This window comes from Lygodium microphyllum, chromosome 2, assembly GCF_053477565.2.
Source record: "Lygodium microphyllum isolate KBCC chromosome 2, Lygodium_microphyllum_v1.1.10, whole genome shotgun sequence".
NCBI classification, from domain to species: Eukaryota; Viridiplantae; Streptophyta; class Polypodiopsida; order Schizaeales; family Lygodiaceae; genus Lygodium; species Lygodium microphyllum.
Window position 1 is genome coordinate 6,002,607 of NC_141136.1, and position 144,179 is coordinate 6,146,785.

The 144,179-nt window shown below is 42.0% G+C and overlaps 1 protein-coding gene across 1 annotated transcript; it reads right to left on the reverse strand.

Moving 5' to 3' along the window:
• Positions 1 to 16,071: 16,071 nt before the first annotated feature.
• Positions 16,072 to 85,480, reverse strand: LOC148039439 (protein CASP). The gene is made up of 19 exons (XM_087690660.1): positions 85,211 to 85,480; positions 41,305 to 41,415; positions 41,036 to 41,214; positions 39,919 to 40,068; positions 38,314 to 38,402; positions 38,119 to 38,228; positions 37,886 to 37,980; positions 37,745 to 37,803; positions 36,662 to 36,827; positions 28,748 to 28,840; positions 18,125 to 18,253; positions 17,906 to 18,025; positions 17,549 to 17,614; positions 17,340 to 17,447; positions 17,105 to 17,248; positions 16,907 to 17,008; positions 16,748 to 16,827; positions 16,468 to 16,560; positions 16,072 to 16,379 (listed from the first exon to the last, which is right to left on the reverse strand). Exons 1-19 carry the CDS (start codon positions 85,338 to 85,340, stop codon positions 16,292 to 16,294), a joined length of 2,112 nt encoding a protein of 703 aa, XP_087546786.1. The 5' UTR covers positions 85,341 to 85,480; the 3' UTR covers positions 16,072 to 16,291.
• Between the last annotated feature and the right edge of the window lie 58,699 nt (positions 85,481 to 144,179).

Sequence of the window (144,179 nt, forward strand, 5' to 3'; positions counted from 1 at the left end):
GAAACCAAATCCCAAGTATGATTCTTATACAATGAGTCAAGCTCTGACTGCATAGCCCTCTCCCAAGAGTGATAATCACCCCTGCGCATAGCCTCATCATAAGTGAGAGGCTCTCATGCATCTACAACCAGTACATAATCCATAGAGGACGCAAAACTATCACAAGGTCATCTATCTCTAGTAGCATGTCCAACATCTAGGCCATGAGCATCAAGTGATGCTACACGCTGTCTAGCTAGCCGTGGAGTGGATTGTACGGGAGCAAGTGGCTCCTCCTGAAAGATAACTCTACGTACCTCAACCAATTTCTCAGGTTGCATATGCATTTTGTCCTCATGAAAGATGACATCATGGTTGCGGATCACTTTTCACGCCTACGGATCCCATAGATGGTACCCATGTCTCTTGCATCTCCATAGCCAATGAAAATGCATTTGTTACTTTTAGGATCCAACTTATTGTGTTTATCCTTGGGCACATGGCATAATGCCTCACATCCAAAGACACACAAATGATCATAATAGGGGGGCTTGCCTGTCCATATCTCCTCTACAACTTGAAAGTCAATGCCACTACTAGGTGACCTGTTAATGAGATGCATTGTAGCAGTAACTGCCTTAGCCCAAAAATGGTGCGGTAAGCCAGCCTGGCTAAGCATGCTACAGACCCTTTCCTGAATGGTCCTATTCATGTGTTCAGCCATACCATTTTGGGGAGGGGTGTAAGGGGTGGTCAACTGATGCTTAATACCCCGCTCATCACAAAACTGCTCAAAAGCACATGATACATACTCACCCCCATTATCTGACATTAGGCATTTGAGCCTATTCCCAGACTAGTTCTCTACTAATGCAAGCCAATGTTGAAATGTGTCTAAGACATTTGATTTTCTCTTTATGGGATAAGCCCAAACCTTACATGAGTAATCATGTATGAAAGTAACAAAGTACTTTGCCCCACCTAGTGACTGATACGGCATGGGCCTACATATATCTGAGTGCATAAGAGCCAAGGGCTCACCCATGCGTTTCTTACCATGCTTTTTATGCGTGTTTCTAGTCTTCCTGCCAAATAAACAATGATCACAAGAATCAAAATGCGAAGAGTCAAAAGGCGGAAGATGCTGCAAAGCACAAAGTATTTTCATTCCTTTAAGGGACATATGCCCCAAACGAGGATGCCAAAGGGATACATGGGGGATAGAACCCATAGACAAAACATGATTCAAGGTAGTCCAGATACAACTAAGGGATAGAGGCTGCCAGACTTGGCACCTCTTCCAAGCACAAGCTTGCCACGAGTAATCTTCCATGCAGAGTCTCCAAAAGTCACAAAATACCCTGCATCATCAAGCTGTTTAACTGACATAAGATTGTGAGTCAACGCAGGTACATGGCGTACATCATGCAAAACAAAAGAACTGCTAGAAGGGAACTGCAACCTAACATCTCCAATGTCCATAATGTCAAGAGACCGGTCATCACCAAGATGCACAGAAGCGGAGATGGTGCGAGAGGTATGGAACCAACCTCTATAGGGTGTCACATGAAATGACACACCCGGATCCAAAAGCCAGCACTGCGCATACATAGAATGTGTCTCAGAAGCGTGTAAGGCATTGCATGAAGAAGCTGCAAGTATGTAATCCTCATCTGAATCAATGGCATGCATGACATTAACCTCTTCTATCTTCACACTAGACTTTACAGGTACAATACTGTGCTCAGAAGACTTTTCCTACACACTCTCTTTTTCCTTTTCCTTGCGCTTATCATCGCACATCTTATGGCACTGCGGCCTAATATGTCTTGCTTTCCCACAATAATGATAAGTGAGATTAGACTTCCGTCCACGGGACTTGCTGCGGCCACGTGACTTTGACCTGGACTTCTGAGAGTCCTTGCCCTTATGATCATTATCATGTCTACCATGTCTACCACCTCTAACAATCAATGCATGTGAAAAGCAGGAAGCATCATTGTTTCTCTTGTTGATTTCCTCAATCAATAAAACACTCTCAACATCTTTTATTTTCAGCCCATCAAGCTTGTTTGTGCATATGGCAGTATGGAAGACATCCCATGATTCAGGCAAGGTGCCAAGCAGAAACACCGGTGCAAGTTGTCTTTGAACTCAATACCCTGTGACAACAAATTCTTCATGATAGTATCAAACTGACTGAAATGAGATGATAGGGATGTCCCCTCCTTCATGCGAAGATCCATTAACTATTTCAGCCAATACATCTGTGATGACACAGGACTCTGATTCTCATCTTCAACAGGGTATTGAGTCCCATGCACTCTGATTCTTCTCCCATAAGTCCCATGCACTCTGATTCTCATCTTCAACAACATTATGATGGACCTCTTTTGAGGGTGACAAGATAATGGTAGACTTGCATAGCTCATCAACTTCCATCAAAACATCATCATCCATATCCTTGGGTTTAACACCCTTGAAACGCAAGGGTTTAATCTGCAACTTTTGCACCAAAACTTGCCATATCTGGGACTTCCAATACCCATAGTTGGTACCATCCAACTTGGCAATGTTAAAGAGAGCTGTGTCTTTTAGATGACCAGCCATATTGTCCCAAATCAAAGCAAAAATGCAAAATTGCATGTTGTTGTAATTAGCAAAAAATGCACTTAAACCACTGCTAAAAATAGCTGAAAGAGTGGATATCACAAAGAGAACCATCGATCCACCAAATATAACCAAGATAACATGAGACAGTAAGCATTATCTCATACAAGTGCTCGAAATCTGCAGATTTCAACTTTCCGAAATAAATTACAATAGTATGTAAAATTGTCCCAAAGTGAAGCAATCACTAATACATATGTTACTGCAACTGCCAAGTAGCAAGATACATTCAACAGTGAGTGCAAGGGGCAAGAAGGTACCAAGAAGTGTCAAACCAATAACCTGTCAGGCTAGATACATCGCATAGGTCTAGAAGTCATGCATGTAATGGGTCTCGGGGTAAGAGAAGAGACTAAGCACAAGCACAACTGATAGAGCAAGGAGTTCAATGCATAACCATCCAAGACTCATACAAAACTGACAAACTTGTGACAGAGATAGGTTCCTGCCCCAATAGGCATATCAAATCAGCCCACTACAGACTAACTACAAACATAAAGCTCTCAAGAGAGCAAATGCATGTAACTGTCCCACAAGCTCAAGCTCAAGTGTAAGTAAAACTCTGTGGATATCCGAATATGCCAAGAGGCTCCCACTGGAAGTAAAGTTAGATGCAAATAGAGCAAGCAACGCTCAAATACATCGAGTACATAGTATTAGACATTCCAAATTCGAGTAGGGTACATCCGGAGCATAAATCCCAAGCTATCTCAGATGTGTAAAGCACAAGCGTGAAAGCATTCAGAAAGCATGTAATTAACAACCAAATGTAATGCCCTATGGGTCCAAAATGCTCAAATACATCCAAAGTCCAAGCTCCAAGGGGCTATCATGCATGGGCAAACCAAGTGACATCCATATCTAACCAAAGCATAAATGCAAGAAGCCTAAATGTCAAGTAGTGACAATAGGCATAAACCGGTCCAAAATGCCAACTCAATCCCAATGCTAATGAATGATGACCAATATGGAGCCTAATCCAAGCTCAAAGGCATTTCGGAACCAAAAAGAAACATTTGACAATCTCCAAATATATTGGTATGATCATTCAAATCGCCAGTAAGCACCCTGTATCCAAGAACCAATGCATACACCAAGTTAATGAGCTTCAGCCCTCTATATTACAGTAGCATATTCACTGTCAAATGAAGCTCAATCAGTGCCCAAATCTACTCCAAATCAGTCCCAAAGCATAGACATAGCATCCCATAACATTTGGGCATCAATAGGCATCAAACGGGCAATGGCAAGAAGCATCAAACATTAAATGTCAAGTGCTGCCCTATTTTTGACAGTCTTGGGACTGTGTATATAGCAATGGTTGAAGGTGAAAGCACTTGTATCAATCATTGGGAGCCAAGAACCAATGCCAGGGAATCCGAAGATGATCGAGAAGGTTGCAAACAATGCTGGGAAGCCAAGGGAGGAGCTGGAAATGCCAGGAGTGGATCAACCCAGCCCCCTAAAAATGCACCGCATTTTGCACTGGCTTCTCCTAGGGGCTCAACAGTGCTACTAATCACTTGGAAATGATAAGGGGACTCCAATGTAGCCCTGCAAGGTGCCGAATGAAGGCCGAAAGATCAGGGAGGAGGCAAGAGATCAAAACATACCTGCAAATGAAGGTGCCATGGCTGCCATTGAAGCTTGAGTTGAAGCTCTTCAAATCTTAGCTGAAGATAATGCTGAGCAAGATCCAATGCCTTTGCTCTGATACCAATTGAAAGGGAAGTAGAGCCCAGGAGGAAGAAGCTTGGCAGTGAGAGCTATGGCGGATGGAGAGTAAAAGCAAGAGAGAGAGAGAGAGAGAGAGAGAGAGAGAGAGAGAGAGAGAGAGAGAGAGAGAGAGAGAGAGAGAGAGAGAGAGAGAGAGAGTCAAAAGTGGGAACTCCAACAACCACAATGTGTGGCCGGGCCTTCCTTTATTCAAACTATCACTAAAATAATAAACAATGACTATGACAAACACCCGCCACCTATAGTGTGCAGTGGCGGGTACTGTTAGTGTAGGAAAGTGTAGTAATACATGGGCGGCTAGGCAGAGGTGCCTTTACTCCCAACACTATTGACTTTTAGGATGTACTAAGCCTTGTAAATCTTCTCTATTAAATACACCTTGAATTATGCTTTCTCAAGCTTCTTCTTGTCCAAGTTGTGTACATGCATTTTTGTAACCCTAAATTCAACAATTGATATTAGAGCAGGCTTCAAAATCTTGGGTAGAGTCATCAACACCCTCTACTTGTTTTCTCAAATTAGGATGATATTATACTATAGGTGGTGACTAGGCATCATTCTCATCTTTATTTTTTATTCTTTACTATGACAATACAATAATAGGTAAGGCAAGTCACACATTGTGACTATTCAAATTTCCCACACATACATTAGTCTTGCTCTCCTTTATTCAAACCTCCATAACTCTTATTCTTGCTTCCACTTGTGTTCTGTCGGGATGGCAAGCTCAATACATGGGGACATTGATGATGGACCGCCTGGCTAGATGGGTCTGCGCATCTACACTTAGCAAGTCGGTGGTTATTATGATCCTCACATGGCCATTGACTTATCACTTATTCCTGCCTACAACTGGCATGGATAGAGTGCTAGTCGATTAGTATAGTCAGTTATGCACTGTTTGACTTAATAGGCTACTTTCCTTTATGTTGTATCTTATCTATACTTTGTGCATATTATATTGTGAGTGGAAGAAGAAAAAACCAGCAAGAAAATGTTTTGGCCTCCATCTCTCTTGTGTTCTTAAGTGAGCTTCCTCTTATGTGTACGGTGTGTATTTGGTGTAACAACTTAAGCAAGTCCCCCCACCACATGATTCTTGACATGATATCAAAGTGGTGCCACTGAAAGAAGCTGGTTTTGAAGGCTTTGAAGGAGAAGAAGTGAGGATTCGAGCAAGCAAGCAATCGGTAAGATCTCCCATTCTTCCACTCTTTCTCTTGGATATAAGGTGTAGTACTGAGAGAGAGAGAGAGAGAGAAAGAGAGAAAGAGAGAGATGTATTAACATCTTCAAAAGGCCAAATCGACCTATGAGACAAAAGCAGATGCATCTAAAGTTCAAGAAACTGTCATGTTTCCCAAGTAGAATAATGAAACCATCATTTGAAAACATCTAGCTAGAAAATAATAAATAAATAAAAATACTAAAAAGCATTAGGGATCGAATATAGTGTGGAAAATCAAGATAAGTATAATCTCAAAAAATCCCTCATGGTCCTATCCAAAATGGATATGTTGAACTGTGAGGGTAGAGTTGCTTAGTGATGTGCTAGTATCATTTGTACTCTCTAGTGGTGTCTCTAGTGAGGATATGGGTAGTCAAGTAGTGGGGCCATGATTTTCATCCCTTGATGGCCCTGTCTAAGGTGACTCCATGTGGTGGAACCTCCACTTGGTCTAGGGTACGCTCTAAGGTATCAAGTGTAGCTATAATTCTCAAAGGTTTGGTCAAGATGTGTTGATGTGGCCCCCCCAGAAAGCTCCCTCAGGACTATAAGCAGTGATCTCTATTCCAATGTAGCTCCAAAAGAAAGAGTCCAAGGCAATGATCTAGGATAGTGGTTTGAATTTGTCTCAAAACAAACATTGGAAGTGCCCTCTGATCTCATAGTACTTCTTTATCTCTAGCTCAAGCTAGCAAAGTTGGAATATCTAGTCCTTTGGGGGAAGGGAATCTACTCCATAGTAACCAATCTGTATCCATAATTGATGTGAGGATGTGCAAAGCTAATGAATGGTACACTTAACTTCATGGGATAGGATGTGCAAAGCTAACTAATATTGGGAAGGTTCCAACCATGTCTTGGTTGTATGTAGCTAAATAAAGTCCATTTGCATGATCTTGTCGAGCTCCTCTTTGTTGAGCTCTAAGAAGGGGCTGATCCATATGTAGCATGTGTAGCTACATCAATATGTTTGCTTAAGTATACCAGCACTCAATGTCACTCTATAGTGCTAGGTGCCTAGATGACTCTGGAGCAAGTCTAGAACATCTATGTTTCTTAAGAGGCTCCAAAGCCTATGCATAAAAATCGCCATTTGGAAAAGGGCCTCAGTCACAATAGGAGATGCTCCCATCTTTGCTCTAAAAATCTCATGTGGCATTGAGAGAGAGACAGATAGAGAGACAGAGAGAGAGATAGAGAGAGAGAGGGAGAGAGAGATGAAATGAAATGAAATATTGACATTTGCAAGGCCAAAATGACCTATGACACCATAACTTGCAACCATCTATATCATGATACAAGTGTTTGGGAAACAAACATTACAACTATAAAGATATCTAGACCTAAATGCCAATAACAAAACAAAACTAGGTAACAAAGTGAGGGGGTACACATCATCTCAAGAAATCCCACATTGATCATCAGAGCATAGTCTCAATCTCCTCCCATGAAGAGAAGGCCTTGTTGCAAGGGAAGGGGGGGGGGGGGGGGGGGGGGGGGGGGGGGCGGACACACACACAGAGCATTAGATAATCAATTATTGTATTTCTCCATGCACAAATGTACAATATGTGCTCCTCATAGGTCCATGATATGTCTCCCACATTGTGTGTGTCAAGTATATTCTGTGAGGTTTTGGTGAAACTTGGCACATCTATGTCCATCCATGTCAAACAAAGGGGATTTTTGGCTAGTAGTGCAAGCATTGAACCGATTGGCAATTAGTATGTTTTATAAAGTGGAAGGTGTGGTGACTATCTCTTCTAATAGCATGTGTAGAGGTGATTGGAGCAAAGTAGCACACTACAATGAATGTCCCTAGGTGTTCAAGTCCTAACCATGATCCCATCTCATCTAAGAATCTATATCATCCCTTGCACCTCCTCCTTGTAATATAACTACTCTAGGCCACAACTCTCCTTGATTATTTCTGTACATGGTTGAGGGATCTAGATATAGTTGGAAGGTCATTCTCTTGGCTTTGATGGATCTTTGTGTATAACACATGATCACGATCAATGAATGTCTTTGTAAATAAATCTTCATACATACTAATAGAGCTTAAAATTTCAAATGTTGATCTGTAGAGTGGTCTCATAAGCTACTTACCCTACTTGAGGTGAGGTGGGGCGTCTCAATGAGGTGTACGACCTATCCTTGTATGTTTCCACTTTCCTATCACTTGATCCTATTGAATCTACTTAGTACATCACTTTTTGTGCCACAGTTATTGTCATGATAAGATTATCCCCAAGATATACTTTTTTAAACTTTTAAGTTCCTATATTACTTCAAAAAGCTTATTGACTACTTCAAGTAGAAAACTTTATAGTCAATTGTCTCCCTCTATTTTGAGCTTTACATGTGTGCCAATTGTCCATGAAGGATTTGTTCGTCGCTTCAAGCATGGATGACATGGATGTAATATCAAGAAGCAATTAATCTCCTCTAAACTTGTCACTCAAATGAGTGTAGTAGGCTAACTTTCCTCTTATCCATTACCTCACATACAATGTGCACTCTAGGTTCATGTGCATTGCCTTTCTTGCCTCTTGATCTTCATGATTTCTATTTCTTATACACTTTAGATTATTTTAATTGAACTCTTGTGTGGCCATGGTGAATCTTGCATTAGCATGCTTTTTTACTCTAACATTAGTATTTTCTTGCTCAACTCCATACATAGGGCATCTAGTAGTTCAACTATACTCTTATTTCTTAGCAATATTTTTTATCAATTTCTAATTTTATTGGTCTAAAGCTTCTAATTTCAAACAACTTGTTTCAAAAATTTTATTAGAAACTTTCAATGTCAATTTTAACTTTATGGCTTCAATCTAATGGATTGTATATTTAGCGAACTACAAAGTTTGAGACATTTCAAGGTTTTAATCAGTGCAAGTTGTTTAATGTAAGGTGGTAAGTAGTTGCATTGTCCAAAGTCATAGGACAAGCCACAAAAGATAAAAAGTGTTATGAGATGATGGGAAATATACCAACATTCGCTCTTGTAAAAGGTAGTTGTTAGGAGCATCAGAATTAGCTCTTGAAGTTTGTGGATACATGTGAATGCCAAAAGGAGAGCATTACCTACCATAATAATAACTACTAGCTCACACACACACACACACACTCTCTCTCTCTCTCTCTCTCTCTCTCTCTCTCTCTCTCTCTCTCTCTCTCTCAGCCATACATAGCCAACCCACTCTCACTAGTATTTAGATGGATTATTGCATGACTTCAAACTCGATCACACACTTCATTGATCGAGACAGGTGCATGGAGTGGACAGGCAAGAGAGACGAGGTTATGCAAGCTATGTGGACTACAGAGTGTAGAATCAGAGGAGCACATGATTATGACATGCCCAACATATGCACGCATACGGGCTAACTTTGATATCCCTTTACAGGGGCCACTTCACCCGTTGTTGACCACTACTCCTATATCGAAGTTAGGGGCTCTCATCACCTGCATGTTACACTTTTAAGAGAACCATGCTGCATAGATCGTTCTTTCACCGTAGCTATCCTTTCCTACCATGGCGAAGGAGAATCATTTTATATTTGGAAGGGTCCCATGGGTCATAATTTGGCCTTCCATGGACAATAATAAACTACTCTACTCTTCTCTCTCTCTCTCTCTCTCTCTCTCTCTCTCTCTCTCTCTCTCTCTCTCTCTCTCTCTCTCTCTCTCTCTCTCTCTCTCTCTCAAGCATGAATGCACATATATACATAGGATTGAATTTAAATGCCATGTAGATTACAATGTGTTTTACTATTAGTTTTGATTCTTACCAAAGACATGACTATCTACACATTGTACTAATCCTTGAGACATGGCAACCATTGCTTGTGCTAGGTTGGCTCACAAATACAGACCAACTCAAAAAAGCCATGATCATTCAAGACATGCCTAGTGTCCAAGATGGTCTTGTCAACCATAACACATCATCAATTAAAGCCTAGACCATGTACTTGGATTCATTCCTAGAGTCTTTTATGTGAGAACATGAGTGGATTGAATCTCAACTGCTATTGAGAGTGGAGTAGACCATGTGGAGTGTAGGCCCGACACCCAATGCAATAGAATTAAGTGTAAGATGAAAGTATAAAGTACAACCCTTAAACCTTAGGGTTGTAAGAGGGTGTTCACACAGGAAGTGTGTGAGACATGATAAGTGCTCGAAACTGTGTAACATAGGCACATAAATAAAGGGAATAAATATGGGGAAAAAAACCTCTCGTATGGAAATTAAACAGTGCCCCAGTGTCGTACTGAAGATCACCAATACTCCTTTGTGAGCATAGGCACGAGTGAAACCAACAAACCCCCTTGGAGTAAAGAGTGATCAAAATACAAGGGTCATTTGCTACCAAAGGAGATCAAATTTGAAGCATTGCAAAATGCTTCAAATTTGTCACGAGAAAGAGCTTTGGTGAAGATGTCTACCACATTACTGGTGGTAGGACAATAGACAAGGGTATTATCTCCAACATGTAGCCTCTCTCTGACAAAGTGATAATGTATCTCAATGTGTTTCATGCGTGCATGAAACACTAGGTTCCATGCCATTGCAATGGCGCTCTGATTGTCAGTGAATAAAGTAGGCTCCGTGATTATAGATATATCCAAATTAGCTAGCAAGCGTCTAAGCAGTACGCATTCAATTGTGGCAGTGAAAGTTGCCTTGTATTCAGCTTCACATGACGATGTGGCAACAATGGATTGTTTCTTGCTAAGCCAAGAAATACAAGATGAGCAAAGAAAGAAACAATTGTCACTAGTGGAGTGACAAGAATCATAATCAGTAGCCCAATCAAAATCACTGTAAGCATGTAAGTGCAGTGGTCCCCCCTTGGCATAAAGCAATCCAAGAGTCCTAATACCCTGCAAGTAACGAAAAACACGCTTGACACCTTGCCAATGTGACATGCGTGGATGATGCATATATCTGATCAAAGTTGAAATTGCAAACTGTATGTCCAGTGTAGTGTTGCATAGGTAGATAAGGCATCCAACTGCTAGAGCATATGTGTGTATATCAAACAAGTCACTGTCATCATACAATGAGAGCTTCAGTCCAAGTTTCCATTAGTGTATAGACTGGCTTGCAATCCTGTAAGCCAAACCTCTCAAGAAGTTTACCAATATATCTTGACTGTGATAAACCAATACCTTTAGCATCATGAATGAACTGAATGCCCAAGGAATGGTGCAAAGACCCCAAATCCGACATCTCAAAAGTTTGCTGCAAATTTTGTTTGAATGTTGAAATCTGATTAGCATGTGTCCCTGTAAGCAAAAGGTCATCAATATATAGACAAATGATCAACATGGATCCCCCTCTTTACATGCATAAAGAGTAGACATGGAACCCTTGGCTAAGTAAAAAAGCATCAATCTTTGCATACCAAGCTCGAGGATCCCTGGACTGCAAAACCAATGGGCTGGTGTACATATACATCTTCATGAAGTTCCCCATGTAAAAATGCAGTCTTTATATCTAGCTGATGCACAATCCATCCATAATGGGCAACCAAAGTGACCATAGACCTGATGGTAGTTATGCGGGAGCTAGGACCAAATATCTCCTCATAGTCAATGCCTTTCTTCTGTACATAGCCCTTGGCTACAAGTCCTGGCTTTATATTTGTCAATGGATCCATCTACATTCCTTTTCAGCTTGTGGATCCATTTTGTTCCAATGGCTTTCTTCCCAATCTGCAAAGGCACTAAATCCCATGTTTGATTCTTAACAATGGAATCAAACTTAGCTTGCATTGCTGCCATCCAATGCACACTGTTGTGCATCCTCAAAACATTTAGAGGCTCCTCGTCATCAATTGTATTTGCTACCATAACAAACTCCATGGTATGTGCATTATCATGCATACAAGCTTGCCTTCTATTACAACCAGCCATGGGAGCATCCAAATGATTATCTTTCATAGTTTGTAAATACCATCTAGGCATTTGTCTAACCTCCTAATTGTGCACAAGCTCTTGCTGAATTTCAGATTCAACACTTTCCTGAATATTCAGATCAGCCTTATCCAATGGAGCAACTCACTAAATATTAAGATCACTTGCTGAAACTCCAGCTGAATCACCAAATGAAATGGGCAGCAGCCCTTCAAATACATCATTGGCGGCCTCATATGTATCAAAACCAACAAATCTGATTTTTTATCGAAAACCACATCCCTACTGACAAATACATTTTTAGAGACAGTATCATATAATCTATATCATTTGCTCTCATTGTTGTACCCCACAAAAATGCATTTGACAACCTTGTTATCCAACTTTTTCTAAGTACCTTGGAAATGTGCACATATGCAAGACACCCAAAAGTATGAAAGTGCCCAACAAAAGGTTTCCAACTGTTCCAAGCCTCAAAAGGTGTGATATTCTTTAATGCTTTGGTGGGGCATCTATTCAAAACATGGCAAGCATACATAACTACTTCCATCCAAAAACTGTGTGGCAAGCTTTTTGCTTTCAGCATACATTTTTCCATCTCCATGAGTGACCGATTCTTCCTCTCTGCGACCCCATTTTGCTGCGGAGTATAAGCAATAGTGTACTGATGAACAATGCCCTTCAACTTAAAAAAAGAATTCAACATAGAGGATATGTATTCCCCCTCTCGATCCGAACCGAGTATCTTCACCATGTAGCCAGATTGGTTCTCAACAAGTGCTACAAAAGCCAAAAATGCATCATACGCTTCTGACCTTTTCACTAAAGAGTAGACCCAACAGAAGCGAGTAAATTCATCAATAAAACTCACAAAGTAGTAACAACCACCCAATGACTTTGTCTACATAGGGCTACATACATCTGAGTGCACTATATGTAACCTAGATATGGCTCTAAAAGCAATATTATAGGGAAGCAAAAACCGATGCATTTTTTCCAAAATGCAACCCTCGCATAAGTACTCAGGTCTCTCCAAGAGATGTAATCCATCAAGCATCTATGTACGCTATAAAAGCATCAAGCTACCATAGTTTACATGCCCCATGCAAGCATGCCACAACTTCGCCTGTGACATAGCAGGAGTAAGAGTGGACACTAAATAAGCCAATTGATGAACTGAGAGAGCATCCAACTCATATAACCCATGAAATAGAGTGCCAGTCAAAACCAAAGTCATGTGTTTCTTATCTCTAACCATGCATCTGTCATCATCAAAGGTGATCTGCGAACAACACCGTGCCAAAGAAGAAATAGATAACAAATTCTTCTTTATACCTAGTACAAACAAGGCCTCCTGTAGATGAAAAACAGAGCCATCAATGGCTGTGAGCACAATCTGCCCAATACCTCTAACAGGGTATGATGCATTGTTGGCACATTATACAGACTTACCAATTGGAGCTCCAACAACAAAAGCAAACAAATCTATATGAGATATGATGTGCTTAGAAGTACCACTATAAAAAAACCACATGCCTACATCCTCGGTAGAGCTAAATACTCTATCAACCCAAAAAGAGTCATAACTACATGTATAAAAACAAGTCCATGTTTGGAACAAAGGACACTGACTCAGTAGCAGTGGAAGGTGCATCAAAAACAAACATCCTTGACTCCTCCTTAGCTATGCGCTTTCTACACTCAATGATGTAGTGGCCACTTCTTACAATAATGGCATTTGCTCTTCTTGGCTTGCATGCCCCCTTGTTTCTTATTTCCCTGTGAAGTGCCTAAAGTCCTAGAGCTCTACGGAGCATTCTTTTCTTGGTTGCCCTTACCCTTCTGTCGTGCCATAAAAGCCTGCTCATAGGCTATAGCATCCACACCACTATTTCTTCTTGTCTGCTCCTCCTCTAAGAGCAAACTCACCAACTGAAGGAAAGTAAGTGGCTATGGAGCAATCCTCATGTTGAGATTTAAGGCTATATGAAAGGCCAAGTATGAGGGCAGCAATGAATTCAATGTAGTAGATATCATCCGTGCATCTAAGTAATACTCATCAACATTCATAAGCTGCTCATGCAAGTCCTGAATTTTATTTAGGTGATCTTGCATAGAATCACCCTCATCCATCTTCGTTGTCTCAAGCTATTTCTACAAGAAAGCTTTCTTCAAGAAAGAGACGTGGATCTCATTCTTACCAACAAACATCTACTCCAAGGTCAGCCAAGATACTTGTGAAAAAGCAATAGATTGAATGTGAGGGATGATAGACTATTGAACGACCAATGGAATTAGCGACAAGGCTTGTGCATCCCGTGTATTCCATGCCTTTTGTACTAATGATCTTTCAGGAAGTGACTGAGCTGGAGCAAGTTAAACCCGACTAAGTTACCCGTTGTCCACGTCCTCCTAGAGGAGTAGTAAGAGCCACAACTCCGAGCCTAACTTCTTCACTGTTGACATATTTCAAAGGTTCTTCCAATCAGCACATTCTTTATCATGGACCATAGTGAATAGTTATTATCATTCAATATGTCCTTAGATACATAGGTCCCTGATCTGCCATGATAAACAATGTTGATCGAAGAGCAAAAGAGCAATGTCCCAAGCTGGACCAACTTCGAAATCTCAAAATTTTCAAAAAATACGTGAAGTAATTTATTATAATAACGAATTGAAACACACTATCAAAACAATTTGAATTGCACATAATCCAAGGTGTAATAAATGCTCAGTAATACTATAAAAGCAAGTCCTCTAAAATTCTTAACAAATTTGCCAATAAATTTTATAATAATCGTATTCCAAAAACGTATTGAGACTAATTGTGCTTGTCCAAGCAAAAGCCCCTTCCCCAAAAATAAATCTGAAATAAAAAATAATTTAAAAATTGTTGTATATCAATTTCTCAGTAATTGTAAGTTAATGTGGAGGCCTAAGTTGAAGGCTCGTAGCACGTTGGAGGTCTACATAGACGATAGGCGCTGACAAGTAGATCACAACCATACCAGTTAAGGACAAACAGACGCAAGGGATGGCATCCAAGTCGCAATGAGAGCAGTCAAACACAAGAGTGTAGACAAGCGTAAGAAATTAGAATGTAGGGCAACGCAACTAGCAAAGTTGCATAAAGTACTGTTGGACGGCACACAACTGGTACCTGACGACGCAACACAAGGCACAAGGACAAGGCGACAATCAAGTGCAAGAACAATGGTGCAGCAGACGCAGTGCAACTTTGGTTCATACAGACACTGTGCAGCTCTGATGTAGGCGAGCGTTGGGCAACTAACAAGGATTGCTAGAGCAAGGCGTCTCCAACTGGAGTGACAACTTCTGATTCACTTGTCAATTAGTGTTGCTAACGAGCAGCTGACTAGGTTCAAGCCAAGCGAGAGTAGAGAGAAATCTGAGCTTAACACAACTTTGATACCAACTGTGAGACCAAGAGTGGATCGAAGCTCAGCTGAGAGTGGAGTAGACAGTGTAGAGTGTAAGCATGACACCCAATGCAGTAGACTTAAGTATAAGATAAAAATACAAAGCACAACCCTTGAACCTTAGGGTTGTAAAAGGATGTTCACCTGAAGTGTGTAAAACATGGTAAGTGTCCAAAACTATATAACATAAACACATAAAATAAAGGAAATAAATCTTTAAAAAAAACCTCTTGTATGCAGAGTAAAAAGTGTCCCAGTGTCCTACTGAAGATCATCGGCACTCCTCTGTGAGCGTAAGCGTGAGTGAAACCCAACATTTTGAAAGAGAGATGAGTTTAATTTTCTCTATAAGTTGCCAAAATTTGAGAATAGCCAACTTCTTTGGGTGCAACAAGACCATTTGAGAAAAACCTTTAATAATGATTTAGATGGTGAAGGAGACTAGACTAGCATGTCAAATTCTCCTTAGATGTTTAATGACGGTTGCTTACATGGTATTAACTCCATACACATAGCACATGATGGGATTCTTTTCCACAATGTGCCTATTGGTTTGCAACCCCTTCACTGTAACAACTATACCATCTCCCTATATTTTGTAGATTTCTAACTTTTCTTCATTCTCTTTTTTCCTAAGAAAGATGTTACCAAATGCCATCGTAATAGGACCCTCCTTTGTGACCCTATCAAGGAGCACCAACACTGTCAACCTATCTCTATTCCATTGCATGTGTTCTTAAACTTTCAACATAAGAGCCCCACAATTAGAAACCTCTTATGTAAATACCAATTAGACTTCACATTTCTGTGTTATGTAATATATGTGTGTGTGTGTGTGTGAGAGAGATGGAATTATTTGATCTTATGTAAAGCAAGTTTATGCACAATGGCCTAGAGACATCTTCCATCTTATAATCATGTAATCTTGTACTTTTTTCATAATGAATACAATTACCTATTACTGAAAAAAAAGGAGAGAGATGATTCTAGACACTATTAAATGATTGATGCTGGCAGCTCCATCTACATAGCACAATTAGGAACCTCTTGATGAATACCAATTAGAACTCATATTTTTGCATTGCATTATCCATGAGAGAGAGAGAGAGAGAGAGAGAGAGAGAGAGAGAGAGATTATTAAATGATTTAATGCTGGCACCTCCATCAACATACCACAATTTCAAATAGTGATGTACAATAAAAGGGTCCTTATTTGTAACACCAGACCAGACATTTGCCAAACAAGCACGAGGACCCTTGGTAGATCTACAAGCACGGGTGAGAGGTTTTACATCAACTGTGTTCCATATCACAAGGTACTTAACCCAGGTGGGGGAAGGGATGCAGTTGTGTTTGTTGCCCAAGCATTTTGTTGCATTGTTGAACCAGTGCTTGCCCTGTATATTTGAACACAGAAAAGGTTCAGCATCATGGCAGTTAAAGGAACTAATCCTCTATAATACTGATCAGCATACAACTACTTACACATGGAAGCTTAGTGCAGACATTCGATATAAGCTTGTGAAAACAAGGAGATGAAGGCCTATAGAGTAGAAAAAGATGAATGTGCGGGCATATCTGGAATGATAAATGATGCAACAAATTAGCAATTTAGATGGCATTACTTCCCATAAACCATGTCCACATAGAAAATATATAATAAGCCAAGTCCCATAGAAAATATACATCTGAAAGCTTTTGTTTCAAGCCAAGCTTCAATTATTTGTCATGTAGAAGTTTCAGAATAAGGTTGTGGAACACTTACTTATTTCCCAGAAGAAATCGACCACTGGTTAATGTGATCTTATCTCTCAGACCCAACTCCTTGTAGCGTCGCTCTTTTTCCTGCAAAAGTCGAGTACACATTCAGAGAGAAGAATTCAAAAGATTTGGTCAGTACATAATTGACAAACAAGAGGATAACCTTTTTGGAGAATGCTGTGAATGGATTTATATCCTCCTCGTACATTTTTCTATACTTGGTCTCCACATCTGAGCCAAACCCTGCCTCTAAATCATCTCCTCGCTGTTGAAGGATAACCACAGAATCAGCAATTAGATGGAGTTGGTTTATGGATATGTCTAGATGGTTGATCCTTGAATCATCAAAGAGATCAATTACCTTCTTGGAGCCCCTGGAGAAGGGGCGGTCCTGTGTATAATCTTGAATGTAGCGTATCTTCTCATACAGCTTTACATTATCTGTTTTACTTTTCTCTAACTCTGCTGCAAGCAACTTGTTTTTATCTTGTAGATGCCTCAATTCCTAAATATTGTAATAAAAACTCAGTTTTGAGCCTCTACACAACGAAGCTTCCCTGAATCCTTACTATAATTGAGCAAACAGATCAATTCACCTCTTCTGTTTCCCTTAATCGTTGCCGGAACCTGTCCCTTTGACTACAAATGACTTGTAGCATAGAGTTCTGCTCTTCATCATCTTTCCCTTGCTTCATTCCACCGTGCTGCGCAAAGACATGATTTAGCCTGAAACTAATCTGCACAATAAGATGACAAGAAGCAGCCTATTTCAACCTTTTGTTTATAAATAGGCAGATGACAAAACCTCAGCCAGCTCAGGTAGATCCCAATCATCCACCTTGCTTGCACGTTTCTCCAGGGAGTTATAACCCTAATCAAAGAACAGACAAAGTTTGAGGGCTCAAATCAAAATTTGACAATTTTTATTTTGTTGTAAGTAAAAACAATTCACTGAAAAGCTCATATGAGATCAATGTTTCTACCAATCAAGTTGGCACAGCAGTACACTGTGCATAGAATACCTTCAGAATTCACTGTGCATAAAATCAAAATTTGACAATTCTTATTTTGTAGTAAGTAGAAACAATTCACTGAAAAGCACATATGAGATCAATGTTTCTACCAATCAAGTTGGCACAGCAGTACACTGTGCATAGAATACCTTCAGAATATCCTCTTCGAGTTTTGTAATAAGCTTTTGCTGTTCCTCTGTTTTAGCTTCAAGTTCTTTAACTCTCTCTTTAGAGAAGTCGCCCTCTTTTATTTTTTCTGCTAATTGAACCTGATAAGTGTGCCCAGTACATCAGCAAAGCATCCATAAGCCAGAGATTGTCTTTGTCTTCTGGAAACTCTAAATCTTCCATGGTGCGTCTGAACATACCTTCAACTGTGTAAGCTCATGCTCCATTTTCCGATTTTTGTCAAGCAATAAGGCCTCAAGTTTACTAATGTCTTCTCCTGTTGTTGCTACCTCCCAGTCTTCAGCTTCAATAGAATTGTAGCCAACTGCCTATACAACTCAATAAGTTCTTATTCAATCAGAAAATGTCTCCTACAACACTTCTACCTCAAAGTATGCTGGTTACTAATAATTTTGTTAACAATGTTGCCAGTTACATTAAACAGAGATTGATACTCCAATGCAATTTAAGAGTAAGAGGACAATATATCAAGAACTCACATTACAGATTTATCCTGATAGCACTCAGTCAAGGTCATGGTAGTTGAACTCAAGAATGTACTAGGATATTGACTCAGACTTAGATCTCAAGTTTAAGGCTGTGTTCTAGTTCAATTTAAACATGAGAAGGTAATTGGTTTAAAATTTTTATTGGTAAACAAAATTGTGTTGATAAGAATTGAAATTTTGAGTTGCCATTTTAAAACAGTACCCCCTACAGCCCATGACAGGAATCTTGAGACTGATTGAAGTCATTCCCAGAACCATTTTGCTCATCACCATGTTTGCGGCAATTTCCATGCGAGAACACAAAATTTGAGGCACAAATGTGCTTGCGTTTAGCAGCAGCCAGCAGGTCATTCCCATCTGCTTTTTTCACATGGAAGAGCCTGTAAGTGTCCAACCTGTCTAGGTACACCAAAGCAGAAAGTGCACAAGTGGCCTATCTGTCCAGAATCTATGCATGCTCTATGCAGAAGATGCACTTGCAAGTAGCAAAATGCTGTAGGAAAAGTCCAGCAATAGTCCCAATAGCAAAAGGCAGGTCTCTCCGACTTGCAACATGAAATAGCAAGTGTGAGCAAAAATGCATGCCTATCTTACATGCCCCTTAGACCTCAAAAGGAGCTAGATGTTGCCTAGTAGCTCTATGAAGCTCACGAAGATAGGCTAGGGTTTGCATTGAGAAAACACGGAATGTATGAATACAACTAAAGCACAACTCAAACAATAACACAAAATGCAAATTGCAAAAACACAAACACAAACAGAGCAGAAAGAGATCTCTAAAGTGAATGAATCAATAATGTAAATGATGGAAAGAGTGTACAAGATGCTCAAAGGCAGAGCAATGGATGTAGTCATTGTCAGAGTGCAACGAATGCGAAAGTGTTAAGGACTAGTCTAAAAGACAATGAACATGAGACAAAGGGGGAGAGAAAATTTCAGAAATCTGCAGTCAACAAATGCTGAAATGAAGAGAGCAGATATACAAGGTTTGTCGATGTATCTCCTCGAGCCGCGAATCTCTCCCACCAACACCTAAAAAACAAGTGAAGAGGCCAAGCTTCCATTGGAGCCTAAATAGGAGGAAATAATGCCATAAAATAATGCAGGTGGCCAGCAAAACTGGCCGACCTGATCAAAAACCTGCCGATCGCTGCAGAAATGAATAAAATAATCAGCGATCTCTGTCCTCCAGCTGCCACATGGCATAATCGCTTGCTTGATAAAGTGCCCGTACACTGATTGCTGAAAATGCCCACTAGCTCACACGAATAATGAATTATGCCCTCCGAGAGTACCTCCAAGAGAATTGACTGCACCAATAGTAACCTGAGAAATGCTATTCCATGGGATGAATAATCTCTAACACCCCCCTCTTAGTGTCAAAGCGAAGCAATGCGGAAGTGAATGACCGAGACAAAGAGTGAATAGAGAGAGGAGAGAGAGAGAGAGAAAGAGACAGTGAAACGCAGAAAATTTGCAGTGAAGAATGCTGTATAAGGATGTAGAATTATACACGGGTGCAGAGAGAATATTTGCGTATGTCTCCACATCGAAGATCTCGGTCTCCATCAGCCCTAAGGGCAGTCTCCACGTACTACAGCCTAAAATCTGTGAGAGACAACTAACCAAGAATGCTAGAGACAAAGCCTATAAATAGGCTGAAAATAATGCCTAGAAAATACAGGTCAGCTGTAATTAATGCAGCCGACTGCTGCCACGTGGCAACTGGCCAACTGCCTGTCCAGGTGATGATGCTAACACTTACATCCTGCACGCGGCATAAAGCTCAAGGGTCTAGAGTGCTGTCAGAGAAGAAGTTGAGAAAGCACCATTGTAAAAAAAATCTACAAGATTATCCTCCGTCTAAAAGTAAACCACATCAATGGTCTCATCCAAGATCTTCTCTCGAATGCAATGATATTGAATCTCAATGTGCTTCGACCTAGCATGAAAGAGTGGGTTCTGTGCCAAAGCAATGCAACTCTCATTGTCACAATGAAGTGTTGTAGGACATGTAAGAGGACAGCCAAGCTCTCCTAGTAACCTCCAAAGCCATACTGTCTCACATGTGGTAGAAGACGCCGCTTGATAGTCTCTGCCTCTGTGGAAGAAAGGGCAATAGTGGGTGGCTTCTTGCTACTCCACAAGATAACAACTGCACCCAAAGTGAAGCAATATCTTGTTGTTGACCTCCGTTGGTCAACATCTCCGGCCCAATTTGAATCTATCCACCTTGTAAGAACCAAAGGTGAATCTCAACTACATGTTGGATAATGAATAACAAGATTAGAGGTCCCTCTTAAGAACCGCAAACTCCACATAGTAGCCTTCCAATGTACAATCTTGGGTTCACTCGTGAACTCCACCAACAAACCTATAGGAAATCACAAATCAACCTGGGTGTTCTCTCTGAAAATGATGCATCTGTTAGCCTGCCACTTTCAGTGTTGTCAATCTGTCATCTCCCGGTTGGGAGCTCCTATGAGAGTCTGATGGAGACACGGGAACTCTAGCATTTTAGTATGCATTTCTCTTGTTTTAAGCCCTTTTCCTATGTTTGTCAGTCAGTTTACACCTCCTGCCATTGCTTACCTACTTCCAAACTATCCAAGATGCCACCTCATTATTTGTCAGATTTTCCTATGCAATCGGACTGCATTTATTGCAGCCCCTAGGAAATTTGCAGCAGGTTGGCCAGATTTAGGGCCCTTCTTGCGGGTTGGCTAGATTTGGTGGAATTCAACTATTTATAGCTAGTCTCTCCTCACTTTGGCTATCATCTTTTGTAGGTCGCTCCTCCGACTTTGGGCATTCTTCTCCATCTCTGGTGCTGCTGCTGCCATCATCATTTCCAACCTGATCTGGTGCTCTTATTGACACCTCAAGCTGCATACTGGGACTAATCAATCCTTCCGTTTGTATTCATTGACACAATGAAGTGTCGTAGGACTTGTCTAAGGACAACCAAGCTCTCCTAGTAACCTCCGAAGCCATACCATCTCACATGTGGTAGAAGACGCCGCTCGATACTCCACCTTTGTGGAAGAAAGAGCAATAGTGGGGTACTTCTTGCTACTCCACGAGATAACACCTGCACCCAAAGTAAAACAATATCGTGTCCTTGACCTCCATTGGTCAACGTCACTGGCCCCCCAATCTGAATCTGTCCAACCTCTAAGAACCAAAGGGGAGTCTTAAGTACCTGCTAGATAATGAATACCAAGATCTGAGGTCTCCCTGAGGAAATGCAAAATCCTCATAGCAACCTACCAATGTATCATCTTGGGTTCACTCATAAACTTGGCCAACAGATCTACAAGAAAACGCAAATCAACCTAAGTGCTAAGAAGCCAAATCAAGGACCCAATCAACTGCCTGTAGTAGGTAGCATCCGCTGCCAGAGAATCTGCATGGGTCGTAGTCTTTTAGTTCGACTCCATAAGAATAGAAATGGGCTTGCACCCCTCCATCTCAAATGTGGGCAAAGCTCCTGCACATACCATTATTGGGAGATGAAAATCCCCCTCGGAGTCTAGTAAATCTCATGGCCTAAAAAGAAATGAAGAAGGGCCGGCCCATATTCGTCATCTCGAATACCTCGTGTAGTGCTGCCTTTGTCTCCTTGACCTTCCAGGCATGGTCACCTATCAAAATAAAATCATCCACATAAAGCATGAACATCATGTGCCCTTCGACTAAGGTGTGGACATATAACCAGGGATCAAAAGAGGAACGTCGATACCCCAAATTCCCTTGGAGAAACAAGTCTATCTTCTCATTCCAAGCACGTGGAGCTTGTTTGAAATTGTAAAGAGCCTTCTTCAATCTATACACGTCTATCTCATGAGGAAAAGCTAGGAGGCTGCTCAATATGGATCTCCTCCTTCAAATCACATTTAAGGAAGGCAAACTTCACATCAAGCTGATATGTAGGTGCAAAGGTGTCATGGAAATCCATCCTTGGCCGATGTGTTAAGCCCTTTGCAATGAGTTGCGCCTCGTGCTTATCTAGAGTACCGTCACTACAATATTTCGTCTTGAAGGCCCATTTGACACTAATCATGTTCCTATGATTGGGCCAAGGCATAAGATCCCAAGTGCCATTCCGCTCAATATCATCTAACTCTTGCTCCGTAGCCTTCTTCCAATGTTGTGACTGCAAAGCCTTCTTCATGGAGAGGGGTTCTCTATCCTATATGGCACCGGTCATCAAACAATAGTTAGTACAAACAAGTTCAGTAGCATGTGTCTGGTTCCTTTGAGACTACTACAACCCATCCTATGGCTGCCACTCCTCACGGACTCCCTCAATCCTTGAATCACAGAGTGTGTATCGAGCCCAACAAGGAGGAGGCTAGATCTCTTCTAGGCACGCACCATTTGCTAAAGTCTATGGAACATCCACTCATGGTGGCTTAATCGGGACAGCCGGTGGGAAAGCAATGTCCTCGTCCAAAGATGAGGCATCTCCATGAGACGTTGACTCCAAGGGTACAATCGTTGGCGCCAAACTATCTCCTGTATCTCCAAGCACGAGGTGCTCCTCACCCCCCTCTGAGGCTAGAACCTCAACTAATAAACATCTCGACTCATGTAGACATCTCACTTAACAGAAACGTACAAACAATAACCCTAGGACTGTGAGTTGCCCACAAACACCTGACTTCGGGAAGCTGCTTCAAATTTATCACATTGTGTCTTTGGATATGGACATAAGCATCACACCCAAAAACCCTAAAATAAGAAACATCTAGCTTAGACCCAAAATAAGCCTCATAGCGTGTCATACAAACAATGGCTAAAGTAGGGAATTGATTAAGCATGTGGATTGTAGTAGCCACACCTTGGCCCAAAGACACTAAGGTGTCTATCTATGCTCCACCATGGTACAAGCCATCTCAATCACACTTCAGTTCTTCTGCTCCAATATGCCATTTTCTTGAGGTGTGTTTGTATTTGCAAACTCCTGTGGATACCATAATCTGCACAAAACCTAGCAAGCTCATTAGAAACAAATTCTCCTCTCTTATCCTATCGTAACGTCTTCAGTTTCCAGCCTAATCGGTTCTCCTCAAAGAGTAACCAATCCTTGAAGTGGGAGAAAGCCTTTGACTTCATCTACAAAAAGTAAGCCCATGTCATCCTACTGAAATCGTCCACAATCAGCATGAAATACAAGCTCTCTTTAAGGGACTCCATCCTCAAAGGTCCACAAAGATCTGTAGAAACAAGCTCCAAGGGTGCTAAAGACCACCTCAAAGCTTTACTCAAAATGGCATCACATTGCTATTTTCCAAAAATGCAAGATACACACAGATACCATCTCACTACAATGTTCAACGAACAAGCTGTCCCTAGAAGCCTTCCAAAGGTAATCATAATTTAGGTGGCCAAACCGAGCATGCCAAAGCTCAGACTGTGATTGAGAGGTAAGAAGAAGAGAGGTCAAAGCAAAAGGAGACCTTAGCTTATAGATTCCATTCTCCTCATAACCGAAAGAAAGCACCTATCTCGATCCACGATCAAGAATCCGAAAAAAATCCTTGTCAAACTCAACCAAGAGGCTGAGGACACAAACCTTGTGTACCAAAAGCAAATGGTAATCCAAGCCTAGCATATAAAGCACCTTTGAGGTATGAACACCACCCTACCCATCTGGAAGAAGTTGTATATTACCCCTCCCTTGAATACGGACAGAAGAGCTATCACCAATGAGAATCTGTCTATGCGAAGGCCACAAATGTGCAACATCTACTGCAGAGTCATGTAGCAAGAGGCATCACTCTCAATAATCTAATCACGAGGATAAGGGGCGGTCAATGCAACATCACAAGCCCTAGGGGATCAATGCCTCAATCACCTCCGAGTGGAGGAAGGCAGCTGATGAGGGAGCAACCACCACTCTTGTCCTTCTTCTTTTAGTCCTTCCCCTTCTTCTGAGAGGATTGATCTATCAATGCCTCCGATTTTAAAGTATTATATCCTTTCAATTGCTTCTCCTAGTCCAAAACCATAGAAACCAACTCTTCCCAAGGAAGAATCTATGACCGCCCTGGAGCAATCAAGGCAAAGTAAAATGCACTAAATCGGAGAAATAACTGAGGAAAAAGAGTTATAGCCATGTCCTCTGAGGTAATCGCCTTCCTTGTGTTTTGGACCTACGTCTGCAATTGCTAAAGCTTATTCACATGTTTCCGCATAGAAGAAGAATTGTTGGGACTTGAAGTCCTCATCTCAACCTCCAAAGGCACCCATGTCATCACGCTCATCCAATTATACATCTAATCAAACTCTAGCCATGTATCCTGAGCCACGGTCAAGTACTAGATGTGAGCAATGACAGCTAAAGTGCACGAGAGAAAGAGGAAATAACGAATGTGGGCATTCAGTTTATCCCAATGCGCCTATATCTTCATCAACTCGGCTTTCTCATCTGAAGAAAGCCTAGAGACATCACGAACTGTAGGACGGTCTATAGCCTCAATCATGAGCTCCCCTCATAAGACTCCACAGTGGCAAGCATCATTACACGCCGTATGCAGCAATTCTCCCCCATCAAGCTTTCGATCTGAAGAAAGAGCCGTGACACAAGAACCTTATGGTCCATAATAGCCTGAAACTCCAAGCCAGTTTCTGTCGACATTGTAAATAGAATGACCTGCACAAAAACAAGGGCAGCCCCCTTTGACTCCTCGCACGATGCCGGTGCCAGCAAGGACTTCCTTCACTCATCCTCAAAGAGTTTCGCCCACCGGAGGTCATGAAAACTCAAAATCTGCAACAAAAGGCTGAAAACACAGCCTTTCCTCCATTGATAGCAAGGACCTGCAAAAAACAGCAACTTCACTCCTCCATGCACAACCTATTCACTGCAGCCTCCAAAGGCTGAAAACTCAAACTTTTGTCGCAAAGAATCCTCCCAATCAAATTTTCCCACAAAGAATCAGCCCACAAGTGAGTGGAGCAAACTAACAACTAGGCCTAAATAGAAGGAAATAAATACAATAAAATAATGCATGCAGCCAACAAAATTGGCCGACCTAATCAACAAATTGCCGACTACATCAATAATGAATAAAGTAAACAATGATTGATCCTTCAGCTACCACATGGCATCATCTCCTACTTGATGGAACTCCCCATAACTACGCTTGCTGAAAATGCCCATTGAATGACAGGAACCCTCTAATAGAACTGATTGCACCAATGGTAACTTGAGAAATGCCAGTCTAGGGGATGATTGATCTCTAACATGTATCAGTGGATTGATCAATTTTTCTTGGACAGTGGCTTCCATCGATCAAATCATGACCCCAACCTTTATTATGAGGCTACAGAGAACAAGTGTGTCATGGTCATCTTGTATGTTGATGACCTCATGAGTCATTATCACAGGGAGCGACACACAAGAAGTTGATCGGACATGAATGATATTGGACCAAGAGTTCGACATGACAAATGTTGGGATCCTATACTTCTTTCTCAGATTGGAAATCTATCACAACTACCACAATGCAATTTTATTTCCCAACACAAGTACATCTCTAGGCTTCTTTTGGAGTTTGGTATGGCCATATGTCGGCCTATTTCTTACCCCATGGACCCCGAGTCCAAGTTATTCGCAGCAAGCGATCCCCTTCCCAATGCTACCCGCTACAAGTGCCTTGTTGACTCTTTAACCTAGCTTATCCACACTTGGCCGGATATCTCTTTTGTGGTGGCTTTGTTGTTCTCTTTCATGAAGACTCTAACATAAGCTCATTGGAGAGCTGCCTTGCACGTGTTGCGCTACTTATAGGGGACACAATCCTATAGGATTATGTATGAGGAGGGGGCCACTCTTTCCGGATGGAGTGACTCTATTTGGGCAAGTGATGTGGATACGAGGCGATCTACTACAAGTAATGCCTTCTCCCTTGGATCGAGAGCTATCTCTTGGAGCACTAAGCAGCCTACTATGGGCCTTTCATCTAAAGAGGTCGAGTATTATGCAATCGAGTCATTTTGGCTCCGACTGAGATTAGCTTTCCATAGACAAGATCTACAGAGATGCACGTGGACAACCAAAGTACCCTCGCTCTGGTGAAGAAACTGGTGTTTCATGCTTGCACAAAGCACATCAAGATTTAGTACCACTATGTTCGAGAGCGGATCATGAATTCTGAGTTAGCGGTGGCCTACTGTCCTACTAAGGACAATGTAATGGATCTCTTCAAGAAGCCTTTGCCCAAGGCTTCTATGCTTCATCACATGAGATTGTCCCAAGATCTAGGAGGGGGTGTTACCCTGCCACTTTCAGTGTTGTTAGTCTGTCATCTTCTGGGTGTGAGCTCCTATCAAGGTCTAACAAAGACATGGAGCACTGGCATTTTAAAATGTATGTTTCCTATTTTAGGCCCTTTTCCTATGTTTGTCAATCGGTTTACACCTCCTGCTACTAGTGCCTACCTGCAGCTTCCAAACTGGCCAAGATGCCATCTCATTATTTGTTGGATTTCCCTATGCAGTCAGACTGCATGCACTGCAGCTCCTTGGTTATTTGCAGCAGGTTGGCCAGATTTAGGGCCCTTTTTGCAGGTCAGCCAGATTTGGTGGACTTCATCTATTTATAACTGGTCTCTCCTAGCCATCATCTTTTGCAGGTTGCTCCTCTGACTTTGGGCATTCTCCTCCGTCTCCGGTGCTGCTGCTGCTGCTGTCATCATTTCCAACCTGATCTGGTGCCCTCATTGACGCCTCAGGCTGCGTGCAGGGACTGATCAGTCCTTCCATTTGTATTCAGCATTTATTTCAGTCAGTGCAGATTTCTTTCTTCCTTCATCTTCCTGATGTCTCCTCTTTGTGTTCTTGTTTCTTCTTCCGTTGTGCACTCTCACAGCATCAGCACATCTTCTAGCAAATCATTTATTGAAATTATGCCTAATTTGCAGATGTCTAAGGTGTCATTTCAATTTTCATTGGCTCCTCTACCCTACCAATCACCAAATTCTCCATGTAAGGCCAATTTGAGCATGCATCATCTGTGAATTTTCCCCATTGCTAAGGTTCCCAAATCCATGGAAAGAGTGCCATTGCATCTTCACCATCAGGGGTCACACAATTCAATTCCAAACCCTTTGAATAACCCAAACATACAACAATTTGCAAATCCCCACTTCACAAACAGCAAAACAGCTCCCATCTATGCAGCAAATTCTGATCGCCTTAAATGCAGCATCAGAATAGACACCTCGTACTGACCATGAATAGTTAGGGTAACCAAAACACCACCTGCATCAGTGAAAAACAGTTACAAATCTGTTCATAAAGTTCTGGGAAAGTTGGGGAAATTTGTTTTTGGGATGGACTCTAAATTCCACACCTTTAATACTCTCTTAAAAGAGCAAAGAAACAGACAGGAGTGGAATGGCAAACATTAACAAAACAAGGTGAAATGACAATTGTGTGATGGACAAGGGCATCGCTCAAAGCAGCAGGGCATGAGGATAGTAATCAATCAAGACAATACAGCACCATTAATCTTGCCTGAGTCTGGGATTATGCTACAATAATCAACAGGCCACCAATCTTGGCTGAGGCTGGCCTGAAGCCTAGCCAACCAGCAAACTGGTTGACCAACCACCCAGCCTTCCTTCCTGTTGTCCACCAACTGCTGTATTTCCTGAAGTGCTGGCAGGGAGATTCTGTCTCTTTTGTTCTCACTGCTGCCTGAACTATTTTATTCCACAGGCTGCAGCCACTACCTGTGAGTGATCCCTCTAGCCCATTTGACGGGTTGGTAATAATATGGGTCTCTTCTCTCGAAAATCCAATCCTAAACACAATTTCTTGGAATTCACTTTTGTGCATTTTCACATTGATAAGAGCTCTAGACTTACTCTTGCAAATTATGCATTTTGATTTGATGATATAGAAGATGATTCATTAAACAATGTTGACAACAGTCTTAGATTATTCTACATGCATGTATGCACTGGTGTGTGTCAACAAGAAACATGGCAAAATGTTTGTACATACTTTATCTGTGCATGCATGCATGCATGTGTTGATGATATAGAAGATGATTTATCGAACAATGCTGACAATGCTTTTAGAAAACTTTACAAGCATGTATGCACAGGTGCATGTCAACAATAACCTTGTCAAATGAGCTTGTTTGTATCTATTTGTGATTACGTGCCTGCAGGCATGGTTATCTGTGGGTGGATACCTGTGCATTTGTGTGCTGTGCATTTGTGTGTGCATGTGGGACATCTGCACACATGCATCTGTATGCTCATATAAAGGCAAAGTCAAAACAGAATGCATGTGCACCTGCAATATTTTTATTTGTTTCCGAAGATCTTCAACTTGCTTAAAGGTTGGTCTTTGCTCCAGCTCCTTTTGCAACTCTTCAATAAGTGTGACCTAGAAACGATGAACCAAGTTTTTGTGGTTAGCACCGGAAGACTAGAAGTCATGACTAAACTCTCCAAACTAAAAAAAAGAATCAGAATCCAAGATGGCTGCATGCATAAAACCACACATAGTGGCAAACCATGACTACCTAACTGTAACACATTTTAACATTTTTTGCATTTGCTAATCTGATCTAAATGAATTTACTTCTCTATGCGACATGACACTTGAGTCTAGAAGTGATGACAGCTGGAAACTCGGGAAGGGGTGACAGCCGGGCGTGATCAGCAAATGCGACCTGCTAAACAGAGTGGACAGGTTGCTAGGCTGATGCAGGGCTGGAAAGCACACCACAAACTGAGATATCCACCAAATGGTGTATGGAAAATAGCAGAGATGTGGGCACCAGCTAGTGGACTGATACAGCCGGTATCTCAGTCCAAGCTATAGCTAACCACGGTCCACCCAACTGACAATGGTTATCCTCCAAGGTATGAGGAAACCTTGGGTACTCCCTAACCTTACTAATGCTCCTTTTGTGCTTCCCAATGGAGGGGAGGAAGTCAATAAAGAAGAGTAAATATTCTCAAGTACACTTCTAAGCAAAATACAAATAAGAAATTAACAATACACTTCTCTATTTTATGAAAACATCCTCTACCAAAACAATGTTCCACTTATTTTTATCCTACAATTTATAAGATAATGACCAATTCAAGCCTAGGCCTCAATAATTTGGTTATTTGGCACATTGATCATTCCATGCATGGGGGTGTGCGGGGCTAGCTGGCCCCCCATTGGTGTTTGTCATGTCTTCATTGATTTTGGCCCTCGCGGTAGCAATACTTGAGCAATGGCATGTAGCCATGTCACCACCTTTGCTGATGGTCCCAAACTTGCTTGGATCGATACGGCAACATAAGGCTTCAAGAAAGAGCTGGTTGAATTTTCGTAGAGCTTCTACAAAATAGCTTTAAAAAAGGAAGAAAACTTCAATTTCCTTTTTCTTGCCCTTCGATACCATTGCACATAAGCTCCTATCCCTCAAGCTCTTGAGGCTGGGCATCAACAACACCTACAAGATGCTTGGCTGGGGAAAGATTTATTACAACTAACCTCATCAGTATTGTTGCACTTAAGCTCCTATCCCTCAAGCTCTTGAGGCTGGGCATCAACAATACCTACAAGACGCTTGGCTGGGGAAAGATTTATTACAACTAACCTCACTGGTCCTTTTTAGAGTTTTTGACAGAAAGCCCTAAGGCTTACAAAAGCTTATGGATTTGTGTGAGAGAGTAAAAGTAAGGCATAGTCTTTCAAAAAGGCCTAAAAAGCAAAAAGAATATAGTCATCTGTGTTTGACTACATCTCGCGCATGAAAATTCCTGTACTTCAGACGTACTCAAAAATTCATGCACTTGGGATAAACCTTCGAATGGCCATAACTTTTGATCCAAAGATCAAAATTCAAAAAAGATCAAAGCATTGGAGTCTAGCAATGTGCTCTACAATCACATCACCTCATACCAAGTGCTTGAGTAATTTTGAAAAAGCCAAAATGAATCTCCATGTCCCTTCCCATCAAGAATTTCTACAAATATTATGACAAAATAAAAACAAGGTTTTCAAATATTCCTAAACATCATCACTCTAGAAACATGCTTGTGTGAGACAAAACTTGCAAGATTCTTGATAAAATTTATTAGGAGAAATGTCAAACATTACAAAAGTCCAAAGTAGAAAAGTGGATACATTACACTTGAGTACATGAAAAAACTTGTAAAAGGAAGCTATAGATATAGACCATCTTCTTCATTAGACGACCTGTTCCCATGCTGTTCAAGCCTACATTTTGCAGGTACAGCAGCCATCCAGCTTGTATTTAATCTTCCACTACTTCTGCCTACTATTCAGCATCCTGTGTTTGCTGATTGGAGGTTCTACCCGGCTGCTATTCTTTTGTTTTCTCCTCTACTTGGGTGCCCAGAAATCACCTGCATAGCAACCATCATCTTGGACAGATTTCGGTATCATCTTCTTCTCCAACACCTCCTGAGGACTGTATTTCACTCCCTCTACTACTATCCTTCATCTTCCAGTGCGTACTTTGACATTCCATTGCCGAAAGGACTACGTTTTGCTCCCTCCATAGACCAGCCCTTTCCCTTGTCATTGACACCTCTACCCAAAGGGCTGTGTTTGGCTCCCTTCACAATGAAAATCCCTTTCAATTGCCATTGTCTGATCATCCAAGACAATGCAGCACACTTTGACGTTCCACTGCCTAGAGGACTGTGTTTCACTTGGACCTGTTAGGTTTGTATAATTCTTTTGTGTTGCATGAATCAAAACCCTTGCCTGTTTCTTCTTTTGACGTATAGGATCCAGATGGCTTTGCATATGTGAACTTCAATAGAGGGGGCTCATGAAGCAGACGAAATTCAGGTACATCTACAACTTTTGTTTCATTTGAGCATATCACACACACTTCTCACTTCCCTCCCATCCCACCCTCTTCTATATCACACCTCTCATCATCTTTCCAAAACCTTGGATTACACTCTACATCTACATCACACACCCTAGGGGTTGGATCTTCCATCTCCGCTCCTAGCACCTTTTCCTTCTCCACCCCATTCTTTACCTCTTTGCACCATGGTACTTCGTTAGGGGGAATGCCACCCTTTAACACAGTGTCTCTCACTTTTCAGCACATGAGCACACCCATAACTCTTGGGACGACTGTGATGGGCATCCCCCTCACTATCCCTAGCTTCACATCTCCCATGACCACTCATACACAGGGGTTTCCATCCTCGGCCTATGGTGCAACTTCACACTCTCCTTGGGTTACACCTACGCAAGGATTCCCATCTTCTACTCACCGTGTTCCCGTCCCGCCTCCTTGGGTTCCTCATGTGAGTACCATGCCCATGCCTAATCAACCCATCCCTACCTATGGATCCACCTTGCACACTACATGCATGCCTAGTGGGCACTCTGGGGCCCATTCCCAAGTGTACTCCACTCCCCCATCCTACCCACACTACACTTTTTCACACTATTCATCTTCGAGCACTACCACTCCTGTAGCAATGACCAAGAATGCCTTCACGGATAAGACACATTTTAACGGGTCAAATTTCACCACTTGGTCTAATTTCATGCAACAAGTGCTTGAGTCTCAGGGTCTTTGGGACCTCGTCATCGGTCTAGAACCTATGCCGAACCCTCGACTAGCTCACCTTGATTACATCTGTCAATGGAGAGCCCGCAATGCCATAGCCAATGTTGAGCTGATGCAGGGATTTCTTCCTGAGTTTCACTCTCCGTTGCAGCACTTCCCGCTCGCATCAAAGCACTGGAGTCACCTTCTCGACCACTATGCGGCTCGTGATCGTACTCGGCGCATCAATCTCGACTTTGAGCTTCAAGAGTTCTCTATTAAGGAAGGGGATGATCTGAAAGTCAAGCTGGTTTAATATAGGCGGTTACTTGCAGAGTTTTCTACTACTGGCTCTCGAAAGTCAGATGACGATCAGGTTACATTCTTCTTGAATAAGTTACCCGACAAGTACTTTAATTTCATTTAACACGTCATCTCCCAACCTAGATTGCCAACCTTCTACGAGTTTGAGTGCCAGTTCTTGTGTTACACGAGGCTGTATGATCAAGTCCGCATAAAATCCTCATCACAGCCTTATTCAGAGCAGAGGAGGTTGGTTGCCTCTTCTTCGGGAGGGACAACCACTAGTGGCAAGAACTCGCTAGATGCAAAGGCAAGCCAATCAAAGAGTGACTCCTCTTCCTCAGATGGAACCAAAGAATCTAGACCTATCTGGCAGCAACTCCCTAAGAAAAACCATTTTTGCACACATTACCAGAGAGCGGGCCATATGGACGAGGAGTGTCGCTCCAAGGCCCAAGGTCTTCCACCTAAAAAGCCTCAGTAGACCGCTACAACTGCACAGTCCAGTGGGGCTACGCCCTCCGCTCCTGCTTCATCTGCTCCTTCAGCACCCGTTGTTGTTGTTGTTGGACATGTGGCTCGAGTACAACCTCAACAGCCCTTCTCTCTCACTACCCTTGAGGGATTGGCTGATTGGTCTGCAAGTTCCGATCCCGTTGCACGTCATGCATCTATCTCACCTTCCTCCCCACCTCGTCAGGGGTTCCCTTGGCAAAGCCCTGCTACTGGACATACGCAATGGTAGCCACCTTCTTTGACTCGCGTACCTCTAGGTCTTTTTGGATACCCTAGGTCAGTCTAGCATTCATTTTTCGCACTCTTAGAGTCAAGCCCATAGAATTCATTATCCTTAGTTTTTCCATTTTTTTGTCTTCCACTGCATTTACTCATACACATACACATTCATTCCATTTATTTTGAGTTAGATTTTCTTTCTGTTCTGTTTTGCTTTGGAGCATCTCACCACTAACCTCTATGTTTGCAGATTCTCATCTCTTTTGCATGGTTTTGTCTTTCAGTGTAGGGCTAACTTGCAGATTGCTTTGGTCCTCCCTGAGCTAGAGACATGGGAATGTGCACCGTTCCTTTCATGGTTTCATCATCCTAGGAGTGCTTGCTCTTCTTCCAACATGGCGGTTTTCCCTCCTAAGGCGGATCGTGAAGCATCTCTCTCGATGCTATCATGGCGGTGACTTCTACCTTGCTCTTCTAGCAAGGTGCTTCATGCACTTGGTCTCCTTTCATTTCTTATGGTTCTCGACACCATATGAAGACCGACATCAAGCTCCTCTTCCTTCTTTGGCATCTACATCCTGGTTGAGAGGGGGTTCCTACCCTTCTTGGTATTCTACAGGCTTCAGCACTTTGTCTTCGATATCGGCTTTTTCCCTATGTTGTACCTTTTCCCTTTGCATTGCATGATTACATCATCCTTGTACTAGGGCGCTTGTGCAAGTGAACAATTCCCCCACGAGGGACACTGTCCAAGTGGCACCTGCTGCATAAGCATTCTTCAGCATGTAGCATACTTTGCATCTCATTGTGCAGAGCACCACTTGCGCGGATCCTAAGTTGTTTTCACTGACGGCTGTTGTTACCACACCACCCTTCTTCATCACATGGATGCCTCATCACCTATTTTTCCTCGTCATCGACACCCTGAGTGGATGGGTTAGCTTGTATTGTTTTGTGATGTGTTGGGTGTACCCTCCTTACTCCAATCTTCTGGGTCACTTTTACTCAATCAGCCGCATTCCATCAAATTTACTTCACTTATTCAAAAAAAAAAACATTCCATGTAGTTCCATCTGCCTTTCTAGGGCTTGGTAGGCCACTGGGCAGACGACGTGCACCCTTTGTCCGATACCCTTTCCTCCCTGGGGTGATTACTTGGATTCCCTTGGTAAGATAGCCATCGCCTCTGTAGTCTTGGTAGGCCACTGAGTAGCCGACGTGCACCCTTTGTCCGATGCCTTGGCTACTTTGGGATGGGATGCCTTGGGGTACATAAACATCACAATGGCTGGCCTAACCTTTCAGCTCAGTTTTGGGCCTCAGAGGGGGTGTTGAGCTAAAATATGCATTACTTGCTGATTAGCTTTTTAAACAGCCCCAAAACACACTAAAAATGCTCTTTTGGAGTAAAGCCCTAAAACAGGGAGCGGTTCGAGAGAGTTCAGAGGAAACCCTAAAACGGGGAGTGGTTCGAGAGAGTTCAAAGGAAACCCTAAAACGGGGAGTGGTTCGAGAGAGTTTAGTGGAAACCCTAATTTTTGGGGCACCCTTCCACATCTATAAATAGACGGGCTACCCCCATTCAGTGATCATCCTTGTTTGCAGGTTACACCAGCCCGCAAACCCTCTGCTGCTGTTGCCGCCCAGTTTCCAACCTACAGCCCGCCTCCATCTGCTGTCCAGCCAACATCGACTACAGCCATGTTATCTTCAGCCTATCCTTTGCTGTAGGCAACAGCTCTCAGCTGTTGGCGACTGCTCCAGACTGTCTCGGACTGTTGTTCAGCCTGCTGTCCATCATCTCCAGGGTCAGACAGCTTGCATTTTCAGCATTGCAGGCCCTAACACTCTCAGGCACTATTTCAGCCTGCTTTTTACAGCAAACTGTGCATAGTTTCCAGCCTCCGATCAGTAGTACACTGCTACGTTTACCAATTTCCAACCTCCAAACTGCTGCGTTTTGGTGACCAGCCTGCTGCCATTCACTATTCAGCACTCCTACACTTCGACTGCTGGTCACAGACTTGGGATCCGTCTTCGATGGACGTCACACTCCGACATTGCTCTGCCCTTGAGCACACTGTACACTCTTACATTCATTTACAGCATTCATTCACTTCAAAGTTGTGTTCTCTCTACCTTCTTCTGTTTGTGTTTGAGTTTTGAGTTTTGCACTTGGGGTTTGAGTTTTACCCTCTGTGTTTGTGTCTGTCTCTTTGTGTTTCTGTCGTGGTCGTACACTCTATGTCCCCTCAGTGCAAACCCTAGCAGTTTCCTTCACATAGGCAACTGAGCACACTTTGTCTGATATCCTATCCTCTCTGGGGTGACTACTTGGACTCCCTCGGTAAGATAATCATCGCCTCTGTAATCTTGGTAGGCCACTGGGCAGCCACCATTCACCCCTTAGCTGCTTTGGGATGGGACAGCTTAGGCAAAATTGGGTTGGCCTTTCCTTTTAGCCTTATTTTGGGCTCCAGAGGGGGTATTGAGCTAAGAAATGCATTGCATGCTGATTATCTCTTAAACAATCCCAAAATATGCTTATTTAATGAAAAACACAAAAACAATGCATAGTTCAAGAGAGAGTCTATTTCGCAATGCTTTAAATTTGATCTCCTTTGGTGGATGATCCTTGTATGCTAATCACTTTTCACTCCAAGGGGCTTTGTTGGGTTTTACTCACACCTACACTCGCATAGGAGTTTCGGTGATCCGCAGTGGGACATTGGGACACTTTTTACTCTCCGTAAGAGAGGTTTTTCCGCCCAGTCATATTACTCCTTATTTGTGTATTTATGTTACACAGTTCGGTCCCTTATCACACATTACACGCTTTCATGTGTGAACGCACCTTAAGGCACTTACACAACCCTAAAGTCTAAGGGTTGCACTTTTGTACTTTGTCTTACACACTTTGAATCTAATCAAGTGTCGAGTTGTGTCTACACTCTCACTCTCTCTACTGTCTAGGCTCTATGTGCTGAGCTAATAGCTGCCATCTCTGATTTAACAAAATGAAGATTGCAAAGATGGCAAATAGTGATGAATGGCCTGGGCTATGAGCTCTAGGCATGCAAATACTGAATGATGTAATATACACATGCCGCCTATAAATAGGCATGAGGATGACTATACTCACAAGGATGTAATGAATTATGTCCACATGCTAACTATAAATAGTCATAAGGATAAAACGTGGCCAATTTCATCCAAAAGGCCTAAACGGACTGACAAATGCATGGCAAATGGTCCAAATCAAACCTAAAATGGCCGACTGATAAATGCATGGAAATGGTGAATGGTCCAACCTAAAATAATCATGGTGACACATTGCAAACGTGTGTGCCTAACTGAATACAAAGTGGAGCTGGACATTGGATCTCAACAAGTTATGTGGATGACTTGATAGTTCATGATTAGTAAGAGAAAGAGTCAGAACTATGGTTGTTGTGAATTGTCTGAGAAGATGTGGGTAGAAAACATGCAGGACGTCAAGTGATGTTGCAAATGTCAATATTATGCATGAAGATTTACAAAACAGTTAGGACTATTGTCCCCATCTGCATCTAGATATCCTCCCTAACAAAGCCATAAAATATCTGAAGCCTAGAGAAGGAGTTTACCTTCTCATGCACCAACATATTCAGCCTTTTCAACTCAATGAGGTGTTGCTCCCGTTCCTCTGACAACAGCCTTTCAAGGTTGTGAAGTTCAATATGCAATTCCGAAATCACTTTTTCCTTGTTTGACAAAGATGCTTCTAAATTGCTGTTTCCACTTATGTCCTGTCTGCCATAACCAGATCAAGCATTAGAACCTACGATGAGCTTACAATTAAAAACATTGTTCACAGTTACAGGTGTATACACTAATCAATCAGCATCACACCTGCATTGCATCTCAGAAATACAATTAAAAAAAATGGATATGCTTTTTTTTCATACAGCATCTGCCTGGCCACAACTTAGTAGTCCTGGTAAGATCAACAAGTTTTCTGGAGTCTCTGATCTAGCTAACATAATTGCATTGTAACCTTTTCTACTTGTTTCACATGTCAAGGGTGCAGCTTGGCTCAGCTGGGGAAACACCAGTTTAGTCAAAGATATACTAGACCAAAGTGCATATTTCATGCTTCTACAACTTGTGGCATTTTTCATTGTTGAATTTAGCAGTCAAGTTTTTTCACTTGATTCTGCTCACAAACTAGCTCACTGTATCTCAGGTATCAATTGAGAATTCCAAACTCTTCTACATATCTAAAATGAATCAAAAAAAGCTTGTCTCTCATATTTTTCATATGCATTACTCATGAGGCAAAAGAACCAATTGTTTTGTTCCATTTTCACCAACAACTTAGAGATAAGATTATGAGATTTCCAGAAATCCAGCATAGTACTATAAAGTAGTACATGTCAACACTATGGATGAGGCTTTCCTGCATTAGGTTTCAGGTTTCAGAAACTTCTACAAGCAGCACAGTACGAAAACAGAAGGCAACCGCTCAAAAGCAGAACTTACATTAACAACACTAGAGTATTAAGTCCTTAGTCCTAAGGATTTTAGATATCTTGATTCCCAAAGTGTGATTTTCCCCCTAGAACATTAGAACATTTAAATCCTTTACAAATCTTCGTTTTCAAGGGGTGATTTTTTCCCAAGCTGAAAAACACAATTTGAGCAAAACAGAAGTCTCCTATGAGAATGACCTTTCTTGAAAACGTGTATCCTGGGTGTGTGCAGCTTGCAACTGTGACCTTAACTGATCCTGTAGCCCAAGCAAAACCACAATTGAGTACACATATTCAGAATCATGTTCTTTCTATGCTAAGGGCAACCAGAGTGTGCACCTTTTCTCTCTCAAGGCTCAACAAACGAGACTGTGCTCTTTCAACCTCATCTGTCAAAAGATTAAGTTCCGCTTGTTTTGCTGCTCGCTCTTCCTCTGTAGTCAATCACGATCTAAGGTCAGCATTCATGAGTCTTTAGATATAAAACATAACAGAAGATTAGCAAGAAGTTACAAGCAGGAGACACACATTGATGAAAAATGCTAACTTTGTATGTGGCACAAAAAGAGAACCTGTTTGTGCTCGAAACTCAAAAAGCTGACTCTGACCATAATCATGCAGCCGTTGCATATTTTGCACACTCTCCTTCGCCGTGCGCAGTTGGTCTTGTAATGCTTGCTCCCTAATGATTACCATGCATCATTACATCGAATACAAAGAGGAAGCACCTAGAACTTCAGGATTTAGGAAAATTCTCTCCCACCAACCTCTCCTTTAAGACCTCTAACATCTTCTGGTTTTCTTCAGCAAGGCTCCTTTGCTTCATTTCCACTATTTCCTTTATTTTTTCTTCCATCTGCAGACATAGTCATCACTTTAGATCACATCTCCTAAGAGAGTTTCAGTCTAGCACAGTTCCAAAATTGAACAGGTTGATTTGAAGAGACATTAAAGGTCCATTGAAAATGTTCCAATTTAATCTTCCACTGTTTATTCAGTTACAAAATCAGCTTTTAGAAGAGCTGGTCCAGCATGTCGCTACTGCTATGGATTCAAAAGCAAGCCATTCAGATCAATGTTTCCTTTTGTTCTATTATATTCTCATCTAACACTTTCTTCTATCCATGTTCCTGCTTTCATTGTGCACTCTCACAAGATTGCCCCATGAGAGCATTGTCTAAGTGGCACCTTGCTACATAAGCATGCCCATTATGCATTACCCCCCCTGCTGGAAACACAGCTGGTGTGAGCAGTCCAAAGATAATGAACAGCAGACTGAAATGGCCGCCCAGCGCACTGATGATGCCACCCAGAAAAACACAGCACAGTAGAAGAGTCCTCTTTGATCAACTCTGACTTCTACTAAGGCAAATGATACCACGTGAATGTGCACAGCAGAAGGAAACAATGAACATGGAGTGAATAGAGAAGAGATGTAGTGAAACGAAGGACCAAAACTGACAGAAATCTAAATAATATAAGGTTGGTCTCAATCAGCTTCTACATGCAGCATGGAGCATCAATGAGGGTGTCAAATGGAGGCAGGAGATGAAAATGATGGCAAGGAGGGCTAACATTGAAAATGACAGCGATTGAATGAATGATAGTGAAGTGAAGCGGGGAAGCCATAAAAGGCATACATGCTGAAATTGGCCAACCAGAATACAAGTCGGACCAGCAAATAATGCACTAAATGCTAAATGCAATGCAGTAAATGCTGCCTGTGTGCCCAATCGAATCCATCCTTCACATGGCAATAAATGCCTATCCAGAAATGAAGGAAACAGGCTGCCTGAAGTGAAACGCAAGAGTGGACCACATGGCAATTCCGGATCAGCACTCAGAGTAAGCTGTTTATGACACGAACCTTCCAAATCACCAATGGGACTGTCTCTGCTCTAGTTTCACAGAAGGATAGTCTTACCAATATGTACATATTGAATTCAATCGCTGTTCATTCAGTGACACCTATGCTTCCTAATTGTCTTTCAACAAAGAACAGGTACATGCAGTTTATGAGACTTGGAAGTAGTCTGACCTTGAGTTCCTCAAGGCATAATACAGACAAGAGTACAGCAGGGCAAGCTATGAGTGCTTGTGTGTGCTTGTCACCTGCTGGTTAAAATCTTACCATTTTGTATTTGCAGATTATACCATTACACCTGCTCCTCTTCTCTTTCAATAGCTAGATGTTCTTTTTATAAATCTCGCCACCTTGCACATTCTCTTATGACATAGGGGTTTGTACCTTTGGTGTACTTTCATGATGGGTTTTTGTCCCTTTTACACATATATGACGTATTACCCAAACCAAAAGTGTGCAATACAAGTGTGTGTATGTGTACTTAGACAAAAAGACTGAACTTGTGTACCTGCTGTTCTAACTGGTGGTTACGTTCTTCCAGTCTTCTAATGGTAGCCTGTTGATTCCTGAGATGTGCAGCTTCTGTTCTATACTCTTCCAGCTCATGTTTCATCTTCCGATTTTCAGACTCAAGTTCAGTAACCTTGGAAGCCAATTCCTGTGTTTGGAAGTTTGCATGTAAGAAATTATTGAATGGTTGGAAGAGCATTGCAAAATACCTAAACCAAGATTTGCACATGCTAGTATTGATATGAACACCAGTGGCACAAAAGCCCAATAAGGACATGAACAAACATCACAAAATAAAAAGCGCCCATTGCCCATCTCAAATGATTTGTTGCAAAACACATCTAATCATCTGTAGTCACCTATTTGAGCCAGGTTGAAACGCCCTGGAAATTCGTACCCATGAATTGAGCTCATAAACTTAGGAGGGCCGATTCAGGGGCATAAAACATAACACCAAAGGGACAAAACTCAAGCCTAGAAAGTAACTATCACACTGGCATTTTCAGAAAATATGCCAGATTTGAACAAAGACCTGTACCAGCATGGTGCCTGTACCCAACATCCACATTGCTCCAAAATATTCAATTAGTATGAAGCTGTTGTTGTGCCTGAGAGCATTCACAGGAAGGTTCTAGAATATAACTGGACAGAATAGACCCAAAACTCACATACAGAATGGTACAAGTTGAAATATCAAGAGAAGTTGGAACAAAAAACAGCAATTATGCTTTTTGAGCAGCCACTGCAGGAATTTTAATCAAAGTTTTGATTATCTCCATATATTGACAGTTGGTAATTAAAAAAATTCCAATTAAAGTGTGGCTAATTATACTACTCAGAAGAATTTTATAAAGAAGTACATGTGCTCAACAGTCTAGCTGGAGCTGACTCAAGGTCACTGAGCAATCAAACATACAAGCCTCTCAAGGCAGTTTGGGGGGCATGGGGGAAAGAAGCCATGAAGGAGTATACCGCCACCCGGGGCTGCCGGCCTGCATCGTGAAAAACAGGTCATGGCTGCCCCAAGTGAACAAGAAGTGATGTCAAAAACTAATACTTATCCCAAGCACAATATGCACATTAGAAATCACTAGGAGGAGGACATCAGAGCACACCGTGGCTGCAGCAAGTGCAGGAACTGGATCTGGAGCTTCATATAGCTTTTGATAAATGTTCAAAAAAGCATTCTCTCCAAATTTGGCTCTCTTTGTGAGATTGTCTACCTCCTCTTGATAGCCTTTCAACAGGAGAGGAAACAGCTTAGGCTTTTCCTCAGCTGGGGCCTTTTTGAATTCTGCTCAACAAAACAGTTAAAGTCGGTTTAATAAGATCAAACAGAAGAAAAGCCTGTCCACTAGAAAGATTGCATATATCAAGAGTTTACCCCGAGTGCTATCAGCAAGTTTTCTACGATTCTTAAGGCTTGCCTCTTGATTTTCACCAATCCGTAGTCCTTGTTCATCAAGCTCGCTTCGCTCATTCTCAAGATTAAAATCTGTGAAAGAAATGGCATCCAAACAAGGATATTTAGAAATACAATGTTTTCTAATTAGAACTTCTGTCAATTTCTTGTCTGCAAAAGAGGACTGCTGTAGTGTATACTAAAAACATTTTCAAATCTACCCAAGGTACTGTCACAAATTGTCTTATAGATAAGATAGAGAGAGATCAAAGATAAAGGAAGAGAAAAAATAGAGAGATGTCAAAGATATGAGAGATTCACTCTAAAATTTTGGTGGTTTCCAGACGGTGAAAACAAAAACAAAGCATCCTAATACAAACTTCAAGGTTGACGTCAGCAGTTTGATAATGAGACAATGTTTGAGTTTGAGGACCAACATGTAAGTTCGAGTACAAGCATAAGTTTCTGGCTACAAATATCTGTGATGTTTCTTCACAATTCGTGGCGGTCAAATGATGTCAATATATGAAACACAGTCCAAATAAGAACTTTCTCCAGGAAAAAGGCTTCAGCTCAGAATGTAAAAAGGTGAACTACCCACCACTTTGTCTTTGTAATTTGATGAAGATGTCCAGCCAAACAGCATGAACCCCTCTCTAGATGAGCACTTGCTGCTAGGGGTGACAAGAAGATGCCAAAGGGAGTAGAGAGACCTCAATTGGGACATATTAAATATATATCCATTCAGGGAATGGATGAGCTAAGTCTTTGATCCAACTAGAAGACGATAATGAGGAGCTATCCAAAGTGCAAAAAAGAACCTCTCCCGAAGAAAGACATCAGGGACTAAAGGGCATGGGGTGGACATGCCAGCAAGGAAGAGTAGATCCGAGAAGAGAGAAAGTAGTTGTTGCATGATATAATGGCCCTCTAAAAATGTGCATCCCTGAAAAAGCTCCTCACAATCCTTGGAATCCCCTTCTGAAACTGATACAATGGCCAAGGAATCCACAACTGCAATGCTAACATCAATATCCCCCTCTAAATGGGATAAGAAGTTCAAGCGAACCACCAAAGGAGATGGTAGGAGCCGGGGGGATGGATGGGAGCCTAACTCGTGAGGCAATGGTGAGATTCAAGGATGGCCCTACACAAAAGAAGGGAAATGGAGCCAATAACACCCACACTCCTAACCTCCTATCCAAAAAACAATTTTTGTAAGGTAGTATCTATTAGCAATCATGTTTGTTATGCACTGTCATCTCCTACTTCTGAGCAAAAATCTAACTCAAATAGGGACACTAGGAGCTCTGAAATGTCTATCATGTGCTTGACACAGGAGGCAGCTCTATTCAAAGCATGCATTCCTTTTCTTAGTCAAATTAGTGTGCGTTTCTAAGCTTCAGTCAGCTTGTGCAGCCCCTACAGTCCACGATTTGCCCAATCTACCTTGTCAGCATTTTCCCCCTACCATGTCAGCATTTTCTAGCTCGTCCGCTGAAACCAGCCTTTCTCCTCAGATAGGGTGGCAAATAACCTAATTAAGCACTAATTACAGAAAGCATATAATTCACATAAACTGGAAATGAAAACTTTACCACTTTAATCTTGGACATTAGACACCCGGTTTGCCCCAAAGCTTGTGCCCCTTTGCGGTACTTCTTTATCTTATATTGCAAATGGAAGGAATACAATTTAGATCCTCTAATGTCCTCTACTAATTCAAGTGCCTCTTGCTGTCAAATTTGACCAACAAGCCTCCAAACCAATTTACCCCTTGGTTTGCTTGGGAATTGGCCTTCACCCTACCCCTTGAAAGACAAATTCTACCCCAAATTTGATATTGGTTGGCTGGCCTCTTGAATCTCCCTGAAATTCCTCAATTTCAACTATTGAAATTCAAGTCCTAGACCCTCAATTCTGAGCATGCATCCCGAGGAGGCTGTCAACCCCTAATTTCTACTGTAAATTAGGATTTACAATAAAGATTGACTGAAATCTCTTCCTGTAATGGCTCAAACTGCTAGAAAATACTAAGATAATCTAAGAGATGACTAGGGGATGAAAAAGAGAATGTTGTAAAGAGAGAAATTTCAGAGTTTCATCGCAAGAAACGCTAAAAAGCTACTGCTACCTTACTCAAACCGCCATGGAAGCTATCATCTACAGCTTAGGACCACCAAAAAGACTATTGCCCCCTCCTGTATGCTGTCATTTGTACCAAAAGAACCTTGAGTTGCCGTCATCTACTCCTGGAGGGCTCCAAAATGCTATCACATGCTGTAGGACCGGTCCTTGGAGGCTGCAAATCACATCAGCAATCTCTCCTTGCTCTCCAACAATCTCCTTCTCTCTCACAATGGCTGGAATAGACTTCCACGTTTTTTTCCCTTGCATATGCAAGTTTTACCAAGTGGCAATCTTCTAATCCCATTTTTTAGTATTATTCAACTTATTAAATTAATTTTCAAAATACTAATTTTGAAAATTACTTTATTAAATATTCTAGTGCTAAAAAAACTAATTTCACCGACCAATAATTAAATTGGCTAGGCCAATTTGTCTTTCAAGTATTCTTGAGCACTTATTAGCCCTTAAACCTGTTAGCAAATATATCAGCTCATATGTGAATTTGTGCACACCGAGGCTAGGCACATTATTTAGGATATTTTAGGCATTTTTTATAGCCTTCATTTTGGTCATATTTAGCATTTATTGCAGGCCGACCAGCCTTAAATGTTGGCCAACCTGATCCTATTGAGGACATATTTTTGTTCTATATATTCAATGTCGGAACCCATCAGGCACGGAGATCGAGGCAGATATCCATTACGTGCAGTGAGAGACAGAGAGAGTGTGAGAGAGTAGAGTAGAGAGTGAGCACGTTTTTAGGTACAAATGACGAGTGTATACCTTTAGGTTTTTAGATAGATATATATGTGTAAGTACAAGTGTTGAGGGTGCGTTCACAACCAAGCATATTTAAAGGCACGAGGCCTTTATTCCCAACAACCTCCCACCTAAAGGCAATGTGCCTTAAGAGGAGAAAAGAATCAGCTAAGTCTAGATATGTACAAAGCTGAAATGCATATATCTATCTAACTCCCATCATCTGTCAACAATGAGCAAACCGCTCTGTTATTGGAAGACCCTTCGTAAGAAGGTCTGCAGGGTTATCATCTGTATGCACTTTGACAAGCTCAATGCATCACCAAGATCCTTTATGTCAAAGCTGCCATGAAGACTTTGCTTCAGTGAGTCCAAGGCATGAGTATCCCTACCAGCAATCAACATGTCATCTACATACAAAACCAAGATAATTAGGCTGCCATCTGCTGCCTTCTTGGTGTACAAGCTGTGATCCACTTGACTTCTATGAAAGCCTTGGGACTGCATTAATGTATCAAACTTATGATACCATTCTCTTGGTGCTTGTTTCAGCCCATACAAACTCCTTTTGAGTTTACATACCATTTTTTCCTTCCCTTGTTCAACAAACCCTTCATGCTATTGCATATATATGTCTTCATGCAGATCACCATGTAAAAACGCAGTCTTTACATCCATTTGCATGAGCTCCATATTCTCAATTGCAACCAAGCTCAAAATGGTTCTCAATGTAGTCATCTTGACTACAAGAGAGAAAATCTCATCCAAGTCAATTCCATGCTCCTAGTTATAACCTTTTGCAACCAATCTTGCTTTGTACTTTGGTGAGAAACCAGAAGTGACCATCTTGTAAACCCATTTGCATGAAAGGGTTTTCTGCCCTTTAGGCAACTGCACCAAGTCCCAAGTGCCATTTTCTTCAAGAGATTCCATCTCTGACAGCATGGCTTTATACCATTTCTTGCTGTCCTGTCTGTCCATTGTTTCCTTGAAGCAAGACGGTTCACCACAGTCTATCAACATGACATAATCAGCCACATTAATTGCACCAGGAACAAACCTGTCAGGTTGTCTAGTAGCCCTAGACGATCTCTTAACCCAATGGTCATTGTTTGCTCGCTGTTCTTGCAAATTTCCATTTTCAGCATGCTGTCTTGGCATTTCAGCCTGCAAATCAGCATTAACAACTTGCTGTCCTGGCTGTTCCTGCACATGTAATGGCTCATTTTCATGGGCAATAGCTGGCTGATCATTTCCAGCATCATTTCCTGCATTTAGAGGTTCATTTACAACAAGTATTTGCTGCTGTACAATGGGCACATTTTGCTGTCCAAAAGGTATTTCTTCCCGGAATACAACCCTACGGACCTCCTCAATCTTTTCGGGTTGTTTGTGCATGCAATCTTTCCAAAAGATAACGTCATTGCTGCGTACTACTTTCCTTTTCTCGAGATCCCACAATTTATACCCCATTTCACCCTCGTTACCATATCTTAGGAAAATGCATTTACAGGACTTTGACTCAAGTTTGCTGCATTTTTCTTTACGAATGTGCACAAAAGCTTCGCAGCCAAACACTTTCAGATGAGCATATGAAGATGGCTTGCCCGACCACGCTTCTTGGGGAACTCCCCCCCCCCCCCCCCCCGGAAAGACCTGTTTGGTGACCGATTTATTAAGTGAACCGCTGTCATAACAACCTCTGCCCAAAAACCATGGGGTAATGGAGCATGAGATAGCATCGTATGGACCTTATCCTGTATGGTCCAATTCATACGCTTTGCAACTCCATTTTGGGGCGGATTATGAGGGGCAATGAGCTCCCTCTTTATCCCTTTGTTATCACAAAATGCCTGAAAGGCCTTGGACACATATTCCCCACCATTGTCAGAGCGAACATACTTAAGTGTCTTATCTGTCTGATTTTCAGCCAATGCCAAGAATTTTTTAAACTTATCAAGCACTTCATCTTTGCTACGAATGGGGTGAACCCGTACCTTCCGTATAGCATCATCGACAAAGGTGACAAAATATTTCTTTCCCCCTAAAGATAATCCTGGCATTTGACATACATCCAAATGTACTAATTCTAAAGGAGATGATTTCAAAGAAAGAGACTTTTTATGTGACATGTGTGCATGTTTGCCATAAATGCAATGATCACAATGCTCAAAATCAGCATAACGAAGACAAGGCAAGTAACCCAAACGAGAAAACACTTTCATTTCTGTTTGACTCATGTGTCCCAACCGGCCATGCCACAAACAAACGCTTGGCTACTCGGTCACGACAACAACATGGTCACGCACACTAGATACATGAAGTGGATACAAAGTATCACTCTTGCAACCTCTGGCAATAACCCTAGATCCCTTACAGATCTTCCATTTTCCATCACCAAAGGTGATATGAAAACCATCATCATCTAGCTGCCCTGTGCTAATCAAGCTCTTCTTAAGCTAAGGTACATGCCATATATACTGAAGTGTGAAGACAAAGCCATGCTGAAACTGTAACTGCACATTGCCAATACCTGCAATCTCACATGCATAGTTGTCCCCAAGATGGGTAACACCATGTCAACCCCCTGTATAGACGGAAAACCACTCACGATCAGGGGTGACATGAAAGGAAGCACCTGAATCAAGAATCCAGGTATGCATGCCATCATATGTATCTGCAAGTAAAGCATGTTCACCAAAGTGTAAAGAGACAAAGAGTACATCACTCCCACTGTCACTGTCATGAGTGACTACATTCACCTCTTCAATTTTTACACTGCTCTTCAAAGGCTGATTGTCCTTCTTCTCTTCCTTGCTATCATCTGTCTTCTTGCCTTTTCCTTTCTTCCATTTGTAGCAGTCACGTTTACAGTAACCCTTCTTGCCACAATGATGGCATTCAACATCTTTGCCACGTGAATTACTGCGTCCCTTACCATCATATTTGCCCTTTTGCTGTGATCTGCCCCTAGTATGCAAAGCACTGGAAGACTTACTGGATGCATTGTTCTGCCGATTCATCTCTTTTATAAGTAGAGCACTCTCTACATCAGCATACAAAAGAATCACATTAGAATTGCTCATAGCAGTCCTGAATGTATCCCAACTCTCTAGTAGAGTGCAAAGTAAGAAAGTAGCCTTAAATTCCTCATCAATCATGAACTTCAAGGCAACCAACTGGCTGAAAATGGAGTTAAACTCACTCAAGTGAGTAGACATTGCTGTACCCTCTTTCGTACACAAATCGATAAGCTTTTTCAGCCAATACACTTTGCTTGCAGCACTCTTCTGTGCATACAGTTCTTCTAGTCTAGTCCATATAGCATATGCCGAAACCAAACCTTCAATGTTGAAGAGCAAGGCATCAGAAATCGATCGCTCTATGGTTGAGTGTGCAAGCTCATTCAACTCATCCCAATCATCCTGATCCATGTCCGCGGGCTTTGCCCCTTTGGTTTTGATCGGCTTTGCCTGCTTCTTTTGTAACAGGATATTGTAGCACTGCCTTTGCCAAACTGCAAAATTGTGTGCACCTTCAAGCTTCTTTATGTGCATCAAATTACTGCTGTCATTGCTGCCAGCCATGATTTTCAGCCCAAATGTGACCAATAAACCAGCAAATGCAGGCCCAAACTGTCACCCAAGTAACCAAGGTACAAACAAGTACCAATCAGCAATAAATGACCATGCAGAAGTACAGATTTCAGATCTGTAATTAAATTTTCAGAAGCACCAAACCATGTGCTACAGCATTATCCAACTGATTACAGCTGTTCCAAGGGCATGTGCATAACATTACATGAGAAATCCCAAAATTTCAGCTGCAATTTCTGTTGTACATGTACCCACGGGCATAAAATTTGACCCGAATGGTCAAAAGCCCCAAATTTTTGTGCTCAAAAGCGTCAAACACACATCTGCATTTCCTCTGTCATGCATAGGACAGTCCAATTTTGCCAAAATAAAGCAATTTCAGTAAAACCCCCAAATTTTACTAAGTGTTGATGTCCAAATTGCGTGGAATTCAACCTGCATGTACATAAAATGACCAAATGCTGCACAAATTTTGCCCAAACTGCAAAAGCCCCAAGTGTCGGGGACAAAATGTCACAAATTCCTGCAATTTCTAAGACAGATATCATTGTCGCATCTTGCTCGCACCAAATATGGACAAAATCCCAAATTTTCCAAGTCTTGCTTGCACTAATTTCAGTGAAATTGAAAGAATTTCACCAAAATGTGAAAAGCCCCAAAAAATTATCGGGCAAATGTGCACCGACTTCACAATTTTTGAGTCAGATTGTCCAAATCTGTGTTAAGATCCCCAAATTCGGGAAAACCCCCAAATTTCAGGGCCACAGTTGCGTGAAATTCAGAAGTTGTGCCTCCACGCATGAACACTCGTCAGTGGGCACAAGGAATCTCAAATAAATAAAATTGATTTTGTGAAAGATTATGACGGGTCCATTGACCCGCTAGGCTTCGCTGTGAGCCCCGGCCCCGGCCCCCGCTGCCAGTTCCGTCTGTCACGCGCTTACCAACGGGCGTCGTCAGCACCCGCTGGTCAACACCACGCCAACTACTGCCCGCCACAACCAGTCCCGCTGACTTTATGCACCAATCAACTGTTGCTGTCCATCACGCTTCTGCACTGCAACTCAAATGCACACTGGAACTGTCGCCTGGAGCAACTATCATCTATCCAAAACTTGTTGCACGCCGTCCAGCCATTCGTCACTGCTACACGCCCCCCATCAGTCCTATCACCCACGCCTGTGCTCTGATAGCAATTTGTCAGGACCAATTAGACAGAGATCGAGGCAGACAGTCGTTACATGCAGTGAGAGACAGAGAGAGTGCGAGAGATCAGAGTAGAGAGTGAGCACGTTTTTAGGTACAAATGACGAGTGTGTACCTTTAGGTTTTTAGATAGATATATATGTGTAAGTACAAGTGCTAAGGATGCGTTCACACTTGAGCACATTTAAAGGCACAAGGCCTTTATTCCCAACATTCAAGCTCCTCCTCACTCAATTACTCATCTGCCATCACATGTGTGAAACGACTCCATGGAGAGAGAAGCCAATGTCGGTGCCCACGCGGCCAATGACTCACTATGGTATGGATGTTGGATATATGGATTCCATTTCCCAAGCATACATCTAAGTTCTCATATGTATTGTGTTCTTCAATATTCTTTATTTCCCTTTCTCTTTTGTCTTGTGTTTCAGCTGTTTGTTACAACATATATGTTTACGCTTCCATTGCTGCTCCACTTTTGACATGGTATCAGATTTCAAGATCTATGCTCTTGCTGTGTTTTCTTTGTTGATTTCAATACTGTTTTGACCATTGCTAATCAAGCAATTGTTGTTTCCTGCGTTTTTGCTGACATCAACATCCGTACATCTTGCATCAGCCCCTCTCGTTCCTATATGTCAGCTCTAGCCTGCATTTTGGTGTCTCTATATCTCCTCCTAGGTAGGTGACTACATAATCAGGCCGTTTCTCCTATTTTAGGCAATCTCTGACTGATTTTTTGACTTTTTGCAGCAAATTTCTTCTTGTTTTGGTTAGATTTTAGCGAATATTGCATGTGAACTCTCCTTTTCTACAATTTGTGCTTGTGGTTTGGTTGTGTTCCCTCTCCAAATACCTTCTTTTCTCTACTTCTCTTCTAAATTCTCTCCAGATGGCTCCTCCGTGCACATCCACTAATGATAAGTTACATAGACCTAATTATCTTACATGGAGTACTATGATGAAGGCTTGGTTTATACAAAAGCAATTATGGTACGCGGTTTGCAAAGCTATTGAACATCCTCGGCAACCTTCTCTTGTTCCAATTGATTTTGATGAAGACAACCATGAGGAATCTGTTGTGCTAAGAAATGCACTTAGCTACTTAAACAGCCCCAAAACATGCTTATTTTAGGCTTATTTTAGCCAAAACCCTAAAACGGGGAGCGGATCGAGAAAGTTAAGTGGGAGAGGATCTAGAACCCTAATTTTCTATAAATTGACAGCCAGCCCTCCACTCTTTCACAATCTCGTTTTTGCAGGTTTCAGGTGTTACCAGCTTGCTGCCCACACCCCAATCACGGAGGACATCTCAGCCCTTGCTGTCCATCACTGTTCCCTACAGTCTGGCGCTTGTTTCCAACCCTCCGCACGTTGATTGTTGTTGTTTCTACCTGGCGATTGACTGTTGTTCATATGCACTGTTGTCGTACAGCCTGCCACGCCAGCAAACTGCTGCGTTTGTAGACTCTAGCTACCGCCCTGACAATTTTCTCTCTCATGTCTGCAGTCGTTGCAGTCTTTCTCTCTCTTACAGGCTATCCTGCCTGCGTTTTCAATCTTTCCCTCCGCACGTTGATTGCTGTTGTTTCTACCTGGCGACTGACTGTTGTTCATCTGCACTGCTGTCGTACCTGCCGCTCCAGCAAACTGCTGCGTTTGCAGACTCTAGCTACCGCCCTGACAATTTTCTCTCTCATGTCTATAGTCATTGCAATCTTTCTCTCTCTTACAGGTTGTCCTGCCTACGTTTTCAGTCTTTCTCTCTCCTCACTACTGTCTACATCAGATCCAACTGTGTTTGCTGGTGTTCGACATCCGGAGGCTGCCTTGTTGCGATTTGAGATCCGTTCGGAGTACAACACACTCTCCAACTCATTACCCCTGCCCTGATCCTAGAGATACAGGAGTTCGAGGTTCAGTATTCATTCACTATATAGTATGTTTGCTGCATGAGCATCGTATTATTAGTAGTCATATCATTTCATTTATTCACTATGTTCATTGTCTCTGAGTTACTCTAAACCTAACCCTAACTGTGTTCTTTTAATAAGTCTGTGCTTTGTCGTACGGTTTCTCTTTATGTTTCTGTGTTAGGGTATTTTTCTTTACAGAATCGGTGCTTACATGGGATTCGGACCATGCCCGTGCTTACTCAATCTCACTTCAGTGTATTTCCAAAGCAGTCCTACCAGCGGTTACCGCTTGCAAGACATATTCTAAAGTATAGACGAAGTTGCAGCTGATGTACGTGGCACCTTCCACCATGCGCGCAATTACTCTTTATGGACAACTCTAGCGAATTCCGTTCAAGGCCAAAGATACTATCCAATCTTTTCTACTTTGTGTGACCCAGATCCAAGACCAGCTTTGGCAAATGCAATCTACCCTCGTACTCTCCAAACTCCCTTCGGTATTCAATGGAGTAGCCAATGCTTTGAGAGCACAGACATCATCAACTCCGGTCAATTTTACACATATGACCTCAATGCTACTCCAGCATGAGGCATCTTTGCAGTTACAAGGGCAGCTTTCGTCAGGTTCTAGTAAGACTCTTGCAACTTCAGAGAGGGATTCAAAGAAGAAGTCGAAGATCCAGTGTTACTACTATGGGAAAAAATGTCATTTATAGAAGGATTGCAAAGAGTTAGCGGCTTCCAGGAAGGAGGAGAAGAAGACGAAGCGGAATGTGGACTCCCACGACGAGTCATCGTCTGCCTCCGAATCAAACTCCAATCCTCTGGCCAGGGAGAAGTCCAAGGTGCAGAATGGCTCAACTTCTTCAAATTGTGGTAAGGAATTGATGGCTCCTTCCTTAGCTACTTTCTAGTGGTGGTAATGACAGCATCTCTCACGAATCTCCAATGCCACAGAGGGAGTGTGAGAGGGTGGTGACATGGAGCAGTCGCACCTCATCTATACATCTATATGGATGCACAGTATCTAGAGAGGGACTTCCCTCACGCATTGATTGAAGTCTGGCAGGTTCAAATCTTGGAGCTAGAATTGACCAAGTTCATGATGGGTTGTTCCTTTGACAAAAAGTGGGATTGATTCCTCGTCATGAGCTCGCATCAAAGGACACTTTGGCGGTCTGTGGCCAAAGGCAAGGAATCCATGGTCATGTGTCAAAAGATGACATACCAGCAAGACAATAAGATTTGCAGGAAGGAACACGGAGTAAACTCGACAAACATGAAGAAGAGAAAAAAAGAGAGAAGAAACTTTGATGAATGGAACGATGAAGTTCTGAATCATGGAGTGAATGTGATACAAGGAGACAAGGGTGCCGTAGCACAAGGAAAATGATAAAGACAACCACGAACCACGAACCGCAATGTCCTCCTAAAGGGGTGTGAGGATAAGGGAGAGACTGGAGAGAAGAGGTGACGGATTGAAAGAATCAGCTGTGAGGAATGAATAAGAGAGTGGCCTATAATTCCATCCATTTGGCATCCATTGGTGAATAATTCTAAAATTTTAGAATTATTCACCAATGGATGCCAAATGGATGGAATTATAGGCCACTCTCTTATTCATTCCTCAGGTACCAAAATCTCATCTAGCTCCTCAACCTTAGGCTAAATTTCAGCAGACATATCCTCTGGCACATCACCATGAAAAGGCCTCAACAAATTGACGTGAAAGGCATTATGTATCCACCAATGTGGAGGTAATTTCAGCCAATATGCCACATTGTTGATCTTCTCCAACACCTAGAAGGGCCCATAGTATCTCATACTCAACTTTGGATACAATCTTTCTCTTCCTTTCATCTTTTTCAGCCTTGCCTTTTCAAAACGCAGCAATACATAATCACCCTTTGCAAACTACAAAGCACGTCTATGTCAATCAGTTGCCCTCTTGACGTGAAAGGCATTATGTATCCACCAATGTGGAGGTAATTTCAGCCAATATGCCACATTGTTGATCTTCCCAACACCTAGAAGGACCCATAGTATCTCATACTCAACTTTGGATACAATCTTTCTCTTCCTTTCATCTTTTTCAGCCTTGCCTTTTCAAAACGCAACAATACATAATCACCCTCTGCAAACTGCAAAGCACGTCTATGTCGATCAGTTGCCCTCTTTTGCTTTTCTTGCAATCTCTGAAGTACATATTTTATCTTTGCATAGGCTACATCCAAGTTTTCCACATAACGATCCGCCTCAAAGATCTTATCCTTAGTTTGCAAAATAGGTAGTACCTTCTTGCTGTCAGAGTGCAGCGATGAGGAAGCGTAGGACAAAGACTGAGAGAGAGTAAACATAGAGAGAAGAGAGAGAGAGAGAAAAGGAGACTGTGTAAATGCAGAAAATCTACAGTGTAGTATGTTGTATAAGAGTCCAGAAATATACACGGGGGAAGAGGAAATATCTGCGTATGTCTCCGACTTGATGACCTCGATCTCCGTCAGCCCAAGCACAATCTATCTCAACCAACAAATCTCAAGATCAGAATCTGAAGTGAATAAATACTAAAGTGTGCCACAAACTGGCTATAAATAGCCAAAAAAATAGGAAATAATTGCACCAGGTCGGCTGCATTAAATGCAGCCGACTGCAGTAAACTGGCCGACTGTGCAGTCCGACTGGACAGAACTGCTATCCGACTACCCAGTGCCACGTGGCATCCTGCCATACGGCTGTCGTGTCCTTTGCGCTGATGTGGAACTTGCTGTACTCTATTGTCCACCGACTGTCCAAGAAATGACTCTCTAACACCCCTCTCACATCCTAGACCGGTCAAAAGACCAAGGGATCTGGAATGCTGCCGAAGAAGAGTCTGGGGAAGCACCTTCATAAACAAATCTGCAAGATTATCCTCCGTCTTGCAATACTCCACATCAATGGTCCCATCCTGAAGTATCTCCCGACTGAAGTGATACTAGATCTCAATGTGCTTCGTCCGGACATGGAATATAAGATTCCGTACCAAGGCAATGCAACTCTCATTGTTGCACCGCAAAAGAGTAGGCCGAGTTTGGGGGCAGCAAAGCTCCTCCAACAATCTCCGAAGCCACACAACCTCACATGTGGTGGAAGACACAGCTCGATACTCCATCTCAGTAGAAGAAAGGGCTACCATGGGATGCTTCTTGCTACTCCAAGAGATAACACCCATACCCGAGGTAAAACAATAGACTATAGTAGACCGTCAGTGATCCACATTGCCAGCCCAATCCGAGTCACTCCAACCTGCAAGAACTAGATCTGAAGCATTTGTACCTACAAGATAAGAAATCCCTAAGTCAGAGGTCCCCCTGAAATACTGAAGAATCCTCAAGGCAGCCTACCAATGTACCTATTTGGGTTCAGTCATAAACCCTGCCAAAAGGCCCACAGTAAAACAAATATCAACACGAGTGTTGAGAAGCCAAATCAAGGATCCAATCAACTGACGGTAGCGGAAAGCATCCATCACGAGAGAATCTAAGTGTGAAGTGGCCTTCTAGTTCGGATCCATAGGAGTAGTAATGGGCCGATAAGTCTCCATCTCAAAAGTCACCAAGAGCTCTTGAATGTACCTCTGTTGAGAGATGAAAATCCCCCTCTGAGACTGATAAATCTCATGACCCAAGAAGAAATGAAGAAGCCCCAAATCGGTCATCTCGAATGCCTGATGTAAAGCTATCTTGGTCTCTCGAACCTTCTGTGCATGATCCCCTGTCACAATCAAATCATCAACATACAACACAAACAACATATGACCAACCTCGAAAGTGTGCACATAAAGCTGCAGATCAGCCTTGCAGCGCCGATATCCCAACTTTGAATGAAGAAACAAGTCAATCTTCTCGTTCCATGCACATGGAGCCTGCTGGAGGCCATACAAGGCCTTCTTTAACCTGTAAACTTTCCCATCCAAGGATCCAAAGCCAAGAGGTTGCTCAACATAGATCTCCTCCTGCAAGTCACAATTCAAAAAGGCCGATTTCACATCCAACTAATAGACAGGCCATCTCCTATGGCCAGCCAAGGCAAGAACAACTCGAATAGTTGCCATACGAGCAATGGGGGCAAAAGTATCATGGAAATCAATACTTGGGCGCTGAGCAAAACCTTTAGTAACAAGGCGAGCCTTGTGCTTGTTCAAAGAACCATCACTGAGGTACTTGGTCTTGAAGACCCACTTGACACCAATCACCTTCTTGGGAGAGGGACGAGGCACAAGAGACCAAGTGCCATTCCTCTCAATAGCCTCCAACTCGGCTTCCATGGCCTTCCGCCAATGATCAGACTGCAAAGCCTCCTTCACGGAGTGGGCTCACAATGCTGCATAACACAGGTCAGCAAACAATAGTTGGAGCAAACAAGCTCCGAAGAATGTACCCGGTTCCTCCGTGACCTCCGCAGTCCATCCTGCAGTTCCCACTCCTCAAGGACCCCCTCGATCCCTGAATCTCGGAGTGTGTCACGGGCCAAACGAGAACAAACCTCTCCCCGTCGCTCTCCATTTGTTGAAGACTCGAGTATATCCACTGGTGGAAGCTCCTCGAGGGTGGCTGGTGGAAGAGAAGACTCTGAATCAAAAGAAGAATCTCCATCAAAAGGCTTGGGCTCCAAAAGAGCTGTCTCGGGAACCTAACTCTCCCCTGGATCTCCAAGGACGGGATGCTCCTTACCCCCCTCTGTGGCCGGAACTTCCATGAACCGCATATCTCGGCTCATGTAGACATCCCGCTTGACGAGATTAAACAGACGATAAACTTGGGACTCGAAGCTATAGCCAACAAAAACTTGTCGTTGGGAAGCCGCCTCAAACTTATCACACTGCATCTTCGGAATGTGCATATAAGCGTCACACCCAAAGATCCTGAAGTAAGAGACATCAGGCTTAGTCCCGAAGTAAGCCTCAAAAGGTGTCATCCTGTCAACAGCCGAAGTGGAAGATCGATTGAGGATGTGAACTGCGGTAGCCACTACCTCGGCCCTCAGAAACTGAGGTGTTTGTCAAGGCTCCATCATGGTGCACGCCATCTTGATCACACTTCGGTTCTTCCGCTCCAAAATGTCATTCTCTTAGGAAGTGTTTGTGTTAGCAAACTCCTAGTGAATGCCCCTATCTGCACAAAAACGAGCAAACTCATTAGATATAAATTCACCTCCCTTGTCTGAACACAAGGTCTTCAATCGCTGGCCAGAACGGTTCTCCTCAAAGAGAAGCCAATCCTTGAAGTGAGAGAAAGCCTCTGACTTCAAAGTCAAGAAATAGGCCCAAGTCATCTTGCTGTAGTCATCTACGATCAACATGAAGTACAAGCTCCACTTTAGGGATTGGGTCCTCATTGGGCCACAAAGATCCGTAGATACAAGCTCCATGGGGAAAAGTAGACCGCCTAGAAGCTTTGTTGGGAATCGCATCCCGATACAGTTTCCCACGAATGCAAGAGACACATGGCTGATGGCCCACCACTATGTCTGGCAATCCTCGGACAAACGACGACGCCTTCCGAAGGTACTCATAGTTCAGATGGCCAAACCGAGCATGCCAAAGCTCGGATTGTGTCTAAGAGGTAAGAAGAAGAGAGGTAAGAGCTGGGGAAGACTTCAACTTGTAGATGCCATCCTCCTCATACCCTGCAAAGAGAACCTTCCTCGATCCACGATCAAGGATGCGAACAGTATCACTGTCAAACTCCACCAAGAGACTAAGAGTACAAATCTTATGGACCGAAAGCAAATGATACCCCAAGCTTGGCACATGTAACACCTCGAAAGTATGGGTACCACCACATCCATCTGGAATAAGCTGCATCTCACCCATGCAGCAATAGACACAAAAGAGCTATCTCCAATGAGAATCTGCCCACACGAAGGTCGTAAATGGGCAACACCATCGAAAGAGGGAATCATGTGCCGTGAGGCACCATTGTCCACAATCCACTCTCGAGCCTGGGAAGCTGTCATCGCAGCATCAGAAGTCTTCGATGTAGAGTCCTCAATGATTGCTAAGTATAGAAAAGCAGCTAATGAGGGTGCAGCCACTGCTCCAGAATCCTTCGTGTCCTTCTTCTTGGTGTCCTTCTTGTCTTTGTCGGGGCAATCCTTCTTCCAATGACCAATCTTACTACAAATATGGCAAGTCGATTCCTTCTCCTTGTCCTTCTTGGATTTGTTGTCCTCCTTCTTCTTCTTTTGGTCCTTATCCTTCTTCTCAGAGGCTTAACTAACCAAAGCCTCCGATTTGGAAGCATTATGTCCCTTCAATTGTTCCTCTTGGTCCAAGACCATAGCAACCAACTCTTCCCACCGAAGAGTCAACTCTCGCCCTGATGCAATAAGGGCAGAATAAAAAGTACCGAATCGTAACAGCAACTGGGACAGTAATGTGATCGCCATATCTTCAGAGGAAATAAACTTCCCCGCATTTGAAACCTGCATCTGAAGTTGCCGAAGCTTGTTGATGTGTTCCCGAAGCGAAGAAGACTTATTCATGGACAAGGTCTGTATCTGCACCTCCAAAGAAACCCTCTTCATCAGGGTCATCCGGTTGTACATCTGGTCAAGGTCTAGCCATATCTCTCGAGCCACCGTCAAGTACTCGATGTGAGCTATCACGGCTGTAGTGCAAGACAGAAACAAAAAAGATCGAATCCTAGCATTCAGTTTGTCCCAATGAGACTAGGCCTTGGTCAACTCCACATAAGCATTGGAAGAGAGTTTGGACTCATCCCTCACCGAGGGCCTGTGAATCTCCTCCATCACCAGTTCCGCCAAATCATAAGACTCCAAAATGGCCAACATAATCACCCGCTAGATGCGGTAATTGTCACCATCAAGCTTTTGATTCGATGGAAGAGCTGGTAGGACAGGCACCTTCCTGTCCATTATTGCCTACAACTCCAAATCAGTCTCTGTAGACATATTAACTTGCAATACCTGCACAAACGCAAAATCAACCCCCTTTGACTCTGTAAATGCAACCTTCTAGGGCTGGTTCCGACACTGCCCAAACCTTCTTCACCCGCCGAAGGCGATGAAAAAGTAAAATCTGCAATGAAAGGCCTCAAACACAGCCTTCCTCCCCTTCAAACAACAATAACCTGCAGCAAATTCACCGATTAGACTCCTTTCTTGCACGCCCACACTCGCTTCAGCCTCGATCTGATGTGCAGCCCTCCTGCTCGCCCTCGAATCCTGGAAACGCATCCTTGTGTCGCGTTGAGATCTCCTCTTCAAATAGGTTCAGCCCTCAGTCAATCCATCTTCACCGCTCTGATACCATGTCAAAGTGCAGTGATGCGGAAGCATGGGACAAAGACTAAGAGAGAGTGAACACAGAGAGAAGAGAGAGAGAGAAAAGGAGAGCGTAAACGCAGAAAATCTGCAGTGTAGAATGTTGTATAAGAGTGCAGAAATATACACGAGGGCAGAGGAAATATCTGCGTATGTCTCCGACTTGATGACCTCGATCTCCATCAGCCCGAGCACAGTCTATCTCAGCCAACAGATCTCAAGATTAGAATCTAAAGTGAATAGATACTGGAGTGTGCCATAAACCCGCTACAAATAGCCAGAAAAATAGGAAATAACTGCACCAGGTCGGCTGCATTAAATGCAACCGACTGCAGTAAACTGGCCGATTGTGCAGTCCGACTGGACAGAACTGTTGTCTAACTACCCAATGCCACGTGGCATCCTGCCGTATGGCTAACGTGTCCTCTGCGCTGACGTGGAACCTGTTGTACTCTGCTGTCCACCGACTGTCCAGGAAATGACTATCTAACACTTGCCACCCTCAACCACCTCAAATGAAGCTTTGCCCGTAGAACTATGCACTGTGTTGTTGTAAGCAAACTCAACCAAGGGCAAATACTACTCCCACTGTGTCTTGTGGTCTCAAACATGGCACCTTAAAAGATCTAACACTATGGAATTTGCTTCCTCAAACTGACCATCTGTCTACGGATGGAAGGATGATGAGAATTTCAGCGTGGTACCCATATTCTCAAACAAGCCCTTTCAAAATAAACAGGTCATCCGGGGGTCTCGATCACTAATGATCGACTCTGGCATACCATGATATTTAAAGATGTGCTGCAAAAACAATCGTGTCATATGATCAACCTTTATTTTCTTCCTCACCGGAATGAAATGGGCTTGTTTGCTAAACCTATAAATGATAGTCCATATCCCATCATTCCCTGTAGGTGTCTTAGGAAGCTCAAAAATAAAGTCCATTGCAATGCTCTGCCAAGGCCGATCTGGAATAAGCAAGGGCTGCAATAAACCCGGTAACTTTTGCCTATCATGCTTTACCTTCTGGCATACGATGCATGTCTTAACAAATTATTCTATATCATGCCTCAAAGCTAGCCAATAAAAGAAATGCTCCACTGCCTTGACCGTGGCATCAATACCTCTGTGTCTTGCATGTAGAGAAACATGACTTTTAGTGATAACTCTATGCCTTAACTACTTTGTGACACATAGTCATCTATGCATCATCAGAAATCCATCTCTTAACACAAAGTGTTCATGCCTTTGGCCATTGCAAAGTTGATCATAAACATTAGCAAAGTCCGAATCAGCAACATATTGTTCTTTCATGGCATCCAACTCAATGTGATAAACCATGCTAACAACTGAAATTCGTGGCTTACGTGACGGGTGGTAAGTCCCTGATTACAACTTAATTATAGCAGCAAACAATAAATGCAAATCTGAAAATACAAATTTACCTACTGATCTTGGACAATGCACACCCGATTGGCCCCAAAACCGGTGCTCCTTCCGGTATTTCTTTAGCTTTATTGAAAAAAAGTTAATTTACAATGGGAACTCCCAATCCCTTTCGGTATTTCAACTCCCCTTACTGTCCAAAGTGACCAGCAATTCTTCAATTTATTTTACCCCTTGGTTCGGGCACTCAATTGCCTCCACCCACTTCATAGACAATGAAAATGCCCCAAATTCAATGATTAGCTAGTCCTCCACCTGAATTCAGCTAGGTGGTAAATCCCTTATTACAACTAAATTACAACAGCAAACAATTAATGCAAATCTGAAAATACAAATTTACCTACTGATCTTGGACAATGCACACCCGATTGACCCCAAAATTGACACCCCTTTCAGTATTTCTTTAGCTTTATTGAAGAAAAAGTTGACTTACAATGGGATTCTCCCAATCCCTTTCAGTATTTCAACTCCCCTTGCTGTCCAAAGTGACCAGCAAGTCTTCAATCTATTTTGCCCCTTGATTCGAGCACTCAATTGGCCTTCACCCACTTCAGAGACGATGAAAATGCCCCGAATTCAATGGCTGGCTAGTCCTTTACCTGAATTCACCTGAAATTCACCTTTAGCCTTGTTAAATCTAAGTCTTGGAGCTTCCAATTTTTGGCACGCTTCCCAAGGCTGTTGCTAAACCCTAATTTTTGCTATAAATTAGGGTTTACGGAAGAGAAATCTCAAATTTCTCAATCTCCAAGGGTCCAAATGTTGAGATCTTCAAAGCAAGGCTATGAAATGGCTGGGAGATGAGAGGGAAAGCTGTAGAGGGAGAAAATTCAAAGTTTTGTCATGAAGAATGACTAAAAATCAGTCAAGCGCAGCTGCTGCCCTGCCACAACAGCATGTAGATGCAAAAGAACTAAAGAAAATCAGTCATTTGCTGCTGTTGCTCTACCTCAATTGTTTTTCTTTTGCCCCTGGCTGCCTTAGAAGTTCCTCCAATGGCTGCAAATCAAACCAGCAGCCTCCCCTCCCTCTCTCTTACAAGCTGAATTTATAGAAATGCCTCTCTCCAACCTCTAAAGACGTCTTTCAGTCTTGCATGGGCATTTTTCACAAGTGGCAGCCTTCCCAAATGGTTTTTCCAACATTTTTCATAATTAAATTTTACTTTTCAGCCTTAAAATACTGAAAATTAATCTAATAATAAATTTTGGTGCCTTGAAAAATAATCTAACTGGCCAATAATTAAATTGGCTAAGCAACTTCCATTCCCGAGTGTCTCTGTGCCATCTTTGACCATCAGATTGGCATTAGGTACCATTAAATGCCACTTCTCTAGTGTCACCAGCTGACACTTATGGCCAAATGGATGACCTTGACCAACAACTGGCACCAAATACCACCAAATACCTGTGCGGCATAACTTATAGCAACTTTTGCCTTTGACATCCCGTGATTTCTTAGAGTCTTGAGCTCATAAATTTACTACCCCAGTTGCACCTCACATGTGCAACATTTACTTAATCATGTGATTAAAATTAATCCACATGTTAAGTGAGGTTTCAAAAATACATGTCCTCATGACACTTCACTACAAATTTTCTCTCTCTCTCTCTCTCTCTCTCTCTCTCTCTCTCTCTCTCTCTCTCTCTCTCTCTCTCTCTTTGTGTGTGTGTGTGTGTTTACTCTTTGTCTTGGTCAAACGCTTCCACACCACTTCACTCTGATAGAACTATCCCAACTGCAAGGGCTCAGGAGATGAAAATCTCTAAGATAGGGGGTCATACGATGAGTAACTCCACTGTTCACAATCCAAGAAGTAGCACAAGTACTCGGCTGCAGCGAGTGGGCCTCTACAGTCACCTCATCATGAGGCAACTTACAGATGTGAACGAGACCCACATTCTCGGAGACAATGTGGGCATCTTCGGACCAATTTGAACTCCCATCTTGCATTGAGAATGACGTGGACTGTAATGGCTGACCAGTGGCAGTGTGGGTCTAGTCTCACCACTATCTCTGTTGACGATTGCCACCACCCTGCCTCCCCTGTTGGGGTTTGTCTGACTAGGGGGAGTAGATCTGATTCTTGGGTTTTAGTGTTATGCCTTTATACTTTGGTCGACACCCATCATCAAAGTGGCCAATCTTTTGACAATACTAACAATACCTATTCCTTTTAGATACATTCTGCCACCCGCGTTTAAGAGAAGATTGGGTGTTCCCTTGGGTCTCACTAGCTTAGTTTGGATTTTGATTTTACTTTTGATTTGGATTTAAGGTTTGATCTTGTTTACTCTTCCCTTACTGCCCTTTGTGAAGAAGGCTTTGCAATCACAGCATTGGAAGAAGGCTGTGGAGCAAGAGTTGGATGCGATTGAGCGGAATGGCACTTGGGATCTTGCGATGGCCCGTTCATAGGAAGGTGATTGGAGCAAGAGTTGGATGTGATTGAGCATAATAGTGCTTGGGATCTTGCGACAGCCTATTCATAGAAAGATGATTGGAGTCAAGTGGACCTTTAAGACCAAGTACCATAGTGATGGCACTCTGAATAAGCACAAGGTGCAGCCCGTTGCTAAAGGATTTGTGCAATAACCAAGAGAGGATTTTCATGATATCTTTGCACCTATATCTCGGAGGGCTATCATTAGGCATGTTTTTGCATTAACCAAGTATAGGAGATGGCCGGTTTATCAGCTTGATGTGAAGCCTGCCTTCCTTAATGGTGATTGAAGGAGGAAATCTATGTTTAGCACCCTCTTAGCTTTTCCTCATCAAATGGCAAAGTTTACAAGTTGATGAAGGCCCTTTACAGCCTCTAACAAGCTCCACATACTTGGAACAAGAAGATCAACTTGTTCCTCCAACCAAAATTAGAGTATCGGCATTCCTCTATTGATCCCTAGTTGCATGTCCACACCTCAACTGGAGAGCATGCGTTGTTCTTGTTTTATGTGGATGATCTCATTTTGGCACGTGACCTTGCCCAAAAGGTCAAGCAAACAAAGGAGGCACTACACAAGATGTTTAAGATGATGGATATGGGCCTTCTCCACTTCTTTCTAGGTTATGAGATTTGGCAGATTCCAAGGGGGATTTTTATGGATATGTGCAGGATCTTTTGACTACTTTTGAGATGGAGGGGTGTAAGGCTATTTCTACTCCCATGGATCCGAACTGGACGGCTACGGGCCATGCAGATTCGCCAATGGCAAATGCTACCCACTACAGGTAGTTGATTGGGTCATTGATATGGCTTCTCAATACTTAGATTAATTTCTACTTTCTTGTAGCTTTGCTTGCAAGGTTCATGAGTGAACCCAGGTTGGTTCATTAGAAGGCTGCTATGTGGGTTTTGTGGTTCCTAGGAAAGACCACCAACCTAGGTATTTATTATTCAATATGTACAAGCGATTCAGCCTTGGTTCTACAAGGCTGGACAGATTCAGACTGAACAAGAGATGTTGAGCATAAGAGGTCAACACCAAGATATTGCTTCACTTTTGGTGTAGCTACTATCTCTTGGAGCAGTAACAAGCACCCGGCAATTGCCCTCTCATCTATAGAGGCACAGTATAGAGTAGCATCTTTTACCACATATGAGACAATGTGGCTTCAGAGGTTGTTGAGGAGCTTGGCTATCCTCAAACAAGTCCTAAATACACTTCATTGCAACAATGAGAGTTGCATTGCGTTGGCACACAATCGTGTGTTTCATGCTAGCTCAAAGCACATTGAGATATAGTACCATTTCATTCAAGAGAATATCTTGGATGAGACTATTGATGTGGTGTATTGCAAGATGGAGGATAACTTGGCAAATTTGTTTACGAAGGCTCTTCCTCAAGCCGTTCTTTGATAACACTCCAAATCCCTCAACCTTATGCCATGTCCAGTATCTAAGAGGGGGTATTAGAGATTCTATCATCCCGTAGACAAGCAAAGGCAGTGTATTGTTGTACAGTTAGTACTCTTGGACACAATTATGCATTTCCTAGATATAGGTCAGAGAGTTCCATGTAATCGCCAAGTCATTTCCAGTATCTCCAAGCAATCAAGCAAGCCACACAGTACATGAGTGAACCACAAGCTGAAGCATAAGAAACACCCTTTATAGTATTGGCTACCTTGTTATCTTTTGGGCAATCTACTTTGCTAAGCTTAAGGTATGGTGAAAAAGGTACACCGAGAGACTTAGCATCAGACATAGAAAAACGATCAAGTACTTTGCCGATGTACTTTTCTTGTGAGAGATAAGAGTTGTTGCTCTCTATCTCGTGTGACACACGTGCCCAAAATATGATCAGCTGCACCCAAATTCTTCATAGAAAAGGCTGAATTCAGCTGCCTTTTCAATGTATTAATTTGGCTTTTATGCTTACCAGCAATAAGCATATCATCCACATAAAGCACGAGTATAATAAGGCTTCCATTATCAGCCTTCTTAATATATAAGCGGTGATCTGCACTACTCCTTTTAAAACCATGTGAGAGTATGAAGGCATCAAACTTTTTATACCATTGTCTAGGAGCTTGTTTCAAACCATACAAGCTTCTCTTAAGCCTACATACCAAATGATCCTTTCCATGTATAACAAAGCCTTCGGGCTGTTTCATGTACAGCTCTTCTTCTAGATCACCATGCAGAAAAGCAGTTCTAACATCCATCTGATCAAGTTCAAGATCCATAGATGCTACAATGGCAAATAACACTCAAAGAGTGGTCATTTTGACAACAAGAGAAAACACTTCCTGAAAATTAATGCCCTCTTTTTGTGTATAGCCCTTAGACACAAGTCTGGCTTTGTATTTGGTTTTGCCATCCACACATTTTATTTTATAGACCCATTTGTTAGGAATGGCTTTTTTTATCTTTGGGCAATGTAACCAAATCCCAAGTATCATTCTGATACAATGACTTCATTTCTTTCTATATAGCTAGCTCCCACTTTTTCTTTAACTCACATGACAAGGCCTCTTTATACATAAGAGGCTCACCTTCATCTGTGAGTAAAATGCAGTCCAAAGAAGGATCAAATCTTTCTATAGGTCTTCTAACACGTGTAGACCTTCTTACCCAATGATCTATGTTATCAGGTAGTGGATCCACATCCAAGGGAATGTCAATGACCTCATTGTTTGGCTGCTGAACTGCATGTTCAGGTTGCTGTAATGCAATTTCAGGCTGCTGTAATTCATTTTCAGCATACTGATTTTGGTGTTCAAGCTTATGTTCAGCCTCCCCTTGCTGCCCATTTTCATCTGGCTCAATGATGATACGCTGATTGTCATAATCAGCATCAAAAGGAGCTGAATTTTCACTGGCTTATGGCTGCTCTAGTAACTGATCATGCTGAAATTTAACTTTCTTTTTGTCTGAGTCATTAGATGTGACATTTTTCAGCAGCTTTGACTCATTGAATATCACATCCCGACTGTGCACTTGGAACCCAAACTCGATAGCCCATTTCCCCTTCATCTCCATAACCCATGAAGATGCCTCCATGAGATTTCATGTCAAGTTTGGTTCTGCTATCAACACGTACATGTACATAGCATTCGCAGCCAAAGACTCTTAAGTGGTCATATGAAGCAGGTTTGCCAGACCAAACCTCTTCAAGAATATGAAGCAGGTCATATGGAGATCGGTTGCAAATATGCACCGCGGTTTTAAGTGCCTCCCCCCAAAACGATTGCGAGAGATTAGTTGTTGACAGCATGCACCGAATCTTCTCACATAACATGCGATTCATTCGCTTAGCCACGCCATTAGAAGATGGATTGTAAGGAACTGTAAGCTCTCATTTAATCCCATTGTCACCACAAAACTTATTGAATTCTTTAGATACATACTCTCCCCCATTATATGTTCTTATGCATTTAAACTTTAGGCCTTTTTGAGTATTAACCAATGCATAAAACCTTTTAAAAACATCTAATGCCTCATTTTTTGCTTAAGCAAGTAGACCCATAGCTTCCAAGAGTGATCATCAATAAAAGACACAAAATAACAAAAACCACTATGAGTTTTTATTAGCATGGTGCAAACATCAAAATGAACTAGATCCAAGATACATGCCTTCCTAGAGGCTCCATGAGAGTAGGGACTCTTTACATGTTTACCAAAAATACAGTCATCACAAAAGTCAAGCTTTGAACTTTTCACATCAACTCTTCCAAGTGAAGAGAGTGCCTACAAACCCTTTTGGCTCATATGTCCAAGACGCTTGTGCCATAACTCCACGTGTAACTGTACCTCAACAACTGCAATAAACTTTCCAAGAAGTGCCTTGCAGTAGAGATTATACAGAGTCCCCTTTTTACCACCTCTAGTGACTAGCATAGATCCTTTCTGTATATTCCACATGCCACCACCAAAAGTAGTGAAGTAACCTTTGCTGTCAAGCTACCCAACAGAAAGCAAGCTCTTCTTGATGCCAGGAACATACCTAACATCATGAAGAATCAATTCCTGACCATTTTCTAGAGCAAGGTGTATGGTGCCCATTCCTTCAATATCACATGCATGACTATTACCAAGGTAAACTTTTCCAAGATTACCTTCTGCATAAGCAAAAAAACACTCCAGAGATGGAGTTACATGAAAAGAAGCACCGCTGTCAATAATCCACGATTGTGACAAACCATTATGAGCTGACAATAAACCATCTATCATATCTGTTTTAGTTATATACATGTCCTCCACTGTCATAGCAAGCGGATCTGAAAATGCAACCAACAAATCAGCATATTTATCATCTTCTATCTCCTCAATAACAACACTAGATACCACATTTGCTTTTTCTATCTCTTTAGGAGTAAAGCTGCTATCCTTATCATTCTTTTTGCCTTTTGCATTAGCTTGCTTCTTACGTTCTTGTTCCTTTTTAAAGCACCTGCAATCGAGCTTTTTATACCCTTTGCAACCACATTGATAACAAGTTGCATCTTGTTGTTTTTCCTTGCTTTTGCTGCGATTTTTGTTTTTATTTGCAACATTATACCTTTTTTCAGGTCTTCCTCTTACATTGTAGGCTGATCCACTGTTTTTCCCACTTGCCTTGCGTCTAATCTCTTCATTTAGAATAGAACCACATACACCATCAAATGTCAAGTTGGCCCATGAATCCGGGCAAGGTCATGAGCAAGAAGATAGCCAATAGCCCTCAATTTAGGATCAAAAGCTGGCAAACTTGCATCCTGTAACTGACTCAAAATACCAGTGAAAGCATTCAAATGCTCTAAAGCAGGTTTGGACTCATCAAGCTTCAAGTTGACCAACTTCCGCATGAGATGTACCTGATTGACAGGAGTTGTATTCTCATAAGTAGCCTTAAGCTTTTCCCGGACTACATAGGCAATATCAAGCCCCTTTATATCAACCAAGATGTCTTCTATGACGGCCATTTTAATGTAAGTAATGGCCTTTTTATTCATTTTAGCCCAATCCTCATTTGGCAAAGCAACAGGCTTATGTTCTTCTAAAGCATCATCACAATCCTTTAGAAAGAGTATACCCTGCATACGATCTTTCCAAATATCAAAACCATTTCCGTCAAATTTACGAATTTCAAAGAGATTCTTTGTGTCAAATGTAAATGCACTGTCAACCATTTTCAGCAATACACAACTGCAATAATAGCAAGGTTTTTGAATTGTAACAGCAAGTACACACTCTTGTACTTCCAAAGTGTCCAAGAAGCAGATGTTTAGCTGCAAATTTCAGTCTCAAGTACTGATTACAACATGTGCATGAATCAAATCTGATACATTTGCATTAAGGATAGCTCCCACTTCAGTAGTACATCACCAAAATTCCCAAATGCAATGGCCCAAATGCTATATTTACCACTGTTTCACTGCATAATGAGTATTCAGCAATGCATGTACCAAGAGAAACTGCCCTTTTTCAACATTTGAAGCATCCAAAACTATAAAGACTCCCACTCAGCAGTGAATCTGCTATGCAAATTTCACTGTCCAGTCTCAACACGGCTCAAAAATACATCACCAATGTGAAAAGCCCCAAAATTTCTGCAGTGAATCTGCTCCAATAGCATAAATACATCATCCCGAGCATCAAGTGCGGACTAATGTTGCAGGAATTTCACGATTTCTGCAAAAGCCCCAAATTTCGAGGTGTTCAACAGTGCATAATTTTCAAGAAATTAGCTCATCCAAGCAAAAATTTCACTTGCATTTGAGAATCCCCAAAAATTTTATAAGACCTATGCACTCAATGTCTGCAATTTATGGTCCAGAGATCACTGCAATATGTGTCAGGCACCAAATTTGGGAAAAGCCCCGAATTTTAAGACCCAGACTTGCACAGATTTGCACTCTATGCTTATACGTGTGAACACCTAGTAGGAGGAAGGGGGAGGGGGGGAGGGAAAGAAAACGAGGTGATGAAAAGTATCGTTGACCTTCTGCCCATCGATCGTGCAGCCCCGTGCAGTCCGTTCATTGTGTCGCACGCCTGCAATCCCGTCGCGCAGATCGCCCCGTCATGCGGTCTCGCCCGGTCCCATCGCGCAAGTCTTTCTCTTCACGCAGTTTGTCAATCATCAATCTGTGACTGACGTTACACTTGCCCACAACCAGTCACCTAGCTCGACTGTTGACACTGCGACTAACGTTTGTTACAACTGCCTACGACTAATCGCCTGGCCTGACTGTTGATGTTGCGATTGACGTTTGTTACAATTGCCTACAATTAGTTGCCTAGTACCTGCTCGTCTACTCCTCAACAGCCTGACAGACCGATTGCCTACTTGCGTGAGCCATTGGCTTTGATACCAGTTTGCTGAGTCAAAGCGGAAGCAAATCGAGAAAGAGAGCTGAGAGCAAGCACAGTAATCGAGGAGTTCAAGGACTCATAACTAAAGAGTGTTTGACAGTGATAGAGTGAGAGTGAGTCGTCGAATGGATGTGTACCAATGTGGTACACACAAAGAATGAAAGAATATATTTATACTTAGGGTACGGTACACTTACACACGTTAGGGCGGATTCACATGTGTGAAGTAATATATACACGGTAGAGCGTGGAGGGCCTTTACACCCAACAAGTCGGCCAACATTAATGCTGGCCGACTTGACATATTTTATGGCATTATTCATGCCTATATATTTTGGGCTCCTCCTCCTCAATCAATCAGTTCACCACCTAGAGGTCCCACGGAGAGAGGAGCCAGTGCTAGTGCCCACGCAGCCAGTGACTCACTATTCTATACAACAATCTTGTGTCTGATATATGGATTCCATTTCCCAAGCATACATCTAAGTTCTCATCTGTATTGTGTTCTCTCTTTCTTTTCTTTTCTCTTTTGTCTTGTGTTCAGCAGTTTATTTCAGCACATGTTTATGCTTCCATTGTTGCACCACTTCTGACACTTATTAGACTTGGTACCCAAGTTCTCTTCACAAAGCAAGCTATCTTTATTGAAGATTCTTCTTTAGGAGTTGTTTTAGCCAGATAGATTGGCCAAAGAGAGGGCATTATAGGCTCCAATTCCCTTCTCTTATGCATGGTCCTCTGAGATAGTTATCTATTGCTACACCAATTCCTGGTTGTATACTATCTATCCCACAAGTTCCATTTCATCCCCAACCCCCTCCTCCAGTCGTTTCCTTGTACCTCCCTCCCCTTTTAGAGGGACGATATCAATGATGCGACTATGGACTTCCTAGCCCCTAGTGTTTCAAAGGGGAATTCCTAGGACCATAAGAAGCTTCTTCACCAGTAGTCTACATCAATAGACTTCATCAGCATTGGCATTGATACAAGGATAATGACTCGTCATAGTATATACAACAATGGCCATCAAAATAAGACCATGGATATCCAAGCAATGAGTACAATCCCATCACCAAGGTACCTCAGAAAGAACCTGATATCAATGTCCATCGTATCAGCTCTGCAAGATAGAGAAAAATCATAGCAACTCTCTATTCCTATCATTCATACCTCACCATAACATACATGATCATCCTATTATCAATGCCTCTGAGCATATGTGACCATGGATTCCCCGCCTTTGGCCAGCCAAATTGTCCCCTATGGTGGACTCAAACTAGGAGCCAATCCCACTCTCAAAAAAAACTGCCCATCATGAACCTGGATATCAATCCCAACTCCAAGATTTCAACCTTGCCAGACTTTAGTCAATGCGGAAGGGAAGTCCTCTCGAGATCCTATCCTGTATACTTGTATAGATGAGACCCACTGGCCCCATCTCCCCATCCCATCACACTCCCTCTCTAACACTAGAGAGTCATGAGGGATGACCACATCACTTGCAATAGAAAGCAATAGAGGGAGGTGTTGAGAAACCCTTCACACAATTTGCGTTTTGCATTCTGCGTTTAGGGTTTCACACAATGGACAACCCAAAAAAGGGGTTGGGCACCCACAATGTGGCACCACCCTCAGCTGGCGCCCTCCCTCCGGGCACCACCCTAGACAATCTCTTGCCTATTTATATGCTGCCTCAGTCACTCATTCTCCATGGTTGATCCTTCAGTCCATCACTCCTACTCTCTCTCTCCATCAGTCTTCGGACACTCCTTCCATCACCTTCAACTCCTACCATCAACCCTAGACAATCTCTTGCCTATTTATATGCTGCCTTAGTCACTCATTCGACATGGCTGATCCTTCAGTCCATCACTCCTACTCTCTCTCCGTCAGTCTTCGGACACTCTCCTTCCATTACCTTCACCTCCTACCATCAGGCACCATTCACCACCATCTTTGTAGCTGCGTTTTGGTGGCAGCCTACCTCATCTTCTACTAACGCTTCACCTCCACAGTTGGCAGCAACTCCATCATCTTGGCGTCAATCTTCTCCAACTGGCAACTTCATCCACCTATCAGGTGTCAACCATCACATTGCGTTGGTAGCTTGGTGGAGTTCTTCTACAGAGCTGACGGCCTTCCTCCATCATAGGCATCAACGTCCATCATCATCAAAGGCAGTTGCACCTTGCATTTTGGTCCAGGCTGCTTCTCCACTCGTCAGGCGTCACTCCACAGTTGGCGTTTTCACTCCCAAAGGCTATCTTCATCTGCGTTTTCAACATCTGGCTCATCCTCACCACCTGGCATCACTCCGAGCAACTGGCATCAGCTCTTCAGGCTTGTGTTTGCAAACGGAGGCTTCATCGGTTGTCTCCCTACTCATAGGTACCACTCTTCATCCCTGCATTTGCAGATTCAAAGGCTCCTCACCCTTCGACAGCAATCTCCCTACTCCAGGCGACACCTCCTCGTCCTACATTTGCTGACTCAGAGGCTTCTTTGGCAGTCTTCCTACACTCTAGGGCATCCTTCAAGCTACCGCACCCTTCTATCAAATTCACTTCATTAGCATGATTCATCTTTCTAAGTTTCTTTTCTCTTTGAGTGTTTACCGTACACACTCTGTGTTTTTCCCCGTAAACCTTTCTCTTTGGTTGCTCAGTCATTTTTTACATGGTATCAGAGCCGAAGGTGCTCAGAAAGCCCCAAAGATCCTCCTCATCAGAGTAAACATAGATCGGTGGCAGGTTCGACACCAGCATCTGATTTCTTTACTATTTCCGCTACGCATCGGGAGATATTATTCTTCTCCCTCCCACCCTCCCTTCTCCAGTTTACCACACCGGTACCATGGCGTCTCCACCAACAGATTGCACTTCTACTAGGTGCTACTACTGTGGCAAGAATGGTCATCCTACCAAAGACTATCGACAGCAACCTTTGCTCCCCACCCCTCCAGAGTATATGCATCTTCCACCAGGCACTCCTTGTGCTACCTCTCCTTTCTGAGCCATAGAGATCGTTCTACATCGCTATCAGAGTATTATGCTCAAGGCAATAAGCCGCATCGAACGCAGACTAAGTCCTTTTGAGCACACAAAGGCTCTAAGAACTTACGAGGCAATAAGCCCTTCTTAAGACCACCACACTGCTGTTAGCAGTCAGATCCAATCGGACAGGTGCAGTCGGACAGGTGCAGTTGGACTGTGCAGTCGGACTGCCATGTGGCAGTCCGACCTGGCACAGCACAGTCGGCTACATTTAATGCAGCCGACAGGTTTATTTCTGGCGCCTATTTTCTGGCTATTTATAGCCGAGTTTTCAGTCTTCTGGATACACTTTTTTGCTCGCAGATTACAGACTGGTGGCTCCCGCAGATTCCGTCTCTGTTCGCAGATTTCTGACAGGAGACAGTGCAGACTGCAGCGGACTTCGAGGTGAATAGCAGGTTGCATCGTCGAGGTGGAGACACGCAGTCTAGCGCACTGCACCCGTATACATATCTGCATATCTTTGTATACAGCACACTTTATACAGCAGATCTTCATCTTCCACTGTCTCTTTCTCTCTCCTCTCTAGAACAAGGCTGAAGCGAGCGTGGGCGCGCGGGAAAGGAGTCCAGGTGGTGGATTTGCTGCTGTTTACTACTGTTTGACGAGGAGAAAGTTTGAGTTTTCAGCTTTCAAGTGCAGGTTTTGCAAGCATTACAGGTGAAGATGTCTACCGAGATTGACTTGGAGTTCCAGACGATTATGGACCGGAAGGTGCCTGTATTACCGGCTCTTCCCACAGATCAGAAGCTTGATGGCGACAACTACCGCATCTGGCGCGTCATGATGTTGGCCATCCTTGAGTCCTATGATTTGGCGGAGCTTGTACAAGAGGAAATCGACCGGCCCTCGGTGAGAGATAAGTCCAAACTCTCTTCCGATGCTCGTGCGGAGTTGGCCAGGGCACAGTCTCACTGGGACAAACTGAATGCGAGGATTCGTTCCTTACTTTTTATGTCTTGTACTACAGCCGTGATAGCTCACATCAAGCACTTGACGATGGCTCGGGAGATATGGCTAGAGCTTGATCAGATGTATAACCGGATGACCCTTATGAAGCGGGTTTCTTTGGAGGTTCAGATGCGGATCTTGTCCGAGACAAGTCTTCTTCGTTGTGGAAGCACATCAACAAGCTTAGACAGCTTCAGATGCAAGTTCAGAATGTGGGGAAGCCGATTTCCTCCGAATACATGGCAATCACACTCTTGTCCCAGTTGCCGCCACGATTCGGTGCTTTCTACTCCGCCCTTATTGCTTCGGGGCTAGAGTCTACTCTTCGGTGGGAAGAGTTGGTTCCTATGGTCTTGGACCAAGAGGAACAACTAAAGGAACAGAATGCTTCCAAGTCGGAGGCACTGACAGGTCAAGCCTCTCAGAAGAAGGGGAAGGACCAAAAGAAGAAGAAGGGGGATAACAAGTCAAAGAAGGACAAGGACAAGGACAAAGAATCCACATGCCATATTTGTGGAAAGACTGGCCATTGGAAGAAGGATTGCCCTGACAAAGACAAGAAGGACACCAACAAGAAGGACACGAAGGATTCTGGAGTGGTGGCTGCACCCTCATCAACTGCATTTCTTCATCTAGCTGTCATTGAGGACTCTACACCGAATGCTTCTGATGCTGCGATGACGGCTCCCCAGGCTTGAGAGTGGATCGTTGACAGTGGTGCCTCTCGATACATGACTCCTTCATCAGATGATGTTGCCCAGTTGCGACCCTCACGTGGGCAGATTCTCATTGGAGATATCTCTTCAGTGTCTATTGCAGGACGGGGTGAGATGCAGCTTATTCCAGATGGACGTGGTAGTACCCATACCTCAAAGGTCTTGCATGTACCAGGTTTAGGGTATCATCTACTGTCAGCTCATAAGATTTGCTCCCTTGGACTTTTGGTGGAGTTTGACAGTGATTCGGGGCGAGTCCTTGATCGTGGGTCTAGGAAGATTCTCTCATCTGGATATGAGGAGAACGGCATCTACAAAATGAAGTCTTCCACCGCCCTCTCTACTCTTCTTCTTACCTCTCAGACACAGTCAGAGTTATGGCATGCTCGGTTTGGTCACCTCAACTATGATTATCTTCGGAGGGCGTCACGTAGACAGCTTGTTCGAGGGTTGCCAAATATAGTGGTGAGCCAGAAGCCATGCGTCTCCTGCATTCGTGGGAAACAGCATAGGGATGCCATTCCCCACGAAGCTTCGCGGCGGTCTACTTTACCGATGGAGCTTGTATCTACGGATCTTTGTGGCCCTATGAGGAACGAGTCCTTGCGAGAAAGCTCGTACTTCATGTTGATCGTAGATGACTACAGCAGGATGACATGGGCATATTTCTTGGCATTAAAGTCAGAAGCTTTCTCCCACTTCAAGGATTGGCTTCTCTTTGAGGAGAACCGATCGGGCCGGAGATTGAAGACCTTGCGATCCGACAAGGGTGGTGAATTTGTTTCTAACGAGTTTGCTCGTTTTTGTGTAGATAAAGGTATTCACCAGGAGTTTGCTAATACCAACACTCCTCAAGAAAATGGCATTCTTGAACGGAAGAACCGCAGTGTGATCGAGATGGCGCGCACCATGATGGAGCACCGACAGACACCTCCGTTTCTGTGGGCCGAGGCTGTGGCTACTGCAGTCCACATCCTTAACCGATCCCCCACTTCGGCTGTTAATGGGATGACACCTTTTGAGGCTTACTTTGGGACTAAGCCCGATGTTTTTTATTTTAGGGTCTTTGGGTGTGATGCCTATGTTCACATTCCCAAGGCTCATCGTGATAAATTTGAAGCAACTTCCCGATGACAGGTATTTGTTGGCTACAACTCCCAGTCCCAAGGCTATCGTTTGTATGATCCTGTTAAGCGGGATGTGTACACCAGTCGAGATGTGCGCTTTGTGGAGGTTCCGGCCATACCAGCGGGTGAGGAGCATCCCGTTCTTGGAGATCCAGGGAAGAGTTGGGCTCCCGCTACAGTTCCTTTGGAGCCCGCGCCTTTTGATTCTGATTCTGTTTCTGACACAGAGTCTACTGTTCCACGGGTCACCCCCGAGGAGTTACCACCAGTGGATATTCCAGAGTCTTCAGCTAATGGAGAGAGAAAAGGGGAGGTCCGGCCTCCTCCTCGTTGGGCCCGTGACACACTCCGTGATTCAGGGATTGAGGGGGTTCCTGAGGAGTGGGGACCGCAGGATGGTCCGCGGCGGTCACGGAGGCACCAGGCACATTCTACAGAGCTTGTTTGCTCTAACTATTGTTTGATGACCCGTGTTATGCAGGATCGAGAGCCCACCTCCGTGAAGGAGGCTTTACAGTCCGCACCATGGAAGAAAGCTATGGAAGCCGAGTTGGAGGCTATTGAGAGGAATGGCACTTGGTTACTCGTGCCACGCCCCCCAAATAAGAAGATGATTGGCGTCAGATGGGTCTTCAAGACCAAGTACCTTAGCGATGGTTCTTTGAACAAGCACAAGGCTCGCCTTGTTGCTAAAGGTTTTGCACAGCTCCCAGGGATTGATTGTCATGATACTTTTGTCCCCACTGCTCGTATGGTGACTATTCGAGCTGTTCTTGCCTTGGCTGGCCATAGGCGATGGCCTGTCTACCAGTTGGATGTGAAGTCGGCCTTCCTCAATGGTGATTTGAAGGAGGAGATCTATGTCGAGCAGCCTCCTGGATTTGGATCTTCAGATGGGAAAGTCTACAGGTTGAAGAAGGCCTTGTATGGCCTCGAGCAGGCTCCGCGTGCATGGAACGAGAAGATTGATTCGTTCCTTCAGTCACAATTGGGATATCGACGTTCTAAGGCCGATCTGCAGCTTTATGTTCACACTTCCGAGGATGGTTGTGTGCTTTTTGTGTTGTATGTTGATGATTTGATTGTAACAGGTGATCATGCACAGAAGGTCCAAGAGACGAAGGCAGCTTTACATCGGACGTTCGAGATGACGGACGTGGGTCTACTCCATTTTTTTTTGGGCCATGAGATTTATCAGTCTCAGAGGGGGATCTTCATCTCTCAGCAGAGATATGTACAGGAGCTCTTGGTTTCTTTTGCAATGAAGGATTGTCGAACCCTTTCTACTCCTATGGATCCGAACTGGAAGGCCACTTCCCATTCAGCTTCTCCCATGGCAGATGCTTCCCGCTATCGTCAGTTGATTGGATCATTGATTTGGCTCCTCAACACTCGTGTTGATCTTTGTATTGTTGTTGGGCTCTTGGCAGGGTTTATGAGTGAACCTCAGACGGTGCATTGGCAGGCTACTTAGAGGATACTTCGGTATTTGAGAGGGACGTCTGATTTAGGGATTCATTATCCAGCAGGGAGGACAAATGGTTCAGATCTTGTACTTGCAGGTTGGAGCGACTCGGATTGGACCAGTGATGTGGACCACAGGCGGTCTACTACAGGTTATTGTTTTACCTTGGGTGCAAGTGTTATCTCATGGAGTAGCAAGAAGCAGCCCACGATAGCCCTTTCGTCTACTAAGGCGGAGTATCAGGCTGCGTCTTCCACCACATGTGAGGCTGTGTGGCTTCAGAGATTGTTGGAGGAGCTTGGCTGCCCCCAGACTCGTCCTACTTTGCTGCACTGCGACAATGAGAGTTGCATTGCCTTGGCACGGAATCCTGTTTTTCATGCCCGAACGAAGCACATAGAGATCCAGTACCACTTCATCAGAGAGAAGCTTCTGGATGAGACCATCACTGTGGAGTACTGCAAGACGGAGGACAATCTTGCAGATTTGTTTACGAAGGCCCTTCCCCAGGCTCTACTTTGGAGCCATTCCAGATCCCTCAGGCTTCTGCCCCGCCTAGGCTCTGAGAGGGGGTGTTAGCAATCAGATCCAGTTGGACAGGTGTAGTCGGACTGTGCAGTCGGACTGCCACGTGGCAGTCCGACCTGGCACAGCACAGTCGGCTGCATTTAATGCAGCCGACAGGTTTATTTCTAGCGCCTGTTTTCTGGCTATTGATAGCCGAGTTTTCAGTCTTCTGGATACACTTTTCTGCTCGCAGAATACAGACTGGTGGCTCCCGCAGATTCCATCTCTGTTTGCAGATTTTTGACAGGAGACAGTGCAGACTGCAGCGGACTTCAAGGTGAACAGCACGTTGCATCGTCGAGGTGGAGACACGCAGTCCAGCGCACTGTGCCCGTGTACATATCTGCATATCTTTGTATACAGCACACTGTATCCAGCAGATCTTCATCTTGTGAGAGTGTGCTGCGGAAGAGGGAATATGAACACGGAGGGAGAGAGAGAGAGAGAACGCAGAAAATAAGGAAGAGAAATCTGCACTAACTGAAATGAATGCTGAATACAAACAAGAAGGCAGAAGGAGACTGATCAGTCCCTGCACGCAGCCCACAGCGTCAGTGAGGGCACCAGATCAGGCTGATGATGATGGCAGCACCACCACGGGGGAGGAGTGTCGGAATCTGCAAGAAGACAAGTGATCAAGTGGGGAGGGGGGCTGCCTATAAATAGGCAAAAGGACAAACCCTAACCCTAACCCTAACCCTAAAATGGGCGCAAACCCTAAAAATGCCCTAAAATGGGCGCCCCACATCAGTGACCAGAAAAGTGGCCGGGCAGCCAGTGGCTGCCCACTAAAAGAGGCCAAAAAGAAATACACATCCTAAGATAGCCAGTCAAGAGTGACTAGCCTCCCCCATCATAACACATGACAGACATGTCAGAGCTCCTAATGTCCTCGTCTGACTCAAACTAAGGCTCACAGGCAGGAGATGACAAGGCATGACAACATGACTGCTAGCACCCCCTCGCAGATCCTGGATGTGGCTGAAGGCCAAGGGAGAAACGGATCTCGGTGTGGCAAAAGGAATGCCAAGGTTGATGAAGTCCGTCGATGTAGACTGCCGCTGAAGGAGCTCCTCACGATCCTGGGAATCCCCCTCTAAAACACTAGGGGCCAGGAAATCCACAGCCGCATCACCGAGATCGTCCCCCTCTGAAAGGGATAGGGGGTACGAGGGAACCACCGAAGGAGAAGGTGGGGGATGGGAAGGAACCTGTGGAATAGAAGGTGCACAAGCGGGACCGGGTGTAGCAAGACTACCGCGGAGGACCTTGTATCAAAGAAGGGGAATGGAGCCTGTAAAGCCCGCTCTCTTGCCAACCTGTAGATAAGACAGCTCCTGTAAAAGAATCCTCAATAACAACTGCATGCTCGGTGAAGATCACTCGTGTGCCAAGCCTCATAAGGCCATAAACTGAGAGGAAGGGAAGGCCCAAATCCGGAACATGTAGGGCCTGTGAAAAGGAGCTCGAAGGTCGGTCGGTAAACAAAGGCAATGTGCCAACACCACTAATAGGCACCAATAAAATGTCACCAACAGTAACTGAACCCTCTGATGGATGAAGATCTTGTAACAAATCACCTCAGGGAGTCATATGACTCGAAGCACCACTGTCCACTAACCAAGGCTGCACAGAAGACACTGCAGCCACGGAAGAAGGATCCTCCTCCAAAGCATGGATATGAAGGAACACTGACTCATGGGTAACAGCTGGTGTAGAGGTAGAAGAAGGCTCCGATGTAGATCCCCCCTTCGCTCCCGGACGAAGGTGAGGATACTGCTTCCAGCATTTCTCCTCAGGATATGTGCCTTTTCCACTGTGTGGGCACTTCGGTCTCTCTGAATATGAGTCAGAGCCTGAAGAATTGTCCTTCTTCTTAGCCTTTGACTTCTTCTTCTTCTTCTGTCCTCCCGAACCTGCAACAAAAGCTCTAGTGGAGTCGGATCCACTAGCACTGACCTCTATGAGTCGCTCGTCATGCTCCAAGACAAGCGGGGATAGCTCCTCCCATAGAAGCTGGGCACGGGTCCTCGATATAAGAAGGCTAGTGTAGAAGACATCAAACCGAGGCGATGGCAACTGAGTCAAGAGAATCATAGCCATGTCTTCAGAAGATATCGTCCGACCGAGGGATGCAAGCTCATCCCTCATATCCTGTAATCTGTTGATGTGGTCCTTCATGGAAGGACTATCATCAATAGCGAGCATCCGCAACTTCTTTTCGAGAGATATCCGGTGGGCAAACGTCTTCTATTGATAGAGAGACGCGAGCTTTCTCCACACGTCTGCTGCAATCGTCAACCTGTGAACATGAACAAGGACAGAATCCTGCAAACTCAGAAAGAGGAAAGATCTAGCTCTAGAATTGAGCCGATCCCATAATGCTCACGATCCATAGATGTCCCATCTGCGGGATCCACCTTAGGCCGGGGAATAGAAACAGAAACAAGCTCCCAAAGATCGAAGGAGTCCAAGATACACTCCACCTTGCAGGACCATAGAGAAAAGTTGGAGCCATCCAACCGGTCCTCTTTGGGCAGCTGAGGAAGTACGGATACCTGTACAGGGGGTACCAAAGGCTGCATCTTCGGCCCACTGGAAGGGGCTCGCCGAGATACATGAATAGAAGGGGGACAGGAAAGAGAAATAGACTCCACACAACGGTTCTCGTGATAGAAATCACGCCTCCATTCAGATAAGTGTCGAGACAAAAGCTCGTCATCTGAGTCATCAAAGCCCGTAAACTGATGAGAAGACATCTTCGATATCTGCAAACACCAAAACACAACAAGGGAAGGTTGCCGGTGCCGAAACACAAACACCAGAGGCTCCTGAGCTGGCCGCCTTGCACAGAACGCAAGGATGATGTCAAACGCAAGTGCTAACAATGCAATCACCACAGAAAAACAGCATCCTGCCTCAAAACGCGGGTAGAAATAAGGTCGCCAGCTTGGAGGAGTGCCGCCAGAGGTTGAACGCAGCCCCAGAAGCTGAAAACGCAGCTTGGTGGAGTGTCGCCCAGCTAGAGGAGGACCGTCCAGGCTGAAAACGCAGATTTGGGGATGACGCCAGCAGCAAACGCAAATAGTTTGACACCAAAACAGGCAGCCTTGATCGAGGAGATGGTGCAGAAGGTGACGCCTCAGCTGTTGGAGACGTCTTGACCAGCAAACGCAAGGTTGTGGGTGTTCTCCCGCGTAGATCTCAGCTCCGTGTACTCTCCTTCGGCTCTGATACCATGTGAGAGTGCGCTGCGGAAGAGGGAATACGAACACGGAGGGAGAGAGAGAGAGAGAGAACCCAGAAAATAAGGAAGAGAAATTTGCACTGACTGAAATGAATGCTGAATACAAACGGGAAGGCGGAAGGAGACTGATCAGTCCTCCCTACACGCAGCCCACAACGTCAGTGAGGGCACCAGATCAGGCTGATGATGATGGCAGCACCACCATGAGGGAGGAGTGTCGGAATCTGCAAGAAGACAAGTGATCAAGTGGGGAGGGGGGCTGCCTATAAATAGGCAAAAGGACAAACCCTAACCCTAACCCTAAAATGGGCGCAAACCCTAAAAATGCCCTAAAATGGGCGCCCCACATCAGTGACCAGAAAAGTGGTAGGGCAGCCAGTGGCTGCCCACTAAAAGAGGCCAAAAAGAAATACACATCCTAAGATTGCCAATCAAGAGTGACTAGCCTCCCCCATCATAACACATGACAGACATGTCAGAGCTCCTAATGTCCTCGTCTGACTCAGACTGAGGCTCACAGGCAGGAGATGACAAGGCATGACAAACATGACTGCTAACACATCTTCCACTGTCTCTTTCTCTCTCCTCTCTCTCTCTGCGTTCTCTCTCTCTCAGTCCTACGCTTCCGCACCGCTGCACTCTGGCAACTGCACGGAGGTTTCTCCCATCTACTTCCAAGTCCAGTGGCTTCCACGGCCCACATCTCCTCCATAGTCCACTCCCCTAAGAGCCCACGACTATTCCCCACCCTTGGCTCAGCCTGAGCCTCCTCCTTCCCAACCCTCTTCTACTCAGGTTCAAGAGAACACCTTTGGGCATTATTCGGCTTTTGCTCCTTACCTTCTTCGACATGACTAGCGGCGCTTCCTTCGTCGTCAAAGCTTCGGAGTCCATGAGCCATGAGTAGTTGGATTCCCTTTCTATCTCAAACTAGGATTTAGAGGGGGATTTTTTACTTCGCCCTCAGAGGGGGGATTCCGATTCTTCTTCAGCTTCGGAGGGTGCTCCTATTTCTACTCCTTCAAATTCAAAGGGGGACCCTACATACCATAAAGTTCTTCAATCATCATCTTTCACTTTTGAGGTTCGGCTCTCTTTCGAGCAGTTTTACCTCTACTGATACCCAAGATCTAGAGGATCTACCTAGTTCGGAGCCCTTGGATCTTCAGCAACGATTTGGTGACAAGGCCTTCGTATTCCTTCCAACATGGAGTCACGGAGCTATTGGCTTCTCTCCCAAGGTTGAGTTTCGGGTTCTACTGCTCATCCTGTCTCCTAACTATCTTCATAGGTCTCCTTTCAGGCGGAATTCTCAGATTATAGGGTGGATCTTCTTCTCTCTTGTCACTCCTCTTTTGTGCTCCTTTTCGGGCCTAAGAGGGAGTGTTGAGAAACCCTTCACACAAGTTTGTGTTCTACATTCTATGTTCTGCGCTTGGGATTTCACAGAATGGACAGCCCCAAAAGGGGCTGGGCGCCCACAGTGTGGCACCACCCTACACAGTTAGCGCCCTCCCTCCAACACCACCCTAGACAGTCTCTTGCCTATTTATAGGTTGCCTCACTCACTCATTCTACATGGCTGATCCTTCAATCCACCACTCCCACTCTCTCTCCGTCAGTCTTCTGACACTCTCTCCTTCCATCACCTTCACCTCCTACCATCAAGCGCTAGCGTTTTGGTGGCAGCATACCTCATCTTCTACTAATCCTTCACCTCCATGGTTGGCAACAACTCCATCATCTTGGCATCGGTCTTCTCCAATTGGCAACTTCATCCACCCATCAGGCATCAACCATCACATTGCGTTTGGCAACTTGGTGGAGTTCTTCTGCAATAGTTGGCGGCCTTCCTCCCTCATAGCATTAGCATCCATCATCATTAGAGGCACTTGCACCTTGCGTTTTGGTTCCTAGCTGCTTCTCCACTTATCAGGCATCACTCCACATCTAGCGTTTTCACTCCCAAAGGCTATCTTCATTTGCGTTTTCAGCATCTGGCTCATCCTCACCACACCTGGCATCACTCCTAGCAACTAGTGTCAGCTCTTCATGCTTGTGTTTGCAAACGGAGGCTTCACCGAATGTCTCCCTGCTCGTAGGTACCACTCTTCATCCTTGCATTTGCAAATTCAAAGGCTCCTCACCCTACGACGGCAGTCTCCCTGCTCCAGGCAGCACCTCCTCATCCCGCATTTGCAAACTTAGAGGCTTCTTTGGCAGTCTTCCTGCACTCCAGGGCATCCTTCGTGCTACGACACCCTTGTATCAAATTCACTTCAATAGCATGATTCGTTTTTCACCATCTTTCTGGGTTTCTTTTCTCTCTCGATGTTTGGCATACAAACACTGAGTTTTCCCCCACAAACCCTACTCTCTCTGGTTGCTCAATCAATTTCGACAGGAGGGACAACTAGCCCTTGCCCCCTTTCTAAAGATGACCCTTCCAAGCCTTGGCCTTCGCCTTATCTGGAGGATCCGAGTCAGAGTCGAAGGAGGATGAGGATGACTCGATGGAAGAGTCCATATCCTATGTCTTCTTCTTCTCCTTCTTCTATGAAGCTGCAAACTCCTTATAGTCCATGCACAAATGTCCCTTCTCACCACAATGATAACATTGGGCCTTCGACTTCTTCATGTCACCCCTCTCTCAAGCCACGACTGCCTTATCATGGCCACCATACCAAGATGGAAGCCTCCACATGCTCAAGCAACATCAAGGACATACGAATGAAACTAACAAGTGTCAATGATCATTGATGTCTAGGCCTACAAAGCATTGACTACACCATCAAACTCCGAAGGGAGCTTATAAAGCACAATCCCCACAAAATGAGCCTCTGCAAATGCAAACTACATGTGCCAAAATGACAAATGCACTCCACTAAAAATCAATGTGCAATGTGAACACGCTAAGAGAACTAGTGGATGAAATGGAAAAGAAACACTAATCTCCTCCTAATGTGCCTAGAATGGAGAAGCCTAGCATACAAGATACGTTGATAGACTGTGGCAATGTGACAACACTCTGAACATCCTCAACTTACTCAAATTGAGGCTCATAAGCAAGTGATATACACAAGACAAAACACCAAATAGCATATCTGCTTACACATACGGGGTCTTCCCAAGTACAGCAATGGTAACCATCTTAGTCCAAAGGATACATGGAAGCCCTTTGTGGTTAAACATAAACCAAGCCATCTCCAACATGGTCCAATTTTGTCACTCTACTACACATTCTCTAATGATGGGGTACTTATATTGATAAACTCCATTTGAATGCCATGCTGCTTACAAAACCTATCGATATCTAAGGAGTGGAACTCACCTCCAGATTGGCATGAACACCTCATATATTAAAGGTGGACTAACTCTCCACCAATGTCTTCCATTCATGGAAACAAGTTACTTCCCATACTAACCCTTCTCCCATGCTTGTGCAACCAGGGAGGGCCATCATTAGTAAGGGTAGGTTGTAAGATACTCGAGATGTCCCAAATTCTAATAGCCTTGGAGTAGAATGATCACTCGGGATAGATCATGCAATCACCAAGAGTGAATCAAGCTACTACTATGTGTAGTGTTTTTTAGATTAAGGCTGCCTAGCATCTATGGCAAAAGATAGGTGGTGACCATAGACCAAACTTGGTATGTGTTATCCCTTGGAGGAGCCTAAGGGTTGAGTGTTGAATCCGAGGAGAATAATTGGCTAGCTTGAGAGGAGACTGGAAGGCTAAATTCTAGTTTATTGACACATTTCTTTTTGGATAATAGGATTGGCATTTTGTGATGAGACAATTGAAAGATTTATTTAATTACTAGAAAAAGGCTTTATAGCTTCAAGAAAATAGCCCAAACATATCTCAAAAAGTCATACACAATCAAGATAAAATAAAGGGCCTTGCCCTATAAGGAGTGCACACGGGGCCACATAAATCTATATGGACAAGCTCCAAAGTGGTAGGAGCCTGATAAGAAGCCCACTTAGGCATGGGTGCCTTGTTGCCTACCCAGAAAAAGCAACTAAGGCAAAGTGATGGAAACCAAGAAGGAAAGTCTAGTAATCCCTCTACCAACAACTAGCTTGTCATAGCAAACCAAATTAGTTGACTATGACGGCATGTCACAAGAGCCCCACCTCTAAAGAACAGGCTGCTGAGGCAGAGGGCTTGTAGAGCCCTCTGCCTGGTCAAAGGATATCACCTGATGAAGCATCCTCCACCCTAAACTCCTGAATGAAGATGACTTGGATGCCAAGCCAAGAGGCCATAGAAGCCCAAACCTGGTATGCATCGGATTCATTTCTTAGTGCTGGTTTCAGCCTTTTTACACAGATTTTCAGCCTGGTTTATGAGGTGCATCTTGGATTTTGACTTGTGGCAGCCTGGCAACATCATCCATGGCATAGCCAGCCTGTTTTGAGTCTTCACCAGCTTTATGGAGAGCAGGTCCACCACATTTCAGGACTGAAGCAGGTTAGCCATTGTCTATGGCAGCAGAATAAAACAAAAAGCTGAGGGGCCTATATGCAGCTGGGACCACAGGACTGCACCACAGACAGGTTCACCTATTCTGTAAAGGCTGTTGCTTTCATGAATGTGCAGTTGACTGTGCCGATGGGATGAGAACTTATGTCACTCAGCAGACCTCTGAAGCTATAAACAACAGTCACTAAAATAAGACAATACAAATGATATAGCCAAGTTAAATTACTGGAATCCCATGGATGGGTTCCGGTGGAAAAGCTGAAATGATTCCTGACAAAAGGAGGGAGAATATGACACAATTCAAATTATACTAGAGCATGTGACCCAGAAACCTCATGCTCAATGATGCTCATGGGAAAAACTCCGGAGTGGGAAAAGAGAGAGAGAAGTAAAATAAGAAACGAATCGGCAGTACAAGAATCTGCAATACAAATAGGTTACTCGCATCCGGGTGAAAGCATGCCTGAATGTAATGAGCAACCATCTGTGCAGCATCCGCACAAAGCAATGTGCTTCTATGGAACTCCTATGCTATACATTCTTTCTAGGACTAAGTAAAACGAATCCTTGTACAGGGATGGAACGATGTGAAAATTTCAAAATTAGGCTAGATGATATGGTCCCATAACCTATCAATGTTGCTCGGACTGAGAAGTTTTGGTACCCCCAATGGAAGGATTCAAGTAGGAAGAATACGTGAAGCATCGTGCTTCTGTAGAGCTTTTATGCTACACATTCTTTCTAGGATCAAATAACACTATCCCTTACACATGGAGGAATAATGTGAAAGATTAAAAGTCTCGTAAAGGACGTGAATCAAAAAACCTTGTGATCAATGTTGCTCGGCCAAAGCTGTGGAGGAATGATGTGAAAGATTCAAAATTCTGCTACACGATGTGAATCAAAGAACCTCATGATCATGTCGCTCGGCCTGGAAAGGTTTGGTAATCCGAATTCAAGCCTGAAGCATCGTCCCCTCCACGCAAAGTTTAAGCACAAGTACACAGATAAAAGGATCTAGAATGTAACAGTAGGCATTGTTTTGTCTGTCAAGAAGCTTAGAGGTACAACGGATGCGTTATTGCGAGCATACCTTTCCAGTAACTGAAAACCAAAGCGATGGAGGAAGAGGAGCCAAATCCGATCGGGATCTTAGCCTTCTCTTTCTCTTTTTCATTGTCTGAGATAGCGTCCGCGGTCACTGCTTCCTCTGAGACGTCCATGAGGATGCAGATCTGCAGGAGAGGATTGGAGGACGACGATGGCAAGCTCGGTTCAGAGATCGATGTCAACCATCTTTTTGCGTTGCTCTACTCACCGAGGCGTGCTTCAGATTTGTAAGTGAGTTTGCATCAAGTTAAAAGTAGAGGAATGTTAGCTCAAGTACTACGTAGTGATACAAATTTACTAGGCGCTCCGCGCCTAGACTTGCAAAGTTCTGGGGCGGGCACGATTTTCGCGGCAAGGGCGGGTGCTGGACGCGTGACACCCGCCCCGCGTTTCTTTGTGGGGAGGTTGGGGGCTGCCACGTGGCACCCACCCCCAACTTCCCCTTAACTAATTGTAAAGATATAGGTTACGTTAGCTGAAGGTTTGGGAAAATTCAAGTGCCAATTATGAAAGTGGCAAGAAATGTCACACAAGGACACAATAATTAGCGATATGTAAAGACATCGAATTTTACCTCAAAAGCAATAACTGCATTGGACAAGACACCATGTGCATTGTGGAAACTGAAACTATTTTAAAAGCTACACTTAAGTGCATTGGACAGGACAAGACAATGTGTCTCATGTGTGGTTAAGAGTTCAATCCTTGCTTAGCGGAGTTCAACCCTTGCTTTAACAACTTTGGCGTTGTTACACTTTTGAATATGCTCGGAGAGCTTTCCCACCACCAAATTCATTCATCATACAAAAATAGATAGAAATTTGGGAGATAGTGTTGACTTGGGAGCTTTGCCAACATGTGCAATTCAACTTCAATTTTCATGTAGTTTGATTGTATGTTGCTCGAATACTTTAGTTGTGTTGTGCATTGTAGTAGGACAACAATCGCCTAACTCATGTTGCATTTGTTCTCACTGTGGGCAAGCAAAGCACATCACCCTTAGATATCCACAGAGAGAGAGAGAGAGAGAGAGCGAGCAAGCGAGAGAAACTGTGTGTGTGTGTGTGTGATTCTTGAAATTAATTTTCCTTTCATTCTACATTTGGCTTCTACTTGTTTATTCTTAAAATTTCATTCTCCTCGCAACATATGCATCCAACTTACTTCTAGTCACTTTGTATTGTGACGTAACAAGTCCATTTACTATTTGACTAATTGGTGTGTGACTCACCCAAGAGTTGATTTTTAACAACCCCCTTGTCAAGCTTAAGAAGTGAGCCACATGGTGTCATATTCACGCACTTAGAGACAAAAATTTTGAATGACTAACTTGATTCTTGCAATCCAATTTAGCTAGATAAGGGTATCGAGGTTAAAAATGTAATACATATTAAATCAAGCCAAGTTAGCGTGTGAGCTATTTGGTGCACTTGTTGAGCTATTCTAAATTGTTAGATAGGTAACCACAATTATCATGATCCAAGTGAATTCTTGGTTAGGGAAGCTTAACTCTTGATACTCGATTTAGATCAGGTCCTTTAGCAAATTTCAATAACATATTAGGTTAGAATATTTAACAGGAAAGGCACACACAACATGTACAAGAAACAATCCTTTTGAATTTGCATAATGGATTTTCAAGACCATGAGAGAATAATTTGCAATGAATTTTGCATGGTCAACCTTGTGTTGTGGTGAGGAAGCAATGTTACATGTCATGAGGCCAACGTCCCATCATGGGAGATAATGTGTGGTGGCATATGTGAGTCATGACATTATGGCTTGAAACCAACAAAGTAAAAGGGTGTAATACCAAGAGTTTTTGTGAGATCATCCTTTCCAGTACCATTCTAACCCAAGCATGATGCATATAGCAAGATAGACCAATAGCAATCCACATGAGATCATCATGCACTCAATGAGTTTCAAGGAGTTGCAATGCTCACATGGAAACAAATGCTAATGAAAAATTAGGTTTGCAAGCTAGCATTCAAACTTTGAGACATGTATATGAAAAGGAGATGTGCTTTGGTCACAACAAGGATGAGCAAATCCATTATCTTCATAAATTCCAAGAGAGAATTGTGCAAGCTCATGTAACTTTCCTTATTACATATTCCTAGAAAGTTATTATTTTTTCTAATTGACTTTACTAGAACAACCTAAGGATCCATGCTTTTTTGCTCATAGCGACAATAGTTTGAATAGTAAGAATCCAGAAACATCGTCACCACAAGACTTTTTTATTCCAATAGCTTAAATTAATTGTTCAACATGTTTTCCATGTCCTTGAAAAAATGGCATTGACTAGCTAATCTCAAGAACCCTACCAAAAGGCTAACCATGCAAGTTTACTTTCTATAAGTGGAGGGCATCATTGAGAGTGATCTATCGACCATTAAAGCTTATAGAAGTGGATTTCATCAGCAAGGTCATATTGGTGCACAAGTCGAATGATGTATGCGTGCATAGTGAATGCCGGAAGGTCCCCAAGAACAAAGAACTCTACAAAACCTTCATAAAACCAAAAGAGAATTTGCACGACATGAGACAAAAAGAAAAATTAGGTGCAATCTCCCCCCATGCCTTGTGTGAGCACTTCACAAGGCATGTATTTATAGATTTATTTATCTTTAAGCTAAAAAATAGCCCACTTTATAAATAGCATATTTTTTGCTTTTGCGTTTGCCCAAATATAGAGTAAGATGTTTGGGCATTCAACAAGCTGTGCCCAAATACAAATGTCAAATAATTAAATATTTAATCGAGTGCCTATGAGTATACAAGATAATAAATATTTTATCAAGTATTTTAATAAATAAGCTCGCCTTAAATTAGTACCTAGGTTTTATGGACCTTTCAAAATAATTCACAAGATCAATGACAATGCATTTAAATTACAACTACCCAACCATTGGAAGATCCATATTACTTTTCATATCAGTTTGTTACGACCTTTTAGAGACAAATTACCTATCCACCCTATCTATGAATACCCTCCTTTGTTAGAAGAAGAAACTGGAATTCTTGAACATGAAACTATTCTAAACACTGACTTTATGACCACCAGAACTGGCTGTAGATATTTTAGATATTTGGTTAAGTTTAAAAATCATAATGTTGAAGAGGTCCATTAGATGCACGGCCACGGCCTAAGTGCTTACCCCTCATTGCTCGCTCCACATTGAGGTAATAGCAATTGAGGACAATTACTATCCCACTCCGGGGATATGATGCCAGTAGGTATATTCCACAGTGGATTCCATGATTATATTTATTTGTCGGGGCTCGTACACAAGGTGGATTCCTTGTGCGAGAAGTTGACGGGGATGCCTGTTCTTTTCGGGCATTAGATTTATTGAATGTGTATATGGGTGATTCCACAGCGGGTGATTCTATAAAATACATGTTAAATTAATAGACGTTTACGAGTTTAGAGTGCGCACTCAAATTAAATTAAGGTTAGGACAGAGCTCCAACCTATTTAAATATTTTGTAGCTAAAGACTGCTAGGTATTCACGTTTCTTGGATTTTATTTTATTATTTTTTAATAATTATAAATGCTTCTGTTGATGTGTAGAGCATGCGGCGGTGGCATTGGGTAGCACTGGGCGATAACGTGAATCTAAATGCCTAGAAGAATTACTATTTTTGATGGGTACGCATCTTATCACTTCTCAACACTTTGCAATCTTCTATTTTCAATGCGTAACCAAACATAATCACCAACATTGAAACTCATGGCTTGTCTTTTCTTATTAGCTTGTTTAGTATATGATTACTAGGCTTTCGCAATCATGTCTTTAACTTGAGCAAAAATAGTAGCATGAGTATTGGCAATACCATCAGCAGCTTTAACTTTATTCGGAAATGATGTAACAGGTGTAGGTAATCTATGTCCATAAATGATTTCAAAAGGTGCTTTATGAGTAGCTGTGTGTGGTGTATTATTGTATGCAAATTGAAGTAGATGCAAATGTGTATCCCATGTTTGTGGTTTTAAAATTGTGTATGTACGCAAAAGATCAAGAATTGTACTATTAGTAGCTTTTATTTGCCCATTGGTTTGAGGATGTTTATTTACCCATTGGTTCGAGGATGAAATGCAGATGAGAAATCAATCTTAGTACGTAAATTAGCAAACAAAGTAGTCCAAAAATTATTACAAAATCTAGAATCACGATAAAAAATAATAACTTTTGGCAAACCATGATTCGTGAAAACAGTCTTCAAAAACAATTGTGCAGCTTGAGATGCAGTTAATGTTTTCTTGCATGGCAGAAAATATATTTGTTTACTAAATCAATCTACTATATTCCAAATCATATCATGATTAGCTTGTGTATTAGGTAAATCAGTTATAAAATCCATTGAAATATATTCCCATGGATGGTCAAGAATTGGTAAAGGCATTAACAAACCATAATGCTTACCATGGTGTTTCTTGACTCTTTGGTAGATGAAACACTCAAAAACAAAGTTAAAAATATCAGATTTCATTTATAGCCAATAAAAATCTTCAACCAATATTCTTAAAGTGAAAATAATGCCTATGTGTCCTTGATATGGAGGACAATGAATTTCTTGCAACACAAATGATCTAAATTAAACAATGACACACAATCTTTTCTCATAAAACATAAATCCATCAGAATAAGATAAATAATTAATTGGAATCCTGTTATTAGCAACTAATTTATTCCAACCAGCTTGAAAACTGGGGTCATGGTCATAGGTATCCTTCATAGGAGTAAGGGAATCAAAAGATAGAACGGAAATATTATGAATACTTGATCTTCTACTCAAGGCATCAGCAACAACATTTTCTCTTCCTGGTGGCTGATATTGGATAAGTGGATGAAAACTTTGAATGAAAGTAGCCCATTTAATATGACGGCCAAAAATTTGTGGCTGACTAAGGAGATGTTCGATACTTTGCTGGTCAATTTTAATCATAAATTCGGATCCCATCAGATAGTGTTTCCATTGACGTAAGGCTTGAACTACAACTAACAACTCTTTATCGTAGGTGGAATACTTCAACTCAAAATGTTTAAGTTTGCAACTAGAATAGGCTATGGAATGTGAATCTTGCATGAGGACAACTCATATTCTTGATCTGCTAGCATCAGTAACTACTAGGAAGAATTATCAATTAAAATTAGGTAACTACAAGACAGGTGCATGTGTTAAAGCATGTTTCAACAAATCAAAAGACTTTTGTTGGTTATCAGACCAACGATATACAACACCTTTATTTAACAATTTCGTCAAAGGCAATGCAAGTCATGAAAAAATTCTCACAAATTTTCTATAAAAGTTGGCAAGGCCTAAGAAAGAAAGTAACTCGTGCACATTTTTAGGGATTGGCCAATTCAAAATTGCCTCTATCTTTTTAGGATCAACATGAATACCATAAGAAGAAACAATGTTACTATTGTCAAGGTTAGTATACAATTTATTCTCTTTCAACAATTTAAAAACTAAATATAGATGTTCACAATGCTCATTCTCATCCTTACTAAAAACCAAAATATCATCAAAGAAAACAATCATAGAATTCTAATACTTCAAAAATATATGATTCATCATAATATTGAATGTAGCTGGTGCATTGGTCAAACCGAAAGGCATAACAAGAAATTCATAATGACCAAACGAGTTCTAAATGCAATCTTAAAAATGTCAGGCATATCCAAACGTACTTGATGATATCCAAATTTGAGATTTATCTTGCTAAAAACAATGGCCCCTTATAGTTTATCCATGAGGTCATCTACCCTAGGGATTGGATATCTATTCTTAACAGTGAATTTGTTTAGGGGGCGATAGTCAATGCACATCCTATATGTATTATTTTTCTTCTTAACTAGTAGGACAAGTGCCCCAAAAGAAGAACTACTGGGCCTAATGAGTCCTCGGTTCAACAGTTCCTCAACTTGTGTTTGGATTCTTTTTGTTCAATTTGATTGTGCCTATAAGGTGCTTTACATGGTGGTTGAGAACCTGTGGTTAAATCTATTTTATGGTCTTCAAGACATATAAGTGGTAAACCAGGTGGTAAATCAGTAGTAAAACAATCTTTAAATTGTGAAAGAAATTGTGCATGCCTAGGATGTATCTGATTTTTCTTAGCTTCAATTTCATTCATCCATATTAAATATGATTTACTACATTTTCTCAATGCACGTTTAGCACGTGTATGACTAAGCAGTGGACAATTATCAAAGGTGTGCAATCCATGTAATGTGATTTGATTTCCGTTAAAATGAATTTTCATGGAATGTATGGAATAATCTATGTCAGGATTATATTTGTGATGCCAAGGCATTCCTAAAATAATATCACTAGCTTGTAAAGGCACAACCAATAAATTTCTATGCTCAACATAATCACCGATTTTAATCTCTAAATCATGTACTTCTTGTATACCATTGTATCTAGTGCCTAAGAATGTAGTCTTTATGCGATAATGAGTTGGAATAGTAGGTAAATTCAATTCTTTTACCAACTTTGTGAAAATAAAATCATGCATGCTTCCATTATCGTGTAAAACAATCTTTTCTTGACCATCCACAAAACATTTCATTGTTAATAATGAATGAGGATTTGGCATACTTGGTAAAGTATTTGAAGCATCACCGATAGCATCATCATCTTCAGTGAAGTTTGGCATATCTTCATGGTCCTTGTCATCAGTTGCTCCCAAGTGATTGATTTGAACAGCTTGCTTCTTGGACTGACAGTTTGTTGCTAAGTGTCCATGTTGATGACACTTGTAGCAAACCATAGGCTTCGCTTTGGAGACATTATTGGTAAGGACTAGAAGTTTGGATATATTGGGATTTGGCTAGAGGAAAGGCTTAGGGTTTGAATTTGTATTTGATGGTAAAGCAGGAGGTTGAGTCCAAGGTTTACGAAAATCTTTGCAAGAACAGTGAAATAAATAAAGTTTTTTTTTTCCTATGCTTTAGAGAGCCTAGATTGTTGCAATGGATGGAATACAATGTTGGATTGGTTTGATGAATAGCCTAAAGAATCATGTTTTTCTTAAAAGTATGGTTTTTTTATTCAAGAAATCTGAATGAGGAGACTCTTTGGGCGCCCAATAGCTTTAAATCTTTAGTGAGACAAAAGCAAAGACAAAAGCTAAATAGTGCTAATTGTAAATTAGGCTATTTTTTGAGCTTGGAGATGAATAATATATCAAATACATGTTTTGTGGAGCGCTTACACAAGGCATGGGGGGAGTTTGTACCCAAATAGTCTTTTGTTTCATGTCGTGCAAGTCTTCTCTCTTGTTTTTTGTGCAAAAGTAGAGTTCTTTTGTTCTTGGGGACCTCCCGGCGCTCGCTACGCACGCATACAACATCCCACCTATGCACCAGTGGTATCAGAGCAAAGCTAAGATTGAGGGCTTCCAATTGCTTACCATCTCGCACGAAGGCGGAGCTCCTGGAATGATCGAGCTCTACAGTCAGTCTCGTGGCAATCCGTCAATACCAGCATATTCTTGGCAGTGAAGAACCCCCTCCTACACTATTGGATCGCAAAGGACGAGCCTCTACAAGCGGAGGACCACTTGGGAAGTTCCTTTGCAAAAACATTTATCTCAGAGAGAAGCAGAGAAGTAACTTTTACCAAGTTAATTAGAAAGCTTAATAAGATTTCTAAAAAGCTTAAAACTCAACGAATTCAATTGTTTGTGGCAAAAGGAGATTTTCAACGGTGCCGAATCAGTCCACGACGTCCTTTTGTATCACGAAAAGTCAATGATTCTTTAAAATTACTAATTCCTAAACTCTAAAGCTTCTAAGCTTTACACAAAGGCTTTGATTCAATTTTCAGCCCCTCCCATAGTGGCTATTCATACACAGCTAGTCTCAAACGGATTTTCAGCTTTTCGCAAGCCCTTCTTCACACCTGTGGACTGATAGAGCCAAATTCCAGCAAAAAGATTGCTATATGCAGTCTGCACGTACAAATATCCTCTTGGAAGAAGACCGTGACATCAAATTCCACATCCACAAAGAAAAAATACTACAAAAAGCCATTTAAAAAAATAAGCCTTGTAAACCCGACTTTGAGCTACGCTTATCCCGCTAATAAGATTTCGAGTATGTGAGGTCTTTTGAAATTTTGCAGGATGTCCGATCGAACCATGGAAGATTTTATGGCTGAAGATGACCTACCCAAACCAATGATGGAGCAAAAATTGGTTTTGATTATGATGCAGCTTCAAGAGGAACGAAGAGCACGTCAAACTTTGCAAGCTCAATTGGCCAATCTGCAACGATCTACCACCGACCAAGATAGACCACAATCTGAAGATCTTATACGATGTATGATCGATGCAACACTTGAAGCGCAATCTATTCAGAAAGAAACAAAGATAAGTAAAAGAAATTTCAAATTTCGTACTTTCAATGGGTCACGCGATGGAAAGACTGTACTTGCTTTTATCAGTCAATTTGATGATTATTTTCATGAAGAACAGTATGCTGAGAAAGACAAAATTAAGTGTGTCACTAATTATCTAGTGGACAGAGCATCCCTATGGTGGACTGTTGTCTGCAAGAGCATTGATTGTCCTACTACTTGGGAGACTTTCCAAAAGAATTTTTTGCAGAATTTCCTTCCACACGAATTCCATGAAAAAGCAATCAAACAATGGGATCTTCTACAACAGAGGGATCATGAGCTTATTTTATAATATACCGAACGTTTTTGGAATGCTTTATTACAACTTTGAATGCTCGAAGATGTACCTGAGGCAACCCATAAATGCAAGTTTATGTTTGGCTTACTTGGACATTTTTATGCGGAGGTGAACATGTTCAAGCCAACGACTCTTGAAGATGCAATTTCCTTAGCCCATGACACTGAAGATAAAATTCGAGGACGAGAGAAGTGACCACAACAATTTCAAACTAATGGTAACTTTGGCTCAAAACAATTCAATTCAAATTTTCGAAGATTCAACCAAAATTGTTTCCTTCAATCTTCATTTCGTAAATCTTGGACACGACCACCTGCTTTACCATTAAACACAAATCCAAACTCTAAGCCATCTCTCCAACCAAATCCTGACATTCCTAAACTTCCCGCTATTACCAATAATGTATCTAAAGCCAAACCCATAGTCAGTTACAAATGTCATCAACCTGGACATCTAGCAGCGAATTGTCAAACCAAAAAGCCAACTGTTCATATCAATTATCTAGGAGTGATAGAAGATGAAGAACATGAAGAAATGCCAGATTTCATGAAACTATGACGACATCGGTACTACTTCAGATGCTTTACCAGGTATGCTAAATCCTCATTCTTTATTAACGATGAAATGTCTTGTGTATGGTAAAGAAAAGATTGTTTTACATGATGATGGAAGTACACATGACTTTATTTCTGCAAAATTGGTTAAAGAATTGAATTTACATACTGTTTCTACACATTATCGCATCAAGGCTGCATTCTTAGGCACTAGATATAATGGAACACAAGAAGTGCACGATTTAGAAATTAAAATTGGTGATTATGTTGAACGTAGAAATTTCTTAGTTGTGCCTTTGCAATCTAGTAACATTATCTTAGGAATGCCTTGGCGTCATCAGTACAATCCCGATATAGATTATTCCATGCATTCAATGAAGATTCATTCTAATGGGAAACAAATCACATTGCATGGTATGCACACTTTCGATAAATTTTCATTGCTTAGTCATACACAGGCTAAACGTGCATTACGAAAAGGTAGCAAATCCTATTTAATATGAGTGAATGAAATCGAAGCTAAAGAAAATCAGATGCATCCTAAGCACACACAATTTCTTTCACAATTTCAAGATTGTTTTGCTGCTGACTTACCACCTGGCTTACCACCTATACGTCCCGAAGATCACAAAATAGACCTAATTCTTGGATCACAACCACCAATGTAAAGCACCATATAGATATAATCAAAATGAACAGAAAGAAATTCAAGCACAAGTTGAAGAATTGTTAACCCGAGGACTCATTAGACCTAATAGTTCTCCATTTGGTGCACCTGTCTTATTAGTGAAGAAGAAATACAATACCTATAGAATGTGCATTGATTACCGTGCCCTAAATAAGATCACTGTTAAGAATAGATATCCAATTCCTAGGGTAGATGATCTAATGGACAAGCTACAAGGATCTACAATATTTAGTAAGATAGATCTTAAATCTAGATACCATCAAGTAAGATTGGACACATTTGATATATTCAAAACTGCATTTAGAACACAATTTAGACATTATGAATTCCTTGTTATGCCTTTTGGTCTAACTAATACACTAGCCACATTCAGTCGTATGATGAACTGCATATTTTTGAAGCATCAGCATTGTGTTATTGTTTTCTTTGATGACATATTGGTTTTCAGTAAGAATGAGAATGAGCATTATGAACATTTATCTTTGGTTTTCAAATTATTGAAAGAGAATCAATTATATGCTAATCCTGAAAAGAGTGAATTTTTCCAAATACAAATTGAATACCTAGGACATATTGTTTCATCTGAAGGTATTAAAGTTGACCCTAAAAAGATAGAAGCAATTTTGAAGTGACCGATACCTAAAAATGTGCATGAATTATGTTCTTTCTTCGGTCTTGCTAGCTTTTACAGAAAATTTGTGAGAAAATTTTCATTGCTTGCATTACCTTCGACAAAATTATTAAAGAAAGGCATTATGTATCATTGGTCCGACAATCAACAAAAGTCCTTTGATTTACTAAAACATAATTTAACTCATGCTCCTGTATTGCAATTACCTAACTTCAATAGACCATTTTTCCTAGTAGTCACTGATGCTAGTGGATCTAGAATAGGAGCAGTCCTTATGCAAGATTCTCATCCCATAGCCTATTCTAGCTGCAAACTTAAACCCTCTGGACTTAAGTATTCTATTTATGATAAGGAATTGCTAGCTGTGGTACAAGCTTTACGTCAATGGAAACACTATTTAATGGGATCTAAATTTATGATCAAAACTGACCAACAAAGCATTAAACATCTCCTTAGTCAATCACAAATATCTGACTGATACATTAAATGGGCTGCTTTTATTCAAAGTTTTCATCCACTCATACAATATTAACCCAAAAAAAAGAATTTTTTTTTTGCCGATGCTTTAAGGAGAAGACCCACTATTCATAATATCTATGTGATATCTTTTGACTCTTTTCTCCCTATAAAAGATACTTATGACCAAGACCCTAGTTTTCAAGCTGATTGGAATAAATTAGTTGCAAATAACTGGATTCCCATTGATTCATTGTCTTACACTGATGGATTTATGTTTTATGAAAAAAGATTATGTGTAACTATTCCATTTCAATCATTTGTTTTGCATGAAATTCATTGTCCCCCATACCAATGCCATAGAGGAATTATTTCTACTTTGTGTACACTAATTGAAGATTTTTATTGGCCACACATGGAATCTAATGTATCTAATTTTGTATCTGAATGCTTAATTTGCCAAAGAGTTAAACAATACCATGGTAAACAAAATGGTTTATTAATGCCTTTACCAATTCCAGAACGACCATGGGAACAGATCTCAATGGATTTTATCATTGGTTTGCCTAACACTGAAGTAATCATGACATGATTTGGACTATGATCGATAGGTTTAGCAAACAAGCATATTTCATTCCATGCAAGAAAACGTTAACTGCATCTCAAGCTGCTCAATTGTTCTTGAAAACTACTTTCACTAATCATGGTTTGCCAAAAGTTATTATTTTTTACCATGATTCTAGATTCTGCAATAATTTTTGGATTACTTTGTTTGCTAATTTAGGAACAAAGATTGATTTTTCGTCTGCATTTCATCCTGAAACAAATGGGCAAACAGAAGCTACTAACAGTACCATTTTAGATCTTTTGCGTGCATACACAATTTCAAAACCACAAACATGGGATACACATTTACATTTACTTCAGTTTGCATACAATAACACACCACATACAGCTACACAGAAAGCACCATTTGAAATTATTTATGGATATAGATTACCTACACTTGTTACATCATTGTTAAACAAAGTTCAAGCTGCTGATGATATTGTTGACATGCATGCTAGTATTTTTAATGAAGTTAAAGATATAATTGCGAAAGCCTAGCAATCATATACAAAACAAGCCAACAAGAAAAGAAAAGCTATAAGTTTCAAAGTTGATGATTATGTTTGGTTACGTATTGAAAAGAAAATACTACAAACACCCTGTTGTAAAGTTAGCTCCTAGATTTTATGGACCTTTCAAGATCATTCACAAAATCAATGACAATGCATTTAAACTAGAATTGCCACAATACTAGAAAATCCACAACACTTTTCATATTAGTTTGTTACGACCTTTTAGAGGCCAATTACCTGTACATCCTATCTATGAAAACCCTCCTTTGCTAGAAGAAGAAACTGAAATCCTTGAACTTGAAACTATTCTAGATATTGACATTATGACCACTAGAACTAGCCGTAGATATTCTAGATATTTGGTTAAGTTTAAATATCATCCTGTTGAAGAGGCTCAGTGGATGCACGCTCAAGACCTAAGTGCTTACCCCTCACTGCTGGCTCCACATTGAGCTAATAGCAATTGAGGACAATTGCTATCCCACCCTGGGGGTATGATGCCAGGAGGCATATTCCATGGTGGATTCTGTGAGGTTTTGCGGTGGATTCCATAAAATTATATTTATTGCCGGGGCTCATACACAAGGTGGACTCCTTGTGCGAAAAGTCGATGGGGATGCCTGTCCTTTTCGGACGTCTTGTTAATTTAATGTGCAAGTGGGTGATTCCATAGCGGGTGATTTCGTAAAATACATATTTAAATTAATGGAAGTTTATGAGTTTAGAGTGTGTACTCGTAATAAATTAAGGTTAGGATTGAGTTCTAACCAATTTATTTATTTTGTAACTGAAGACTTCTAGGTATTCACTTTTGTCGGTTTAATTTGATTATTTTCTAACAATTGTGAATGCTTCAGTTGATGTGTAGAGCAGGCAGCGGTGGCAATGGAAAGCATTGGATGATAGCATGTATTCAAGTTATTTAGAAGAAATTATCATTTTTGATAGGCGTGCATCTTAGGCATGGCGCCAATATTTATTTTGACATGCTTATTTATTGAAGTGCCTGATATTTATTTATTATTTTGTATGCGCATGGACGCACGATTTAAATATTTGTTATTGGACATTGTATTTGGGCACAGGCTGACTCTTTGGGCGCCCCCAATAGCTTTAAATCTTTAGTGGGACAAAAGCAAACACAAAAGCTAAAGCGTGCTAATTGTAAATTGGGCTATTTTTTGAGCTTGGAGATGAATAACATATCAAATACATGCTTTGTGGAGCGCTCACACAAGGCATGGGGGGAGATTGTACCCAATTAATCGTTTTTTTCATGTCACACAAGTCTTCTCTCTTGTTTTTTGTGCAAAAGTAGAGTTCTTTTGTTCTTGGGGACCTTTCGGCGCTCACTACGCACGCATACAACATCCGATCTATGCACCAGTAACTTTCAAGTTCTTGATTTCTCCATTCTATCCAATTGATGATACATACTCCATTTTCTTAGAGGTTTAAGAATTTAGTCTTTTCATACTTGAATGGCAACTTCTTCAATTGAATGCTTGGTCCTTATAAATCAATAGCCAAAAGGGCTTTTCTAAACCTCTTATTGAGTGCCTGTTGACTTGAAAACTCTCATCATTGATCCATTTGCTTTGCCTCTAACAATCATTAGTTTGTTTGAAAAATTGAAGAGATGTTATCCATTATAAAAGAGGTAAAATAAAAATCACCGAGTCAGTGATTGTCCTAGTAATTCCCTCTTACACCCACTCATTTAATTTTAGACTCATTGTATATTATTGAAAGATTGGAAAGAATCCTTTCAACCATGCATATCATTGATGTTTTCCTAGCGTTAGCATGGACTTGCCATGTATATTCCTACAAGGAAAAGTGGATGCTAGGCAAGTCAATAAGATAAAAGAGAGGCAACCATCCCTTATTGATTATGACCCTAAAGAAATACATGATATTGGCCTCAAGAGGAACTTTGCACAGCCTTGCTGATCCAGAGCCCACAAAAATAATTGCAACTACAAAGATATCACTTGGTTGGAAGTTGGGGGATGATTTATTTCATATTTCAGTAGTAATTCATTCAACCACATAGATTACAAGCATGAACAGAGCATGGGTGTAGGTTGTTACAAGTTGAGATCAATTACAAGTGTTGTAGAAGCCTTGCAAGGATATTATAACAATAATTTGATATTTGCAAGTGATTAACCCTTCCCCACCATTGCCCACGGTCTTCCCTCATAGGTATCTCATGTTATTTGAGATTTTTTATAGGTTACAAGGTGTTTACAAGTTGAAATAAGGTCAAAATAGAGGTGTGTCATATTTTGGACATGTTTGAAAAGTTGATTCTAGAATCGGTTGCATGCATTTTGATGTAAATCAAAGGTTGTAGGTTGATAGAGCCATCATTATGTCATTTCAAGTCAAAAGTGTCTTCATTTAGGTATCAAAATCAAAAGTGATTGACAAATCATATATACAGCTAAAAATAAGTATAAGAACCAAATCATGGAAACAATTAATGAGGATGTTAAAGCATATCAGTTTGAGCCAAATCATTCAAACGAAGCTCTCAACCAACACTAAGAAGATGAAGGGACAAAAATAGTTAATGCTCAAAATATTCAACATGGAAATGAGGATATTCATGCCTCACAAGGGTAAAATGATTACCTATAGTTGTCAAATGAGTTGTATCACATGAATGTGGGAATTTTGGTGGTATTCATTAGCTCAATAAGTCAATGGAAAGTAGGTTTGATGAATTCATTGTAGTCATTAAGTGTTTGGGTAGCAAGATGCATGATTCTCAAGCTACCCATGATCCTATTCCACTCCCACATGACTCCATTCTAGCCCCATAGTCCAATGTGACTACTTTTGCAAAGAGAGAACCATCAAGATTGGAGGATACTTTTCATTCGTCTCAAATGCAAGGCAATAATAAGATAAGGCCACAATTCAACCCAAAGAATAATACTAGGCAAGAAGAAGATGTAGGATTGAAGATGATTATCATAAGTGTGATACATTTTACAAGTCCTTTTACCCTTAGCCCTCTACTTTGCAAAGGATAGTTGAAACAAATCATGGAGACAAGCATGAAGGAAGAAAATCATTCCATGATCAAGAAAATAGAGAGCACTTTTCATTTGGTCAACCCTCTAATCATGGATTTAGGTAGCCATATCCTCATGGATTAGGTAGCAATCAACAAGGGTAGCCCTCCTTTAGACAAATCTCATGGAGTAAAGACTCATGGAAGCAACCATTTTATAGATAGCCTAATGCAAATCCACCACCATCGTACAATGACAATGAGCACAAAGAGAAAATCAGAATCCCAAAGTGGACAATTCTTCACCAATGAAATGGGAGCAATGGATAAATAAATTGGAGATGAATTTTACACTCTACCCCCTCAATGATAAAGCAAAGTTCTACTATCTATCCCTTCATCTTGAAGGTTATGCCCACACATGGTAGATACACATGAGGAAGATTGGAGAGAAGTGTTTGTCACTTGGGAGGATTTTAAGTGGGAAATGCTTGATGTTATTGTCTCACTTATGGAGAAACAGAAGTTGCAAAGGAGGTGTTATGACCTTAAGCAAAGAGGCATGTCCATTAGAGATTACTCCAATATGTTTTTTAATTAGTTAATGCATGTTGAGGGGATTTCAGATTTGGCAAAAACTAAATTAATATATGTATGGACTTGATTTTCGGAAGTTGGTATTGTGTAGCCAAAGACCATTCATGAGGAAATTTAGCATGCTAAATGGTACAACCAAAAGTATTGTAGAGATATATCTTATTTTCAAACCAAAACTATGGAAAATATTTGATCAAATCATTCCTCAAGGTTGGGGCAAAGTTTTAGCCAGCAAAGAGAGGACTTTAGGCAAGAAGAGATATTTCAAAACACGTAACAACAAAGTTTCAACTTATCCTATAGTTCATGGAGCAAAAGAGGGCACTAAATTTAGGCCTAATGTTGAAGCAAAACCAAACTTTAGGTGGGTAGACTTTTGGTGATAAACCTTTAGCTACAATGTGCAAAGGCAAGCATGTAATGAATGGCAAGTTAAAGGATATATACACTAAAGGTATATGCTTCAAGTGTGGGGAGAAGTGGACTCCCGACCATAAGAATAAATTCAAGTCAAGAAATGCTAAAGTTATCATGATTATTTAAGAAGGATCAGATGAAGAGGCAATTTAGGTTATGGATTTCAAATAGCAACCACATGAAGAAGAGGATGTTGCTCATGAGGAGTTTTATGATCCAACAGACAGTGGGTTTTGACCAACCCAGGCGGCTCTTCAATGTTGTGCACTATTTCTCATGATGCATGAACTGGATGCAAATGTGAAAATACTCTTCAGCTCAAGGGCTTGCAAATGGTAAAGTTGGCTATATTCTTATGGATATGGAAAGCACGTGTATTTTTTGTAAATAAAAAATCTTTGGATGGGCTGAATCTATTGCCTAAGGATATGGATTTGCCATTAAGTGTACAAGTTACCAATAGGGCTTTTGAAGCTATTCATGAAGTATGCCCATGCACTCCTATCAAGTTGTCACAATCATGCACTACTCAAGTTGATATTGTAGCCTTGGAAATGGTACCCATTGATATAGTTATTAGCTACAATTGCTTAAGACAATTGGAAAGTTTACTGTGGACTAAAATTTAATACAAATAGAATTTGTTTGTGGTGGACAATAAGCAACATTGCATGGTGTGGACTAAAAGCAAGTGACATTGCATGATGTGGACTAAAAGCAAGTGGGATTAATATTTATGAAGAAGCTGAAGAGAGAGATCGATGCCATATCTTGCATATTCTCTCCTCTTCTTTTGAAAGAGGATGAAAACTATCCCACACTTACTTCAAAGAAGAAGAATTCAACATTGTGTAAATTATTAGAGGAATACAAAGACTTATTTTAGCCACCCAAGAGAGATACCCAAGAGAGAGGTAGATCATCCTATTGACTTGTCACCAGATACCAAATCCAATAATAAGCGACCCTACCAATTATTCAAGTATGAGCATGAGGAGGTGGAGTATTAAGTCAAAGAGGTGTTCCAAATGGGGTTGAATTTAGTCAACCCATTCACCTTTTGCCTCTAGGATATTACTTATTAAGAAGAAAGATAGAACATTTTGCATATGCATTAATTACAAGGAATTAGACAAGTCCATGATTAAAAATAGGTATCATATTCACCTTATTGACGACCTTTTGGATGAACTTAAGGATGCAAGGGTTTTTACTAAGATAAATCTTTGATTAGGGTATCATCAAATCCTAATGAAAGAGGGTGATGATTATAATACAACATTCAAGATTGGAAGAGGATTATATCGATTCTTGGCTGATGCCATTCAATCTTTCAAATGCACTTTCCACTTTTCAAGCACATATGGATAAGATTTTGTAGGCCTTTGTGTTCAAAATAGTCCTTGTTTTCTTTAACGACATTCTCATATATAGCAAGTCCAAATAGAAGCATTTAATGCATATATGAAAGGTATTTGACATATTGAGAAGGCACAAGCTCTTTGCAAAGGAGTCAAAGTGTTCTTTTATGGAGGATGAAGTGGAATACTTAGGTCATATAATCGGTGAGAGTGGGATTAGAGTGGACCCAAAGAAAGTGCAATGTGTCAAATATTGATATACTCCTATTAATTCTATATCTTTGAGAGGTTTACTTGGATTATCATATTTCTATTAGAGGTTTATAAAAAATCATATGCATGTTATGGTTCCATTAATCAATTGGCTAAAAAAAGGGCTTTCATTTGGGACTCTATGTAAACCACTGGATACACCTCTTGATCAGAATGTCAAGTTGGACATTAGTACTGGAGTTGAAATTGATGATGTGTCTATATATAGTGGTTGGAAGTTTGATATGCTTTACCATCACTAGTCCTGACTTGAGTTATGCTGTTGGGCTCATAAGTAAGTGATGTCAGGAGGCATATTCCACGGTGGATTCCGTGAGGTTTTACGGTGGATTCCGTAAACTTAGATGACCGGGGCTCATACACAAAGAGGATTCTTTGTGCGAGAAGTTGATGGGGATGCCTGTCCTTTTCGGGCGTTTCATTAATTTAGTGTGTACGTGGGTGATTCCATAGCGGGTGATTCCGCAAAATGCATATTAAATTAATAAACGTTTATGAGTTTAGAGTGCGCACTCGTAATAAATTAAGGTTAGGATTTATTTCTAACCAGTTGATTTATTTATGTAGCTGAAGACTGCTAGGTATTCACTTTTGTTGGTTTAATTGTATTATTTTACTAACGATTGTGAATGCTTCAGTTGATGTGTAGAGATAGCAGTAGTGGCAGAGGAAAGCATTGGAGTTTAGCGAGTATTCGACCTTTGGATTATATTTTGATAGGCGCCACGCCTATATTTTGTTATGTCTATTGAGACATTGATTATTGATTATTATTTTGTATGCGCCTATGCACACGGATATGTTATTTCTATTTGGACATTAAGATTGGGCGTGCCAGACTCTATGGGCACCGTCCATTAGCTTTATTTTCCTATTTTTGTAGAAAGCAAACTCAAAAGCTAAAAGCTTGTCATATTTTTGTAAATTGGGCTATTATTGAGCATGAAGATGGAAATATACATAGAATACATGCTTTGTGAAGCGCTCACACAAGGCATGGGGGGAGATTGAACCCAATTGGTCTCTTGCCTCTTGTCCTTCATGCTTTTACATTGTTTTTTGTGCAAAAAGGTAGAGTTCATTGTTCTTGGGGACCTTCCGGGATTCACTACGTGAGCATTCTGCGACCGATCTGCGCACCAGTGGTATCAGTATGATGCCAGGAGGCATATTCCACGGTGGATTCCGTGCCACGGTGGATTCCGTGAGGTTTTACGGTGGATTCCGTAAACTTAGATGACCGGGGCTCATACACAAAGAGGATTCTTTGTGCGAGAAGTTGATGGGGACGCCTGTCCTTTTCGGGCGTTTCATTAATTTAGTGTGTACGTGGGTGATTCCATAGCGGGTGATTTCGCAAAATGCATATTAAATTAATAAACGTTTATGAGTTTAGAGTGCGCACTCGTAATAAATTAAGGTTAGGATTTATTTCTAACCAGTTGATTTATTTATGTAGCCGAAGACTGCTAGGTATTCACTTTTGTTGGTTTAATTGTATTATTTTACTAACGATTGTGAATGCTTCAGTTGATGTGTAGAGATAGCAGCAGTGGCGGAGGAAAGCATTGGAGTTTAGCGAGTATTCGACCTTTGGATTATATTTTGATAGGCGCCACGCCTATATTTTGTTGTCTATTGAGACATTGATTATTGATTATTATTTTGTATGCGCCTATGCGCACGGATATGTTATTTCTATTTGGACATTGAGATTGGGCGTGCCAGACTCTATGGGCACCGTCCATTAGCTTTATTTTCCTATTTTTGTAGAAAGCAAACTCAAAAGCTAAAAGCTTGTCATATTTTTGTAAATTGGGCTATTATTGAGCATGAAGATGGAAATATACATAAAATACATGCTTCGTGAAGTGCTCACACAAGGCATGGGGGGAGATTGAACCCAATTGGTCTCTTGCCTCTTGTCCTTCATGCTTTTACATTGTTTTTTGTGCAAAAAGGTAGAGTTCATTGTTCTTGGGGACCTTCCGGGATTCACTACGTGAGCATTCTGCAACCGATCTGCGCACCAGTAAGTTCATGCAGAAACCCAGAAAGCCACATTTGGATGTTGTTAGGCGAATGATGAGATATGTAAAGTCCACTGTAGATTATGGGCTATTTTATGTGAAACGTAAGCCCTTGACACTGGTTGGATACACAAATGCACATTGGGTAGGATGCTCATATGACCGTTGGTCTACAAGTGTTTATGCCTTTGGATTTGAAAGTGGAATGATCGGTTGGAGCAGTAAGAAGCAACCTATAGTTGCATTGTCTAGCACTGAGGTAGAGTACAGGGGTGCCGCATTGGCAGCATGTGAGATTGCATGGCTGCTCAAGCTTATGGCTGATTTGGACATACATGTGGATGCTCCAATGACCCTGTTATGCAACAATCTCAGTAGTGTAATACTGGCAACAAATCAATTTTATCATGCTAGGACTAAATGCATTGAGGTACACTACCATTTTATCAGAGAGATGGTTCTTGCAGAGAAAGTAGATCTTATGCAAATGAAGACTGATGAATAGGTTGCATATATCTTTACCAAGTCTTTGGGTAAAGATAAGTTCAATGTTTTCTGATAGCTACTTAGTGTGCAGAGGCTGTCTTGAGCTTGAGGGGGAGTGCTAAGACTTCAAGCTCTTTTATCTTTAGTATGTGTGTAATCGACACTTTGTCACCTGCAGCTGTATCAGCAAGTGTAGGACATTAAATAAGTTGACGACTTTAGGCTGTGTGTGAATGATCTATAAGATCTTTAGTGTGTTGTATTCACTTTAATTATGTGTTATGGAATAATGAAGGAAATGAGATGAGAGCACATAGCTCCTCTCTATTGCTCCAACCCTTCTCTCAGTCTCTCAACAACAATTTCATTAGAGAGTGAGTCTTAGTAGGTGACATGTGAGCACAAAGGAGCAAGTTGCAGATATTTTCAATAAGACCCTAGGAGTAGAAAAACTTTGGTATTTTTTTTAGCTTAAAGTACATGTCATGGAGTTGAGCTTGAGAGGGAGTGTTGAGATGTCATGCTCAACATGAGCTAACACTCATGTACCTAGATGATTGTTTCTACATTCATATCACTGATGTGGTTAGTACCTGGATTGGCATATCATTCTAGTGATACTTTCAACTGGTGTCCACCTATTAGAGTTATGAGATATCTATCTAATCATCTTTGTGCTTAGTGTGTTCACACTATGAACCTCTTGTATATTATATCTATTGTACTCTCTCTTATTCTTGGTAGACTCATATAGTAAAGAAGGAGAAGGAGAAGGAAGAGGACTAGGGTTTCAGCTTTCTATCTTGTGTGCATTCTCTCTATGTATTTTGTGTCTTATATGAGCTCAAGCTCTTTCTCTCTTCCCCCATCTTTTCAAGAAAGACATTGCAAATGGTAATTTTCATGGTTTACCCTCACAATTCACTTTTCCTAATCTATTATGCATACCATTTCAGAGTGCCTCAAGGGGTTCACTAGATGTAACTCCTTTATATCATGTCCATTTGAGGTCTATTTAAAATTACCATTATCTATATATTTATAAAAAATAAACTACCCACATTTTCTAATCAATCTATAAGCAATCCCTTTATATGGCACCTCTCTATATGTTTAAAAATGTCTAAAAATGATATTTTAAAAATCCCTTATTTTGAATCCATGTGATACACTTACATATTTGTGAGTGACCCCCCTAAGCAGTGCAAGCTCGTATTTTATTATGTGGCAGGAGAATGTGCACCTAAATGGTCAAATTTGGCCATTTCCCCAATAGTGGAATCAATATATTCCATTTTCTGATCATAATGATGAATCGTGGAAGCAACTCTTTTTCATTCAAGAGATTTAATCAACTTTGATATGGCTACCTATCATATGACTATCACACTCTCATTCTCTCGATCAAATCTCTCCTCTTACAACCCCAAAAGCAATAAAGATGGACCAATGAGATGGATTTTAGTGACTTACCGATAGCTGCATGATCCAAATGTGACTTCTTCAAATTCACCTTCACTAATTACCCTCTATGTCAATTGATACAATCTTCATGGATAGAGGATTAGAGAAGAACAACAACAAGAAGAAAGTGAGAATGGCGAAAAGCTCCTCCTCAAGGTCCCTAACTCTCGCTTATGCACTCTCACTCTCTCCCCCTATCCCCCTCACTCTCTCCATCTGCCTCTACCTTTGCCTCTCCCTTCCCCTTTCTCCACATAAGCAAGCAGGAGGATATCAAGAAGCATGATTGGCTCTCAAACTCTTGCACACATAAGAACGAGATCCAATATTCAATTTTTAGTCATAGGGTTTTGAGTTCGAGGTTTTGTGGGTGTCTTATCCAACTTTTTGGCCTTTGACCACTCCTCTTTTGATTTACGTGTATGTGATAGGATAATTGGCCCTATCATCTCAAAAGTGACTAGAAACTTAATGCCCACAATCTCATCTATTGATATGTCTTTCTATCTAAGTCTAGAAGATGTTATAACTTTCATTGAAGCAAGCTCAACTCACAAATAATTTGTAATAATAATGCAACTGCAAGAAATAACTAGAATACATTATGGTTGTCCACAGTGGATAGCCATGCTTAGATTAAATTAATGTAGCCTAAAAGTATTGCTCCTTTAAAATTAATTCTAGTACATTATACCTTTACTAAACATGACCCTTCTTTGCTGTTTGCGGTTAATAAGCATGTGCCACAACGCTCACATGGATAGGGGGAACTAGAAAGTATGGTTGAGGACATAGTAACTGGAACAATTGTGCAACAAAATCTAGATCACTATTGGTAGGAACCATGCATGATACACCTTCAATGCTAGAGGAGCTTATGGTAGGCATAGATAGTGCATCTCAAAAGAGGAAGGTGGCAAAGCCAAGCTACCACAATTAACATCATAACTGCACACTCAAATCATCAAGGAGGCCCTCAATAATTCATATGCTCCCTCAAGACTAGTTCAAAGCCCCATCTCTAGAGGAGAACAAACAATAACCTCCTCAAGAGAGCCAAGAATAAAATGACAACATTATTAACAATAAAGGCAAGCTGAAGAGGCACAAAAAAGGAAAACAATGGAATCTAGGAAGGAGGAGCTATAGAATAAAGGTCATGAAAAGTCCAAAGCATCTAGGGAAAAACAAAATAGGATTGGTAAACGAGGAAGATGAACTAAGAGGAGCATTGGAATAATCAAGAGGAGAACAAGAAGATGTTTAAGACCAAATTACTAATGTTGTTCTCTAGGTAAAGGGAAAACTCAATCAAGGGCTCAAAGAGCAACTTGAGGTATGCTACAACTCGTTTTTTTGGCTAAAGTTTGTAGTTATTGGGTTCCTTAGCTTGGTTGGATTGTTACCATTTAGACATATAGTGCTCATGTGGCTTGATGTGATTTGGGACATGTAACTCGAGTTGGGCCAAAGGATGCTTCAAATTGAGGCATGTTGTGTCATCCTGAAGTAGGAACCACAATCAACTTGAGGTAGCTTCAAGACAAGGCTCAAAGTGGATGAATGATAGGACTTCAATTGCTAGGCTACAAGAAGGTAGTAATAGTTTCTTAGGGCAAGGCTAATAATCTACTCCTACTTGACTAAGGTGACATGATTGTTTAGGTCATGCAATTGTTGAAGGTATCATGGAGCAGCTCAAGGCAGTCATCAAGTGGTCATCTAGTTGCTTGAGTGATAGGTGGTAGGGTTTCTAGTCAACATGTTGAGTTTCCATGGCCTAAGGTGATAGGCACACAGGTGTGATAGCAACAAAGGGCTATGATGATGCGATTGAGTTCACATGTGAAGGGTCATTCCCAAGGTGGTGGACCGAGTCTAAGGTGGTAGGCACATAGGTGTGATAGCAATAAAGGGCTATGATGATGCGATTGAGTTCACATGTGAAGGGTCATTCCCAAGGTGGTGGACCGAGTCTAAGGTGGTATTGCAAAGGCTAAGTCTATGTTAAGGGTAATGAATTGGAAAGCCATGTGCTTGGGTGGTGAACATTCAAAAGATGTGCATGATCAAGCCAAGGGCCCCATGTGGTCATTAAAAAATGTTTTTATTAATTTGTTTTTTATAATTATTATTCTTTATTTTTATTGCCTACTATGACAAACATGGTGGAATGTGTTATAGGGGGCCAAGACAGCCACTGGCTTTAGCAAGTGTTGATGTGGGTGGTCAAAGTGGCCCAAGATGGCACTTGAAGAGAAGGCCAAAAGGGCCGACTAGCATGAATACCTGGGTAGAGATATGATTTTTTGCACTTGACTATTGATCGATCTATTTGCTAGACAAGTGGGGCCAAGAGGTAGCATAAGGGTGAGGAGGCCTACCATGATGATAGGCCAATAGTCTAGCGGTCAAGATTGGGTGGATAAGACAATCAAGTCATCTAAGCTAGATGTAGGTGGTCAAGGGCTAAGCCACAACGTCAAGCCTTAGAGCAGTAGTAGCCAAGGGTTGAGCGTTAGTGAGGCTTGGGGGTGGCGTATTTAGGATGAGTGGTGGCAATTATTTGGTAGAGAGTTGAGGGTCGATAACACAATCATGACCCTAAGGCAATGACCAAGATGTGAAAGGTTGCAAGCAAGAGGCATAGATTTGGAGGTCATGGGGCCGAGAGGTGGCCAAGGAGAAGGGCACAAGGGCCAATGTGAATGGAGGAGCCATGAGAGGCCTAGGAGATTTACAAAGGTTTAGGGTGCTTTAAAGCAATACTAGGTAACTTGTTTGCTAGTGAGAAGGCTGTGAGGCCCCATGGCTCACTAGGGAGAAAAACAATCCTAGCTTTTTCAAAACCTAAACAAGAAGCAAGGAGGGGATTGGAGTTGTACCTTGCATTGAGTGCAAAGATGATGATGGTGTTGCCCTTGACAGATCCTCCTCCTATTGTGGATATTGTCATGTCTTTCTTCTTCTTCTCCTCTTGTTTCTCTACTTTCTATCACTTACAAGGTCCACCTCTATCGCCCTTAGAGTATCCTTCTCTACCACTTCTCTAAGGCATGCTCCTTCTCAACATGTCTTGATAGAAAAATCCACACAAAAGTCAAGCACTTGTTTTTCCCAAATTTTTATATCTTTAACCATAGGATTATGTGCACCCCATATTTTTTCCATGAAGATGTAGAGAAAGACCTTGTAATTTATTAATTTTTATGGTTTTTAATACTTTTAAGGCCTATTTTTCTCATTCTATCGTATCTAATCAAATCTACAAGCAAAGAAATTCATCCCAAACACCAATAAGAGCAAACCAATACTGTCATGATTCATTTTTCCTAATCTATTATCCTTACCATTTTGGAGTAAAAGCTCCTATTCCCTTGTATAGTAGGAGAGTGTGTGCCTTAATGGTCAAATTTATCCATTGTCTGAGTAGTAAAACCAACATATAACATTTTTTCATCACAATGATGAAGGTTGGAAGGAACTCTTTTTCATTCAAAGAGATTCAATCAAATCTAATATGGCTATGTGTCACATAACTATCCTTTTCCAACCCTGAAAGTAATAAATTTTAACTTATGAGATGGGTGTACTAAGCTTACCAACTTATCGATAGTTACATGGTCCAAATGTGGCTCCTTCAAATGTGCCCTTCATTGAACAACCTTCATGCCAATTTGCACAATCTTCTTGTATAGAGGAATGAAGAAGAATAAGAAGAAGAATAATGTGAGAATGGAGAAGAACTTCTCCCACGTCCCTACCTCTCCGTTATGCACTCTTACTCGCTCCCTCAATCCCTCTCACTCTCCCTCTCCCTCTCTCCACATAAGTAAGAAATAGGATAACAAGAAGCAAAAGTGGTTCTCACAAAATTGCACACATAAGAATGAGCTCTTATATTTAGTTTTTAGTCATAGGGTTTTGAGTTCAAGGTTTTGCCATAAGTTGGACATCTTACCCAACTTTTTGGCCTTGGGATTGGCCCTCTTTTGAATTGCATATATATCTTAGGATAATTGAACCTATCCTTTGAAAAGTGACAAGAAGCTTAATGCTCACAACTTCACCTAATGATAGGCATTCCCATTGAACACAATGATATGTTATAATTTTCACTAGAGCAAGTGCAACTTAGGAAATTTTAATAATAATGCAACCACAAGAAATAACTATAATACATTGTAGTTGGCCATAATTGATAGCCATGGTTAGATTAACTTAATGAAACCCAAAAGGATTAATCCTTTAAAATTAGTTGTGGTACATTGGACCTTTGCTAGACTTGAAGATTATTTGTCATTTACAATTAACAAGCATCTGCCACAACAATTGCATGCATAGGGGTACCAAAAAGCATGATTGAGGACATAGTAAATGGAACAATTGTGCAACAAAATCTAAATCACTATTGGTAGGAACCATGCATGACAGACCTTCAAGACTAGAGGAGGAGCTTATGGTAGGGATGGATAGTGCATCTCAAAAGAGGAAGGTGGCAAAGCCAAGATGCCATAATTAATATCATAAGTGCACTCACTCAAATAATCAATGAGGCCCTCAATAATTTATGTGCTCCCTCACAACTAGCTCAATGCCCCATTTGCATAGGAGAACAAAGAACTACCTCCTCAAGAGAGGAACAACATGACAACATGATTAACAATAGAGGCAAGTTGAAGAGGGACAAAAAGAGGAATCCAATGGAATCTATGAAGACAAAGGAGCTAAGGATTAAAGGTCATGACCATCTAGGGACATACAAAATAGGATCGGAAGATGAGGAAATTGAACTAAAAGGAGCATTGGAGCAATAAAGTAGAAAACAAAATATTTCTTAAGTCCAAATTGCTAACGCGCTTTTCTAGCTAAAGAGTGATGCAAGAAATCCTTGATTTTTTATAATGCATTAAGCAACTCGCTACAAAAGTAGAGCTTTTGGAGGAAATGTCAATAAATCACAATAGCATCCACTATAAAGTGGCATGTTGACATAGAGATGGAGGTTACTATTGGGCTAAACATACAACAATCAAACCATTGGTTAGACTTCTAATGTTTCAAAAGCTTCAATCTCCTTGGCTAACTGTCCCTCACATAGTTGCCTTGACACTTAGAACTCTAACTAGTTGTGTATCCTTTCTTCCTAACCAAGAAAGCAAAGGACACAAGACTAGCTTCAAGGTGGGGGAATTCACCAAATCACATTCCCTTTCTATAGCTCGATGGCTTGAAGGTTCAAAGATAGTTCCACAATCCTAGTGATACACTCCAATATTTTTGTTACTTTGTATCCACCATCAAGCATACCCACATTGAGAGAAGAAGGTAGAGAAGAATAAGAAGGTGAAAAAGAGAATGGAAAAGAGCTTCACCGCACTCCTTCACTCTCTCACAACTCAATTGCTACATGGAACCTCAAACTCAATCTCTTGCCAAGATGGGAAGAAAAAGAAGAAAACCAAAAGATAGCGAAGAGCTTCACTTTAAGAATGCATCACCCAAGGAGGTTACATACAAAACATTATCATTATCACTGCTATATGCATTCATCTCCTCTATCTTTGCATTGCTTTTCTCTTCCTTTTTGTCATAATCCTCATTTTTAGAAAAACCTTTTTGCTTGTTCTTGCACCTATAGCACTCCTTTTTATGTGTCCCTTCTTATTACAAAAGAAATATTCTACATCCCTTTTGTTGCATGACTTGCCTCTCTCACAAGAGTTTTCCCTAGCATTTGACCTCCCACTCACCATAAGTGTGTTAGGGATCTCTGACCTAACATTATTCTTTCTATTCACCTCCTTAGTAAGCAAACTTCTCTCAATATTATCACTCATAAGACCACTTGTGTGAAAGGTAAGTGGAACTCAGGAGGAAGAATCTTGGTGGTGAGAGCTATGGAAAATGGAGATTAAGAGCCAAGAGAGAGAGAGACTCAAAAGTGGGAACTCCAACAAACCACAATGTGTGGCTAGGCCTTCCTTTATTCAAACTGTCACTAAAAGAATAAAGAATAAGTGACTATGACGGGCGCCCGCCACCTATAGTGTGCAGTGGTGGGTACTGTCAGTGTAGTAATACACGGACGGCTAGACGGAGGCACCATTACCCCAACAACCTCGAATCTACCCCAGTGAGAGAGAAAAGAAAAAAAAAAACAGTACAACATGTACAGATGTACAACAAGATGAGGAAAAAGACGTCATCTCATCCAATGCCCATCAATCTCCCGAGGAAGGCAAAGCGCTCTGTAGTGAGGCTCTTTATGAGCAAATCTATAGGATTCTGCTCAGTCGGAATCTTGAAAAGGTCAACAGGCCTATCCTCAATGACCTTGCGAATAAAGTGATACCTCACCTCAATATGTTTCGTCTTCGCATGGAAGACCAGATTCTTTGCCAACTGAATAGCACTCATAGAATCCGAATGTAGTGTAGGCACAACAGCTATTATACCAAGGTTTGCAATCAAACGGCCTAACCAAATAGCCTCCTTGCAAGCCTCTGTGGCTACAATATACTTGGCCTCTGTAGTAGAAAGAGCCATACACTTCTGTGCCCTGGACATCCAAGAGATAGCCCCTCCAGCATAAGTGAACGCATAGCTAGAAGTGGACTTCCTACTACCTATACGTACTGCATAATCAGAGTCAGTGTACCCCATGACTCCTGTATCCTGGCTGCCATAGCAAATACACATATCTGATGTGCCCTTCAAGTACCTCATGATACCCTTCATGGCATCCCAATGTTTGTTGCCAGGTGTAGCCATATAACGTGCCACAACCCCAACTGCAAAAGCAATATCTAGACGGGTGGCTATCATGGCATACATAAGACTGCCCACGGCTGATGCATAGGGAATCTTGATCACCTTGGCCCTTTGCTCATCTGTCTGCGGACAATCGGCCTGTGAAACCTTCACATGAGAAGGTAATGGACAGCCAATAGGCTTAACATCCTGCATGCGGAAGCGCTCAAGGACTTTATGAATGAACTCCCTCTGTGACAGATAGAGTAGTCCCTAAGATCTATCGTGCGTAATGCGCATACCAAGTATATGAGAGGCCTGTCCTAGATCTTTCATCTCAAAGCTCTTATTGAGTTGAGCCTTAAGAGTATCTAGCTCCTCATGAGCTGTCCTTGCTAAAAGTATATCATCCACATAGACTACCAAAATCAGTAAAGAACTGTCACGGGCTTTCTTCCTATACAAGCACGGATCCACAGCACTGTGGTTGTAGCCCTGCGACTGCACGAATGCATCAAACTTATGGTACCACTCCGTGGGTGCCTGCTTCAAGCCATATAGACTCTTCCTTGGGTGCTTGCTTCAAGCCATATAGACTCTTCTTTAGCTTGCACACTAGGTGTTCCCTGCCAGGGTCTGCAAAGCTCTTAGGCTACTCCATGTAAATCTCATTATGCAAGTCTCCATGTAAAAAAACCGTCTTAACATCCATCTGGTACAAGTCCAGGTCAAGCTGTGCAACCAAGGCCAAGACTAAGAGTAGGGTGGTCATCTTGACCACAGAAGAAAAGACTTCATCAAAGTCAACACCATGCTCCTGCTTAAAACCCTTGGCAACCAATCGAGCCTTGTATACCAGCTTGGGGTATCTAGCGGTACTTTTTAGCTTGTGCACCCATGTGCATGGCAAAGCTTTCTTATCGTGAGGCAAGGAAACCAAATCCCAAGTCTGATTCTTCTGCAATGAGTCAAGCTTAGACTGCATAGCCCTCTCCCAAGAGTGACAATCACCCCTGTGCATAGCCTCATCATAAGTGAGAGGCTCTCATGCATCTGTAACCAGTACATAATTCATAGAGGGTGCAAAACGGTCAAGAGGACATCTATCTCTAGTAGAACGCCTCAACCCAGGTGTTGCTTCTTGACTAACATCCTGTTTAGCATCAGCATGTCTAATATCTGGGCCATGAGCATCAGGTGATGCTACACGCTGTCTAGCTGGGCGTGGAGCGGTCTGAACGGGAGCAAGTGGCTCCTCCTAAAAGATAACTCTGCATACCTCAACCACTTTCTTAGGCTGCATATGCATTTTTTCCTCATGAAAGATGACATCATGGCTGCAGATCACTTTCTGTGCTTGCGATCCCATAGATGGTAACCCATCTCTCGTGCATCTCCATAGCCAATGAAAATGCATTTGACACTTTTAGGATCCAGCTTATTGCATTTGTCCTTGGGCACATAACAGAATGCCTCACATCCAAAGACATGCAAATGATCATAAGAGGGGGGCTTGCCTGCCCATACCTCCTCTGCAACTTGAAAGTCAATACCACTGCTAGGCAACCTGTTAATGAGATGCACTGCAGTAGTAATTGCCTTAGCCCAAAAGTGTTGCGGTAAGCCAGCCTGGCTAAGCATACTACGGACCCTTTCCTGAATGGTCCTATTCATGCATTCATCCATACCATTCTGAGGAGGGGTGTAAGGGGCGGTCAACTAATGCTTAATACCCTGCTCATCACAAAGTTGCTCAAAAGCACGTGATATATACTCAGTCCCATTATCTGACCTTAGGCATTTTAGCCTTTTCCTAGACTGGTTCTCTGCCAATGTAAGCCAACGTTGAAATGTGTCTAAGACATCGGATTTTCTCTTTATGGGATAAGCCCAAACCTTACGTGAGTAATAATCTATGAAAGTAACAAAGTACATTGCCCCACCAAGTGACTGACAGGGCATGGGTCCACATACATCTGAGTGGACAAGAGCCAAGGGCTCATCCATGCGTTTGTTACTAGAGTTTTTATGTGTATTTCTAGTCTGCCTGCCATACAAACAATGATCACAAGAATCAAAATGCGAAGAGTCAAAAGGCGGAAGATACTGCAAAGCACGAAGCATTTTCATTCCTTTAAGAGACATATGCCCCATACGAGCATGCCAAAGGGATACATGGGGGATAGAACCCACAGACAAAACATGATCCAATCTAGCTCCAGATACAAGTAATGGATAGATGCTGCTAGACTTGGCACCTCTTGCAAGCACAAGCCTGCCACAAGTAATCTTCCATGTAGAGTCTCCAAAATCTAGAAGGAAATTGCAGAGCCTAACGTCTCCAATGCCCACAATGTCAAGAGACTTGTCATCACCAAGATGCACAGAACCAGACATGGTACGATAGGTATGAAACCAATCTCAACAGGGTGTCACATGAAATGACACACATGAATCGAAGAGCCAGTATTGCGCATACATAGAATGTATCTCAAAAGTCTGTAAGGCATCGCATGAAGAAGCTGCAAGTATGTAATCATCATCTAAATTAGTGGCTTGCATGGCATTAACCTCTTCTATCTTCACACTAGTCTTTGTAGGTACAATACTGCGCTCAGAAGACTTTTCCTGCACTTTTTCTTTTTCCTTTTCCTTGCACTTGTCATCGCGCATCTTATGGCACTGTAGTCTAATATGTCATGCTTTCCCACAATAATGATAGGTAAGATCAAACTTCCATCCATGGACTTACTGGGACCATGTGACTTAGACCTAGACTTCTAAGAGTCCTTGCCCTTATGATCATTATCATGCTTGTCATGTCTGCCACCTCTAACGGTCAATGCATGTGGAGAGCGGGAAGCATCATTATTTCTCCTCTTGATTTCCTCAGTCAATAAAGCACTCAACATCTTTGATTTTCAGCCCATCAAGCTTGTTCATGCATATGGCAGTATGGAAGACATCCCATGATTCAGGCAAGGTGCCAAGCAGAAATAACAGGTGCAAGTTGTCTTTGAACTCAATACCTTGTGACAACAGACTCTTCATGATAGCATGAAATTGACAGAAATGAGATGATAGGGAGGTCCCCTCCTTCATGCGAAGGTCCATTAACTGCTTTAGCCAATACATCTGTGACGTAGGACTTTGCTGCACATAGAGCTCTTGAATCTTCTCCCATAAATCCCATGCACCCTGATTCTCATCTTCAACAACATTATGATGGACCTCTTCTGAAAGTGACAAAATAATGGTAGACTTTCATAGCTCATCAACTTCCATCCAAACATCATCATCCATGTCCTTAGGTTTAACACCCTTGAAACACAAGGGTTTGATCTGCAACTCTTGCACCAAAACTTGCCATATTTGGGACTTCCAACACCCATAGTTGGCACCATCCAACTTGGCAATGTTAAAGAGAGTTGTGTCTTTCAGATGACCAGCCATACTATCCCAAATCAAAGCAAAATTGCAGGTTGCTGTAATTAGCAGAAAATGTACTAAAACCATTGCTAAAATTGGTTGAAAGAGCGGATATCACCAAGAGAAGCACCTATCCACCAAATATGACCAAGATAACATCAAATAGTAAGCAGTACCCTCATTGAAGTGCTCAAAATCTGCAAATTTCAGCTTGTTAAAAATAAATAACAGCAGTATGTAAAACTGTCCCAAAATGAAGCAATCACTGATACATATGTCACTGCAACTGCCACGTAGCAAGATACATCCAATAGTGAGTGTCAAGGGGCAAGAATGTACCATGAATTGTCAAACTAATAACCTATCAAGCAAGAGACATCTCATAGGTTTAGAAGTCATGCATGTAATGGGTCTCAGGGTAAGTGAAGAAACCAAGCACAAGCACAATTGATAGAGCAAGAAGCTCAATACATAACCATCCAAGATGCATACAAAACTGACAAACCTGTGATAGAGATAGGTGCCTGCCCCAATAGACATATCAAATCAGCCCATTACAGACAAACTGCAAACATAAAGCTCTCAAGAAAGAAAATGCATATAACTGTCCCACAAGCTCAAGCTCAAGTGTAAATAAGACTCTGTGCACATCTGAACATACCAAGAGGCTCCCACTGGAAGTAAAGTCAGATGCAAAGAGAGCAAGCTCTAATACATTGAATACATAGCATCAGACATGTGAAATCCCAGTAGGGTACATCTGGAGCATAAATCCCAAGCTATCTCAAACCCATAAAGCATAAGCCTGAAAGCATTCAAAGAGCATGCAATTCACAACCAAATATAATGCCCAGTGGGTCCAAAATGCTCAAATATATCTGAAGACGAAGCTCCAAGTAACTGTCAAGCATGCGCAAACCAAGTGGCATCCATATCTGACCAAAGCATAGATGCAAGAAGCCTAAATGTCACATAGTGTAAATCGGTCCAAAGCATGCCAACTGAAGCCAAATGCCAGTGAAGGACTGTCAAGATTGTGGGAGAGAAGGAAGGAGTCTCACTTGTAGCTTTCTTACTTTCACAATGGGGGAATACACACAAAGGTGGAGGCTGAAAACAATTTTCCTCTTCTTAGTTGTGTAAGCCAAAAGAACTCTAGTACATAGAAATAGAAGAACCCTATATATGGGTCTCAAACCAAACTCAACTAACTAAGGTGGCATACTAATTGAGCCACGAACTAGAGTAGATAAGGATAGCTGTCATCTAGCTATTATTCATGGGCGGTGTACCAACCGCATCTACGGCTAACAAGTCGGTGACATAAATGCACAACGGTCACCCTGGCATATCACGAGTGGAGCTCGATATCTCAACACTCCCCCTCGAGCTCAATCCCAATTCTTGCACACCAAGTAGGTCTCTGAACTTGCGCAGCTTCTCTGCGCCCAATGCCTTCGTGAATATGTCAGCTACCTGATCCTCTGTGCTGACATAAACTAGATCAATAAGGCCTAGTAAAATCCTCTCCCGCACGTAGTGATAATGCACCTCAATGTGCTTTGTTCTAGCATGATAGAATGGGTTATTGGCCAAGTGTATACTGCTCATGTTGTCACAATAAATGACAACTAGCCCATCTGTAGACTGATGCATATCATAAAGTAGCTTATGCAACCAAGCTACCTCACATGCAGCCATTGCTGCACCCCTGTACTCAACCTCTGTGCTTGACAAGGCAACTGTAGGCTGTTTCTTGCTGCTCCAAGTGACTGCAGCACTCCCAAAAGAGAACACATATCCACTGGTAGATCGTCTATCAGAAATACTACCAGCCCAATCAGCATTAGTGTATCCATGCAACTATATCTAAACCCCAGTCTCATAAAATAGTCCATATTGCAACGTGGACTTCACATACCTGAGTATGCATCTAGCCGCATCCAAATGCGATTTCCTTGGAGCCTGCATAAATTGACTTACCAATCCAACAACATAGCTCAAATCTCGCTTGGTAATAGTCATATAAATCAAACTTTCTACTATGCGTCTGTACATAGTAGGGTCTTCGAGAAGCTCACCTGCATCTGCACTCAGCTTCACATCCTACTCCAAAGGAACTGAAATAGACTTATAGCCTGTCATCCCATATTTGGACAGAATGTCCAATCCATACTGCCTCTGCAAGAGCCGTATCCCACTTGGTGATCTAATCACCTCAATGCCCAAGAAATAACACAGCTCTCCCAAATCCTTCATCTCAAACTTCTGCTTCAATAGCATTTTTACATGAATGATATCTTCATCACTGTCACCTGTCATAATCAAATCATCAACATAAATGACAAGTAGCATAATACCTTTCTTTGTTTTTCTCACATAAAGTGAGAAATCTGCCTTGGAAATCTGAAAGCCAATAGTGACAAGATACTGTCCTATCTTGTCAGACCATGCTCTAGGTGCTTGCTTCAAGCCATACAAGGCTTTCTTCAACCTACAAACAAACTCAGGATGAACAACATGCACATAACCTGGTGGTTGCTCCATATATACCTCTTCTTGCAAATCACCATGCAAGAAGGCATTCTTTACATCCATCTGATGTAAAGACCATTCCTTTGATGTAGCCATAGCAATGACTACTCTTACGGTTGCCATCCTTGCAACCGGACTGAATGTTTCTTCATAGTCAATGCCATATGTTTGTGCATACCCCTTGACTACTAATCTTGCCTTGTATCTGTTCACAGAACCATCTACATTGTGCTTCACCTTATAAACCCACTTACAACCAATTGCATTCTTATCTTTAGGCAAAGGTACCAATTCCCATGTAGCATTTGCTTCCAAGGCATCCATTTCTTCATCCATGGCTTTCTCCCATTTTTCTTTTCACATGGCTTGCTCAAAAGAAGTGGGTTCTGGTTCCTGTATCACTTTGACCATATAGGCATAGGGAATGGCTGTAAATCCATCATATTTCAGCCTATCCATAAGATACCTAGCTCTGGTAGACCTGTGCAAAGTCGGTTCACTCCCAGGTGCTCTCAAAACATCCCTGGTCTTCCTTACTCCAGGTGTAACAATAGAAGGAATACCCAACTCATCATCAATGCTCTGTTCTGAGCCACTGGATTCACCATCCACATAAGAGTGGCTTGCATTCACATCAAACATGGGCTGATCTACCTTCTCTTTTCCTTTTTGTGATACTTGCATACCACTATCTGCATTGCTTTGACAAGATTCTCATGATCTCAATCTGCCTGTCCATGGCGAAGAATGTGAACCACTGCTAGAGGACGCTCCAGGTCCACTAATATCTTGTGACTGCTGCTGTGAATTCTGTGCAGCATTACCATTTTGTGCATCTACATTATCAATCACATTTACTGGTTTATACCAGCTACTCATCTCATCAAAAACAACATCTTTGCTCACTGTAAACTTACGAGTAGAAGGGTTATAGCATCTATACTCTTTTTGCTGCAGAGAGTAACCAATAAAGATGCACTTCTTAGCTTTTGGATCCAGCTACGATCTCAACTCATTTGGCACATGAATATAGGCAATGCAACAAAGAATTTTAAAATGAGAAATATTTGGTTTCCTACCAGTATACCTCTCCTCTGGAGTCATGCCATATATTGCTGCAGTGGGAGTCCTGTTCATTATGTAGACTGCTGTAGCAACTGCCTCAGCCCAGTAAAAATCTGGCAGGTCTTTTTCATTGATCATGGCACGAGATACCTCTCCAATATGGCTGTTTTTTCTTTCTGCAATTCCATTTTGTTGTGGGGTATGACTACATGAATATTGCTACTTTATGCCATGCTCCTGCAAGAACCTTGCAAACTCATTTGAGAGGTACTCTCCCCCTCCATCTGACCTTAGGCATTTTATTTGCAGGCATGTTTCTTTTTCAACCATAGCTTTAAGAGTTTTGAAATGCCCAAAAACTTCACTTTTCTTTTTCATAAAATACACCCAAACTTTTCTGCTATAGTCATCAATAAAAGTGACAAAATAATGACAGCCTCTAAGAGATGCAGCTTTAGTAGTCCACACATCAAAGTGGATTAATTCCAATGGCTTCTTACTCTTTTGAACATATCTAGGAAATGGTTTCCTTGCCTGTTTTCCAAATTGACAGGCTTCACATACCTTATGCATTTCCGCACCTTGAATTTAGGCAATCTTGCAACAATATTTTGGGCTTGCATTGATTTAAGTCGATGTACATTAACATGACCAATGCGTTTATGCCAGATATCAATATCTGCAACTACACCGGTCCCATGTGCAAACATTGCTGCACTTAATTCAAACATGTCTGCATTCAACGCAAACATTCTGCCCTTCTTCTTTCCTTTTGTTATCAAGCGACCTTTATTTTTCATATCCTCAACAAAGCATCCATGAGAATTAAATCTGACCTGCAAGCCCTGCTCAACCATTTGACCAACAGAACCTAGGTTCTTGGTGATATTCGGGACATGAAATACATCCAATAGGTATTTCTTTTTCCCATCCTGCATAGACAAAGGAATTTTTTCAATCTGCACAATAGGATGTGCAGTATTATCACCAGTCTCCACAAATCCTGTTTTTTCCATTTTCCTTGCATCCTGCATCCATTCTGCATGACCTGTCATGTGGTTTGACGCACCTGAGTCAACATACCACACATCGTTGATTTCTTCTGCACTTATCACAGAATTGGTCATGTGCTGCACCATAAACAAATGCTCATTTCTGTCATCACCCTGTCTACTAGAAGATGTATAATTTCCTTGTTGCAATTTTCCATTCATGATGTCATTCTGCTTTTTATAGCAGTCTTTAGCCATATGACCCATTTTACCACAGTAGTAGCATTCAACATTGCTGTTTGCATTTTGGCCTCTTTGCCATCCACCATGACCTCTTTGGCTCCCCCTGCCTCTAGAGTTACCACGTCCTTCTCCATAGGACTGGTTTTCTTGAGTTTGCTGGATATTTTGATTTTTACCATGGCCTCCAGATCGGCCTCCTCTACCTCTGCCTCTACCTCTTCCAGCATTTGAGTAGAAGACAGCTTCTTTTGAAGTTCCTCCTGAAGAAGATGCACCACCATTTCTCTACTCAAAAATTAGAAGAGCAATCAACTCCTCAAAATCAGAAAATCTTTCACGGACGGAAATGGATGTTCCGAACTGTGCATAATCCTTTCCTAGACCATTCAAGGTTACAGAAACTAAATCATCATCTTCCACTGGCGACCCAATGGAAGCAAGTGCATCTGCAATCTTCTTCACCTTCATGTGGTAGTCATTGAAGCTCATACTTTCTCTTTGCACATTGTGCAACTCTTGCTTGAGCTGCATTTTCCTGGCTTGCGTATTTGTGCTATACATTTTTGACAAAGTATCCCATGCCTCCTTTGGCGTACTTGCATCTTGAATATGCACAATAATAGAGTGTGAAATGCTGATAGACAGCCAATACATAACTTTTCTGGCTCTCTCATGCCATGCTTTAAATGCCTGCATTTGCTGTTGATTGGGAACATCAGGAAGAACTAGTTCTTCTTCATTTCCTGCAACGAAATCCCAATACCCTTTTCCCATAAGGAAATTCGTCATTCTGAACTTCCATGCTTGGAAGTTGTTCTTATCAAGCTTTTCAGTGACAATCTGTGAAAGAGAATCAGACACCATTACTGAACACTGCAAAAAATTCTGTCACTGCAAAGAACACAGCTTTAGCCTCACAAGGGCAAACCTGCAAAACTGACGAAAGTGGTATTTGACCACACAGTCACTTCCTAGTGACGATTTTGCATCAACAGGCAACAAGGATGATTCTGTAACTCCCAATGTCTCTGCGCACAGGCATACGATGCAATTTCTACAGTAACTTTTCACCGACCTGTAGAACAGTGATCGCACATCATAAAACAGGGCCTTTTTCTGAGTACGTGCAGAAAACTTCCGCCTCCAAAACAGGCCCCGAAATGGCCTCAAATAAAAAAAACAGAGCAATCTGAGACAATGCACTCTTGCACTTTCCTCTTGGTACACCGCGAAGGGTGTCTCAATCTAAGACAATGCACTCTTGCACTTTCCGGCTGTGCTACCTGCAGAGACTTGCTCCCAAAACAGAAAAGTGAAAGCAACACTGGTCCTCTTACCAGAACACCGCGAACTTGGTTTGCTTTCTTGAGCTGCTTACCACGAACAAGGCTCTGTTACCATGTCAAGATTGTGGGAGAGAAGGAAGGAGTCTCACTTGTAGCTTTCTTGCTTGCACAATGGGGGAATACACACAAAGGTGGAGGCTGAAAACAAATTTCCTCTTCTTAGTTGTGTAAGCCAAAAGAACTCTAGTACATAGAAGTAGAAGAACCCTATATATGGGTCTCAAACCAAACTCAACTAACTAAGGTGGCATACTAACTGAGCCACGAACTAGAGTAGATAAGGATAGCTATCATCTAGCTATTATTCATGGGCGGTGTACCAACCGCATCTACGGCTAACAAGTCGGTGACATAAATGCACAACGGTCACCCTGGCATATCACGAGTGGAGCTCGATATCTCAACAAGGACGACCAAGTCAGAGACTAATCCAAGCTCAAAAGCATTCCAGAACCAAAAGGAAGCATTTGAAAATCTCCAAATACATTGGTATGATCATTCAAACCTCTAGTGAGCACCCCGTATCCAAGAACCAATGCATACACCAAGTAAATAAGCTTCAGCCCACTATATTACAACAACATATTTACTGTTAAATGAAGCTCAAATGGTCCCCAAATCTGCTCCAAATCAGTCCCAAAGCATAGACATAGCATCCCATAACATCTGGGCATCACTGGGCATCAATAGACATCAAACAAGCAATGCTAACAAGCATCAAACAGTAAATGTCAAGTGCTGTCCTGTTTTGACAATCCTGGGACTATGTATACAACAAGGGATGAAGGGGGGGAGCACTTAAATCGATCACCGACAGCCAAGAAATAGTGTCGGGGAGTCCAACAATGATTAGGAAGATTGCCAAGAGTGCTGGGAAGCCGAGGAAGAGCAGGAAAATGCCAGGAGTAGGTTAGGCCAACCCCCTAAAAATGTGCCGCAATTTGCACTAGCTATTCCTAGGAGCTGCGGGGTCTTCAATAGTGCTCAGGGGCACTTGGCAATGTTGAGGGGGCTTCAATGCAACCCTGGAAGAAGCCAATGAAGGTTCGGAACCTCGGGGAGGAGGTGGGAGATCAAAATATACCTGCAAATGAAGGTGCAATGGCTGCCATTGAAGCTCGGGTTGAAGCTCTTCAAATCGGGGCTGAAGAGAATGTTGAGCAAGCTCCAATGCCTTTACTCTAATACCAGTTGAAAGGGAAGTGGAACCCAGGAGGAAGAAGCTTGGCGGTGAGAGCTATGGCGGATGGAGAGCAAGAGCCAAGAGAGAGGGAGACTCAAAAGTGGGAACTCCAACAACCACAATGTGTGACCGGGCCTTCCTTTATTCAAACTGTCACTACAAGAATAAAGAATAAGTGACTATGACGGGCGCTTGCCACCTGCAGTGTGTAGTGGTGGGTACTGTCCGTGTAGTAATACACGGGCGGCTAGATGGAGGCACCTTTACCCCCAACATTGTGGATGTTATGCAAAGTTTCTAATGGTAGTCCTAAAAGTATCCCAACTCTCAAGTAAGGTGACTAACAAAAACATGGAATTCACTAAAGTATGAAAGACAAACTTTTGCAATGTCAGTTGGCTAAAAATCATATTGACTCATTGAGGTGATTCAACATTGAATCCCCCTTCTTCATATAGAGATCAATGTGTTTTTAAAGCTAATAAGCTTGCGAGGCTATACTTTCTTTTTTATACAAGTCACAAAGCTTTTTCCATATACCATATGCACATGGCGTGTCTTTTGTGTTAAAATGCACAGACTTTGAGAGTGTCAACATAATATTGGAGCATGCTAGCTCATTCAATTATTTCCATATACATATATCCATGTCTTCAAGCTTAATCCCACTACATTTGATTGACTTCACTTGCTTCTTTTGGACTAACATATTATATATTTGCTCTTTTCAATATGAAAAGTTTGTTTTATCAAGCTTTTCAATATTGAACAATGCATTCTTTGAACTCAATCAAGAAGCCATAGTGATGAAAGTATGTTTAGACACCAAAAACAATAAGATATACCCATTAGCACTCCCAAAGGCATATGATTTTTTTGCAAGCTTTTCCAAGTATTCCAACCATTTTTTAGCATAAAACAACCAACATAGACTAAGTGCATGAAATTTGTATTTAGAAATCAGTTTCAACTTGCATAATCTCTACAATGTGAGCATAAAACAACATGGAAAATCCTTCAAGATGAAAAATCTATCAAAATTAGTGTGCAATTTGAAGGCAATAATAATCCAAGAGCCTTCGAGTACAAACTAGTTCACTCATGACTAATGTTTAAATCTTACAAAAAGGTCCTTTATGATAAAATAGATTGCCCTAGAGTTTGAAAAATATTTAAAAATGTGAAAAAATGGTGTGAGCAACCCAAATGAGAAAAATGCATCAATACATGTCATTTTAAGCATAAACAACCTCATCATGCATTCGGATAATCAACAAGTCCATAGACATGGCAATCTCAACAAATCATCAAGCCTCTCTCTCTTTCCTTTTCTTTGTTGTAAACATAAGAAGAGCCTCAACCATTGTTGGTTGTCCAAATCAATGTCAAAATGGGCTATTCATCCCCAAATTGAGCCTAAATGTCTAAAGCACTTGTTTGACTCAAATCTAGATCTCAGTGATGGAAATAGTACCACTATAAGATGTAGGTAGCAAGCATTAGTGTCAAAGAAAAATCTCAAATCCTCAAAATTTGTGACCAAGCTTCACTCCTCACAATCCTCACTCCAAGCACGAGCTCCCATGAACACTGAATGCCACTCTAATACCAATTGAGAGGGAAGTAATGGTGGGATACAAGGTAGAAGCTATGGAGTATAAGAGTGTTGAGAGAGAGAGAGAGAGAGAGAGAGAGAGAGAGAGAGAGAGAGAGAGAGAGAGAGAGAGAGAGAGAGAGAGAGAGAGAGAGAGAGAGAGAGAGAGAGAGAGAGAGAGAGAGAGAGAGAGAGATATGTGGATGTGAAATGAATGGTACCCTTATTCTTTGTTATCTTCACTTATATATGACCATACAATATGTGTGTATACAAGGGGTGCCCACCCGACTATAGGCCATTGGCCTTTACCCCAACACTAAGTGCATTGTATGACTTATGTGACTTAGCAAAGATTGAGTATATCAGGTTCCCTACTATGCAATAGATAAACTATGATGATTATATGCCAATGTGCCTAAGCTGGAGTGTGGATGCAAATGTTCTAAGGTTAAATGTGCTAAGGTTTCCCTAAGAGTACGAGTAATACCTTGGATAATAAGCATCGAAGAGTACATCTACTTGATGTGCACAAGTGATTACATATAGCTAATTAGTAATGTGCAAGTGGTCTATCTTTCTTAAGTGCAAGAGTGTGTGTTCTCTTGTGTCCAAGTGAACTACCCTATAGTGTGTGTGCAGGTGCCACACTATGTGCCTTAACCATATGCCCTAAGTCTCCTAAGGTTGTGTGCCTTGATTCCCTTGTGCACAAGTGATCCTAAGTTAAGTGCACAAGCACCTACTTAATGTCCATAAGTGTATCTAATGCATGAGTGTGATGTTGGCTTGTGAGTATAGTGTGTGGACTTGGTTTTATTGTACATGTGTGTTTGGGTAGGTGGACTGGCAAGTCTCCCTTGGTGCATTTGACTTTAGAAGGTTGTGGTATCTCGGGATCACTCTCAGTGCTGACTTCCAACTCTGAGTTAAACTCGCATCCATCTTGAGCACCCATGGTCGTGCCACTCCGGCTTGCTCGTAATCCACGGCTCCTATGTGTTCTAGCTAGGATCTGTCACACTCCATTCGCATGACTCCTTTTTCGTTTCGACTGGTCCTTCCTCTCCTAGGCCTCGAGTCTGCCTTGATTTGTTCTATTGCTTTTCCTTCCGTGTCGTACTCTATTGTATTTATCTCTTCTTCACTCTCCTCTCCCGTAGAGCGACAGTCCTCATACTCCTCGTCAACAGAGTCCTGTCCTTCTGACTGCTCTCATCATCACCCAGTTATATAACAAATTCAGGTTGTGGACCTTGGTCCATTTCCATTCTGGCTTAGCTAATAGATCACGTAGAGGTTTTAAGTTAGCAGCCAAGTTGCCTTCCAGTTTATTGGTCAAATACTCTACGATTTCCTAAAGCTCTAGTTTGTTGTTGGGGATATGGAACGAGACTGGTTTTCCTGGGTTGAATGAGCTTCCTACCATCATGTAGAGTGGCCCAATTGGCTCCTCAATTGGCATGGTTGCGGCTTTAGCAACCTGCCGATATAGTTCTTCCTCATCTGAGAATGGTAGGTCAATGGTTGCCAAAACATGCATCCAATCCCTCTCATCCTCACGGAAAGGAATATATTTAGTGAGTGATCCATAGGGTTTAGTTGTTTGAGTATCACCTTTCAGTATAGCTGAGATGGCATCTAGGTCAACAGGGGTCGTCTTCGAAGTGTCCATCTCTAGCCTTACTGCACTAGTTCTGTTCCCTAAGAAAATCAAACCATTGCCCCAGTCCTCAATGGCACGCGCATTCCTCATCCAAGGTCATCCTAATAGTATGTCGTAATCCACTCCCTTCATGACAATGAAGTTTATGGAAAACTGCACACTGGCAATCTTTACCGGCCAATTCTTTAAGACCCCGAATGGTCTTACCTTCATTCCATTTGCTAACATGACGTTAAACCTGGCAATCTCTATAGGAGGGTTTCCCCATGCCTCTAAGTCTGCATGGCTTAGTACACTAACACCTGCGCCTGTGTCTACAACTCCTTTTCGTGTCATATCTCCTAAGGCTAGGATGGGTAAAATTGCATGCATTTCAGTGCCTTCCCAAAAAGCATTGATGTGCAAAGACTTAGGAATTCAGTGTAGAGTTAGACTTGGAATCTGTGTAACCGCATCATGATCTTGCAGATCAGCACCCGCAAGTCCTGTGTGTCCCTCCATCACGTCTTTTAACTCCTGCCATAAGGAATGATTCTGCCTAAGCATGTCTTCCAAGCTTAGAGTTACTGGAGTAGACAACAAGGTTGTGAGGAGGCTACTGGGCTCTTGTCTTCCCCTGAGGCTAGCATTTCTAGGCCATGCGTTCTGTCTACCCTGGTAAGTTTCCCCTTGGCCTTGCTGCTGAGTTGCCCCCAGTGGTATAGGTATGCTCGCAGCTTGTGGTTTTGAAGGTGAGACTGGTGTGCTCATGCTCGAGAAATCGTCAATAGGATCTTCTAATATGGGTTCAACATCCTTGAGGTGCTTTTGGGCGTCCTTGACCTTAGCTATAGCCTCGAGCTGCCATTTGGAATGGGGATATTCTCCTACCTTGGCACTCCCTAGCTCGTCTGTCTTAGGAGCTGAGGTCTCCGCCTTTGCATCTGTGACCCTCTTTCCCGTTACTAACATAGTCACTTCCTCGATTTTAAGAGTTATCTTTGCATTGGTTCCCTTTTTCCGTCTCCTCGGGCTTTTCTTTCCTATTGAGGTTGTGTCCAGGTTATTTGGCCCTGGCAAAGAGATGCCTACCTGTTTTGTTTGAGCTCGCATCATAACATGTAGTGGGATGGGTGTATCATCCTCTATCAAAGGTCTCCACTCCAAAAAGCCCCAAAGGCACAGATGGCATGTTGGCAGAGGTAGTTGATAGCTTTCGCCTAGGACAGTCAGGAAACAAATGTGTGATTCCACACTCTGTGCATCGGAGATCCGCTTTGTCCTTGTTAGCTTGTTCTCGTTCTGGGCAGCGTGATGAAATGTGGCCTGCGTGGCCGCAAGTCCAGCATGTGACTGGATCTTGGCTTGGCCCTCCAAATCCTCTGCCTCTTGCTTGGGAGTACATATAGGTAGATGACTTACTTAGGGAAAGAAGCTCTCGAGCTATGCAGCAAAGTAGCAATGTATTTAGGGACACTGAGAGAGACATAGCAATTGGTGAGTGGGCAACCCCTAGTGAACAAGAAAAAAGAAAGAGTGTCGACCAAACCGAAGCTATAACTGACCTTAATCAGAGCTGGCTAGACTATAAGAGTCAATACAAAGGCTAGTATATGACCTCATGTGTAGTGTGGGCACTATGGAGGGAACCACTTGCCTTTTGAATGTCTTGATCCCAGATCAAGGCCTTGTGCCAATTGTGAAAGATTCAGGCATGGCACCATGTACTACCAACTTCCAAGACGGTTGCCTTAACAACAACCTTAAACTCAACCATATTACCCAGGAGTCAGGCAACCATACTTTAGAAGGGGAGCCCCTTTGGCACTCCCTCCACACCTAACGATTCAAAGCCAGCCACCTTGAGGATAGCCAACAAGAATCCCTAGACCACTAGGACCTATCATGACCCATCCATCAAGTGCGATGCTCCAGTGTACTTTGTGGAGGAACTATTGGAGGAAGATTCTTACTCAAACCCTTATGTCTCTTACAAAGAAGTGGGTAATCCCATATTGATGGAATAGAGACACTAGAGAGGTAGAGGCCTAGGAGGAGGTCAAAACCAAAAACCCATTTCATGTTGGATGTGTGGTCATACAAGGCATATCTCGTCTTGCTACCCTAAAAAGGAGCAAGAAAATAGAGAGAAGGTTGACTTGAGATTCCCAAATGCAGAGTGACACACCTATTTGCCAATTTCCCTAGGTGAAAACCCACCGTTAGCTTGGCAATCATACCATCTGTGCCACTCAGACTCTTTTGTGTTGAGTCACTGGACAACGATGCCACACCTATCCCCATAAATGTCATGACACGAGCTCAAACAAAGCAAGCCGGTATCCCATTACCTAACCTAGCAACTTGGATGCATTCTCTATAGGGAAGAAGAGTCAATGACGGAGGTAAAAGAGGACCGAGTGAAAGTAAGGCTCAAGATTAAGAGTGAGACCACATTAACTAAGGGAAAATAGGTCTTTGATGCTGAAGAGGAAACATTTGCTCCTAAGACAAGAAAAGGAAAGCACTAAGGTTGGAGAGTACCCTAACCCCAACCAGCATCTAAAGGCTGCAGATAAGGTCAAGGAATGGTTAAAATAAGTGCAAGCTCACCTTCAAGATCCCTAACTTATCATTGTGAATGAGATTAATGAACTCTTAACCTTGAGCCCATGAGTCTCTCCCATATATTTGAGAGCAGAAGATACAACACCACCACGTGAGCAGTTGCATAGGAAAAATGAGGGGGCTACAACTACGAAAAGGGCTTAAGAGCATTGGCAGGGGGCCCATGAACCCGAGGAGGAAAACATAGATGGAAAATTTCTAACCACACTAATAACAACTCACATGACATTGTCGTTGGGAAAATTTCTTAGGCAAAACTCCGCACCTCGGCAAGAATTGAAATGATGGGTAGAAGGCAGTAATGAACATACACTGCAAGTCTTTTCAGACCAGGATGCTGTGAGACACATACCAAGACTAATGCTAAATCCAATGTCTAAGTCCCCATAGGTGAGTGTACTTAGTCACGCAGTCCTACAAGCTTGGGGAAACCCATTACTGGAAACCTCATGATTCAATGTCACTCTAGCAAATGGGATGATGGTTAGACCTTTCAGAGTCCTGAAGGACTAGCCTCTAACGATAGTAGGAATCCAATTCTCCGTGAACTTCATAGTTATAAAGGGAGTGGATTATGATATCCTACTAGGCAAACCCTGGATGAGGAATGCTTGAGTGATAGAGGACTGGGGTAATTGCTTGATATTCTTGGGAAATAGATCAAAAGTAGTCCGAGTAGAGATGGACACTTGGAAAAACTCATTAATGGACTTAGATGCCATCTCTACCCTACTAAAGGGTGACTCGAGGCCTAGAAGAGATTATGGATCTTTAATGAGATACATTCCTTGCCCTGAAGATGAGCATGACTAGATGCATGCATTGGCAACCATTGATCTCCCATTCTTAGAGAATGAGGGTGAATACATGCAAGCTATAGACTCAACTAGCTATTCTAACATCGCCATCACTTCTAACCTACCAACAATGCCTTTGTGCATGATGGCTAGGAGTCTTAGTAGTAGCCAACCAATGCCAATCACCCATCACATCCTAACAAACAAATTGGACAAATCCTCGAATACCTGTCAAGTGAGCTCATGGGTAACCTAGCCATCAATTTAAAGCCCCTCAAGGCCTTATGGAAAGCAAAGAGTGGTAGTGGACTAAGGTGCACGACTTAAACTTGTTATATAATTGGACTCTCATGACAAGTGTGGCAGAGCTCGAAAGTAGGGTCCTTGCAAGTGACACATAGTCCTAGTATGATGTTTTTGACGATGAGTATGAAGACTATTATCCCATTAATCTTAGGAGAGAAAAGAGAAAGTAGAGACCATAGAATATGACATGGATGGAAGAGTGATTGAGCAAATCATAGTGGACGCTAAACCCCAAGATGTCAACACATTTCGAGTGAGCAAAGGAGTTGCCAAGGTAGATTGTGATTGAGCTTGGCTAGAATGCCTCAAGGTGGTAGATTATGAGCAAGCAAGATTAGTTCATCCTTGCACCACACCATTATTTGGAGTAGAGTCAGATTTAGAGTTATGAGCACTAGGGGAGACAACCTCTTCTAATGAGGATGACGAGTACAATTCCGAGTCAAAGGTGAGCTCTGATAGTGACCCCGAAATACCTCGATCACCTAGGACTTGACACACCAAGCGGGACCTTCTAGTCCACCTAAGACACATGAGGCTAAAAGAGGAGAAAAAGAAATAGTCAAAGTCATTAGAAGTTAAATGGTAGTAGAAGAAATCCTAGGATTTGTTGAGTGCTTCATGAAGTACAAAAAGGGTGATCGATTAGTGGTGCTTATAGGAGACAAATAGAAAAGAAAAGCAAGTGAAGCCATCAAAGGACTATCCAAGGTTAAGGAGGTCAACTTGGTGAGAGAGAAGGACAAGCCTTGACCCATGTACATAGTAGACGACCTAACCAACGAGGAAGAGAATGATCTCATGCCTCTCTAAAGGGAGTTTGCCAATGTGTTTGTATGGTTCTTAGACAAGTTGAAAGGAATAGATCAGAACATAGTGACTCACAACATTCCTATGGCCCCCGATGTGGTACCAATCAAGCAATAACCATACACAATGAATCCTAAGCATGCTTGCACAACAAAGGAAGAGATTGATAAGCTATTGAGGGTAGGATTCATTTATGAGATAGAGCACAGTCATGAAAAAGAATGGGAAGATTCTGTGAGAGTGTGCAATAGAAGAAGGAACTCGAACACAAAGGAAGAGAGAGAAAATTTGCAAGAGAAGAAGAAAAGAAACTTGCACTGAACAAGGAACAAATGCTGAATATAGAAGAAGGACTGATCAGTCCCTACACGCAAGCCACAATGTTAGTGGGGGCACCATATCAGGCTGAAGATGACAGAAACACCAAAGACAGAGGAAGATGATAGAGTTGGAGTGTGCACCTGCCAAGGAAGGAGGAAAGATGATAATCTAACTATGACTGCCAAGTGGGAAATGGCTATAAATTACCAAAAAACCCTAAAATTGGCCGACCTAAATTTGAGACAAAAAATATGTCCCTAATTGGAGGAGAAAATGCACTGAAATACAATAAATTGAGTGCTCTAGAATGAGCTACCTCCTCCATCAAAACAAGTGATAGATAGGTCAGAGCTCCTAAAGTCCTCGTCTAGGCTCACAGGTAGCAGGAGATGACAAGGAATGACAAACATGACTAGTAACACACCCTCTCAGATCTTAGATGTGGCAAAAGGCCAAGGGAGAAACATATCCTAGGGTGGCAAGAAGAATGCCAATGTTGATGAAGTCCGTCGATGAAGATTGCTGATGAAGAAGCCCCTCACAATCCTGGGAAATCCCCCTCTAAAATAGTAGGGGTCAGGAAATCCACAGTCGCATCATTGAGATTGCCCCCCTCTGAAAGGGATGGGGGGTACAAGGGAACCATTGGAGGAGAGGGTGGGGGATAGGAAGGAACTTGTGGAAAAGAGGGTGCACAAGTGGGAAAAGGTGTATCAATAGACAACTACCTTGGAGGACCCTACATAAGAGAAGGGGAACGTAGCCTATAAAGCCCACTCTCCTGCCAACCTGTTGCGATAACAACCCTTGTAGATGAGTCCTCAACACAAAAGGACATAAACTGAAAGGAGTGGAAAGACCAAGTCTGGAACATAAAGAGCATGTGAAAGGGAGCTCGACATGCAGTGGGGAAATAAAGGCAAAGTGCCAACATAAAAATAGGCATCGAAACAATGTCACCAACAATGTGACTGAACCCTCAGAAGAAGGGCATAGATCCTACAACAAATCACCCCATGGAGTCATATGACTAGAAGCTCCACTATCAACCAAAAAAGGCCTCTCAGAAGATGAGGCAACCATTGAAGAAGGTCCCTCCAAGTCAACAATATGAAGGAACACTGACTCATGGGTAACCATTGGAGTAGAGGTAGAAGGCTCAGATGTTTTAGCTCCATCCTTCACTCCCGGATGAAGGCAAGGGTTCTTCTTCCAAAATTTATCCTTTGAATGTGTCCCCTTCCCATAGTATGGGCATTTAGGCTTCTCCAAGCTAGAGTTAGAACCTAATGAACTCTCCCGTCTTTTAGCATGTGACTTCCCTTTCTTCTGTGTCCCCCCTCTCGAACCTGCAACAAAAGCTTTGGTTGAGGTTGATCCACTGGCTACCTCTTTGGCATGCTCGTCATGCTCCAAAACAAGCGGGGCAAGCTCCTCCCATAGAAGCTTCTCATGGATCCTTGATGTAAGAAGGCTGGTGTAGAAGACATCAAACCGAGGAGATGACAACTGTGTCAAACGAATCATGGCCATATCCTTGGAAGAGATCATCCTACCAAGGGACGCAAGCTCATCCCTCATGTCCTCCAACCTGTTGATATGATCCTTCATGGAAGAAGAATAATCAACATCGAGCATCCATAATTTCTTCTCGAGAGTAATCCGATGGACAAATGTCTTTTGATGGTACAAAGAAGCAAGCTTTGTCCACACTTTCACTACTTTTCGCAAACTGCGCACATGCAGTAGGACAGAATCCTGTAAGCTCATAAAGAGGAAAGATCGAGCTCATGAGTTGAGCCGATCCCATAAGGCCACACGATCCATCGATGATCCAATGGTGGAATCCTCCACTGGATAGGGAAGAGGGTGGGTAACAAACTCCCAAAGATCAAAGGCATCAAGGATACACTCCACCTTACATGATCAAAGCAAGTAGTTGGAACCATCAAGCCGGTCTTATTTGGGCAAAGAAGGGAGTACGTGCACCTATATAGAGGGTGCCATGGAAGGCATATGAAGGCCAGCCAAACAAACCTTCTATGAAACATGGAGAGAACTGGGAATAGAGGGATCTCGTACAAATGGGCTAGATGACCTCCAGTCGTTGCTTGAACTAGCACAAAAGTCTCTCCATCTCTTAGAGAAAGGAATAGAGAACTCATCCTCTGAGTCAGCAAAGAAATGGTGATAAGACATCTTCGTATATATCTACAAAACACTCACAAAAATCTATGTATGATGTGACAACAATGATGAAATAGGAGGATGTCAGCTACAATTGGTGTAGATGCTCCGTCGAATACTGTCACCTGATGTAGAAACCTTGCATTTGCAGAGGGAATTGATTGTGATGTTGACGACTGGTCCACAGAAGATGACGACTTGAGCAGAGGAGTAAACACCAAGGAAAAGGGATATTTGCCTTGATGTAGATGCTGACAGAGCCCCAGATGGTGATGATTGCCACCTTGATGTTGTCACCAAGCCTCCGAATGAGGTCATCAAGCTATGGATGAAGCTGTCTTGCCTCAGAGAGGGTCATCTCTGCACAGGAAGGGTGTGGATGCAAAAAACATAGGTGATTCGATGTTTTAGGCAACTTGGGTGGTCTCCACGAGAAGTTAGCGCTGTGTCGCTCTTAGCCAATGATACCATGCTCTAATACCATGTGAGAGTGCGCAGTGGAAGAAGGAACTCGAACATAGAGGAAGAGAGAGACAATCTGCAAGAGAAGAAGAAAAGAAACCTGCACTGAATAAGGAACAAATGATGAATACAGAAGGACCGATCAAAACAAGGAACAAATGTTGAATACAAAACTGACCCTTTTTGAAGGACAATAATGTCTGACAGGTGAGGTAGGCTAAAGAATGCAGAAACTGCCTTGAGAAATGCACATAAAATCTTGATTGGAGGAGAAAATGCAATGAAATGCAATAAAATGAGTGCTCTAGAATGAGCTACCTCCTCTGTCAAAAAAAGTGATAGATAGATTAGAGCTCCTAAAGTCCTCGTCTAACTCAGACTAAGGCTCACAGGCACAAGATGACAAAGCATGACAAACATGATTGCTAACAGATTCGAGTATGCATGAACTATAAGAGGGTCAATGCAGCCACCGAGAGAGACAACTACCCCTCACCATACATGGAGCACATGCTAGAGAGAGGTGCAAGAAAGGAAGCCTACAGCTTTTTGGATGGCTCCTTAGGCTATAACCAAGTGCAAGTCCATCCGGACAATAACAAGATAGCATATTGTCTCTGTGACAACCATATCTCCTCTAGATGATCTTTATGCCAAGAAAATAGTACAGTTCTACAAAATCCTTCATCTCAAATTTAGCCTTGAGAAGACCCTTCACATTGTCAATCTCTATCTCAGTATCACCCACAATGATTAAATCATCCACATATATAGTAATGACCACAATACTTGCATCACATAAAAATTAAAGATTGGATAGCACTAGTAAATAGTCCTATTCGCCTATCCAATGGGGTGTGTTTACCTACATACTCATGCCATTTGGACTAACCAATGCTCTTATTATCTTCCAATGCCTCATGTGTGCCATCTTCAAGGACATGCTCAGAAAATGGTTGGAAGTCTTTGTCAATGATCTATGCATCCACATCAACTAGGGAGAGCACTTGGAAAAGTTGTGAATAGTCTTTAAACAATGGTTGGAAGTCTTTGTCAATGATCTATGCATCCACATCAACTAGGGAGAGCACTTGGAAAAGTTGTGAATAGTCTTTAAACAATGTCAACAATACCATCGCTCATTGAACCCCTTAAAGTGCTAGTGTTGGGTAAAGCACGATCATATTTTGGGGCATGTTATGTCGAGGAATGGGTTAGCTATAGACTTCTCTAAAGTCAAGGTGATTATAGACCTCCCCCATCTGACTAACTTTAAGGGAGTTCAATGTTTCTTAGGCCACACCAAATACTACTGATGGTTTGTACTGAACTATGCGTTGATTGCTAGACCTTTGTATAAACTATTGATAGTATTTGAGTGGACCAAAGAGTGTCAACAAGCCTACAAAAGGCTTAAACATGTTGTGACTTTAGCTCCTATCCTAAGAGCCCCACATTGGTCTATTACTTTCCACATGCACGTTGATGCATCAAAATTTGTTGTGGGGGCAGTGTTGTGCAAACCTGGTGAACATAACCTAGACTATCTAGTGAGCTTTGCTAGCAGACAACTCACTGAGAGGGAAGGGTTAGCCATGGTGTTCAAGAAGTTTAGACACCATCTTCTAGTCGAGACACCCTTTATCTTCTTTATGGATCATCAAGCATTGCTTTATCTTGTGAATAAAGCAAACCCTATGCAACATGACACATTGCTCAATTGTTACTTTTGCTCTTGGAATTTGACTTCTCTATGGTTGTTCGCAAGGGCAAATAGCATTATATGGTAGATCATATGTCCCGTATATCCACAATTGAAGCCGCTTGACATGGAATTAGTGATGACCTATGGGATGATCATCTTTTTAGAATGCCCAAAAAATGAGATTTATTTAGATTAGACCTCACACCATATTAGGCAAATGACATAGTCCACATCCTTAAGAACAGATTGTCGGAAAGACCCATAGAAAAGACTAGGTTAAAAAGACTAATGTTAAAGATCCAACCCTATCGGTTAATTGCAGGTCAATTGTATTAGTTTAGGATAGTATGGACACTTAAGGAGGTGTCTATGAACATGAAATGTATTATGTGATCAAGGAAACACATGGCAGGATTACTAGAGGCCACCTCAATGGAGACATTATAGCATGCAAGGTGCTCCAATCTCAATTGTGGTGGCCAACGCTATTCTGCAATGTAGCTAAGTTCATAAAGAATTGTCATGAGTGCCAATGGACCAAAGTCCCTACTCGTAAGGACAAATTGGATTTGACCCCCCGATGATCGCATGCCAAGTGTTTGAGAATTGGGGAATAAACTTCATTGGTCCAATTAGCCCTATAACACAATACTCCCAAGCCAAGTACATCATTGTTGCCATAGACTACCTCACCAAGTGGGTGGAAGCTCGAGCAACTTGCAAAAATGATGCTAGGACCATGAACAAGTTCCTTTGGGAACAAGTAATCTCACGATTTAGTTGCCTCATAGAGTTGGTAAGTGACTAAGGCACGCACTTCATCAATGAAGTGATCACTCACTTGTTATCCAACTTCTTAATAATCCACAAAAAGTCCTCACCATATTATCCTTAAGCCAATGGTCAAGCCAAGTCCACAAACAAGATCTTGGTGAGCGTTCTAACAAAAGTAGTTTTTGCCTCACGTAGCGACTGGTACAACAAGCTCATGGCAACTTTATAGGCATATAAGACATCCTACAAAAGACTCCATTCTGATTGACCTATGGAACCGAAGCTATTTTACCAATGGAATTCTTTGTTCCAAGCTTGGCTTTCATTGTTGGGTTCTGACATAGATTCAAAGAAGCCTAAATGTCCACATTGTGGGAAGGTCACTCATCTCAAGGAGAGGTGTTGGAAGAAGTATCCTCATGTTCATCTAGGAGCAAAGGATGGTGCAAGCCCCCCTTTACTTCTACCCTTGTTGTTACACAAGTCCATGTTCCTTCACATCTATGAGATGGAGAAGCCTTCTTCATTAGCTAGAGAGGCCTTAGCATCTTGATAGTGGTGCTTTGAGTCATATGGCTCACTGAGGAGATTTCTTGCAAGATCTTCATCCATTAGAAGGTATTGTCACTGTTGGTGACATTTGTTTGGTACCTATTAGTGGTGTTGGAACTTTATGACTATTTCTTGATCATCCATTGAGCTTCATTTTTTATGTCCTTCATGTTCTAGATTCAGGCTTTCCACTCCTCTCAAATTTTAGCCTTAGTAGACTCGGTGCCCATGTTGTCTTCATTGAGTAGGCCATTTTATTGAGGATTCTTCTACATGAGCCATTTTTACTGATAGATTGATAGGAGATAGGGCATACAAGCTCAATTCTTCTTTCATTGTACAAGGTTCTCTATGGCAATCTTCCATTGTTGCATCCATTGTTGATTTGTGCACCATATATCCCATAGGTTCCATCCCTTCCCCCACCATCTCCTCTAGTGGTTCCCTCATAACCCCCCATCTCTTTTAGAAACGGATGATCTCATTGATGCAACAATCCCTTATGTTTCAGAGGAGGATTCCCAAGATTATGAGGAGCTTCTTCACCATCGAATTCATCAATGGACTTCATTAGCAATGGCACTTCTTTTGCCACCCTTGGATCAATTCGGTTTTCTTTAGCCTTTTGCCACATCTAGGATTCTGAGAGGCAATGTTAATAGTCATGTATCTTGCATAATCATTTCTTGCCTATGAGCCTTAGTTTGAGTCAGATGGGAACATTAGGAACTCTAAAACTCAGCTTGTCATGTGTTTTGATGAATGAGGTAACTCTTTCAAGAGCATGCATTTCTTTTCTAATTGGTTTTGGGTGTATTCACATTAGTTGAGGTTTATTTCTAGCATTGCATTTGTCTTTCAATGACCAAAGGGTGTAATTACACCTGTTTTTTATGGCAAACAACTAGCATTGTAGATAATTACATTTTCTCCATTATTTTATATAGTGGACCAAATTTTCGGCACTCTTACACATCATTTGACTAGTTTATTGATGATTGATTTGTTATTAATTTCCTAGCAATTAGTATGTCATCCGCATAAAGAATCAAAATCATAAGAATTCTATCAATAGCATTCCTAATGTGTAGCTAGTAGTGGGCCTCACTTCTAATGTATCCTTAAGTTTTCATAAAGGCATCCTTGGTAACCAATGCAAGTATTGTATGAAGAGTGTCCAACTTGACTAACTAGCAAGAAGATCTCATCAAAGTAATTCCCCTTCTCTTACTTGAATCCCTTGGCTACCAATCTTGCCTTGTCCTTAGGAAATGTATTAGATGGAGATACCTTCAACTTATTGACCCACTTGCATGGTAGCGCATGTTTTCCCTTAGGGAAGGAACCACCTCCCAAGTAGCATTTTTCACCAAAGAATCCATATATGATTGCATAGCCTTCTTCCACTTATGATTGTCATTAGCATCAACATAACTGTTGGAGGTAAAGGCGCCTCTACCTAGCCGCCCGTGTATTACTACATTGATAGTACCTGCCATTGCATCACCGTCACTTTATTCTTTATTCTTTTAGTGATAATTTGAATAAAGGAAGGCTTGGTCACATATTGTGACTGTTGGAGTTCCCATTTGTGTCTCTCTCTCTTCTTGCTCTTGTTCTCTGCCATAGCTCACTTCCAAGCAAGCTTCGATCATTCTCACCTTTCAACTGGTATCAGAGCTTTGTATTAGAGATTGATCATGGAGCTTGGCCCGGCATTACTTCAGCCCGGATTGAAGACCTAGAGCTTGGAGCTTCAATACCAGCCATGGCTTCTTCCCCTCGAGGTAAGATTTCATCTCCGCCTCTCCCCGGCCCTCATAGGATCTTTGTAGGTGTTCCTTGGCTTCATTGGGAACCTTATATGCCCCCATTTGCCCCCTTATCCTCAGCATAACCAGCATGCCCCACAGTCAGCTCACGTTTTTTTGCGCTTGTTTCAAAATTTGGCTTTAAAAATCCCATTTTTTCTCATATATCGGCCATTTGAAACCCGATTTAGGCAAGGTAAGAGTCTAACCTGGGGTTTTGGCATGCTTCGGACACGATGGCGATGTCAGATATGCCAAATTTTGATCACAGAATTTTTTGCAACAGATCTGAGTTAATTTGCAGCAAGAAAATGTCATGCTCTTAGCTTATGTGATGCTCCCAAGGCTTGATATTTGATGCCCAGATACTTTGGGGATGTTTGCCCAGTGTTTTGAGATGCTTTGGGACTTGGTTTGAGCTTCCATAGCTCGATTTATGTAGAGATTTACTACTATACATTGTTTGGGCAACAAGGTTTTATGAGGGACGGCTTATGCATAATACTCTTTGCTAACATTTGGGTGTCCTATTAGATGTATTGATGCTTGGTCATCATGGTTTATGCCCGGATATGCTATTTGAGAGCTATTGAGCCTTGATTTGGATGCGGACACTTCGTTGTTGGTTGGGATTTATGCTACCTTGGTTGATAGGTTATTTTACCTCCAATTTGGTTATGCCTATTGGTTTTGGGCTATGACTTTGGGATATGCAATGAAGTATTGACCTTCGAGGTACAATATCGAGCTTGTCTTTGGTTCCCAATCTTCATTTGGGCTTGAGTTCAGCTTTGAATGCATTTGATGCTTCGTCTTAGATGTACATATGGCATGTATGTTACCTATGTCTGACCAGTGTCTTGACATGCTTAGCCTATGCACTACTACTAGCTACTTACATTGTTTGGAGCCAATTGCTACTAGTGCCTTGACTTGGCTTGCATTTGGCTTCCGAAAAATTACTTGGGATATTTCTTAGCTTGCGAGAGTTGTATTTGGGATACAGCTCATGTCTATGGATGCTCTAATTGGAGGCTACAAAGCCTATATGCAAATGATGTCTTATTGATGTCTGGTCTTGGTTCTTTTGTCACTGATGCTCTCATATGCCCTTCTTAAGCTTCTTGGCTTGATCCATACGGCTTTTCTGCTAGTAAGACCATCGTTGGATGTTTGACAGACATTGAGTAGGTGATTTATGCTATTGAGCTTCAAGTCTTATGAGATTGGGATATTCTTCACTTGGATGTTGCATGGTTGATATGCCATGGTCCGCATACATGTACTTGGGCTGATTTGGGCTTCGCACTCCCTGAGCATACATCTCTTTGTGTCAAGTCTTGCCAGTGTTGTGTACACTTTGACCTATTACACAGGGGGTGTGCTGGCTTATTGACGAATTTGTTTGCCATGCTTGGGTGTTTTATCAATGTTTGTATGAGTGTCATATGCTGATTTATGCCCGCTTGATGCTGGTTATGCTTTGATAGTCAGTGGTTGACTTGGTGCATTGATTTTGCCTACGGTTTGTTCTCATTGTACCTGGCTGTAATTTATTACAACAAGCAGTTATGTATGGACTGATGTGGATTTTTCATGCTGAATCATCTTAATTTTATATACTTTTGATGGTACTTGGTAGGCAGCATCATTAGGTATCAATTCATGGTCATTTTGCCTTGGTTTTGGTGGTATTTTTGGTTGTTCATAGCAGAAAACAACAAGTAGTTTTGAACTGTCTGCATTGTTTTGGATTGCATTATGGGTTCTTCTTCCACTGACAGTGCTATCTTCAACATCATTAAGCTTGATGGCATGAATTATGCCTATTGGAAGAGCCAAGTTTGGCAGGTATTGGTGCAAAAATCACAGATAAAGCCACTAAGGATGCATGTGAGTAGCTTGAAACTATGACTGATGACGAATGGGATGAGCTTGATGAGTTATGCAAGTCCACCCTCATCTTGTCTCTCACTGAATAGGTGCATTACAATGTGGTTGAGGAACATAGAGTGCTTGGAAGCTTTGGGATAAAACTAAGAACCTCTACGACAAAGTCCAACAAGTCAGATGTATTGGCTGAAGTAGCTTATGGACCTGCGTATGAAGGAGAATATGACAATGTCTGCTCATTTGAGCGAGTTCTATGCTTTTCTCAAGAACTTGACTTTGCAGGGTATTACCTTTAATGATGAGGTTACTTCATTGTTTTTACTTGGGACTCTAAGTGAGTCATGGTTGTATTCCGCACTACCTTATGTGCTCCTGCTACTATTTTGAACTTGCATGATGTAGAGAGTGCTCTTCTGTAGGAAGAGATTAACCGTAAGAACTTGGATGTCTCTTGTGTGTCACATGCTTTGACTATTAGATGCAAAGATGGTAACGGAAAGAACGATAGTGGGAATGGCCATGGTAGAGACTCACAGAAGTCTAGGTCTAAGTCGCGTGGTAAGTTGCGCAGCAAGTCTCTGGGAGAAATGCTAATGTGACATGTCATGATTGCGGCAAAAAGGGTCATATACGCCCACAATGTCATGAGTTGCACAATGAGAAGTGCAAAGAGAAGGGGAAAGACAAAGTACAAGAAAAATCCTCTAATCATAGCATTATGCCTATGAAATCCAGTGTGAAATCAAGGAGATAAATATCATGCAGACAGATGACTTCGATGAGGAGTACATACTTGCACCTAGTTCTTGTGATGCTATGTCATTGATCGATGTTCACTCTATGTATGCGCAGTGCTGGCTTTTGGATTCTTGTGCTTCATTTCATGTTACACGATGTCGTGAGTGGTTTCACTCCTACCGCACTGTCTCTAGTTCAGTTTGCTTGAGTGATGATAGGTCACTTGCTATTGTTGGCATTGGGGATGTAGGGCTGCAGTTCTCTACTGGCAGTACTTTTTTGTTATAGGATGTACATCATGTACCTGTGCTTACACACAGTCTTATGTCTGCAGAGCATCTTGATGATGCTGGATTTCATGTTTCATTTGGGGATTTTGCCTGGAAGATTACCCGTGGTAGACTGTGCTTGCTAGAGGTGCCAAAGCTGGCAGCCTCTATCCTCTTGTAGTTGATGGGTCCTCTATTGACCATGTTTTGTTAGTGGGTTCCATCCCACATGTATCTCTTTGGCATGCCCATTTGGGCCATATGTCCTTGAAGGGAATGAAAATGGTTTTTGGTTTGCAGTACTTATCGCCCCTTGACTACTCATGTTTTGATTCATGTGAGCATTGTCTTTATGGCAGACATACTAGGAATACACATAAGAAGTCTCGTAGGACATGCATGAGCAAGCCTTTGGCATTGGTACATTCGGATGTCTGTGGGATCATGCCCTATCAGTCTATGGGAGGTGCAAAGTATTTTGTGACATTCATTGACGATTTTTTGTGTAAAGTTTGGGCTTAGCACATTAAGCTTAAGTCCGATGTCTTGGCTGTATTTCAGAGATGGCTTGCATTTGTTGAAAACCAGACTGGGCATAGGCTGAAATGCCTTAGGACTGACAATCGGGGAGAATATGTGTCACGTGCTTTTGAGCAACTATGTGATGAGAGGGGTATTAAGCATCAATTGACCGCCCCTATACCCCACCCTAGAATGGTTTGGCTGAGCAGATGAATAGAACCATCCAGGAGCGTGTATGCAATATGCTTAGCCATGTAGGCTTACCACAGAGCTTTTGGGTTGAGGCAGTTAGTACAACTGTGCATGTCATAAATAGATCACCTTCTAGTGGTTTGGATTTCCAGGTTGCAAAAGGAGGTATGGATTGGGAAACCTCCATCTTATGCGCATCTACGTGTCTTTGGATGTGAGGCATTTTGCCATATACTCAAAGGCAAGCATACTAAGTTGGATCCTAAGAGTGTCAAATGCATTTTCCTTGGCTATGGGGATGTAGGCGAGATGGGTTACCACCTCTGGAATCCACAAGCATGGAAAGTCATCCGCAACGATGATGTAGTCTTCCATGA

What these genes read in the sequence shown, in the direction of transcription:
- LOC148039439 (XM_087690660.1), bottom strand. Translation starts at nt 85,340, where the DNA reads ATGGACGTCTCAGAGGAAGCAGTGACCGCGGACGCTATCTCAGACAAT. An exon ending in TGAGTTTCGAGCACAAACAG is followed by an intron (nt 37,981 to 38,118) that starts GTTCTCTTTTTG and finishes GATTGACTACAG; the next exon opens with AGGAAGAGCGAGCAGCAAAA. An exon ending in CGATTTCTTCTGGGAAATAA is followed by an intron (nt 16,561 to 16,747) that starts GTAAGTGTTCCA and finishes TTATCATTCCAG; the next exon opens with ATATGCCCGCACATTCATCT.